The sequence below is a fragment of the Aptenodytes patagonicus genome, chromosome 16, assembly GCF_965638725.1.
Source record: "Aptenodytes patagonicus chromosome 16, bAptPat1.pri.cur, whole genome shotgun sequence".
NCBI lineage: Eukaryota > Metazoa > Chordata > Aves > Sphenisciformes > Spheniscidae > Aptenodytes > Aptenodytes patagonicus.
Window position 1 is genome coordinate 609712 of NC_134964.1, and position 134892 is coordinate 744603.

General features: G+C 56.5%; 10 protein-coding genes across 16 annotated transcripts in view; 7 read left to right on the top strand and 3 right to left on the bottom strand.

The window, feature by feature from the left end:
• The first annotated feature begins 221 nt into the window (after nt 1-221).
• GRIN2C (glutamate ionotropic receptor NMDA type subunit 2C) lies at nt 222-15057 on the top strand. The gene is made up of 13 exons (XM_076353527.1): nt 222-277; nt 4477-4900; nt 6609-7204; nt 7721-7835; nt 8428-8639; nt 8755-8923; nt 9306-9459; nt 10795-10920; nt 11007-11236; nt 11449-11609; nt 12216-12403; nt 13015-13247; nt 13642-15057. The coding sequence occupies exons 2-13, from the start codon at nt 4493-4495 to the stop codon at nt 15055-15057; spliced, it is 4008 nt and encodes a 1335-aa protein (XP_076209642.1). The 5' UTR covers nt 222-277; nt 4477-4492.
• A 3933-nt stretch (nt 15058-18990) lies between these two features.
• On the bottom strand, nt 18991-64973 carry SLC38A12 (solute carrier family 38 member 12). 2 transcript variants are annotated; one of them, XM_076353823.1, is made up of 10 exons: nt 64927-64973; nt 63390-63514; nt 61250-61371; nt 58593-58674; nt 57543-57645; nt 57056-57136; nt 52466-52565; nt 51559-51664; nt 35381-35474; nt 18991-22708 (listed from the first exon to the last, which is right to left on the bottom strand). In XM_076353823.1, exons 2-10 carry the CDS (start codon nt 63432-63434, stop codon nt 21948-21950), a joined length of 1494 nt encoding a protein of 497 aa, XP_076209938.1. In that variant the 5' UTR covers nt 63435-63514; nt 64927-64973; the 3' UTR covers nt 18991-21947. The 2 variants fall into 2 exon arrangements, with proteins under 2 accessions (XP_076209938.1, XP_076209937.1); XM_076353822.1 differs by having other exon boundaries at nt 51559-51667.
• A 203-nt stretch (nt 64974-65176) lies between these two features.
• On the top strand, nt 65177-70303 carry NAT9 (N-acetyltransferase 9). Of its 2 annotated transcripts, XM_076353826.1 has the most exons (8): nt 65177-65193; nt 65767-65951; nt 66750-66859; nt 67789-67929; nt 68153-68212; nt 68398-68492; nt 68583-68806; nt 69586-70303. In XM_076353826.1, the coding sequence occupies exons 2-8, from the start codon at nt 65875-65877 to the stop codon at nt 69596-69598; spliced, it is 720 nt and encodes a 239-aa protein (XP_076209941.1). In that variant the 5' UTR covers nt 65177-65193; nt 65767-65874; the 3' UTR covers nt 69599-70303. The 2 variants fall into 2 exon arrangements, with proteins under 2 accessions (XP_076209941.1, XP_076209940.1); XM_076353825.1 differs by lacking the exon at nt 65177-65193 and having other exon boundaries at nt 65738-65951.
• Nucleotides 70304-72111: 1808 nt separating this feature from the next.
• NHERF1 (NHERF family PDZ scaffold protein 1) lies at nt 72112-82548 on the bottom strand. Its single transcript, XM_076353786.1, has 6 exons — nt 82105-82548; nt 75683-75844; nt 74716-74869; nt 74043-74083; nt 73360-73458; nt 72112-73242 (listed from the first exon to the last, which is right to left on the bottom strand). The coding sequence occupies exons 1-6, from the start codon at nt 82513-82515 to the stop codon at nt 73078-73080; spliced, it is 1032 nt and encodes a 343-aa protein (XP_076209901.1). The 5' UTR covers nt 82516-82548; the 3' UTR covers nt 72112-73077.
• Nucleotides 82549-84716: 2168 nt separating this feature from the next.
• Nucleotides 84717-101361, bottom strand: RAB37 (RAB37, member RAS oncogene family). Of its 3 annotated transcripts, XM_076353523.1 has the most exons (10): nt 101297-101361; nt 95217-95327; nt 90660-90770; nt 88487-88528; nt 88274-88340; nt 88135-88187; nt 87631-87696; nt 86763-86819; nt 86423-86499; nt 84717-86316 (listed from the first exon to the last, which is right to left on the bottom strand). In XM_076353523.1, the coding sequence occupies exons 1-10, from the start codon at nt 101354-101356 to the stop codon at nt 86211-86213; spliced, it is 750 nt and encodes a 249-aa protein (XP_076209638.1). In that variant the 5' UTR covers nt 101357-101361; the 3' UTR covers nt 84717-86210. The 3 variants fall into 3 exon arrangements, with proteins under 3 accessions (XP_076209638.1, XP_076209636.1, XP_076209637.1); XM_076353521.1 differs by lacking the exon at nt 90660-90770; XM_076353522.1 differs by lacking the exons at nt 95217-95327; nt 101297-101361 and adding an exon at nt 92873-92966.
• Nucleotides 101362-107211: 5850 nt separating this feature from the next.
• LOC143167824 (uncharacterized) lies at nt 107212-111135 on the top strand. 2 transcript variants are annotated; one of them, XM_076353707.1, is made up of 7 exons: nt 107212-107545; nt 108425-108754; nt 109087-109219; nt 109739-109842; nt 110177-110217; nt 110325-110435; nt 110769-111135. In XM_076353707.1, the coding sequence occupies exons 1-7, from the start codon at nt 107503-107505 to the stop codon at nt 110841-110843; spliced, it is 837 nt and encodes a 278-aa protein (XP_076209822.1). In that variant the 5' UTR covers nt 107212-107502; the 3' UTR covers nt 110844-111135. The 2 variants fall into 2 exon arrangements, with proteins under 2 accessions (XP_076209822.1, XP_076209823.1); XM_076353708.1 differs by having other exon boundaries at nt 110180-110217.
• A 1784-nt stretch (nt 111136-112919) lies between these two features.
• LOC143168026 (CMRF35-like molecule 9) lies at nt 112920-115249 on the top strand. The gene is made up of 5 exons (XM_076354107.1): nt 112920-112959; nt 113197-113565; nt 114469-114756; nt 114928-115010; nt 115151-115249. The coding sequence occupies exons 1-5, from the start codon at nt 112920-112922 to the stop codon at nt 115247-115249; spliced, it is 879 nt and encodes a 292-aa protein (XP_076210222.1).
• A 1660-nt stretch (nt 115250-116909) lies between these two features.
• Nucleotides 116910-118612, top strand: LOC143167988 (CMRF35-like molecule 5). Its single transcript, XM_076353987.1, has 4 exons — nt 116910-116943; nt 117341-117676; nt 118133-118223; nt 118451-118612. Exons 1-4 carry the CDS (start codon nt 116910-116912, stop codon nt 118575-118577), a joined length of 588 nt encoding a protein of 195 aa, XP_076210102.1. The 3' UTR covers nt 118578-118612.
• Nucleotides 118613-121174: 2562 nt separating this feature from the next.
• On the top strand, nt 121175-126802 carry LOC143168008 (uncharacterized). Its single transcript, XM_076354043.1, has 7 exons — nt 121175-121285; nt 121395-121733; nt 122529-122685; nt 123524-123630; nt 124191-124243; nt 124839-124976; nt 125258-126802. The coding sequence occupies exons 1-7, from the start codon at nt 121249-121251 to the stop codon at nt 125390-125392; spliced, it is 966 nt and encodes a 321-aa protein (XP_076210158.1). The 5' UTR covers nt 121175-121248; the 3' UTR covers nt 125393-126802.
• Nucleotides 126803-133323: 6521 nt separating this feature from the next.
• The window catches only part of XYLT2 (xylosyltransferase 2), a 12388-nt gene continuing 10819 nt past the window's right edge, over nt 133324-134892 (top strand). For both annotated transcript variants that reach the window (XM_076353854.1, XM_076353855.1), the window contains exon 1: nt 133324-133458. In XM_076353854.1, coding sequence (XP_076209969.1) covers nt 133324-133458 — 135 coding nt within the window. The remainder of the gene's footprint in view (nt 133459-134892) is intronic.

The window sequence follows — 134892 nt, forward strand, 5'->3', positions numbered from 1 at the left end:
AGACACCTGCTGCCACCGGCCCCCCCCCCGTGCACACCCGCTCCGCTCCCGCTCCCTCCTGCCTCCAGCCGCCGCTGCAGAGCCGCCGCCGCCGCCTCCAAGGACGAGCCGGGACCGACGGCGGCCGCTGGACGCCCCCGCCAGCCGCGGCGGGGGCCGATCCTGCCCCCGGGGGCTGCCCCGGAGGAGGAGAGGGCTGGGAAGAGCCGAGCCCCCGGTGGGACGCGCAGCCCCGCCGGAGCCGCGGGGCATGTAGGCACCGAGCAGCGGCGGTCCCGTAAGTACCGGGCGGGCTGGGGGCAGCCGGGCCCCCGACGGGCTCTGCCGCCGCCCCGGCACCGCCGCCAGTAACTTTTAGGGATGAGCTGGGGAGGGTTTCTGGGGGGGTGGGGGGGTTGTCCTGGCCATTTTCCTCTGCCCCAGCATCTCCCCACATCCTCATCCCCGAGAGCTCCCGCTCCCCGTCCCGGCTAGGGGATGGGAATGAGCCTTAATTCTGGGCGCTGTGCTGGGGGGGTGTTGGGGGGGGGGTGGGAGGCAGGAAAAAGAGAGGAGACCTCCCTGGGTGCCACCAGCCTTGTGTCGTCCCCCCCTGCCACCTTGCGTAACCCAGCAGCAGGCAGGACACTTGGCGTTTATTTTTGGTTAATCCATATTCGACCTTTTTAAGCTGCGTTTCAGTGCGTGTGTGTGCGGGGCCCTCACCATTGCCCCGGCCCGCAGCCCCCGGCCCGCAACTGTTGCTGTTGGAGGCGCGGGCGAGGAAAAGGAGGGTGATGAGGAAGAGGAGGGTGATGCTCGGTGGTGGCGGATGAAGGTTGAAAGGCGGCTGTGCTTTCCGGGGATGCCAGCGCTTCTCCCTCCCGAGTCATCCCCCCTGCATGGGGACGGGGATGGCGACGAGCTGGCTTTGGGGAGGTTTTGCTGCTTTCCCTCCTTTTGGGGGGCTCCGTCGAGGTCTCCTTGCTCCACAGGGGTGTCCCCTATCCAGGCAATGACAAGCTCTGGCACAACCTGGTGCCCTCCCCAGTGTCCCCCATCCTCCCCACGCAGCTCACGCTAGGTTCGGGTTTGCTCTGTCTGTCCTTTCTGTCCATCGGCAGCGGTTCCCCCTCCTCTGGCGCAGGCTGCGCCTTCCCTGTGGTTTCAGGCTCGGAGGCTTTTTTGAGGGATAAGGTTTCTCTTTCTCCAGAGATATTTTGCATTTTGGGATTTTATTTCTCCCTTTCCTGAGGTCAAAATATCTGCATGAGCTCTCCCCCTCTCAGAGCAAGGGAGGGAGGGATGGAGGGAGGGCAAAAAGGAGGTTTAAAATTAGGAGCAAACTTTCCCTGTTGCATTAAAATGACATTTCAGAGGGTGGTAGGAGGTAAGGGCTTGATCGGTGCCTTTAGCGGGAGGTTTCTGCGAGTGTTTGGTGTATCAGGTGAAGCTGTGCCTAGGAAAGGGGTTAACCTGCTGAAAACCACCCCAAAGCAACAAAAAGCAAGTGCTAAAGCCACTGAGCAGCTCCGTGGGTGTCCTCTGGTCCCCGGCGAGGCTGCTGGGAGGTGGCATTGCCATAACCGGGCTCCCGGCCGGGGCCACCTTCCTCTTGCTCCAGCTCGGCCACTGGCCCTTCGCCGGGCTGGAAAACCTCCCTTTTGGGAAGGCGTTTTCCCAAAGGAGCAATTCTGCAGTGCTTGCTACAAGAGGTTGAAACATGCGGATTGTTTTTAAAGTCCGTGGGGGCTTTGCTGTGTTGTGCTGAGCCCGAGCAGCCCCGGCTCTGGCAGTAGTGCAGGGATGGGCTCAGTTCCTCTGCTTCCACCAGTTTCCTGCAATTTGCCTTCCCCACCCTCATCCCCAAAAAAATACATTTTCCCGCACCCCTCTAGCTTGCCCCTTGAAAAAACAGGCACGGAGTTGGCTGGGTTGGGCAAGCTGGCTGCTCTTTGCATCCCGAATCCGGCCATTTTAGAGCAGCCCTGTCTCCGACCCACGCATGGAGCCCTGCCAGCCGCAGGCTTGCTGGCCCTAAATGCCTCCATCCTCCTCTGCAGCCACCAAGGGCTGTGGCGAGCGGCTCGGCTCCAGCCGGCGGCACCGGGTTCCTGGGAGGGATGGAAATTCATTCCCCTGGTTGTCTCAGCAATGGCTGAATGATGTGATGTGCCCATGCCCACCTCCCCTCTGCCACTGCCATCGCGCTCCGGCTGTGAGGGACGGGGATGCTTTCCACCTGCGACTCGGTCCAGTGGGAAACCAGTTTGCTCAAACCTGCCCCCAGTTGCAGCTGGGAGCGGAGCAGCCCCTTCAGCAGCAGTGCTTGGCATCACAGGAGGGGTTTGCTGGACTGTGCTTGGATTACTCGGTGCTAGAAGAGGCTCCCAAGCATGGGGAAGAGCTGGGTTGAGGAAGAGGAGGATAAGAGGGATGGGTGAGGTGCCAGGGCTGGCACAAGCAAACCTGATCAGTTACCACAAGGGCCCAGAGTATATTTAAACGTCCTTGAGGAGGGCTCAGAGGGGCAGAGCTACTGGGAGAGTGTCTCTGTTTGTTTTGGGTGGCGTGTTGCTCCTCTTCCTCTCTGCTCGGGTAGCTGATGCTGGATTCCCGATGAATTATTTATCATGGGACTAAAAATACTCGGGAATTCACAGCGAGGAGCGGGCGGCGCAGGCCGCCCCGCCACCGGGCTGGCCGTGCCGGAGCGCGGGGCGCTGCCAGCATGGCATGACTCAACCGCCGCCCTCTCTGGCCAAGGGGCCCCGGCTGCAGCCATCGGTGTGGCGTCGGTGGCTCCTGCGGCTCAGCCGGCTGCGATGTGGGGCGGTGGGGGGGATGCAGCTGGGCAGGGCGAAACCCCCTGGGTGCTGGTGGGTGCTGGGGGTGGATGATCCCCTGCCGAAACCCAGCTGGCTGAGACACATGCTGCCCAGTGAGCATCAGTGCCTGGCCGGGTGCCCAAGCCCTCCCGGTACCCATGGGGTGCAGGGCGGGGACGTGGGGCTCGTGTCCCCTGTCTCCCTGGAGGGGACAGCCCTGGTGCTTAAATACACACTGAGCAGCTCTTGCAGGGTGCCCAGCCGGGCAGTCGTTGGGTTTATTTCCTGCGTTTTCAGTCCAACACGCCGGCAGTGCTTTCACAGTGTGCCGAGGGGCTGTCCATCACTGCAGCACGGAGGGGTGTTGGGGTGCGGGTCCCCTGGGCAGGCCAGACCCCAGAACTATCCGGGACTCAGTGAGGGGCTCGTCTGGCCATGCCGAGGACTCATTAAGCAACAGCAGCTTTTAATTGCAAGTGACGTTTCTGAGCACCAGCTGGCATCTTGCTGCATGGAGCGACACCAGCACATGGCTGGTGCCACTGCGGAGGGCTGCTTGTCCCCCTCCCCGTTGCCCAGCGTGGCACCGGGGCGATGGCCCTGGGGGCAACGGCACTCAGAGGAGCCGAGGAGGGCAATGGGATGCCCCCGACTGCAGGTCTCGCCACGGGTTGGTTTTGCCGGCAGGCTCCAAGGAAGGGGTGAGCTCCAGCACGGGGGTGCATCGCTGTGGGCAGTGACATGTGCACCCCACAGGGACTGTCACCCCGCCTGCTGCGGGCTGGGCACCCACAGGCAGTGGGGAATTGGGGAGCTGGCAAGGGGGACGTGCCCAAACACCCCCCCCCCCAGAGCCTGGCTTTGGGGTGCAGCCAGCAGAGACGCAGTGCCGTTGGTGTCCCAGCCGGGTGGGTGATGCCAGCAGGGGACACGCACCGGGGGGTAAAGGCAAGAAGGGGGGAAAGCTGAAGGTTGGTGTCTAGGGGGGAAACGGAGATAAGGGGCCAGGCGGGCGCTTTGGTGGGGATTTGGGAAGCAGCAGTGAGGGGGCTGGGGCAGGGGGATGGGCAGGGGACCGGCTGCTCCGGTGGCTGTGCGATTTGCAAAATCTCAACATGGGGGTTGCAGAGCTGAACCCTCCCTCAAGGGCAAAGCCTTCAAATATTGAAGGTGGCTGTCAGCTGTGGAGAGAGGCACCAGGGACCTGCCAGCTCCTCCTGTCACCTCTCACTGCTGTCCCCGTCCCTGGCAGAAGGGGCGATAAGGAGCATCATAACAGCAATGGCTTTTGGCGAGGGGATAGGGGTGGGAGGGCAATGGGGCTGGGAGGGGGATGGTGGTGGTGGGATGGGGATGGGGTGGTGGTGGGAAGGGGGGACCGGCTGGGAAGGGTTAGTGGTTGGTGGGACTGGGGGTAAGGGACATGGCACTGGGGTGTACGGTGTGGGGAGCAGCACCTCTGTGAGCCCCCAGAGGGGCTGGGCTGGTAGGTACAACCCTGTGGCCATCCCTCCACCATGTCCAGCCTCCAAAGGATGAGGGTCCCCCCTCTCTCCCTGGGGTCAACCTGCCCTGGTGCTGCCCCGGGGTGGTGGGGAGGGCTGGAGCGAGCGGGGCTGGGGGTCGTGGTGGGCGGCCAGATGCAAGGGGCTGTGTCCCATCCTGGCAGGGACGCGGCGGTGGACATGGGCAGAGCGCCGGCACACACTCTGCTACTGTCGATGGTGCTGGGCTGCTCCGCTGCCTTCACGGACCTCCTGCTGCCAGGCCCTGAGGAGCCGGTGGTCAACGTGGCCGTGGTGTTTGGGGGCACGTCCTACCCCCTGCACATCCGCTCCCGCCTGAGTCCCCAGAGCTTCCTGGACATGCCTCTGGAGATCCACCCCATCACCGTCATCGTCAACAACACCAACCCCAGCACCCTCCTCACCCAGATCTGCAACATCCTCGCCAGCCACAAGATCCACGGCATCGTCTTCGAGGACAACGTTGGCACGGAGGCCGTGGCCCAGATCCTTGACTTCATCTCCTCCCAGACCCAGGTCCCCGTCATCAGCATCAGCGGGGGGTCTGCCGTGGTCCTGACCCCGAAGGTGAGGCGTTCACTGGGGGTTATTTCCTGGGGGCGGGGGTGGGAGAAATGAGGGATTATTAGAGGGGGTGGATGTGAAATGCTGGAGGGCAGAGGAGCTGCTGGGCTGCAGCACGGGGGCTTGCGGGCAGGAATAGGCAGTGGCTGCGGCAGTGTGGCCGACTGGGGCGGTGGGATATGGAGGGGACTTCAAGGAGGGGCCCTGTTGATGGGATATGGGAGAGGATTTCAGTGCCCTGTGGAGGGACCTTCCCTGGTGTCCTGCTTCCCGTCCCCTCCAGGCTGTGCCCACCATAGGGTGCCGGGGTCGTGGCACTGGGGCTGCCAGGGCAGCGTCAGGGTTGGCACATCCTCATCCTCCTCCCTCCCCACCCCGCTCGGGCCGGATCCAGCCCTGAAATGGCCGGGCAGGCAGCATGGAGAAGCCTTGCTCGGCTGCGGCAGCGATCTCAGGTGCACCATGGGCTGAAACAGGATTTTTGGCTTCTCTGCTCCTTGCTGGCGTCAGACGCTGTCGCTGTCACTGTCACTGTCACCTGCCTGCCGGGAAGCGCTGGTGGCAGGGAGAGCTGGAGCCGGGCTGGAGGGTGCTGGGCAGGCAGCGATGGGCTGCGGCGAGGCTCCTGTCCCTCCCGGGGAGGAGATTTGGGTTATCTCCTCCTGGCTGCTCGTCTCACCCTGCCCAGCCTGATGCTGGCTCCTTCCCATGGCAGCAGCACCCGGGGTGGAGACCCTGCTGCTCCTCAGGGCACCGGTTTCATGCTCTGCTTGCCCAGAGGCTTTGGGGTCTAAATCCCCTGGATGGCACCTCGGCAGCCCTGCCTGCACCGACTGGTGCTCCCGGACCACCCCGAGCTGCTGCTCGCTGTGGGTGGGTGGCAGTGGGTGCAGTGGGCTCAGGCGGGTGCAGTGGGCTCAGGTGGGTGCAATGGACTTGGGTGGGTGCAGAGGGCTCAGGTGGAGCCCCAGGCAACTAAAAAATAGCCATGGCTTTGCTGTGGTCTGGGTGTTTTTCTGCGTCTTTCTCCAGGGGTTGGGTATTTCGGGGGTGGTGGAGGGACCTGTCTGAAGGCTCGACCTCCTCCTCCTCCCATGGGTCTGAGGTCCCCGGCAGCTCCTGCGCCCCGGCTGGGACTCCCCGGGACTCACCCCTCCGGCCGGACCACCAGCCTCATTGGAAAAACTACTTTTGGAGGTGGAGGGGGTCTGGGTGGTAAAACCCAGCTGCCTGCACGCAACCTTCTGCAAATGCCATTCGCTGAATCATTTAAGACAGAATAAGATCAACTAAGGTTTGCTAATGAGAGGCCAGATGGGAGGTGGGGCGGGAGGGAAGGAGCCACATGGGCTCCGGCAGCAGGTAGCGAGTCGGAGCCGGGATGGGATTTACACTCCTGGCGGAGCCCTTGCCCTCTTCCCTCTCCTGGTTTAAGGAGAAATTGTTGGTCTCCTTCAGAGGATGGATGAATTTTTGGTCAACAAGCTGAGAAATGGAGGAGAGGCCGCAGAGCTTGACCTTTTGCATGGGATGAGGTTCCTTGGAGACCACCGGTGAATCAGTCCCATTTTGGGTGTCTCCAGCCCATGGACCACGCCAGTTCATGGCTCCCTTGAATGCTTCATGATGGCAAATTCTAGGTGGCTTGCACAGGCGCAAAAGACCTGGACCATGGTGCCAGAGCAGCCCCTGACCCCTTCTCCTCCCACAGGAGCCCAGCTCGGCTTTCCTGCAATTGGGTGTCTCCATCGAGCAGCAAATCCAGGTGATCTTCAAGGTGTTGGAGGAATACGACTGGGGCTCCTTCGCCGTCATCACCAGCCTCTACCCGGGCTACAACATCTTCCTGGACGTCATCCGCTCCTTCACGGATGCCAGCTACTTTGGCTGGGAGCTGCAGGAGGTACTCACCTTTGAGATGAGCCAGGAGCGGAGCAGCTCCAGGACGCAGCGGCTCCTGCGGCAGATCGATGCCCAGGTCCTCATTGTCTACTGCTCACGAGAGGAGGCCGAGTACCTCTTCACCATGGCGGAGCAAGCCGGCCTCGTGGGGCCGGGCTATGTCTGGATTGTGCCCAGCCTGATGGTGGGCAACATGGAGGTGCCACCCGCCTCCTTCCCCGTCGGTCTCATCAGCGTGGTGACGGAGAGCTGGAAGCTGAGCCTGCGGCAGAAGGTGCGGGATGGGGTGGCCATCATTGCCATGGGGGCAGCCAGCTTCTTCCGGGCTCACGGCTACCTCCCGGAGGTGGGACGGGACTGCCGGGACCCCACCGGGGCCACCGCCACCAACACCAGCTTCTACCGGTGAGGCTCGGGGACCCACTGGGATGGGTGTGAAATGGGGGGGAATGGGGAAACGGAGAGGGAAGGGGCAGGGGAGGAGGAGGATGGAGCTGGCGGGCAGGGGGGATGGTGCTCGCTGTGGACTGCAGCTGGTGGTCCATGCCTCTTGGCTGGGTTTCTCCGGGAGCATCCCCGCAGATCAGCCCTTGCCTTTTCCCGTGCTTCTCTGCGACCCGGGTCCCACGGGGGTCTCAGGGCAGGGTTCACAGCTCTGCTTTGCGGTGCAGACGTGGCACCTCGGGGCTGCTGTGGCAGTCTGCATCCTCAACCCTGCAGTGGTCCATCCTCGGTGCCTCCTTGCTGGCAGGGCTTTCTTCAGCTCCCCGCTGCCCCTTGCGTAGGGGCTCAACCTGGTCCCCAGCTCTCAGCCCCACGTCTCTCTGTGGGACCCATGGCAGCCTGGCTGGAGCCGGAGGAGGAGCGCTGTACGGGGCTGGGCTGCACAGCCAGGGGCTTACGGGCGCTATGTCCCACCAGGCACCTCCTCAACGTGACGTGGGAGCACAGGGACTTCTCCTTCAATGAAGGCGGCTACCTAGTCAGGCCCACCATGGTGGTGATCTCGCTCAACCAGCACCGGCTCTGGGAGATGGTAGGACACCCGAACCCCCCTGGGACGGGCACACTGGGGGGATGGCCAGGCAGGATGAGCCTGGGGCCATGCACAGGCTGGGGTCCCATCGTGGGGCAGGTTGTCCCATGCAAAACCCATGGCTGGTACCAAAAGCACCCATGGTGGCATGGTGGGGCTTCGCAGCAATGCCGGGCACCAAAGCTGTGCAAAGAACTGGGTTTTTTTTCCCCTGCAATTTAGCTGAAAAGTTCCAAAAGAGGCAAAAATACAGCTGCCCACCTCTGGAGAACAGCAGCCAAGCACCTAGACCTGAAACAAGCTGTGCAGAGGGGTTTTTTTTCTAGTTTAAAAGTATTTTGAGTGGAGTTTGGCCGGGTTTGTGCTCACCCAAGCCCCGATGCTGGGGAGGCCCAGGAGGAAACGCCTTGCCCCGTGGTCAGTGGGTGCGTGGGGAAAGGGATGCTGAGGTGGGTCTCACCATGGCTGAGCTCCAGCCTAACGATGCTCTGGGAGAAATGAGCCCCAAAGGCGTGGGGAGGATGGACATGGGACCCTGTGTGACCCCCAGAGCCCCTCGCGAGGGTGACGGTGCGCTCTCCCTTGGGGGCAGGTGGGCAAGTGGGAGAAAGGCATCATCCACATGAAGTACCCGGTATGGCCCCGCTACGGCTCCTTCCTGCAGCCTGTGGCTGACAACCGCCACCTGACGGTGGCCACACTGGAGGAGAGACCTTTTGTCATCGTGGAGAACACGGACCCCAGCACCGGGGTCTGCGTGCGCAACACCGTGCCCTGCCGCAAGCAGACCAACTCCTCCCAGAGGTGAGCAGCGAGGATGACGCTCGGCAATTTTGGACAGCACGTGGTGTCCAGGGGGCACCAGGGTGCTCAGAGCATCTTTGGTTGGTCCAGCCCATTTTTCCTGGTGTGGTTTCAGTGGCGATGGCCTCGTGGATCCGTACACCAAGCTGTGCTGCAAGGGCTTCTGCATCGACATCCTGAAGAAGCTGGCCAAGGCGGTGAAATTCTCCTACGACCTCTACCTAGTGACCAATGGCAAACACGGCAAGATCGTCCGTGGGGTCTGGAACGGCATGATTGGTGAGGTAGGGGTGGGCATGGCTCGGACCCCACCTTTGGTCCTCCCTGGGGGGCACCGCTTGCTCAGGGCATGCCTTGACCTGGGGCTTTCCTGCAGGAGACGGTGTCAGGGTGTCTGCGGTGGGACTCCGGGCAGGGGACAGCTTGGCATGAACTTATGGGCAAGGCTTGGTGGAGGAGACCGGGGAGGGAGTCAGCTGAACATTTATGGCCCCACAGCTGGTTGTGTTTGTGTCACTGGTCATTTAAGAAGCTAATATTTAAAAAAAAAAAAAAGACAAAAGTTAATGTTGGAAATGCTGGAGATGAGGAAATGCCTGGGGAAGGTGGTCTGGGTCCTTCTGCCTGTCCATCTGCCCATCCCGAGACCATCTGCCCCTTCCCCAGGTGTACTACAAGCGTGCGGACATGGCCATCGGCTCCCTCACCATCAACGAGGAGCGCTCCGAGATCGTGGACTTCTCCGTGCCCTTCGTGGAGACAGGCATCAGCGTCATGGTGGCCAGGAGCAACGGCACTGTCTCCCCCTCTGCCTTCCTGGGTGAGCCGTGTGTCCCTCCGTCTGTCTGGCTGTCTGGCTGGCTGCAGGTTCATCCCACGCTTCCGACAAATGTAAATTAGAAATTTTGTTCAGTTTTAATAACTTTTAAGAAAAAAAACCCTAAGTCATAAAGGAAGGAGGTTGTGCTGCCGGCTTTGGGGCTTCCTCCTCCCCTCGCCTGAATAATCCTTTTATTATGGAGACGGAGGCTGGGATCGGTGGTTTCCTCCTCTTCATTACTTGTGTGGAGGGGGGAGGACGGGGACGTGGGGGGAGTCAAGGCTGGGATTTGCCAGCTCTGAGCTCTGCTCTGGGGACCCCTTCTCTGCCACTGTCACCGGAGCCCATGGTTAAGCCCGGTGTAGGAAACCACTGGTGCTAAAAGTTTTATTTAATGAGTTTTAAAAAAGCAAAGCTGCAGCCTAGGAAGGGGAGGAGACTGGTCAAGGTCGTCATGAAATTCAGCCTGAGCGCTCGAGCAGGGCTTGAGGCTCTCGGCAAGGGCACAGTGGCGGCGTCTCAGCTCGGCTGGAGCCAGGCTCCCGCCCGGGGAGGCTGCGGGTGCCAGGGATGCCGTGGGGTGCAGGACAGTGCCAGCCTGGGCACATCTCCCCCCTCCCATCCCCCCCCATGCCGTGAAGCCCGAACCCCTGAAGCCGGGGTCACCTTGACCGGCCCCGGGGACAGGCGGAGCATTCCTCCCCGGTTCGGCAGGGCCGTGGCCCGTGGACCCTGCGCCGCCGCCTCCCGCGCTAATGAGCCGCATCCCCATCAGGGGAGGCCTCTCCTCCCTGACAGCGAAGGACGCGCTGACAAATGGACCTTGGTGGCCGCATGTCAAGGGCTCGGATGCATCCCCACTGCTCCCGCCGCCCCGTCCCGGCTCACCCTGGGCAGGTGGGGGCTCACTACCCACCCCCAGCGCCCGGGGGGCTCTCCCAGGGGCTGAGCGGGGCTGGGGGGCTGGTCCCGTGCCTGGTGCAGGCACGATCCCATGGCTGGAGCCATTGCAGGGGACAACCTGTGATCCCGTGGGAAACGCTCCCGCTGATGACCCTGGGGATGGGCAGTGTCTCATTAGCATCTCCCCATTGATGAAAGCCTGATTTTATTTAGTCAGGGAAGTGTGGCTGCATCCCCCTGTCTCGCAGCATCCCCCTTCCCTCCTGATGTCCTGTGGATCTGGTCGGCCGTGGTGTTGCCAGCCCCCGTCTCCTCTCTGAGGAGGGGCAATATTCAGGAGGATGAGCCCCATCCATCGGGGGGGGCTCCTGGGGGTCCCCGGGGGGCCGTGGGGTGTGCCAGGGGGCTGACGGGGTCCCGCTCGCCTTGCAGAGCCCTACAGCCCAGCCGTGTGGGTCATGATGTTCGTGATGTGCCTCACTGTGGTGGCCGTCACCGTCTTCGTGTTCGAGTATTTCAGTCCCGTCGGCTACAACCAGAACCTCACCAGCGGCAAGAGTGAGTGGGGGAGGCAGGAGCTGGGGGTGGGGACACACGTCCCCAGCCGGGCTGACGGCCGTCCCCTCCGTCCCCTGTCCCCGCAGGGCCGGGAGGTCCCTCCTTCACCATCGGCAAGTCGGTGTGGCTGCTGTGGGCTCTGGTCTTCAACAACTCGGTGCCCATTGAGAACCCCAAGGGCACCACCAGCAAGATCATGGTGCTCATCTGGGCCTTCTTCGCCGTCATCTTCCTCGCCAGCTACACCGCCAACCTGGCCGCCTTCATGATCCAGGAGCAGTACATTGACACCGTGTCGGGGCTGAGCGACAGGAAGGTGGGGCTGATGATTGGGCTGGGATCCCTAAAAAAATAATAAGGTTGTTTTGGGTGGGGAGAAGTCCCCAGGTGTCACTGCCAGCTGGCTAGGCATGGGTGGGTGGATGGAGGGCTGGCTTTGGGGGGGGAGGGACATGCTGGGGACATGCTGGGGACATGGCAGGGACATGGACCCCGCGTGATGCCACTTCCCGGGGCTCCCTGTTGTAGTTTCAGAAGCCACAGGAGCAGTACCCCCCCTTCCGCTTCGGCACCGTCCCCAATGGCAGCACCGAGAGGAACATCCGCAGCAACTACCCTGACATGCACACCCACATGGTGAAATACAACCAGCGCTCCGTGGAGGACGCCCTCACCAGCCTCAAAATGGGGTATGGCTCCCCCACATGGTGTACGGCTCGCCCGGGTCAGGGCTATGGCTCCCCCAAATGGGGTATGGCTCCCAGAGCTGGGGTGCAGCACCTCCAAATGGGATACCAAATGCAGGACCCCCAGATGAACTATGGCTCCCTGGAATGGGGTACAGTGCCTCCCAAATGGGGTAGCGCTTCCTCAACTGGGGTACAGCCCCCCCCCTCAAGTGAGATATGGGCTTCCCAGGCTGGGTATGGCTCTCCCAGATGGGGTATGGCTCTGTGTGGCTTCCCTGCATGGGGTACGGCCCCCCCCAAACAGGGTACAACCCCCTGCAGATGGGGTAGAACTTCATACGGCTCCCCCCAAAAGGGATGCAGCCCCTCCCAGGTGGGGTATGGCTCCCCCAGATGGGATACAGCCCCCCCCCAGATTGGGTACTTCCCCCCCAAGTGGTGTTGCGGCTCTCCCAGGTGGGACAGAGATCCCCCAGAGAGGACACAACCCCCTCCAGACGGGCTACAGTTATCTGAAAGGGGTACAGCTCCCCCAAAAGGGGTACAGCCCCCCCAAAAAGGGCTGCTGGGCCCCCCTCCTCACCCTCCCTCCTGGTTTCGGGGCAGGAAGCTGGACGCCTTCATCTACGATGCGGCAGTGCTCAACTACATGGCAGGCAAGGATGAGGGCTGCAAGCTGGTGACCATCGGCAGCGGGAAGGTGTTCGCCACCACGGGCTACGGCATCGCCCTGCAGAAGGACTCGCGCTGGAAGCGGGCCATCGACCTGGCCCTGCTCCAGTTCCTGGGAGACGGTGGGTGCCCGGGCGAGCTTCTCATTAGCCCTGTCCCCGTCCTCACCTCGCCCCTGCCCTGCAAATTAACCCAGGGACCAGGCGTCACTGCGCCTTCCCCAGTGCGGGTGGCTTTGGTCCCCGGACCCTGCACAGCCTCCATGGCTCGTTGCAAGATGTCACCAAGGGGTTGGGTCAGATGGTCTTCTCCACCAGCTCCTTTCAGGTGACATTAAAGCCAGCAGCATCTCTCCAGCTGGGTGCTGGGGGGGGTCATTCCCACTGGGGTCCCTCCTCTTCTTGCAGGCTGTAAAATCCTGGAGATGGCCATGCACAAATTCTGAGGGTTGGGAGGAGAAGCCTGGAAAGGGGACAATGAGCACAGCTGTCTGGCACATGGGTGGGGGACAGAGACAGGAGAGGGCCCTGGATAAGGACAAGTGAGAGGCGGGATGCTCAGGCCAAGGGCAGCAGCAAGGATTAGGCGATAATCGCTCCAGGGGCTTGGGGGTGGCTTTCTTCTCCTCCAGCCACGGTGGGGTGGGGACGGGCAGGGGCTGTGCTTGCGGAGATGATGCCCGGGGGGGGGGCATTTTCACCCACCCCCCACTGCTGTGCATGTCCGGCCCCAGGCGAGACCCAGAAGCTGGAGACGGTTTGGCTCTCGGGGATCTGCCAGAATGAGAAGAACGAGGTGATGAGCAGCAAGCTGGACATTGACAACATGGCCGGGGTTTTCTACATGCTGCTGGTGGCCATGGGGCTGAGCCTGCTGGTCTTCGCCTGGGAGCACCTCGTCTACTGGAAGCTGCGTCACTCCGTCCCCAAGTCCCACAAGCTTGACTTCCTCCTGGCCATCAGCAGGGTGAGTGATGCTGCCGGGGGCTCTCGAGGGGCCCAAATGTCCTCCCATGGTGTCATGGGGATGGGCATGGCTTGGTGGGCATCGTCCCTTCGACCGGCACGGGAGGGACTGGAGTGCTGATGTGAGCTCTTGGTTGGGGAGAAAAGCCAGGTTTTGGGGAAAGGGCTCAGCCCTGGGAATGACCCTGCATCCGTATTAGCATCCCTGGGGGAAGGGGTGACGGAAGATGGCGTCACCCACCTTGGCAGTGCTGGGGATGCTGGGGAGGGGACATCGGTGCCGTTAAGACATCTCAGCCTCAGCAGCGTCATCTTGGCTTGGCAGGGCGGGTTCATGGGTGCAGACCCCAGTGACTCTGCTGATGGTGGGGGGGCCCCCCCCCTTCTCTCCGCAGGGCATCTACAGCTGCTTCAGTGGGGTGCAGACCCTGGCGAGCCCCGGGCGGGCGCCCACGCCCGACGTCACCGCCAGCTCGGCCCAGGCCAACGTACTGAAGATGCTGCAGGCGGCCAAGGAGATGGTGTCGACGGCCAGCGTGGGCGGCTCGCTGGAGCAGGCGACCCGCACCATCGAGGACTGGAGCAACCACAGCGAGCGCCTCCAGACCACCTTCTCCCTGAGGACACCCCAGCTCGTGGTGCAGAACAGCACCGGCGCTCACCGGGCCCCCTCCTCCGGCCCAGCCCCCTCTGAGAGGCTGGGGAGAGCCTACACTCCCAAGGGTGCTCCCCTGGGGCTGCCACTGCCCCAGCCCATCCCCGTGGACTCCCGGCTGCCCAGGGAGGAGAAGTGGAGAGGGGCGAACGAGCACGTCCCCCGCCTCCCCCACCCCCTGAAGGTTCGGGGTGGCTGTGATGGGGATGAAGCCCTCCCCGGTTTCCCCCACCTCTTGGTGAAGACCTCCCCGGGGGGGGATTTTGGGGAGCAGGCACTGGTGGGGAACCACATCGGGGCTCCCCTCCCACCCCCCACATCCCCCAGGGACCTCCCACCACCGGACATCTACAGGGAGCACAAGCAGCCAGCGGGGTGGGGGGACCGGCTGCAAAACACCCCCCTGCTCCAGGGGGACAGGGGACACGGGGGCTCAGGGGTGCTGCCCCGGCTGCCCTCGGTGGCGGAGAAGAGGCGGGAGGTGGGCAGCCCCTTCCTCCCTTCATCCTGCCCTCGCGGAGCCTTCCCGAAAGCCTCCAGGACTTGCAGAGCTGGGGGCGAGACGGCCCGGCCGGAGGCTGCGGTGATGGAGCGGGAGAAGCCGAGCCGGCGGGCGAGCTTGGCCAGGGCGCCCAGGGAGCGGGGTGAGAAGTGGCGTCCCGGGGGCCTGCGGCGCTGCGGTGCTGCCCGCCCGCCCGCCCGCGCCGACGTGCCCGACCTCTTCCCCGAAGGCGAGGCCAGCTATGGCTGCGGCCCCCACTGCCCCCAGGCCGCCGGCCGGCTGGCACCGTGCTCGCCCATGGCCAGGCTGCCATCCTACCGGGAGGCTTGCCGGCAAAACCCCCGCACCACCGCCACCGTGCCAGCATGCACGCTGTACGCCTGCATGAACTCCTACGCCAACCTGCCCCTCTACCTAGGGCACCTCTCGCAGGGGTCCCCGCCGCCCCGTGAGCACCCCGGGGTGCTGGTGGGCTGCGGCCGGGGGGCTGGGCACTGGGACAGCGGCTGCAGAGACTGCGGGAGGCGTGGGGAGCTGGCCTTGCTGCGACCGGCGGGGACAGAGAGGAGGAACCCGCTGGTGGTCCGCGGGGTGACGAGTCCCTGTGTTGGCGGGTCCTGGCGGCGGGTCTCCAGCCTGGAGTCGGAGGTGTGATGGCGGGGGGGGGGGGGAGTCTGCGCACCCCTCTGCCTGCCCTTTGCCTGGGTGTCCCCCCACGGACCAGCCAGCTGCTCCCGGATGGGCTCCAGCCTCCCAGGGTCCTGCACCGCCGGCAGCGGGATGCTCCAAGCGGCTCGGCAGGTCCCGTGTGCTTTGCGGGGGGGTCAGAGGAGCCTGATGGGGGCCGGGCGTTCTGGCTTGGGCTCTCCCCACAGGCAGGGCTGGCCGGGGACTCGAGGACGCCAAACTCATTGCTGCCGTGTTGCCGTCAAGTTTTGGTTTCATTCAAGGGACTCGAAATGCCATGTCCAGGTCATTAAAGAGACATTTTCAACTGGCTGGGGACCCTTCTTCCATCCGCCGGCGATGAGCCCAGCCTGCCCTTGGCTTTACCCCTATGTCACGGGGATGCTCGTGGTCCTGTGCACCCTCTCCCCGCTTGTGTCCCTTTGCTGCTGAGCCCCAGCACAGGCTTGTCCCACTGGCGGCAGCCAGGCAAAGGAAAATGGCAACTCATTAAACCATGCTGAGGGATAATTACTTAGGAGCCATCAGCCTGTGCCGAGGCTGGAGCAGAGCACCGAAGCTGGAGTTACTGCACCCTGCTCGGGTTTTGGGGTGCTGGGCACGGATGGCCACGAGCTCGGGTCAGCGAGTGACAGTCCCTCGGCTGCAAGCCAGCAGCCTGGCAGGGAGCTGCGGCACAGCATGGCAGTCCTGGGAAGGTGTGCCGTGGGGGAATGAGAAAGGGAAAAAAAAAATCCTCCCACTTTCCCAGGGCTGATGGAGCCATAAATCAGGTGCGATAGATGAGCTGGGTTTAATTCTTCTCTTGGTGTACATGTCTAACGCAGCCCTCTCCCTGCTGGGCTGGCGGGGGCGCGGGCAGGGGCAGCTGTGAGTCACAGGCAGCACCGGGGAGGGGAGAGGGTTTTTGGGAAGCGGGAGCCGAGGCTGCCAGGGCCTGGGGCAGCGGCCACGGCTTTGCCGGGTGGTACCAGCCCCATCGCGGGGCAGCGCTGGGGGCTATGCAAAGCTGCCCGTGGGGGCTGGCAGGCCGTCCCAGGGAGATGCCAACCCTCGGCCACTCTTCCTGGCATCACCTGCCTGGATGAACGTTCCCCAGGAAGCTGCTCTAAAGCACCATTATTTTTTTTTTTTTTTTCCTGTTAAAAAGCAGTTGTTGGGGTTGCTGGCAGCCACCGAGCACCCGGGGCAGGTAACACTGAGGGGACGGTGGCAGGGGCTGCTCCGGCACACCCAGCCCTGCCCCGGGGAGGTCAGGAAGGGCCCGACCACAAGTGGCCCGGGGTTGAGACCATTGGCAATGTCTGTCTGTCAGTCCATCTGTCCGTCAATCCATCCGTCCATCTGTCTGGGGTTAAATCCAGCCAATCCCTGCCCCATCCCCCAGCCTGGCTGCCATCACACTCCAGTGCCGGCGCTTTAATTCCCGTTACTTATTTATCATCGCAATTGTCTCTTAATTGCTTTGGCAGCCCCTCTGAAGCCTCATGGTGAGGGAGGGAGGTGCTGGTATATAAATAAAGGCCATAAAAAAATAACCCGGTTGAAGGCTCGGGAAGCCTTGCTGGGCTGCCCCAGGTGATGGCACCCATTTGCCCGGGACAGCTCTCAGCAGCTGGGTGCCCCGGACACCCCCGGGGGTGACAGGCTGGTCCCCAGGAGGCTCCAGTGTGCCCTGAGGAGCTTCCCCCCACCAAAGTGTGGCTTTCTGGCCCAAGGAAGCCAGCACACACTGCTGCACCTTCAGGGTCAGGGGCCAAGTCTGAGCTGGGATTGGGGCTGTGAGAACAAAAGGGAGCAGAAAAGGGGGGGGGAAAGATAAATATAAAAAATCTCCAACCCACTTTTAAAATTAATTAGTGATGTCCCCGGTGACTCAGCAGCGGCCAAATGGATTTGCTTCATGTTTTATTGAAGGGCTTTGCTGCGGGAGGCTGAGGGCAGTGAGGGACAGGGGGAACGGGGGTGCTCCCAGGGGAGGTGGCCCCACGGATGGGTGTCAGCACCCAGTGTAAGGCCAGGGCTGTCCTGGGTGCCCCATGTGGGTGCCCAGCGCCCAGGTCCCCGCCATGATGGTGGCATTTGCATATCATCTTTATATGCTAATTGGGATGGAAGAGCACCAGTTTTCTCCCATTCCTGGTGCCGGGTGCTAACCTGGGCGCTGTTGTGGGAGAGGAGCCGAATGGGGCAGGGGGGGACGAGCAGCCCAGAGCGGGTGGGAGCTGCATGATGCCCCCCCCGGACCAAGGGCTGAGCTGCTCCTGCAGCATCCCCTCACCCTGGGGTGCACCAGGGACAACTCTCGCTGGGAAGCAGCAGCCTGGAAGCACCCTCTGACTGGGCTTTCCAAAGCAGGGGTTGGGTAGTCTAGTGCTTAACAGCTGCTGAGGGATGTTATTTCTTTTTGGTGAAATTGTCTAATCAATCACTTTTTAATTCAGCCAGCCCTGGCACCCGTGCCGCCCTGGGACGCCGCGGGCTGCCGTTTATGTGCTAAGAGAAATACGGCCGGCTCACTGCTAGCCACCCGCCCCCCGGACGACGGCCTCCCCCGGTGCCCACCCCCTGCCTCTGTCGGCTCCGGCATCGCCATGGCACGCATTATTTTCACTGCCCCAATCGCTCGGCATTGCGAGACCCAAACTGCTGAGGAAAGGGAAAACAAGGCAGGCCAGCACAGGTCAGCCACGGGGAAGAGGTTTCCAATGGCAAGGACGTGCTGGTGCTGCTATGGGGAGATGGTGGCTCGGGTCAGGGCAGGGGGAGCTGGTTAAATCACAAACCAGAAAAGATACGGGGCCAGGAAAAATGTTGGTGCCAGTACAGGGGCAGGAGGGTGTTGCCATGCCTATGCCTGAGGATGCTTGAGGAAGCAGCACGTGCAGCCGCCTCCCGGTTCCTGCCTCCTGCCAGGGCAAAGCCGCAGCACAAAACCTTCCCCGGGGTCCCCTCCGCGCCCCTGCCCCAGCCGGGGCACACCACCTCCCTGCCCCGCTGTGCGGCCATGCATCACCTCCCCGGGCCAGGGAGAGCCCCTGGGGGCCGCAGCACCTTGGGGAGGTCGGCAGGTGCCAGCTGGGTGCCAGCTGCTGACCCAGCGGAAAGCAGCCCTTCGCCCCGGCACAAAGCCGCCTGGGCATCTCTTTGGGCTGCCGGCAGCCCCCATGGCCGAGCCCCCGTGGCCAGGTGCCCTTCCCCAAGCTGCCGACAGCTCCTGGGGTCAGGGCCCGGCTGACCAAACCCGTGCAGGGGAAAGGCCGGTGAGCGCCTTCCCACAAACCTTTAAACAGCTAACCCCCCCCGCCCCGAGTGACACGCTGCCCCTTGGCGATGTTCGAGCCTCGTCTAAACCTGCCTCTCGGGCTCAAGGTTTGTATTTTTCCTTCCCTGGCCGTTGTTCTTCGAAGTGCTGCAAAAGACCGAATCCATCCCCGATGCCAGTTTGATCTCAGATTTACGGCCCAAGCCCCGAAATCCTCCGCTGCTTGTGAGGTCCTCTGAGAGAATCACAGCAGAAAGTGTTTATTTCCATCATAAAGCTCTGTTTTAATATTTTAACATAAATCAAGCTGCGCTTTATGGTGATAATAAATTTGTTGGCAGGAACTGCCTTTGCAGCCCGAGGCAGTGGAGCGATTCAATTTGTTTGGTTTTAAGTGTAAGGAGCCGTAATTGAGAAGGGGAAAAAGTACAGGCGTTTTAATTGAGTTTGCAGCTCCCACCCAGAGTTGCAGGAGGCTAATAGAGAAGAAGAGGTGAGGGTCTCCATTAGCCTCTCTGCTTGCCATTTCTCCTTGGCCTGCAGCCCCATCAGTCACGGCCGTCCCCCCCAGGAATAGCTGCTCAGTGCATGCACGAGAGGAGGAAGGGGGTGGAAAAAGAAGCCAGACTAAACCAGATGTATAATGTGCATTTTATTGTTTTTAATCCCATTTTTTGAAAACTAATTACAGTCAGGACAAGCATCACATGAGAATCTGTAATAATGAATTGTTAGTGTTGATAATGGCTGAATATAAATAGACTCATCCGTGATGGGCGAGAGGAGGGAGCGCCTGCCCCGTGCCGAGCCGGGGTCACCCAGCATCCCCCAGCCCGCGCTGGCTCTGCTGAGCTGTCCCCCTCCCACTTTCTCCAGTAATTTTTAAGGCATTGCTATGTCGTGTTTTATATGAAAAATGTTCTCTCTGCTGTAGAGCTTCTTTCTGTTAATCACCCCGATTCCTTGGATAGATTTGTTTTGCTGCTGTGCAAGGACAGCGGGTGTCTGGAATTCATGGTTATTTATTTAAGAAAGCACTCGTGCTCCTTGGGGACCAGAGTCCTTCTCGGTAAGGTACCACGGCAAAGGCTGGGGCCAGGACACGAGCCCTCACCGTGCCACTGCATCCAAAACCTGGATCCAAGCAGCTCTTAGAGGTAAGGCCCCTTAAAAGTCACTGCCACACACCATGCCGAGGGAAGAGAAGGCACATCTTTAAACGTAAGAGATGGCAGGAGAGAGCGTGCCAGGCTGGGCTCCCTCCCTCCTCCCACCCCAGGCAAGGCAGGTGGGAGGCTACCCTGTACAAAATAGGGGCAGGAAGGGAGGGAGACCAAGGGCAGCCCTAAGAGGGGAAGGGAGGATGAGAGGAGATAAAATAACTGAGAACAGCCCCGTTCTTTGGCTGGCAGTGAAATGTGAAGGCAAGAGATTGAAATGGGCACTTGAAGGGATGGAGGCTGAGCCAAGTGCCTTGCAAAGCACGGGCAGCCTAGGGCAGACAGTGCAGTAGGAAAGGCCTCAGCCCCCTCCATAAACCCACACCTGTGCACTTGGGCAGAGGAACAGCCCCTGCAGCCTCTCCAGCTTTCCAAAGGCTCATTTCATCAGCATTAAATGCCTCCCTCCAGCTCTGCCCAGCTCCCAGCTGCCTCGCAGGTGGCTCCCAGCTCAGCTGCCCCATGAATTTGCCCTCCAACCTACCTCTTCCTAAATGAGACACCAGCACCAGCTACCTGTAAAATAACTTGTTAATTTGGCACCGAAGATGCCACATCAGCTTCCCCAGAGCACTTGGGGACGTTTAAACTCACTAGCGAGGGCTGCCAATGCCTGTTTAGGATCAAGCTGGAGAAGAGGCAAACCGTCCCCCTGCACCCTCTCCAAGCAGCTCAGCAACGACACAGTGGCAGTGCTCAGGCTCAAGAGGTGCAGGGTTTTGCTTTAAAAGCCATGAAGTGTTTTTATACAGCTCCAGGTACTTGCATATTCCCCCAGGAGGAGCACTTCAGGTCATATGGAAACCAGAAAGTCCTACTTGAAAACAGAGCTTGATTAAAAAGAGCTGCAGTTCAAAGCTTGCTTTAGTGAGCTGTGACACTTAATACTGCAGCAAGTGCAGAGGGCAAGAGGATCTAACATAAGTGACATGCACCTGGCTTTGAACCTGCTTTAATAAGGGGGGGTTAAAATATTTCAGGTGAAAACTTTTGAAGTTCTTCCTTTTGTTAGGAAAACCCATATGACCTTTGCCCAAGGGCCTCAGAGCACAGGACCCAGCGCTGTTTGTCACCGTGCGGTATTACAGCAACCACCAGTAGCCTCAAAAAGCAGAGGCTCACCTAGAGCACTAAGGTAACAGGCAGCCCAATTCTCAGATAAGCTGAGCAGGACCAGCCCAAAGCCCACCTTAACCCTGTGCAGAAAGAGAAGAGGGGGGGATTCAAGCCCAGTTCCAGCAGGGTTTCAGTTTTTGCTCCCCCACAGCACTTGGGAGCTCTGCTCCTGCAGGCAGCCAGGGCACTCCCGCTTCTTCCTGGCACGAGCCCCTTCCCTTGAGTTAACACCCACCTTGTTTCGAGGCTAATTACCCAGCGCAGGAGGCTGGAAACGCGTCAGTGTGCACAGCCAGAGCTCTTGCAGGCCTCACGCGTGTCAGCACTGGGTAATTAGCACCTGCCCAGCCCACACGAATCCTGACCAGTGCGAGTCCGGGTCTGGCTGGTTGTACCCCGTGCAAAGGTGAGAAGGGAGAAGGGCTCTGCCAGCTGAAGCCACTGAGCTGCATGCGGGAGCCGAGGGAAGCAAGGCTGCAGTTTCCTTTCCAGGGGCGAAGAGCTGCATCCCTGCATGCCTAGGGGCATTGCTCCGTCCGTCTGGGGCTGCCACAGCACAGGAGAACAGGATGAGAAGTGTGAATGTAAACTCCTGGGCTGGAGAAATCCAGCTCCAAGAAAAAGATCCCAGATCCCAGGCAATCCATGGTGCACAAACAAGTTAATGCCTCTAGAAAAACAAAATGTAACAGAGCACAAAATTATTTTCTTCTGAACTAGGTCTATTCCCACCCTAATTTCTTCCCCCAACTGGCACAGGAGTTTGGTTTGAAGGGGTCTCAGCAGAAAGAGACAGTTCTCCCAAACTCCTGCCGGATTCTGCACAGCACATCCCTGCCTTTGGGAGAAGGGACATTTAGCCGATCAGCGTAGTGAGCAACCAAGGCTGTCTGCTCTCCTGTCTGCTGAGACCTGCAGCACACAGAGAGCCGCTGTAGGGACAGAGGAAGCGACGCTCCAACAGACCTGAAGGCAGAAATGGCTGGACACCAATTAATCGTGCAGGCTGCCAAGGGCTCAGCCCCATGGCTTTGTATAGCGGGTCTGAGAACCAGGATTGTAACAAGGCTGAGTCCACTCCATCCACACCCAAAATGGAGTGAAGAACGTCTGTGTCCAGGTCTAACTTGTGTCACCAAGCCGACGGCCTGGAAACTTCCCTTCACGCTGCCTCTCCCCCACTCCACAGTCCCAGAGGGGGAGCTGAAATGCTGAAGTCTCTGGAGCCCAGGAGGGAGCGTGCCGCTACCCCCACATCAGAGTTTTGACTCGCTCAGGACAATGTTTGCAGTCACAAACACAAAGCAAGAAAAGCCCCATATGAGCACGAACACAATCCAGAAGGTGTGCCGGAAAGGGGAGAGGTGCTTGTTGACCGTCCCGCTGCCGAAGACCAGCTGAGTGTCCTTCCGACTGCAGTACGCCAGGAAAGCCGGAATGAGATACTGGATCCCGTTCCCAGCATAGGCTCCCGTGATCCCCACCAAGGATTCCAGATCGTGGGTGCAGAAAGCCACCAGCACTGGGGGAATCAGCGTGATGGCAGGAAAGACAATCCTATCCACCACCCACGGGTAGGTCCCCCCTTCTCTGTGGAAAAGGGTCTTCCAGTTGTTGCGCAGGGTCACTGCGATGATGGGGAAGTTGGTGCTGATGGTGAAGACGGGGAAGAGGCCCAGGAAGTAACGAATGAAGGCAACGTTGATGATCTTGCAGTTGGTGAAGTTGAGCGTGTACATGTCCATGAGGGTGTCATTGCGGAAGCAGTAAATGGCAGTGAAGGACAGGAGGCTATAGAAAGCCAGGATCAGGATGTAATCGAGCAGCACGAGCTTGTTGACATGCTTCTTCTTGGAGATGGGTGTGATGAGGGATGGCAGGGAGTGCTGGCACATAAAGGAGTAGACACACACCCCAAAGAGATTGCGGATGCCCGACAGCTGGGCCATGGACGGGTGACCTTCAGCTTGGCCTTTGCTGATGCGGATGAGGGCCAGAATAATCATGAGGATGAAAGCTGGAGAGAGAGAAGGTTTCAGGTCAAGCCCAGATCTGCACTCCCCACAACCCTCCTCCCATCAGCACTGGCAATCTTGGCACCAGCTCTCTCTCCTGCTCCTTATCTCTGGAGAAGGTGGTACCTCAAAGGCAAGGTGCACAGGAATTAATCACAACTTGCTTTCAGCGCTAGCCAGCGGATAAGGGAATAGGCTCGGGACTGTCTTTGGCAGGCATCTCCTTCCAGCCTCCTTCCCGCAGGGACTCACCCTCCCACCCCCGACAGCAAACGGTTGCTCCGGGCCCTTCAGAAGTGTAACACTAACACGGCTGGCTGAGCCCATTGCCCTCAAGGGTCTCAGTCCATGGATGCTTCTGCCACACACCTTGGGCTAAATATCACCATTTAGAAATGGCTTAGAGATCTTTGAGCTTTGACCTCTAAAGGAAGAAAAGATTAAACCTGGCTGCAGTCAACCCCAGTAATATTCCCACACATTTGCAACTGGACTAATGTTTCCAAGACCTCACCTACGTGCACAGGCAGATGCATGGGAGCAGCAGCTACTACCGAGCTTTCCTGTCCCTGTGATCTGTCAAGCACGATAGAGCAAGAACTAGCCAGCCATTTCGCGGGCAGGAGGAACAGCCTGTCTGTGGTTAATCCCAGGGTGGAGAAGCCAGTCTGGAAGGGACTAAAGCAGCACTGGAAGGCTGCTATTAAAATTCATCACTTCTAGGCACAAAGTCTGCTCGTCTACCCTTCACTTATGTCAGGGAAAAGCCTAACAACATTTTACAAAGCTTATCACAAAAAGCAATGTGCTATGGACAAAAATGAATTGAGGAGATTGGGCTAATGCCCTAATTTACTCCGCTGGTGGAAATCTGAGCCAGAAGCAGTTACTGCTAGACTGTTATTCCTAACATGGCACATAAAACCAGCAGAAAACTAATTCCGGTGTCACAGAAATCACATCAACCTGGGAAAGATGATCATCAGCTGCTGGAGTTAACAAGGAACAGAGGAAAAAAAACCTGCCTGGCAGGGCAGCAAGCAGTAAGATTTACAGTCTGGTGCTGGCAATGGATGGGCCACTGTGGCTTGCACAGAGCAGTCTCCTGCACTGGTCTGAGGCATCGGAGCAGAGCCGTGAATTATCAGGTAATGAAAAAAATAACAAAGTGCTGACACTACTACTATGGACAATTTTGAGTGTCATAAATATAAATACAGGAGGAATTAAACAGAGCAGCGCACAGTCCTGCAGCCAAGCCCATAGGAGGCTGGCCAGCGGCAGCGTGAGCCGGGCAGGCTCGGGGGGGGGGTGGGGGGTGACAAGGACACTGGCTCGCTCTGTGCCCAGTACTGCTCTGCCTGACACAGGCGGCTGGAGATGGGAAACCCTGGCAGGGACAGGACTAGAAGGCATAGTTACAGACCAGTTAGTGAACACTGCCTCTTTTGTCCCCAGCCAGACTGGATTAACCTCAACTGAACATTGCCTCCCGCGCACCCCCAGCACTCTCTGAAACCCCGTTTCTCCTCTCACAGCAATCCTCCTTTTCTTCCCGTGGCAGACACCAGCTTCGTGCTGAGCCCTTTCCAAGCCACGCACGGCATTTCATCTCGTGCTGCCTCAGGAAACCTCTTGCTTCCAGCTGTTTCCCAGTGACAGGGCAAGTTAACAGCTCTCCACGAACACTGTACTGATGACAGCAGTTCCATTCCTTCATGGCACCACAAGGGCCAGGCCACTTTGGGAGTGCTGGGCTCCATTTACTTCCCCAAGAGCAGTCAGAGGGCTATGGAAAGCAACAGCTCATTGCTCTGGGCACATGCAGTTCCCCTCGCCTTCACTCCAGCCAGCAAGTGAGGGGCACTGTGAACACAGGTACGGTTGTTGTGTCCCCCCCATGGCTCCCAAGAGGGGAGATGCTTGCCAGCCATATCTGCTAGAGCAAGACAGCCTGGGAGAGGTGTTCCAGGTGACGTGACGTGACATTGGCTGCACTCCCCAGGCTTGCACAGGCTACAAGGAAGATGAGAAGGTGTCCAGAGCGACAAGACAAACCAGGTTAGGCAGCTCTAGAAATATGCTGAGACCACCCCTTTCACTTGGGAGAGGTGGTTGGCCTCTGTGGCCCAATTCTGAGCAGTTCCTGTATCTGGTCTAGGTGTAACTGCAGAAGTCTCGCACCTCTTCCCCTGCACGAGACAGTAAATCTCTACCTGCTCTGCTCAGCAGAGCGAAGAGTGAACTATTTCCACCCCCCAACTCACCCTTGCCATTGGCTCAAAACTCCGCTTTCTGCACCAGTGCTAACAGGACCAGTTCAGGGGAACCCCCAGGCTTGCACCCCATCCTCAGAGCATCTCTTCAGTTACAGACCCACAGGCTCTCCTCTGCCCCAGGACATGTTTTTCTGGTAGGGAGCACTGAAGGATCAGGTTTCCAGTGGATTCCCTAAATGATGGATAGAAGTCTATTGTTTGAGAAGCTAGAATTCATAACACCTTTGTTTTTCCTTAAATACTTCTTTCAGAAATTAAACCTATTAAAAGTTAAAGTTACAAGGAGTAATAATCCAATACTAAGATCTAAACTAGTACTGTTTCCAACAAGGCAAGCTGTGCTCCCCCTGCCCTAGCATTGGTGCTCTGCAGATGCATGATCCTTGAGAGAGGTGGTGCTGGGTAACTGGAAGCCTCCCCTGCACAATTCCAGCCCCAGAGAAGACAACAGCAGCCCTGCCCCAACGGTTGTGTTTTCTCTCACTCGCTGCAGCAGAAGAGGCTCTCACTCCTGGAACCAGAGAGCTAAAACATTTGCATGCTTGATTTATCTGCCTGTCCGTGGGAGGAGGCAAGCCCAAAAATGAAACTCTGAAACCTAGTTATGCTGGATGATAAATCAAGATGAAAAGAAGATGACAGACTGACTGACAGGCAGCTTTGAGCAGACAAGAGGCAGCTCGGGATCCTGCAGGTACACACGAAGCTCCTGTTCGCATCCTCCTCTACCTGGGACAGCAGGCTGAAAGCAGAGTCCCACCACACTATTTCAAGTCACCTACAGTTGCCACATCAACTGTCCAACAGTGTTCCTTCACCACGAGGACCCTGGCAAAGTCAGACCTGGGTTCATAAAAAAAAGCCTTGGTCTGTTCCTCTACAAGCAGGACAGAGGATATAAAGCAACATGGCTCCAGGGATGAAACGCCTTCAGACACCATGACCAACAGCACCCAGAGCCACAAAGCGAGGTGGACAGCGATGCTACCATGGAGTGTTAGTAGGTTACATGAAAACTTTGTTTTAAACCTTGTTTTATAAGTGCTTAAAAAGCAATCGAGGGTTTTGCTTGTCCTGATTTTTCAACAGTGTCAGACCCACTCCAAACGCACACACCACAGAGAGGCTTTGCAGGCAACAAGGCATGGAGGACACTTCTACTTGGCTCATCTTCATCTCCTAGATATTAGAGCATCCTTTTTACTGAATGATGTAAGTGAAGCTGGGGGTGGGGGGTGTATGCCAAAAAGAAAGAGCTGTGATGAATCTCATCACCGCTGCCCAGTTGCCTTCCCTGCAGACCCCTCATCCCACTCTTTGAGGAGCAAACACTGGCCCTTCTCAGACAAAGCAGACCTTGCAGACAGCTACTGCTGCCTGTCCTGCTCGACTCAGGAGATGTTGATTCAGAGACAGGGCAGCTCTGCTATGGTTCTTGCAGGTGGAAGAAAGATGAATATGAATTAGCACAGATCCAGCTAAGATCACTTCAGGAAAATATGGGAGTCTGGGGATATTGAAAAATACATTTTTGTGAGCTTTGATAGAAGCATAACAGAGCTGCAGAGAAGCAGTGAAGGTAATTTAGCCATTCTAAGTTTAAGGATTGTTTTGCAGAGTCAGAGCAAACACCTTTGTAAATGAAAAATGCTGTCTTGTACATGAGCTTCATTTCTCTGCAGAAAGGCTGTTGCAGGAAAAACAAAAAAAGTCCAAGGCTGAAACACTTTTTCCCCCATCATGATAGGTTCCTGGAAGAAGAACTGATGCTCAGAATGAGTTTCTGGCTTAACCCTGCCTTGCATCCCTGGCAAGACACTATGCTTTTGAGATGTTTCACCTGGTGCCCCACATCTGTCTCTCTATTGGCATGTGGAAAATAATGGAGAAGATCCTGAACTGAGCCACACTGGGCAACAGGGAGGAGAGAGATGCTCTGTCATGTAATTCAGAAAGAGGTGGCTTGGCGAGGGGGAAGCGAGCTCAGAAGTGAGGGTTTGCAGAACCGTGACGTTGGATGACCTCTGTGATCCCAGGAAGGAGGGCCAGAGACAGATATTGCCTTCCAGGTTCAATGGTGAACTTTGACCTTCAAAGCATTGGTCCCAGTTAAAACAAGGATGGTTTTACTAGCTCTAGAAAGCACAGGGGCAGACAGCGACAAACCAGGGATAAGTAAAAGATTTACTAGCTCTAGAAAGCACAGGGGCAGACAGCGACAAACCAGGGTTAAGTAAAAGATTCACTGGGGAAAAAGCCCCATAAAACAGAACAAAGGTTACATGACAACCACCTGTATGTTAAGAGTCAGAAAGGTAAAGACAGAGGAAGAACGATCTTGCACACCCCTTCACCACAGCGCGAGCCACACCTTCTCCAACTCTGTCCCTACTCTCATTCCTCCTTCCATGAGGAAAACCTGGCAAGAACATCACCGTACCTGCCTGCCATCCCTTCCAGGGATCCGGAGAAGCAGTGGCGTGCAGCCACACCACCGTCAGCGGAGCAGCCCGTGCCTGGCTGCTCCCCTACCCCCACCCATTTGTTGAAGCAGGCGCTGCGTTGCGCTGCTGACACGTTTGTGGCAGGGCCATCCGTCACCGCCGGCTGACGATGTGACAGAGCTTTCTTGTCGAAGCGGAGAATCAATATGCCAGGAAATAATGATAATGAATCACCCTTTCACAATGCATGCCACTTGCTTCCCTTTTCATACATTAGGTGGCATGATGGATTCCAAGGGGAGGACGTTTTCATGAGCTTCCTGAGCTTATTCTCTTTGGAAGGAGGAAGATCTCTCCCCACCTTAACCTTGGTTGTGATCCTCCATCAAGCCAAAACACAGCAGCCCACTCAAACAGAGGAACAGATCTCATTCAGTTTAACGTTAGGCAGCTTTCAGGAGAGAGGGCATAAAAGCAAGAGCATCTCCTCTGTACATACTGAACAGTACAGCATCATGTTAAGACAGTCCTACCTTCTGCATCCCTAGCCAACACTTGTGTTGTTTACTTCACTACTGATGTCTTTCTAGGATGCTGGTGCCCCCCCTCAGAGCCAGCTGCCTTCCATCAGTGTTTTGGGCAAGTTTAAGAGCCCACTGCAACTCTGGAACTGCCAGGCATTACAGATGCTGCAGCACTTGAAGTATTAAAGCACGGCTGGAGTTCACCATGCTGGCAGAACAAAGTATCTGAAATTAAGACATTGATTCTTAAATTTAAAACTCATTTATCCAGTTTCTCCTGCAGAAGCTATATCCTGTCACTTGTGCATGACCTCCAGCTCCCTGTAAACTCCAGAGCAGCAACTGATAAATTTCTCCAACCTTCAGAGGAGGTTTCTATATGAAATGACAGTAAAGAGGTAACATGAAAACCAGGTTTGCTCCATCAGATGTGGGAGCTGGAGTAGTTAAGGATCAGATTTGGCAATGACAGAGCCTAAAACACTGTCTCTAGGAAGATGAAGAATTTATGAGTGCAGAAGCTGTGGGGAAGCAAGATGGATATGTTCATATGGATATGAATTCTCTCTCCAGCAATTCTCTGGAGAGAGATGTCAGAAGGAGGAGAGGAGGGAAATTACTTCCCAGGAGAAAGGTATGAGAAAAAAATTGTGGAACATCAGTGTGGCTCCTTCCTCTAATGGAGAGCAGGGACTTACAGGGACAGTGTTACCCTCCCTGCCTCAAAGCCTAAGGCAGGGTCTACATGGCAGGGGACTGTTGCTCTTACAGCAGGGGAAGCGTAGCCACACGTTGGGCACGTTAGGATCACAGAAGTGTAATGCAGCTTACCAGGAAGGCAAGAAAAAGCCTCTTGGGCACCTCCACTCCCCTGCCATCTCACCCACTCTGCCAGGTTTGGCTAGCTCCTGCTGCAACTGTCTCAGACACTACTGCTGCCCTGGCCTCGGGCCAGGCAGAGCCCGTTTCATTCACAAAGGGAAGCTTTATTAAAAAGTACCACCAGAACTTTTTGGTTGTCAAAAGCAGTTCAGCAGGGCTTCTCTGCTGTAAAGGCATAATTTCCCTGCTTTTTTTCCTCATCTTGGGCAGGGTTTGCTACACGATAACCAAGATTTACAAGCAGCCTCCCCTACCGTGGTAACAACAATTGCTGTGAAACCGGTGGAGCTGCCCCCTCTCAGCCCACATCAGCTGGTGTCCACAGACATCTGCACACCAGTAATGGTTCACAGGGAGAAAAATGGCTCTGCACTCTGGTGTTTATCAGGGATGCTTTATCTCAACATATGGGAAGGAAAGAGCAGCCAGCGAGGCTTGTTTGCTTCTGGTGGAAAATTACCCACATAGTTTATTGTCCTCTCTTCTCTGGTCACCTTTGGCAGAAGCACCATAAAGCCTCTGCAACCGGGACTCGGCTCTGAGCTCTGCTGCTGACTTGGTCTATTAGCTTTGACAGTCACTCCTCTCTCCATGTGAGAATTCACTCTTCTGTGAGAAGGGGAATAACACACACTTTGGTGTCACCATGAGCCTGAGCTAGGGCTGTGCATGCTTTGGAAAGCACTGGGTGCAGAGCACCCATGTCCCACGAAATCCAGGTGCTCTGCAGCCTTAGCCACACCTTCCCCATCCTGCTTTGGGCCCCACCCAGCAAAGTTTTTATCATCTTGTTCCAACAACACACACTCTGAACAGAGAGCAGCTTTGCATGCCACATACTCACTCTGAAAGCCTGTGTGGGCACCATCATCTGGACCCTTTTGCAGGTCTGAATGTGTCCTTACATTTTCAGCTCCCCTTCTCCAACTCTCAGATCCATCAGTTTGTCTCCTGCTGCCTGGATAGAGTGCTCTTTTCAGGAACGTCAACTCCTCAGGCAGGATCTCAGAGGTCCCATCCAGCACCTCACGTCACTCTCCATCTGCATCTGAAGCTAACAAGGCTCTTTCACTCACACAGGCGCTGCTTCACCCCACTGCCTCCCACAAACAGCACTGAAATGAGCTTCTCCGCTGAGAAGTCTGAAAGTAGGCATGACGGAAGCACAGCCTTTTAACTACCTCTTCATAAATATATTCACTTCTCTTAGTGAATTATTTACCCTGGGCTCCGGCAGCAGCTTTCTCTGCTCCAAAAGGGATGCAAGAACGTGAAGTAACTTTATTGAAGAAGCCCATCAAGAATGAACATGCAACAGTGTCCTGATTTACAGTCCAATTCCCTCTTCCTTGCCGTTCCCGTATGCCCTGCTCTGTGAAAGGAAAGGGGCAGAGATTGAACTGGTCCCTCCTTAAGCTGTTTGCAGAAAGCTCCATTTTTGATGCAGAAAAGAGGCCACCTTGAGGACTGTGGACACTGGCAGAATAACCTCTCTGCAGGAGACTGGAAACACAGGACTTCAGATAACTGTCACCCCCTCCTATATCAGCCTCCGCTATAATTCTCAGTTTCTGCAGCTGAAAGGACGTAGCAGAGTGACTCCGGGTTTCTGCACTGAATCAACTCCAGCATGGCTGGTTAAGCCTGCTAAGGATGGCAGCGACAGTTACTACAGCAGCTGAAACCTGATCACAAAGTGAGATGGTCCGAGACCAGTTCTCTGCAGAGAAGTGCTGAGGAGTCCTGTAAAGAGCAGGATTCTGGTGGAAGAAGCAGAAGTATCAGAGAAGTGAACAGATAAGGAAAGTCAGCCTCACCAGCGTGCTTTGGAGAGCCCTTTCATAGTTTCTTGCCTAGAAGCCTTCCACCAAGTACCCTGGAAGGGGTCAGGATCCGGGGACAGGACAGGAGGGAATGGGGGAGAGAAGAGGGGAAAAAAAAAAAAAAAAAAAGAAAAAAGAGCTTAACACATTTCCTGGCTATTCTTGTCCTTCCCCCCCTCATCTTACTGGCCAGGGGAAAGAGCTAGGGGAGAGACACTGTTTCGGGGCATATAATTGCAAGGTCATAGTTTGGGCAGGGTTGGGAGTGATCTGTCTCAAGGGCTGCAGTTACTTGGATGGATGTGGTATGATCTGACTGTGCTACAGGGAGAGAGAACTGAGCCTGCAGCAACCAAACCTAGAAGTTTATTCCTCTGTAAAATGTCTCTTTATTAAAATACAATACTTTCATAATAACTACAATACAGCATCAAGAGCAGCACATAGAGCAAGTGTTCCACGTGGGAGCTGTCTGGGAACATTTGCCAGAGACTCTTCAATAGCAGTAGCGATAATCATGCTATCAACGTCTTTAAAGCCAACAGTCCTCACCTATAGAGCTGGGCATCTCAGGCTGTAACAGGCTGCAATTAACTGGGTTAGCTGCTTAATACACAATAGCCCGATGTTTGCTGCTGAGCTCCAACAAGCCCTTTCCTTTTGTTATCTTTCCTAATCCGTACCCTTTCCCATGATGCTGCTAGACAGTTATTATCCAATATTATCCAATAATAAAGAAGTAGGGCTGTGCCCCAGTGAGCTGTGTCCCCTCTGCTTTGAGAGGTGCATCAGACTTGCCTGGCTCAGTCCCTTTTGCTGTGCCGTGCCCTCCAGCAGCTCACCCCTAACACCACCCACTTGATGAGGACTGAAGAAAGGAGGGGGGGAAAAAAAACGAGCTAGATGATTCAAGTCTCTTTAGGGAGCAATCCATCACCACCACAGATTTAAACCCTCCAGGAAAAAAGAGCCTGAAGTCCAAACAGCAGAATTGAAAATACCAACAGCTCTAATTTATTGATGTGTTAGTTGGTTTAGTCTTCTGCAGGAGACTCCCTGTTCCAAGAACCTTGTAAGAGACCTGGAAGCAGGCTCCAAAACTGGTAAAGGACTTGGGCTAGTAACAGCTCCACACTTGCAAGGCTGAGGTGGAAGGGAGCTGAAAGGAAGGAAGGAGTTACAGTTTGGGGAAGGAACCCTTCCTACCCCAAGGGGACGATTCGTACTTACCTGGTCAACCAGGCTGGGCCCTGTCTCTGCTCTTAGTATCCTTGCTCAAGAGCTGGGTGAGCCAGCAAGGTTTTATCCCTAACTCAAATCAAGGCTTCACCTTAAACACCATTACCAGGATTTAGAACAAGTGATTTTTCCCAACTAGCCCTTTCTCCAGGGAAGCACAGATGACAGTCTCCCTGTCGCACCCCTTAGGGTGCCTGTGTTCAGTCTCCCAGGGCAGTTTGGGCACGAGTAGCAGAGGGCTGACAAAGCGGCCTGAGGAGCTTTTACAGTTGGGAAAGGGATGAGAGCTTGTGTAGGCAAACCCTTACACACCCGCCAGCTCCCTGAGAACAGAGATCTCTAAGCACAGATAAGGCCAGCAGTTCAAGCACTGACTGCTGCACTGAATTTAACCGCTGGCACTCACCCACACGAGGTGGCAGTCAGTTTTGCAGCCAAGTATGTAAGCTGTTACTCTTCAGAAGACTGCCAACAGCTCGACGGCTCTGGAAGCCCTCTCTCTGCCATCAGCCACACTCCACCTGGAGACACAGATCCACCCTCTGTGCTCCTATCAGTCCTGACAGGGAAACGCCTCGCCACGCCAGCCTTGTTTCCAGATGAGCTCTCCATGTTCGGCAGGCCCAAACAATGAGAGCCCATCTGTCTGGGCTCTCTAGCAGTACAGCACTTGGGCTTGCAAGCTCCTCCTTCAACTTTCTCCTTTTAGAGACTTCAGAGGTGCCTGTCCTGGCTAGTCCCTTACCCTGGGAGGAAAAACACAGCCAGATGAATGGCTCACCCCTGCCACATCTCCATGTTCTTTGAACTGGCCCATTTTCAATTTCCAGTTCAGGTCCCAGTGTTTAAAACTGCATTTTTCAGAGACAGAATGAAATTTTTCTTGTCCATGAGACTGCTGTAGGCTTTGTTAGCTGATGTGCTGCTTGCAATGAGCACAAGGCTCTGGAAAGAGGCTGGTGACATTTGATTATCACTTAGAACAGGAGAAAGAGGGAAAGCAACTTTCAAAGGCAAGGCTGACACTGTTACAAACACCAGCCGAAATGACCTTCACACATAGCTAGCTCTCCCTGCTGCTGAGAACCATCCTCTCAGCCACTGTCATCCGAATTGCCAGTACACCTGGGGCAGTGCAGCCTTACATCAGCCACTGCTGCTCCAAAATCCAGGGGCTTTTCACCAGGCTGGGGAAAAGGCTGTACGGTGGGTCCTGCAGTACACGCATTGCAAATCAAATAGGCTTGATTTTTTTCAAATCACAATGCAGAGCATGGGTCAGTTTCCCATCCACACCAGGCCAGCAGGCACAGGTAAGCTGAATAAGCCACTATCCGTGTGGGAAGTTTTTACCCAGCAAAACAAAGAGGTAGGCTGGCAGCTCCAGTGTTCAGCTCTGCTGCTTAGAGTGCTTGGCAGAAGGGGAACCACCTTCAGCACCACGCGGCTAAAACCAACTAAAGGAAGACGAAGAAAAGTCACAGATTATAGCAGGACAGGAGTCCACATCTGTCCATTGGCTTTCAGGCAGGACAAGTTCAGGAGACCACAAGACACCAACCAAGACCATTCTTTAGGATCTAAGCTCCCTAAGCACCAACAAAAGACCAACCCATGTTTAACTCACAGCCCTGCTTTTGGAGGAGGGGACAGCGATGATGTGAGGACATGGGAGAAGCCAGCTTGATAAATCTAAACAGTACGGGATCCATCCTTATCCTGGAATCTGCAGCAAGAGCTTCTCTCTGTTCCCTACATCCCATGGCTGTTTGATATATCGTCTTTCCTAATAGATCTATCCCTCATTGTACACATACGGAATCCGTTGCTCTAAGTAGCCACTGAGGTGCTGTCAGGGTCATTAAATATCATTATCTAGGGCAGCTGTTCCCCAGCGTGCTGACACAGGAATCAATCAGGCTAAAGCATGAGTTTCCCCTACACTTCTCCAAGCACTGCCTTTGTCCCTCTCCATCAAGTGATGAAAAAGAGAAGCAGTTCTGCCTTTATGCCAAGGTTTAGCAATCCTCATACTGGAAGGAGCCGGCTAAAGGGAAACCAATGGCAGATCAGGCAGGTGTCAGGTTGTCACAAAGACAGGATGAGGTCTGACTGATGTCTTTACCAGGAAAGAGGAGGCAGGGTGATTGGAAACAGGCCAGTGAGCTGAGCAGAAATTACTCTTTAAAAAAAAAAGAACAAACCAACCCAAAAAAACCAACTTCCTTTAATACCCCTTAATGAGATAACCTCTTTCTCTGAAGAACATGGGAGCTTTCAAACCTTTCATGTGCTCAGACAGCAAAAGGGAAAAACAGACATTCAGGATTTTCACATCATCCGAGGTCAAGATTTGTTAACTCAAGCTGTTCAGCATCTGAGACTTGAGGGCTTAAAATCCAACTTCATTTTCCTGGGTGACAACTGCTTAACCTCATCTCAGATGTTCTCTAGAACAGAGGATCTCTATTCCTCCGCAGTGGCTGCCAGCCACTTCCGAACAGGATCACAGGCCTTTGAACTCACAGAAAAGGGACGATAGCCAACCGAAGTAAGGTCAAGCATGTGTGTGCAGTGGGAAATAGTCTGAGAATCAGCTTTTCTTCCTATTCCAGGTCAGTGATAGGTATAAACAGAGCTAATTCTGTGCTTGAATGATCTGGACCCATGAGCCAGGAGACTGTTAGCCTGCAGAAATGCTGCTGGTGCTCTAAGACCCTCTCTGTTAGCCCTGAATATCAGTTACTCTGTCTAGGTTACATAAAACAAGACAAACCTCAACATAGGTCTCCATAACACCCCCCCCAGCCTTTAAGGGCATGTACACATACAAGCCAGATGTGAGGCAGCTGCATCTTTGGATGACAAAGACACTAAAAAAAAATAGTGATGTCTTATTTCCCGTAAGGGAATTATCTGTCTTCCCAGAAGTTCTTGGCAGTAAGATTTTGGAGAGAACTCACGACAGCGGGGCTTCCCAAGGACAACACACATTGGTTTAGGGGTTTTCAATGCAGCACATCCTATGCTAAAGCAAGACCCAGGAGAAAAAAAATGCAAACAGATGATAAAACTAAGGGCGTAAAGTCTGACAGAAGTGCCTTTTGTTCTCAGATCAAAACAAAGATTGTTCAAAGTCTGTTGTACACATGCTGAGAGAATGAGAAACTTACTGCTGAACAGCAACTGGTGGGTATCATAGTTAGCCCCCACACAGCAGACTCTTCCAAATCCCTTCTGCCTCTCACACAAACCAGGTTAAAACTTCATCTACCAGCTCATGTCTGATTGAGAACAATCTGTTTTGTTTTAATTAGAAATTTCATCCTAGAACAAAAATCCTTTTCCTCAGAGATTTCAGGCCTGGACAATCCTCCTCAAAGAGGTTGTTTTGACAAGCACTTGCTTCTGAACAAGAATATCTTGCAAAAAAAAAAAAAAGCATCAGTAGCATGACTCAGGTTCCATCTGGCCAAGACTCACCTATCCATCTCATGAGGGATGTCATGATTTGAAGATACTTGGTCTTCTGCACATTGAAGAAGGTGAAAGGACCCAGGAGGAGAGTGAATGCTGCCTGGAAGGACAACAAAAACACCCATTAGGTTAGAAACCAGAAATTCTGCTAGTATGACAAATTTATCAGTAAACCAAAGCTCGCCTTTAAAGTTCACCTCCAGACACGTCTGTTTGTCATGGAGCTTTCTTTGTTGCTTAATTTTACAGCTAGGTTGGCTGAGACACAGAGGGTCAAGCAAGCTGCTTTGTATCAGAGAACATGCCTCGGGCAGAAGTAGAGCACAGGATCCTCTTGGCTCTTAGCCACTTGCTATCACGGCTACAGCATGCCTTTACTGACACATTTCAGTAAAAGCTCTCAGTGCAGCCTTATGGAACATTAAATATTAAACTGTGGCCTCTTTGTCCGGGTACATGCTCAGTTTAGGTCTGGATAGCAATAGTCATGACCAGTCTGCTCTCATTAACATTGATGGGTTAGCTTTGGGGTGTCCCCTCCTGCTCCAGCAATGGAGCCAGGACTGCCCGGAACATTTTTTTCCCATGCTTTAAGCTGCTTGTTTTACAGTGGGAAGCTTATAGGGTAACAGTTAAGCTGTTGACTTGGAAGCTGAAAACCTGTACAAAGTGAGGGGAAAAAAAAATAAAGCAAAGAGATACTCGTAAGAATGAGCTTCATTCAGTGTGGAAATTAAAGACACTGTCAATGAGGAGAGACTTTTCTTCACTGCCCTCTTAGTTGTATATTGAGAGACACTGAGCGGCACTCAGAGCCCTGCCTAGTCCAGAGAAAAGGAAAGGCTTTACTGCAGGAAGACGACAGACCTTGACCGAGGTCTGAACATGAACTGAGAGAAGCTACTTGTGACGGGGAGACAAAATGGGTGTTACAGAAGACAGCCCTGCCCATGACCCATGGGATGGCACGGGCTAGCGACATACCCACAGGTCCAAAAGCTGTAAGCAAGCAGTATCTAGAAAGCCACAGCATACACGGTGCAGATTTGTTGAGCATCCCAAAGGGATTTTTAAAGACAAATACTCAACATTAATATTTACACATTGCTCTTTTCCATGACTTCTTAAAGCAGTTCTCAAAAAAGGTGTCACCAGAAGGGAAGAACTGGGACTCAAAAGGGCAGGCTGCAGAGCCTTGAGGTCTCTGTCGACCCCAACAGAGTCAGTGACAGAAATTAATCTGAGCTATTTTAAGATCAGTACAACCTCAAGAAACCTCTGAGATGGTTTCAGAATATCTGCAAGGCAAATTGGAAATGCCTCGCATCACAAGTATTCTCAGACAACCAAAGTAAACCCAGAAGGGGACCAGAGGAGAGAACCCTTGGTTTCACACATCGCTCGATCAAGAGGTATTCTGACCTGAGGCCATCATTTACACCAAGTCTTGTTTTTTCCTGCTTAAAAAAAAAAAGAAAAAAGAAAAGGGGGACAAAGCATGCACGGAATTCAGATTTGTGAAGCAATTGAGGATCCTTGGAGGAAATGCTGAAATCACACAGAATACAACACCACAGGCATAACTGGCAAGACTAAGAGCAAAACCAGCCTTAGTTAAGACACTTTCAGTTTTAACACTGAAGCAAACCAGCCAGTTACAAGTCTTTTTAAATCTTCTCCCTCTTGTTCCTTTCTTGTTCCTTTTCAAGCTTAACTCCACTCTTCTTCCACTCGCTACAGACTGCCACTCCATCCTAGGATAGTGCACAAACCCCAAAGGGCTAAATAAACTTTAGACTAAAAAGATGTAGGTCAAGGACCCAGACCGAACCAAGTAGACACTGACTCTCTTACTGGAAATTATACTCAAGTTTGTGACTAACATCTTTCAACCTCCCCTCCCAACACACACACTGCTCAACACAGCCTCCCTTCAAATCTTGTTAATAGCTCATGTGCCAGAAAGAGCTGAAACAAAGAGAGAGGGACAAAGGATGGTGGTAAATAAGGAACAGGTGTCTTCTGCAAATTAGAATGCACCAGAACCAATTGGCAAAACAGCATCTCAAACCACAGCAAGGATTGACACAAGATCACTGAGCACCAAAGCAGCTGGGTCTGAAACCTAGATTTGTCTTAAGCACCGAGGAAAGAGCTGTGTTAAGGTGGATTTGGAGCTCAGTTGCTGAAAAGCATCAAAAGCATCATTAGGTGCTGGAAGAACCTGGGTCTCCTATGTGCTCCCCCACAACTGCTAATGAAGCATAAGGAATTCCTCTGGATGTTGCACTCCACTTTCTGCAGTTATTCTCCGGTGCTTGAGGCATTTTAAACAACTAAATCCATTGAGCAACTCTTTCAACTCTCCCCCTCCTCTATGGCCTTTAGTGCTCAACTCACGGGGAAGAGATACAAGTCATTGTGCCTGAATGGTCGGATTCCCCTCCCATCCTTTAAGATGATCAGTGTCTTCTGTTCTTAACAAGATCCTGGAGCTGATCCAAAGGAACCAAGTGAGAGATTAATTCAAATGCAATAGAAATCTATTACCTTTTCCACTTGACGCCCATTAGCGAACCAAGATGGATATCCACAGATCAATACAAACGATGCTAAGGCCTGGAATGAGATGAGGTTGCCCTGCTTTGCAGAGATTTGTGCCAACCACTTTTAGGAAGGGAAGCCACAGCACACGCTGGACTGCTTGAGAAGAGAAAGGCAGGGCAGAAGAAGACATTAAACTGCCAGATTAACATCACTTCAAAGTGAAATTGTGTACAGCTCCACAGGATTCGGCACAGGTCAGGAAAGAGGGATCAGTTCCTCACCAATAACCAGGACACGAGGAACAAGGACTCAGTCCCTGGATTAGAGCTAATCTCATCATCAACCCTCAGAAGAGGCCCAAGGCCAGGAAGCCTATTTAAGAACACATCCCCAAAAGGTTGAGAAGAGACTATGTTGCTTAGAAGGAGGATGTCTACTTTCTCTACCTCACTGTGCCAGACACCTAAATGCTCTTCCGACCCATTAAGTTAATTAGTTTCATAACCTCTCCCTGAGGAAAAAGTAAGCCCGAATAAGCACCTCAGACATATACCCAAACTTTCCACCTGATGTTCTCCAAGCTCAGGTCTCCCCCAGAGGGATATAATTTACAAAGTGCTTCATTGCACGTGCTATTCAAACAATCCAAAACCTACATAGAAAACTGCACCAGTCAGCCCTGCCAGAAATCAAATATGCAGAGCTCTGACACATCAAAAAGCTCTCCCAAGTTTTCCAGTTCACCTCTTGAGCTAGCTGAGATGATTTCTAGGAGTTTATAATTCTCTTCCTAAGCTTCAGCAAATTAACCCAAGGCAGAACGAGCATAGTCTACTTTGATTAAAGATTTTTCTACTAGTGAAATTATTTCCTATTAGAAACAAGCAGGCGTACGTGGCTGATTCATTGTTAAACTTAAGCAAGTTAAGGAAATCCTCCCTTTGGCCAAGAAGGAGCATCAGATCTATCAAATGCTGTTTATATTCACAGGATGGCAAAGAGAAACCTTTACTGTGTTTTTGCACAGACTGGCTGTTAAGCATAGTTCCCTAATTTCTCTCCAAGCTCCTCCATTAAACAGGAAAGGCTAGACAGGTCACCAGGCTTGCTGTGGAGGGTACGTGGAACCCACACACAGCAAGTAAGTGCAACAGATGCAAAATTCTTTATTTTTCCTTCTTTTCTCATGCTCAAAAACAACATGAAGATCCAGCACATTAGTGACCAAGAAAACAGTGTTTTTCTTGCTTTTACCGACATTTCCAGTCAGAAAGTTAGAAGCCAGTGAGCGTAGAGGGAAGAACAGCAGCTTGTCACTCTGAATCACACTCTGCCCTGCAGGCTAGTAGGAGCCATGAGCAGCACATCAGCTCGCTCAACCCCCGGGAGGGTCTTCGAATCCATTCCTCCCACCAAGCCAAGACACAATAGTACTGGCACCAAGGTTTGGGAGCTTCTCTTAGCCGGCTACTCAGCTGACACCACTTTCCCAGCCTCTGCACCTGTCAGCTCTTAGCATTTCAAAGTGAAAAGCAAGCAGGTCAACTCAAGTCTTCTTGCCACAGGGGAAACTAGCTGGGGCTTACCGTTGCCTGGAATATATTTTTATATGTATTTAATAAAATATACTTTTAGAAATATATAAAGCTCTTATGTTAAAAGTTGGTTACATAACCTTGTTTATTGGCTTATCTTTAAAAAGCAAAAGTAAGATCAAGCGTTAATAGGACATCTGGCTGGTTTTATCAGCTTAGTTTCAGCCAAGAGGACCATCAAGAGAGCTCTCAACCACTAAGTGATGGCCAGCTAAGAGTGTTTCAGACCATACAAACATGCTTTAAGCCAGTCAGAGGGCTGTATTGACTAAACAGGTTCTTTATTGACCTGAAGGGTCCCATATATCACCCTGAATCAGTACAGTTCAATAGCTTTCATCTGCTTCCCAGCATACGGCTTTTACAGAAAGCGCCAATACGGCTCAGGAAGCACAATTAGCACCCCAAACATAGCTGATTCATGTTTTAGATGCAGTAGTTACAGCATTACGGCTAGTACCTGCATACATTCGCAAGAGGGCCATCTGAAAACCAGCTTCATTCATAACTGTCATCAGAACTTACTTGTTTCCATGCTCCACAAACTCATCTGTAAGAATTGCATCTCTTTGGTGCTTGCTGAGTAGTGAATTAAAAACAGTAGCTACTGTTTCTTGTTGATTCAGAACCTGGAAACTTGCAGACAGTTGAGTACAAGCAAGGTATTTACCTGAGCAAAGTGAGACTATGACGATTAACCTTGTTAAATGCAGCAAATACTCCAGAAGCAGAGCAAAAAAAAAAAAAAAAAAAAAAGAGTTTGAGAGGTTTTGGATAAATGCATTTGTGTGGCACAGGGCTATCATACCAATGCAAAGTTAGTAAGTCTCAGATACCAGGCCAAGGATCCCTCAGTTTTAATATGAAGATGGTAAAGAGATGTTGCAGTGCTCTCTCCTTAAATATCTCCCTTTGGGCTGAGGCCCCAACCACCCTTTTCTTTCCTTTTCTTCTCTTCCTCCTCCCAGCCTTCCTCACCCTCATTCAGAACCAGAACTCACCCCAAACCAAATCCTTCCTTGAAGGCTCTTGCCTCCCCTTGATAGAAGAAGTGCCAACATCTCACACAAACTTCATTTCAGGATAGTACCAACTCTACCTCTGCAGATATTGATGCTTAGGTTTCACAACTGTTGAGCAACAGTACGTCTTCCCCCAAAGATAGAGTACAGCAAATAACCCTAACTCTAATGGGGAGCAAGCTGACAAACAAAATGGATCACTCTCCTTGGTAGCCTTTGCCACCTTGGCTGGAAAGCTGAGTTGAGTGCTTTATACAGGACTATGGGTACACAGCATTCCCACTGCAAAGCAAGATAACCATAGGAAGATGCAAGCTCTCTTGAACGAGCACTTCCCAGAGGAAGCTTTGTTTGATTCAGTGCTCAGACACAAGGAAAGTCTCCTTGAGCACGGTAGGAAAAAGCAGACATTTCATACGTGCTGTCAGGAGTGGCAATTCTGACACCCATTCTGCTTCTGCAAGACGTCCCTGAGCTCAGAGTTATTTCACAACCTAGATGAGCACTAGAAGGGACAGACAAAACAATATAACAAAACCAGACTGTGCAAGTATGGAGATCAAACAAGATGTTAGGAGAGCCAGGGACTGGCTGATCTGTTCCCACCTCAGGTACTCTCCTCTAGAGTGTGTCTAAAGAGACACCTAGGAAAAAAAACCCAAAACTAAAGCTTGATTTACCAGCACTGACACAGGTCAGAGATTTTATCCCTGGTTGGAAGCTTGAACCAGACCTATCGTCTTCAGTAGAGTAGTTTCTTATGAATTGGTGTTCCTATTCACATCCTCAGGGAATTTTTAGGGCTGACTTTGGAGAGAAATATTAAATGCAAGGTGCTTGCCCCACTCCCGTTTGGGACTCCTAGTTAAAGAAAGCAGAGCTTTGTAATATTTCAGAGCTACTTGCAGCTACACCAACACCCACCCGCAGCCTCTGGCAGCTCCTCTGCATCCACTTCAAGTTGTGACAACCGCTATGCTACCCAACGGCAGGCTCCAGTTGCTCATGCCAGGGCTTCAGTGCTTTTCAGCTAAAACATATCAAAGGAAAAGGGTCTCGAGGGCAACATGGTGCCCCCTCTGCCATCTCTCCTCCTCTTCACTAGGGTGACAAGGCCATGTTTCTCTCCTGCATGAGCTCATATCTCAAGCTAGAGAGACAGATGGCACATCAGTGAGGGCGGCGATCCAAGCTTTCGTTGGTAAAGCTTTACCCTTGCAGTGGACAGTACAAATATAAATACACGAAAGGAGTCTGATGGTTCAGGAAGGAGCTTTTTAGAGAGCTGGGAAAAAAAAAAAGGCGCTCAAGATCCACAGCCTCTCAAGGCTGGAGGCAGGGCTGCAGCAGGGGCCATGCTGATAGGCAGCAAGTTATCAGCAGACAAGCAATTATGAACTTCTTAAGTTGGTTGAAAAAGAGATAAACCAGCAACAGAACAAGGGTTGCTCAAAGAAGTTGAGAGACAAGAGGGATTTTAACCTCCGGATCCCCGTAGAGTCAGGAAGATCACAACGGAGGGAGGACGCAACTGCCAGACATCCTACAAGGAATATTTATAGATAAAGAAACAAGGGCAGTTACGCTTTGAGTACAGCAGGCATCTGCTGCCACAGCAGCTCCGGTAATTAACATGCTGCTCTTGGGACACCTGGCAGAGGTTTATAGTCATAACTCACATGAAGCATATCACTGGCACTAAGGAGCCCTCACCCACCTTTCTCCCCAGTATCTTGAGGCAGGAAGGAGGTACCCCCCAAGAACTAAGACCTCAGCTGCTGCCAGGCCGGTTTTTGCCAGCAAAGCAAGTGGCATTTCACCCACAGTACCCATTAAGCTGGATGCTGCCACTCACGGTTCCTGTGCCACAGCGCTGCCAGCACTTCTTCCAAATGGAAGACCTTCTGCAAGAGATGGAAAGAAGCGCCTGTATCCCCAAAGCTACTTAGTTTAGTGAATCTGAGTATGATCTAGGGATTTTCAAAGGTTCTAGTCCAGCACCAGCTGATGGCAGCTTGCTTTTGACCGCCCATCCAGCAAACAAGCGTACTTGTCCCAGCTGATGTCCTTGCAAGCTATGACGTTGCTGGGCATCCAACACACCAAGGACTAGCTGGCAACTGAGCAGCCTCTACGTGCAGTTCTGGGAGGTCACGGCAGAAGCAGCACATGGACAGCGAGGCAGTACTGGAGGGTGCTGCTCTCCTCTCCCCACCCTGACTCAGGGCCGCAGTCTGTTTCTGGAGCTGGCCCACCTCTGAGCACAAGGAACTTTCCACTTTGGAAGGAACACTCTGGAAAACCAGTTCTTCCTCCTCTTAAAGTGAAGAAATCCAGGTGCAAAGTGTTTTCAGAAAGTCATTTGGTTTGCAGTCCCTGGCACACCTGGGGTGTGCAGGATCACAGCCAGTGGCAAGCTTGCACTCTCCAGGGTAAATACACTTCCATTATCATTTTTCACAAGAAGAGGAAGATGGAGGCCAGCAATAACGCCGAGGTGACTGGCATCTAATTTTTCATCATTGGAGTATTTATGGCACAGCCATTTGCGGCATCTTGTAATCACTTTACCACCACCTTGACCCCTGGCTCCCCCTTATTCTGCATCTCCTAATTGCATCTGAACAAGCAGGAGGGAAGCAGCAAAGTGGATAGATGCAGGAGAGCTGAATGGTTGGTCTGTGATACTTGGAAGGACAGCAGAGGAGTTGCAGAGCCAGGTCTGGCTGTACCCCCCCACCAGCTTGCTTTGACCTCCCACAGGCTATGAAACAGGAGCCTTCCTCCTTCCTGACACTGGGTAACCTTGAGGAGTCATCCTCCGCTTTCCCAATTTATTAGCATGGTACGAGAGATTAATGAGTTCCCTCCAACAAAGTGTGAAAGCATAATCATTATACACAGACACTGCCCAAAATTCCTGCATATTCATATCCTCTCCTGGCAGGGTACTGGCAACTGCAATAATATTTATATTGACTACAAAAGCCCCTGGGTTAGACAGCATAAAGCGAGGGAGACATGGACCAGCGTGACACGTACACACAAGAGGGCCCTGCAAACATGTCAAGCCACAAACTGCCAGGGTTAGGAGGTACTTGGGTTCAGCAAGGATGACTGTTCCTGAAGGCCACTAACCCCTTCTCTGCCACAAGGCAAACAGTGCCTCCACCACTAAGCCATTATTTCCCCTCTTTTTCCCCTACAAACTTCTCAATGGAGTTTCACACTATTCTTCAGCTGCCTGGAGGATGTAGTTTCAGGGACAGCATTATCCCCGTTCACTGTTTCAGGCCAGAGTTGCCTGAAGGGAAAGGAAATGTCCCACACTTTGAAACTACCTTGCAGCAGCACAAAAGCAAGAGATAAAGCCTTGTTGCCTGGGGTTAGCGGGGAGTCTGCTTGCTCCCAGCCTCCTCCTTTGCCTTCCCTGTACAGTGCACACCAAAGTGGTGCAACAGGCTTCAGAGATCAGCTCTGCCCGAGAGCATTATACCGACTTCAACTTACAAGATAAATCCCAGCTGCGTTATTTGTATTTATAGTCCTGCTTACAGAAGCATGAGCCACGTGTGGGATTTGCTGATGTAGTCCAAAAATCCACATTTTTGGACAAGAGCATCAGTGATCTCACTCAGACATAAAGTGCAATTTAGGAGAATGTTAAGAAGTTGCAGACTTATTTAGCAATATAAAGAGATACCAGTCTGTCCAGAGCTCTTTCCTCCGCAGCCTCTGGTAGTGTTCAGAGTGGCATAACTGCACAGTTCTGCAGCCCTGGTGCCTTTTACCTGTGTATGAAGGAACTAATGATAATTTCAGGGGAGGAGAGATCAAGACTGCTGTCTTACTCAATGAAAACACTGACATGAATCAGGCAGGCAAAGTCAGACCTCTGTTTAAAAACAAAACTGGTGTTAAAGCACCGAACAAAATACTTGAAAATATGCTGGTGAGAAAAAGGCTCGTATGGCATTTCCCAGGGGAGTGCTTCGCTGACTTAACAGGTCTTCTCCAGTTCTGGTTTCTATGATGCTGTCACTACTACTGCACAAAATAACACTGCACAGGGGAAATGCATTTATTACTTATTTTCCACAGAATTGTTCCAAAAATGAAAGATCTGGGAGTCTGCTGGAACAGTCTCGTCCAAGAAAGGAATTTTAAAAGGCCCTTTTTAAACCTTTAAAACTTGTGTAGTGCATGGGTGATCACAAACAGGTATCGGTTCTGACACCTGCCCTGTTCGGCAGAGATTGGTCTCCAGTATTGAGAGAACAGTGTCAGCTTTGGTGCCTTGCTGCCCAGGTGAGCTTACTCCAAGGGACAGCTTTATTTAGGAAAAGCAGCAGCATGGCCTCTCAGCCTTACCAGGGTGGCTCTGCAGGGCAGCAAGGGCTGTAGTCTGAGCCCAGTAAACAGCGTTGGTGAGTTTGTAACTGCAGGAGTGCACAAAAGCAGGGATATATCTAGAGCCACTTCTTTGCCCAATTTGTTTAGCTGGCTTACTTCCAAGGTTCATGCCCACCGTCCATCATCACGTAAGTCAAACCAAGCACTAAAGTGTGCAGGACATTCTTCTATGGGGAAGCCAAGTGCATCGGAGCTCACCAATGGCCTCTGCCTGTCACACCAGCCACCTTGCTTCTTCTTAAGGGCCGGTAGCACCTGCAGCATATCTGGCCAGGCACACAGCCAGCAGCACAGCACCCTTCCCTTCCACACAGCCCCTGCCAGCCAGCTGGAGGTGGCGGGGGGAAGGATCGGCCCTTTGGAAAAGCTCAGTGTCCAAGTGACAGCGCAACCCAAGCCCCACTTAAGCAAAAAAAAAAAACCCCACTTCTCATTGTGAAGTGAACAGACAGCTCTGTGCAGAAAACACATTCCAGTCCCCTGCACTATTGATTTTCCTGTGAAAAGAGACAAGCTAATCCTTTAAACTTAGTTGTTTCAATCTGTGGTCTTGCAGTTGCTTCACTATTGTACCACAGGCTCACTCTCCCACCCAGCCCTAGCAGCAGGGAGGCTTGCCTTCTGGCTGATGTTTCTTTTACTCAAAATGCAATCAGTTACAAAGAAAGCAAGGGAAAAAAAAAAAAAAAAAGTCACACACCAGAAGCTGAACTCCAGCTCTTAGGTCACTAGTACAACAAGTTTATATTCCACTTTCACAACACCGCACTCCTTCTGCCTCTCCTCCTGCCAGGTCAGGAGAAACCTCTTATTCAAAAGGCCAGTTATTATCTGAAGTTCCCTTTGCAATAGGAAACACGAGGGGTGTGGGAAACTCCAAAAGAGCTAGTTTATCTGTCACAGGCATACGATGAGTGAGCAATCGAAAGAATTTATTGACAAGCCCACAGAAGAAGCATGGACCAGGATGAAGGAGGCAGGATTTATGCCATATTAACAAGGCTGTGTGCCAATTTCAACTTTATTAGTTTCACAATAAAAAAAAGCTGAGAATCACCTTCCTATCCCACATCCAGACACCATTTATTTTAAATGAACTTGGCTCCTGTCCTTCTTCAACCACTTCAGAGCAAAGCATCAACTTAACTGATCTTACTTTTTGGAAGCTGACTAGATGAGAGGCATGAGAAGACTCCAATCAGCCCCCGAGACCAGGCTTTTAGCCAAGCAAAGCTGTATTTCAGAGGCACCTGTAACAAAGTTAGGGCTATTGATATTTATGCTTAACGCAGTACTAATTCCTCTCCTGCCACAGCAATAGCTCAAAACTCAGGTGCCTGTACATACCGAAATGGCATAATATTCTGGACCCTCGAGAGGCTTTTCCCTATTTTGAAGGCTTTTAGAACTGGATCTATGCACAGAAGTAGCAGCCACCTTTTTTGTACATTTGTTTCTACTTCCATATCAGTATCATAATAAAACGCATCAGCGCATTTGTGGTAGGGAATATAATGCAATATCTTTGGCAAGAAGGTCTTACCATGAATAACTTCTTATAGGATATGCAAGGTGACATGCTAATAGTGCCCCAGTCCTGCTGCATCCTTACTGTAAGCTGGGGTAACCTGGAACATAACAACACTACAGTGTAAGCAATTTATTTAAACAAGGTGATGGCTTCACACCAGCTGGGTAAACTTCCATCAGCTTTCCTTCCTTTCCCCTGGCTCACCCTGGGATCCCAGGGCAAGCACCCCAAACCTTTTTGACTGATGTGCTGTGAAATCAGCCCTCCCTGCTCCAGACACCTGCCACTGAAGCAGCTACCTTCCCCACTGCTGGCTCTCAAGGTCTCTAGACACTGAGACCTGTAAGAATGAATATCCAGGAGACAGCAGCTGTGACCCATTTTTTACCGGATGCTGCTGCAGGGCACAGCTGAAGAAGGCAAGGCAGAGGAAAAGCGCTTACTGCAAAGGGAACAAGCGGAGCAAACCCAGGTGTCCTTGGAAGAAGCACTCTGCTTGCAGCACTGCTCCAGCTCTGTTTCTCCAGCTCCCAGTTGGCAAGAGACAGTGTAGATCAAGTGCGGATGTTCAAGTACTGCCATGAGGGCTCCCCTCATATCACTGCTGGGAGGTAAAAAAATAAAACAAAAAACCCACAAAGAAAACCCACAGAGGCCAGAAGGCAACCCTGAGCTGGAGACGGGGCAGAGAGGCCACAAGAGTCTCATGCACTGAACAAGCCGATAAAACTGCCCTAGTGCAGGCAAACGTATCTGGAAAGATCCTTTTTGACAACAAAAATCACAGGTACCTTCACCCAGAGAACAGGGTGCACACAGACATGCAGCACAGTCAGGGAGGAGAAATGCTGAGGAGGGAAGCAGAGCACGTACGCTAGCGGCACAAAGCATGGCGCTCCAGCCTGTAGCCAAAGAGGGCTGGGAAGGCAGCACCGTGCCGAGGCAGATGGGATCTACATCAACACTTATCAGTTCAGCCTTTGCATTTGCCGATTAAGTTCTGCTGGCACTGAGCAATTTTACATGTCCTCAGACTACCTCCTCACCCCCCTGCACAGCCTCCCGCGGCTGCAGCCCAGCCCCGCTCTGGTCGCTGGGTATTCTGATCAGAGCATCAGGCTGGGGTGACATTGTCCCCTCCTGAAGAGGGACGGTAAGCGCCCGCAAGCCCGCTCATTTTATTCACTGCACAAGCACGTTTCCAACTGGGATAATCTCCATTAAACCATCTGCACTCCCATCTTCGCTCGGCCCGCACCCGCTGGGCTGCCTGCGATACTGCAGCATCTGTGAACTGGCAAAAGCGGATGCTGCATCCCTTTCCCAATCAGCTAAAAAACCAACAGAGACTCAGACAGAACAGATGCACCTGGTAGCTTTGATACACTACTGAGCCAGGCTACCAGGAGTACCTGTGCCAGTGCCTCTTCTGAAAGGCGTACGGCTCCCTCTGAGAATTTAAGCCATTTCCTTCCCGTCATGGGAAGACACCATGTCCCAAATTGCCAGAAGAGGAGGGACGAGAAGAGAGTAGAGGTTTTAGCTACAACAGCTGCCCTGGTGCAGAAGACAAGTGCCGTTTGCCAGGTCATGAATGCATTTTGGATCAGACACTCTGAATGGCTGCTGATCCCCAGGATTTAATCTCTTATTTATCTCAGTATCTGCTTTCTAGAAATGGGGACTATCGTGTCACATTCCTACATCACTGGAACAGAAATACAAGAAAGTGTTATGATGAGATATCTGAAACTTAAATCCGCTGCCCCTTCCCCGCAGCCTACACAGAAGACGTCCAGCTGACCTTACAGAAAGCATGATAGAGCGACTGCATTGAAGTGTGAATTCAGCGCAGAGAGAACTCGACCCTGTCCTTAGCATTGCCATCGAGACAGCCAAGGGACTCAGGAGGCACTTCAGCTGTCGAGGACATGGCAGCATGGTGACGGATCTGAAGCGAAGATAGAAAGCCATCGATCTGCTTTAACTGTAATCAGTGCTTGCCTTCAACAAGGTCGCTGGGCCATCTAACACACGCCTTTCTTCCAGCCGATTTGCCCTGCGTGGTCTTGCCCTCACAGGCGTGGAACAGCATGGCAAGGCTCACCTTTTAAACCTCCCAGGACTCCTACGGTCCCCAAGAGAAGGCAAATATTAGCAGCAAGTGATGGGACAGGAGCAAAAGTCTATTTCAGTATTTCCTTCACTTATTTGTTTTGCAAGCCTTTATTTTCTAAGGCAATTTACAAACAAGAAGCAAGATAACCATTTGTCCAGACAAAGGTTAATAGGGACCTAGTGGTCTCTGAAGACTCTGCAGTCACACTTAGGTGTGAAATTTTGGAGTAGCAATAAAGATGCTGCACAGACAAGCAAGTCTCAAGAGAAGCATTTAATCTGTCTAAATATTCTCATTATGTACATAGTTTTCAGCTTCCATTCACAGTGATCAGAGCAGAGACAGCTTCCAGAAGCCTTTTTGGACAATAAACCGTGAAATAGGATTTTTACATCAGTCATTATTCCCCTCTCCACCCCCAGCTCGAAGAGTCAGTGTTTGAAATGGTTTTTGTTGAAAAGACATAGCGTTGGGAGAGAAAGAGTCGACAGGAGGAAGGCAGCACAGATCTTTGGCAGCCTGGTGGTACTTGGCACAAGAGAGCTCCCATTGGCACCATTTTCCCAGAAAACCTCAAATAGATTATTTCTCCTAGTAATCCAAAAAAGATTTTCTGTGGGGGCATGCACAGAGTAAGAAACATCACACTACATCCAGAGACCTGCTTCACTGGAACAGGCAAGAGGTTCCAGTTATATCCACCCATCTTGCTCCTAAAAGTCACTTAAACCTAAATACAGTACTAAAACGAGGTGCGAAAACTAGAGGCAGGCATCTAGGACAAAAGGGCTGATCCAAAAACTCAGCTGCTTTCTTTTGGGATCTCAGTATCCATCTGTCCCCTTGCCTGCAAAAAGAGACCTTGTTTGTCCACTGAAATGTGGAACCCGGATTATTCCGACAAGCAAAAGTCCAAAAAAGAAAAAGTCAAGAAAACAGAGCAAGTTCTCTGTGGGTATGATCCCCTGGGACCAAGAGAATAGCTACACTCTTGATGCATCTCACCCCTCCTCGCTTTCACGTTGCCTTTTCCCCTTCAGACAGGCAGGTTTCAGCTTTTCTTGCATGTTCAAGACTCCACTTCCATACACAAGAAGCTTGGACAAAATTTGTAGAGGTAGTTACAGTGTTTTGCCATTCAATTTTTGCTTGAAGTCAAGCAACTTCCTGCCCCTGCCCTCCCACCCCCAGGTTTCTCTCAGAAAGTTTAAGAGCTCTAACTACTGGTCACTAGTTGTCCACATTGCAAACAGGACAGCGGAGGGGAAAATATTAACCAGCACAGTCACTTCAGAGGCAGCCCAAACTTGAAGACGGTGTCAGTACTGCGGTCTGAACGTTTTATAAATGACTACATCTCTTATCCCTCTCTAGGGGAAGTCATCATCGTCTTTGTTTTCTGGAGAATAAAACCACACAGGTCAACCAGGGAGTGGGACCAGCAGAGCTGGAGGTAGAACAAGTCCCAGTTTACTCCCATACTCATCCACTAAGAAGCATTAGAGACCTTAACAGAAAACCACAACTCTGAGGTGATGCTGACACCCAGCAGTCTCCTGAAAAAAGTGATTGTGGGAACCGTCCCCCTCCAGCAACCCACTACAGACTGGTATGTTCTCCCACAAACAATCCCTCCCTACTTCTAAGGGGGAGCAGAGAAAAGCACTGAAACCCTCATCCCAACTACTGAGCAGGGAAGGATTAACCACTATCAAAGACTCTGCAGATATTTATTCTCCAAATCCACAAGAGGAGACAAGCAGAGGAAAAAGCTCCTCTGAGAGTTATGTACACCAACAGCAAGTCTAATGCTTATACAGTCTTAATTTTTTTTTTAATTTTTCAAGTCCTAACAACAATTATCTTCATGAATTATAGACATAATATCTGAGAGATGCAGGCAGTAATTAATGCATGTCTGCCTTTTCTGACTAGCTCCTTCTGCTGGGTCAGGGAGAGTTATTGAAATTCAGGAAGGAAATCTTCAATCTTCTGGAAGTTTTAAAGAAACAGACCAAGACACAATTTAATAAAGCAGTAATATTTCTCTTAAATAATTAACTAGGCTTTGACATTCACTAATATTTCTGAGGCCCAGCTCTTACTTTTGCAATAATGCTGGAACAAGTACACTCAGGGATGTGATCCACTGCATGTCCAAAATCTACTAACTGCAAAACTGCTTCAAGTAGTCTTTACCCCTGGATTTCTCTGCACACACGGCCACCTTCACTCTTTTTTCTTAAAATTCTCACCGAGACCCTTAACAGAAGCCACACTGTACAGCACTTGCATACCTCCCTCTTCTCATTTTGCCCTACTGACATCTGTCTCCAGGTACAAGCGCTCAACTCTCCCCAGGCTCAAGAGAAGCAGTGTTTATCATCCTTTGGGAAAAACCTCGGTTTCACAGCAGAACCACAGCACAGTAATAGATGCAATAGACAGTCCTAAACTAGACAGAAAGCTATTACTAAAGCAGCATACAGCACTGGATGTTGTTTAAGTGGGCTGTTTCCATCATCTCAAAAAGCAGATTCTCCTGCAGCATAAACAATTTTATTCACATAAAGAACGCACTCAAGAGAGCTTAAGATACTCCAGTATATTGACAACAATTACCTCAAAGCAACAATTACTTAGCCAGCCACTGAAAAAAACCCCCACCCTTTGGCATGGACACATCACCTGCTTAAGCAATATAAAACTGCACAACAAGAACAGAACTCTACTTAAACTCAAAGTTGTAAGGATCATTCTGATGGCCACCAAATTAAAATACAGCCATATCACCACGAATAGAGAGGGGGTATTTGGCCAAAAAGGTCAGACTGAACCGAAAGCTTCACACCTCTGTTGTTCACTTGAACTACATTATCTCTACAGGAAAAAAATCCCTGTCCACTAGAAGCAAAGTTTAAATGGAAATAATGGTCATTCCAGTTTCAGAAACTCACCAGATACAGCCTGTAAGCATCAATCCGTCGAATTGGCCCCCAGCACTTGTCTGTATCGTTATACTTTGTGCCATCTCCAACACTGCAAGAATGGTTGCCAGTGGCACTGCTGGGAAAGGAGGGAGAAACAAGAGACACTAATTAACTCCTAGCAGTTGTCTTCCCCTCTCCTGCGTTCAAGAAAGAAGAATGATCAGAGACCTGAAGTGTCCATTCCTCCTCTCCCTCCCTGAACACCCTCCCCTCCTTATATTTTCTGGACTGTGTAACAGAGCAAGTCACTGAGTACCATACATTTAAAGGCAAATTCTTGATTTGCCTGCAGTTATTTACAAGTTTGGTCATTTGGTGATCAAGCTAGCAAGTTTAGGTCATATATGGATCACTGAAGTTTTCCATTTCCAAGTCATGAGTCCAAATCCAGCCCAGCCCAGATTTGATCAAACCAATCTCTTTCATTATCTGTTTCTTTGAGAAAGGAACTGGTCTCAGTCCAGAGCTAAGTCCATGTAACATCACCACTCGCTGGTCACAGGCTTGGTAAGCATCACACCTCTCAGCTCTTACCCAAAGAGACAGAGAAGCTGAAATATTGCACAGAGTATTGCAACCAAACTATTGAGCAACAAGTCCCATGTCTGCAAGTGCTGAAGCTGGATGTACTTCACACCTGAGGACTCATCTGAAATCAGGTCAGCTACTCTCCAGGCAGGTAGCAGGCACTTGGGTGGGGAATATAAAACATCTTCACCTTCCCACCCACAAGTGATGAGCTGTCCTTGAGTCGTTTCTCCACTCGGTTCTTCAGGAAGTAGAGCTGATCCCACTCAGGACTTATCAGCCCATCAAATCCAAAAGCCTGCTCTCTTCTGTTAGCACACAGCCCCACAGCAGTAAGCACACTTACCAGGTCACTTGCATGAGAGAGACCGGTACAGCTGCTGCGTAGATTGCCAGGTCTCCATAGAGGTAGATAATTATGCAGAAATAGAAGAGGTTGACACCCACTGCAGGAAAAGGAAATATTGTACAGTACACAGGGACTCCTGAACTCCGCACTGCAAATACACAAAACTTTTGCGAGGCCTTAAAAATAAATCACCATTTGCCTCCATAGTTTACTTCTTTCTGCAGCAAACTCCACCCAAGGGTCACATCAGCAGCTTCGGGAACTTAGCCACAGCACAGGAACTGACGGGACACAAAGTGCCTCAGAGCTCAACCCTGCCTCCTTCAATACCTGGCCCTGACACAGGCCCTCTAGTTCAAGCCCATCCTCCAGTTGCTGGTCAAGACCAACAGGTCTCACATAAGTCATCTGCCAGATGAAGCTGTCAACTTGGAACAGCCACAGGCAAACATCTAGCTGATGCTCATGGACTTGGTGTGAGCACAGCTTGACAAACAGTGAAATGAAGAGAGAAGATGCTTTTAGCCTCTGCTGATTCCAAACCCTCTGCTTGCAAACCTGCAGGACCTTCACATTAGGTATTTGGCCCCGCAGAGCTCAGGTTCCACAGGGTTGAAATGGAGCTGCTTTGGGAAATTCCTTACCATCAGCAACTTGAGCCAAGGTTCCTGCAAAGCTTTAAACCTCTGTTTCTGCAGCCCTCTTACTCTACTGCCACAGCGTATGCTGTTCCTGCACCATACTGTTTTCTTGGGTCCCCCCCCCCCCAAGCTTGTCCTGCCTTCACATATGAGATTTAAAAAGTCTTACACAAGTTAATTGGGTGCACAGGACAGTCTTACTGGGGCACAACAAGACACTGCTGTGGAGGGCTAAAATCTGCAGGGATAAAGAAATGCTTGATGACACACCAGGTTTCTTTTCTTCCAAGCAAGTCAGTATAAATCTCACCAAGGAAAAACAAACTGGAACATATTTTAGTTCAGAGACAGGTGAGCTACAAAAGAAAAAGCCTCAGATTTGTTTCATTTAGGAAGTTGACATTGAAGGAAAACAGCTCAAGGAACCTGCCCATACTTTCAAGTTGTGACGCCTCCTGATGCTTAATCCTAATGCAGCTTGGGCAAATCAATTCACCTCTCCAACCCTCGCATGTGACAACTATCAAACAAGGACACCATTACTGCAGGAACGTGGCCTAATATTTCTACAGTGCTTGGATGCCCCAGAGTTTTACCATGTTTTGCCATCATACTGCCCCTGGATCTCTGGATGTCAGGAAACATGAATAGGCATTTGCCTTCGTTTAAATAAATTATTCAATATGCTGTGCCTACTTATCATAAAACATTCCTAAAAAAGGGCTGTACTGGGAAAGCAGCAAGAAAACTTTCCTGCTTCTGTAAAGCAGCACACTAAGGCCAGTATTCTAGAGTTGTTCCTGGTTTGTCTAAACAGACAAATGGAGATCTTACAGAAATTGTCAGATCATTTCATATAGTTCCCCCCTTGTTTTCTTCCTCTGTGAAAGATTTAAGATAGCTTCACAGTTAAGGAGCCTCTACATTTTTCTGAAGATGGCAACAACCTACCTACCAGTTTTCTCCAATTTCATATTAAAAAGTGTTGAAGATTATAACAAATAACTGACATAAGACAGAAGCTGCAAGACACACTAAGCACAGGACTAGACAGATTCAGATATAGATTCTGTTTTGGGGATCTGCTACTGATCTCAGGCCTCAGCCGCCCCCCCCCGACACACACACACACACAAAATAAGGCTAACACGACCAGCTAAGCCACAGCAGCACCACCAGGTACCCACCAGCACATATTATACCCCCGTTCCAGTGCCAAGTTCTCTGTCTGTGGGAAGTCCAGGTGACAGTCCTCTCCCAAACTCATCCTCTCGAAGGCAGGAAGACTTTAGCATCAGTTCTTTTATAAACTGCTATTGACCCTCCCTGATCAATACTTTCATTACTGGACACAAAACGGGGAAAAAAAAAAATCAATGACTTCCTGTGAGGAAACAGCATGATAGATGTGCCCAGAATTCATTATTGCAATAAATGACTGCTCAGTCCCAGAAGAAAGCACCCAACGTTGGGGGGCGGAGGCAGAAAGCAGTTCTTCAGAGCCAGCTCTTTTGAAAGAGCACACAGGCCCTTCACAGCCTAAACCTAAGTCAGCTCCCTTCAAGAAAGCAGACAGTCTGAAATTGAGATTTATCCCCAGCTTACCTCCCAGGACTGCAGATTCAACTCCTGTCAGATTGTTGAAAATAAAAATCAGTCAAGAGAAAGGAGCAGAGAACTCACGAGAAATCAGAGGCTTTGAGGTCTATTGCAAAGCTTTCACCAGCCTTCCCTCTGAAGGCTGTAAAGCCCTCAGATACAAAACACGGATCCAAACCCAAGGTATGTTGTGAGCAAAAACCCACTCAGACACTTGCAAGCTGCTTGCAACTGCAGACGTTGGCGCTTGGAGCCAGGACTTCCCAAGTGTGGCTCAGTTTCTCAGCCCTAGGCAGTAGCAACTGGTCACTGAGCAACTGCCCTTATTCAAGGCCTTTCTGTGCAACTGTCAGAAGGAAGCACCTCAGTAAGGATCTGCAGAGGGAGGTACTTAACTTGTCTCTTCTCTGTAACCGCTCAGCAGACCAGAGCGTGTCTCTGAAGGAGGACTCAGCAACAGCAGAGGGATGGAGCCTCACTGCTGAGCACAAAGGAAGGGAAAGCAGCAAACGAGTTACAGCTGCCCCAGACCCCTTGCTGTGTGCACCTCATCTCATCTGGAAGTCACAAGTTGTCTCAAGCTATGGTCTGCAGCTGTTCCAGCCCCCTTCCTGCAGAGAGATTCATCCCTTTGCATTGGGCTGAGTAGGTCCTGGCGAGGATACCTAACACAGAAATCAGGTAACTCTGGCTAAAGCAACATTAAGAAAAGGGATTAAGACTTAGGGTACTAAGCAGTTTATACCCCTTTGCTAGGAAGCGTACATCAGTGCCTGACGGGAGAGAGGACGTGTATTTCCAGCACCCTCTACTGGCTGAGCAGCAGCCAGCATCAAGGCAGAGAGGTCTAGAAGGCAACTGCCCAACGCCTGGCTGGCTTTGGGGGGTCATTACCATCTCCCCCTGTGAAGCACATGCAAAGCAGGGGCCTTCTGGAACTTGCTTATGGTAGCACTCTGCCTCCTGTGATCCCCCAGCCCTCCTGCAGCTGAGCAGGCCTCTACAGCTGAATCCTCAGCAACACTGCTAAGCCCTGTTATAAGGCACTTGCTCTCAAAGCACTTCCCAAATATTACTCCCCAGAGAATGATTGAGACAGGGAAGTGTTCATGGTGTTTTACAGAAGGCAAAGCATGCAAGCAAGGGAACTTGCCTAAAGTCAGAGCAGCCCAGTGCTACAGGGAAGACTAGGAACAAGACGTTTCCGAGTCTCCAGCCCACGCTCAAGTCACCTCTCCTCTTCTCTGACTAGAAAAGTGGCAGCCTTATCCAAGGTGGATTATTTTGATAGTCTTAAGCGATTTAAATCTACAAAGGCCCAGAAGAGGCACGCAGGGAAATTAAAAAGTTTTTTCAATTGGACTTTAAAAATCAGAAATATAGTTCAAGGAATCTTCACTGCTTAAGCCCAGCTGTCCTTCAGAGGCAACAGTCTCACACTGGCATAAAGCTGATGTAATGTAGCGGAAAAAAACAGCCCATCGCATCTTTGTAAGGTGGCCAGTGAACAAGAGAAAAATGTTACTTTCCACAAGAAATGGGGCCTGACAGGCTCAAAATTGCACAGCCATGGTGTCTGATGATTTTCTGGCTCTGCACAGCATTTCAAATATACTGTTTTACAAGTTTCAGAATACCTAAGATGGTAGTTTGCATTTCTATCGCATGCAGCAATGGATATGGCTTTATTAAGAGTAGGGGTACAAGTTTGTTCCCTGGCATACAAGACACATTTAAACACAAAAAGACAAGACAGCTGCCTATCAGATGCACATCAGGGACCCTTTCAGCAGTTCATGTCCCAGCAGCTCTCTTGGTGACTCCCCAGACACACGCAATTCTCAAAAGCTCTCCCCAGAAGTCTCTCTCCTTCAGACTGATACTTACAGGGTTCAGGGAAGCCCAAACATCTTATTCTCAAATGCTACAACCAAGATGGAACTAGCGAACACTACAGCTGGGCTCTACTGCTTTAGACAGTGGAGATCACAGAGGATAGATGCAGTTCAGAGTTGGGTTAAGGGCAGTCAGAAAAGGCACTGACTTACACTTCCCTGCCTCAAGAAACTGGGCCCATAACCTGCAGTATTTTGACTAGTTCCACTACCACCACAGCACCCTCCCTTCATGCAGGTTCTGGCCCACCTGGCCCATAAATACTCTACTTTGTAGAAACACTGTACAGGGGGATGAATACAGTCCACAGAGAAAGAACAATACTTTTGGGTGGAATCATCACAAAATCAGGATGCAAACCCACACTGAGAGGCACACCAACTTAAGGAAAAGCCATACACACAATGTGCAGGAGGACCTGAAGGGACTTTTGAAAATGTGAATCACTTACCTTTATTGAAGAACATGGAAGCCATCTGGCCCATTTCCACCCTCTCAGTGATTTCAAAGATATTGGGTGAGCCACGTCTCTCTGCAAGTTGAAAACAAGAAGTGTTTCAACCAGTCCCTCCAATAAACCCAGACTATCTGAAGACACTCAGGAAGGTCTAGCAACAGTTTGAAGGACAGTATGTATGACTCCACAGCTGCAGAGTCACTGGTCCAATTACTCTGCTGAAGTTAGTTTAAAAGTGTTTTCAAAGTAAGATGTTCTCATCTTAGTGACCTAGAAGGAAAAGATCTTTATCAGACTGCAGAAGGTGAACTGAATTCTCAATGAGTCTTATCTTGCAAGTGCTAAGGACTTTGGGATGTGAACATGTGGAATTAAGGGTGAAATGGACAGAAGAGTACTTCTCCACTTGCTGGAGCCCACTGGGACACTGTCTGCAGAGAAGAGGTCTTGGATCCAGTGAAAGCACCAACTGGGTACTTACGAACTGACAGGATAGGTCGTGTCTCTGCTCGCTCATAGCCATCTTGGAGGAGAACATCACTGTCAGATACTCCAGAAGAAGAATCCTCATCCTCATCGTCCTCCTGGAAGAAAAGACCAGACCACTGCTGAGATGTCTGCTACCCACAATACAGGCTGTGGCACCACCAGTGTCATGGTCTCACTGCCAAAAACATAGAGGAAGGTCCGAAAGAGGGATGAGCAGGACACGCAAGCAAAGGCAATACCAGGGAGCCCTTGGCCCAGGCTTAGGATGCTGTGGAGAGCAGAAGAGGGCACTAGCAGAGCAGGCTGAAGCGAGTGACAGGCTCTGCTGTCCTAGCCTAGGTCATGCACACAGCAGTGTCCAATTCATGTAGTGATATATGGCACAAGGAAGTCAGAAACTTCCGGCAGACCCGCAGGGTTGCAGAACTGGTAGAAAAAAAAATTCCAAACATATATAGCCTTAGCTAGTCAGAGCAGACAGGTCTAGCTCCTAACTCCAACCCACTAACATACAGGCAGGGATCTAAATCAGTGCAAACAATTATGACTTGCACTGATCCAGAAAAGCCACTAAAGCCAGGATCCAAAAAGCCACAAGTAAGTTTTACAGCAAGGATGTACTTCAGGACTGTCCACTCCCTGCGATACAGCCCAAGTGACAGCAAGGACATTCCAGCCTGTCCCAGTTAAATGACCCGAGATCAGCAAGAATTTATAGACCTCAGCACACTCCAAATGGCACCAATATATTGGCTGCCACCTCTCCACATTCACTGAGCAGCACTTCTGGGCAAGGAGAGCACAATCAGTAAGAAATGTGAACAGCATAAGAGATTTTTCAAAGCAGGAGCAGAAAATCCTGTCTTTAACAAGCAACCCCACAGGGAACTAACAGCCATATTTTATATGGCAAAGTTAAGTACAGCAGAAATTTATTCCTTTAGAGTTACTAATGAGGCAAGGCAAAGATACAGAGGAATCTCAGGCAAGTCCTACAGGATAAAAGAACAGGAGAAAATGGAAAATTAAACCCCACACAAACCTTGCGTTTTTCCATTCTCTTCCATCGCAGCTGGGCGTTTGCAGCAGCCATGGCTTCTACCACAAAGGTTGTAGTCATATAGCTAGAGAGAAATTCAATTGATATCAATAATAGTCAAGAACTGACACTGAAGGGAGATGGAGAATTATTCCCGTCTGTTTGTAGGAGCAAACCAACAAACCAAAACAACCCTTTCACCATCTCCCCCCCACACACTGCATTTTTGGTACAGTGTTTCATCTCAGTTTGCTGCTCCCTTCTGTTCTTGAGATTAAGGTGTTCAAGCAGACCACAAAATGCAGTAAAATATAACATGCCTTCAGATGTAAGAAGACCCTTTAGATATCTGGAAGGCACCTTCCTAGTGTTTCTGTGGGTTGAAGAAGGCAAGAGGACTTCCCCCTTTGTTAGAAAGCAAGCTTCCTTCTTCTTTTTAGGGCCTAGGATGAACACAGTACTATTCTGAAGCTTATCTATTAGGGCCTGTGGCAAAGGTACTATGGTCCCTTAAAGAATCTTACAAATGGCATCGGAAGCAAAGCAGCAATACAAGGCCAAGGAGCAGATCACACGTGCGTGCAAATACACTTTGCTGAAGGCCAGGGGAAAAGCTGTCCAGGGAGACAGCGAGAGCCACTAATGTAAGGAATATCATCTCAGCTAAAAACAGTCCTGTAGTTAAAAAAAAACACCCCAAACCTCAAATCAATCTTATTTAAGGCTTTAAAGTGGTTTCTCACTGCTTCAGGAACTGGACTCACTTATCAACCTCAAATGAGAGATTAGTTTTGCGAGAATAAAAGAAAGCAGCCCTGTCCTGAGGCCTGTGTAGCAATTTCTGCCCAGACTCTTCTTGCACTGAAGGGTCCGCAGCGGGCATGAGGAAGTCACGAGCACCAGAACAAAAACAGGGCAACACAGCTCCCAAGGCACGCAGTACTTTGAGCTGCGTCTTCTCAGTTTAAGCCAGTGCAGTTTTGGTACACAGGTTTGGAGGTTTGTGCTCTTCTGCTGACCTTGAAGGATTGTCTGCTGGTGTTGAGTTTCATACACTGAATTTACGCTTTTAAACTAATGTACCTAAAAGGAATTGCTTCCCAAGTTCCCAGTTACTGGTACTCCCACAGTTTACATTTTATCAAGCCTTTGCAGCATACAGCTTTGAGGTGGGGAACTTACAAGCATTACTACAGTCAGTACTGACCATACAGTACCTCTATATAGCAGCACTTAACAGATCCTAAAAGCACTGCCTCTAAATCAAAGGCACACTCAGGCTGACAGAGCTGGTTACTGACAAGAAAGGAACTTCTAAATTCCATTCTTCAAATGGCAGGAGGGGATTTTGTTTTATTTTAAAACAAAGCAAGAGCAAACAGGGATTCACAGCCCATCAGAAGATGGCAATTCTATTAATAACTACTTAGACATCAGTGCTGTATCAACAGCCTTCAGCTCCACCTGCTGCTCCAGCAGGGAGACATCTGGGCAGGAGCTCATGGCAAGCCAGTGTGAAAATCATGAGACCAGCTCCAAGGTCTCGAGCAGCAAAGGCGTGTAGGGGAATAAGACGGGCCCGGCTATACAGTGATTTGTTTTTCTGACACTCTTGCAGTTGCCCAGAGCATTGCCAGAAGCCAAGAGGAAGCTAACACAACAGGTCTGCATCACATCTGCAAGTCACAAAGCAGAGAAACAACCCCACGTCACCCGTGACCTGGCTGGTGTTTGAGGAACTGATCTGCGACAGAGGCAACTGTGGGATTGTGCTGGTTCTGGCTGGGATAGAGTTAATTTTCTTCACAGTAGCTAGTATGGGGCTATGCTTTGGATTTGTGCTGGAAACAGTGTTGATAACACAGGGATGTTTCAGTTATTGCTGAGCAGTGCTGACACAGAGTCAAGGCCTCTTCTGCTCCTCACCCCACCAGCGAGCAGGCTGGGGGGGCACAAGAAGTTGGGAGGGGGACACAGCCAGGACAGCTGACCCCAACTGACCCAAGGGATATCCCACACCGTATGGCATCATGCTCAGCATATAAAGCTGGGGGAAGAAGGAAGGGGAGGATGTTTGGAGTGATGGCATTTGTCTTCCCAAGTCACCGTTACGCGTGATGGAGCCCTGCTTTCCTGGAGATGGCTGAACACCTGCCTGCCGATGGGAAGCAGTGAATGAATTCCTGGTTTTGCTTTGCTTGCGTGTGCGGCTTTTGCTTTACCTGTTAAACTGTCTTTATCTCAACCCACGAGTTTTCTCACTTTTACTCTTCCAATTTTCTCCCCCATCCCACCAGGGAGAGCGAGCGAGCGAGCGGCTGCGTGGGGCTTAGTTGCCAGCTGGGGTTAAACCACGACAGGGATGTATCCACAGCAAGGACAGCGTCAAAAAAGGAAGCTGGGAGAAAGGTCCCAGAAGACTCTGGACTGGAAAAAAAAGTCTTTCCCATCAGTCAGGAAATGGGATGTAGCACTATTGCAGGCAGTCAGAAAATGCATCCCTCCAAATAAGGTCCACAGGCAACACAACTGCAGAGACCAATGCTCGAGCAGGAGAGGGACAGAATCACTCAGAAAAGCAGCAAAGGTCTTAGCACTGTCCTTACAGCCCCACCCAGCTGAACCCCCCAATCCCCTAAAGACACATACTCATGTCCTACCTCATAAATCCCAGGAACATTAGGAGAACGAGGCTGACGAGCCACCCTGCCGTCGCAAAGGCCTTCGGCATGGTTAGGGCTCCTGTTCCAACGATGAGGTTGAACATGTAAACCAGGCCAACCTGCAATCATCCACATAATCCAACATGAGAGGTTGCAGCTGTGCCAGAGATCACCCAAGACACCTCACATACATACCGATTTAAATGGATAGAGCAATCTTTGAGCAAGCAGGGTGGGAGCAAGCCTATGCCAGAAATAAATATAGGAGGGGACAGATAACCAAAGAACAAAAGTTGTCAGCACAAAATGTCAGGACATTTCTGGAGAAACTGATATTCCTCCCCATTTTTCTAATTATTTTTAAATATTTTTTTTTCTTTCTAACTTTTAAAGTTAAAAAGCACGTGAGCTTTTTGTTTGTTTGTTTTCAAATCCACTGCCTTCTACCAGAAGGGTTGGGGTCTCTCCTTGTTTTCTGAACTGAACCTAAGTAGTTATGATTACGTACGTAAGTTACCTTTCAGAATCTCTTGTTGTTCTTTATTCTTAGTCAAGCAGAAAATATCCAGACAGAATTCTAATTCAAAGCCTGCTTGCCATTTCACCAGTAAGCAGCTGAGCACATTCTGAAGAAGGGATTTTACTTCCGGAAGGGAAAGAATTTTATCCTCTCTGGCAATGAGCTTTTTTCTGCCCAGGGGCAAAAGATAACTGTGCACCTGCACAGGACACACACCCCCCCCAACTATAGATTTACCTGAAGATCAAAAATTACCCCAGAGTTGTGGTTTTTTTGTTTCTATACAGGTCAGAGTCTCTCCAGAGAAGAGCCAGTAAAGAACTGTGTCTGCGTACACTTTTCTGTGTGTGGAGCAATTAATATCAGGAGAACTATTCCCCAGAGATCCTGTGAGCAGTCCTGCCCTTCATTCACTGACATAAGCACAGCAAATTCATCTTTTGACAAGTTTCCCAGAACAACGGGAAAAAAAAAACAAACACAAAAAATCAGACATTGCAGCTTGCAGGCAAGTTCTTTTCATTCAGCTGGCAGAGCTGTCATTCCCTGAGCACAACTCAAGTGCCCAGGGCCATGGCTTACTCTTCAGCAAAGGACTCTTGAAAAAAAACACACCTCAGGTGATTTTCCTTGACTTTGGTCAAGTAGAGAGAGATGAGGATGGTGCCCGTGTGTTCAGTCTGGCTAGACATCCTCAGGGAAAGAGGAGAGAGTCATAGCCTTTGAGATTAGACTCTAGGCAATTCATGCAACACTAACATAACAACATAAGAGCAGGTGACACTAATCCTTTAGGGTCCAGACATCCCAGTTACTGTCTTGTTCTCTATTTCCTCAGTTGTGACCTATTTCTGCAGCCTAATATCCCATTCTTCTAAATTCAGTCATTAACATGGGGATGAAAGTTTTAAAGCATTTGAAAGCCAACACACAGATTTCAGGAGTGGCTCTATCTTTAGTCATCTCTGAGCTCACTTCAGAAAAAAGTGTATGCAAAGTGCTGTTTTTGAGAGCTGACACGGTATGAACACTTGTGGCTATGAAAACCAGTATTTCCAGTAACATGGTAAAACAGTAATTGGCTCTGCAGTTTCACGGGACACCACATCACAAGGAAGAAACATCTTGATTACTGGTTATAAGTGAAGTGGTTTAAAACAGATTACTACAACAGCTACAAATAAGGAAACTTTAAGAAATTCAGAAGAAAACATTACATAAAGTAAAGAAAGAGAAGCAAAGTGGGATAGTTTCCACGTCACGATCCCCCCTGTTTATGCTATGTTTATGTTCATGTGACAATTTGGGTTGATGAAAACATTAGCGAAATATAAGGAAAGTGGGTAGAAGGGTGCAAGAGCTGGTATGGGGCATGAAGCTCTTTTTAACACTTTTAGAACTATACCTTAAGCAGACATCATCCCTTCACAGTACATAAAGGGATTTGCGACATAAAAAACCCCTCCAAGTACAAGCGTTTTTAAGTACCCTTTGACCTTCATCATATCTTGAAACACTGAAATTATGTCTATGGGGAAGCAGGAAATGAAAACATAACGTTGAGAAAAGAGGATTTTGCAAAGGCTTCTGAGCAAAACCACAAACAGCAGTACTTACATAGGGAGAGTAAAGCTCTCCTGTATCAGTAATGCCACCAGCCATGTTGAAGACGGTGGGGAGGCTCAGAGCAAAGTGAGGAAGGTGTTTTCAGGAGGGTGTTTTCGACTTCTATTGCCTTTAACCTAGGGAAACATCATAAAGTTGTGTTAGCTTTGTCGGAAAGAGGAGGAATTCACGAGTCAGCTTTTACACATCAGCCTTCTGACATCCGAACAAAAGAGGATTTCAGCAGGGCCTTGCACTTGGGACAGATATACCCCACTCACCGGCAGCACTTGCTTCAATACTCTACCAAAAAGTTCTCATACCTGTTAAACTAGTTTAGAAGTAACCAAAAGGCCCTGCCCTTTCACAGCACGTAACAACCAAACTTCACCTTCCCCAAACAGCCAGAGGGGCTGTTTCAGACACTAAAACCTCAAGAGGTAGAATGCCTGCCTTGAGGATGATCTCATACCGCTGCTTCTCAAGCAGCTACTACTCTTAGAGAGCACGTGCCTCCTGCAAATCAAAGCAGTAAAAAACCAGCCTACAGTCTCTCCCCATGATCGCAAGTAAAGAAATAAGCAGACAAATGAAAATACTGGACCTATGAAAAAACAAAACAAACCAAACCAACCAAGAAGTTTTCTTACATGTACCAAGGTTTCCAAAGCAGAATTATTTGGGGAACTTCGCATTGTCTTAGAAAAACTAAAGGGGAGAGGGAGAACCCAAGCCTTCTGAAAGGTTTCAGAGTCAGTAAATAATTAGGCGTAGTTGAATTGTTTAAGAACTTTATCAAATTCCTCATACTTCTACACATGCTCCTACTTAGCCACACGAACTGGGACAAATCACCAGCACAAACTTCACAAGCTAAGAGCACCACTAAAAACCCGACCAGTTGGTCAGCTTACACACACGCGCTAGACGACAGAAATCAATCAGGCAGCACAGCTCACTGTGGGCATAACCAGACCGGCCCTCGGAAGAAGAGGCCAAACATCTTCCTTTATAACAGACCTCGACTCAAGTCGCCAGAGTCGAGCTCAACACACCGACAGAAAGCAGCAAGACCACAGCCACCTCCGGGACACGGCCGGGGAAAGCGTCTTGTGCAGGGCACCCACCCCAGCCCGGGAGAGGCCCTACCCCAGGGCCCAGAGCCTGCCAAGGCCTCCAGAGCCCCCCAGACCTGCCACCTCCCGTCTCCCCCCGGGCCTGCCTGCCCCCCTCCCAGCCACCCGGCGGGCTGCGCTGCTCACCCAACCCGCCCTCCCCGCCCCGCAGAAGCCCCCTACGACCCCGAGGGCCCCCACGCCCCCCCGGGGCCCAGCGGCCTTCTCCCCCCGCCAGGGCCTTGTCGCTCCAGCTCACCACCGGCCCGCGCCGGGACCCCCCCCAGGCCTCAGCCCACCCTCTCCCACACCGGGACCCCCCCCCAGGCCTCAGCCCACCCTCTCCCACACCGGGACCCCCCCGGCCTGGCCCCACGCCACCCTCTCCCTCACGGGGACGCCACCCGAACCCCCCCGGGACCCCGGTTCCTCACCAGCGGCGGCTCGTGCCGGCGGCCCCACCTCCCTCATCGCGGGGCACTTACGGCGCACGCGCCGCCCACGGGGACCTTCCGCGCACGTGACCGGCTCCCGGGGCGGGGCGGGGGCGGGGTGAATGCGCCGACCGCCATTGGGCGTCGGAGTCACGCGCGCGTCGGCGGGAGGGGGGCGGAGGTGTAGGGGCGGGGCGGCGACGTAAGACTGCTCGGGGCGGGGAGGTGGGTGGGCCTCCGCGCATGCGCGGAAGGGCGGCGCGGCAGGTAGGCGTTTCTTCCCGGCCGCGGGGCCCCCGCTCAGCCCCGATCTCCCCTCAGCCCCGATCTCCCCTCAGCCCCGGGGCTCCCCTCAGCCCCGATCTCCCCTCAGCCCCGGGGCTCCCCTCAGCCCCGATCTCCCCTCAGCCCCGGCGCTCCCCTCAGCCCCGATCTCCCCTCAGCCCCGGGGCTCCCCTCAGGCCCAGGGTTCCCCTCAGCCCCAATCTCCCCTCAGCCCCGGCGCTCCCCTCAGCCCCGATCTCCCCTCAGGTCCCGGGGCTCCCCTCAGCCCCGATCTCCCCTCAGCCCCGATCTCCCCTCAGCCCTGGGGCTCCCCTCAGGTCCCGGGGCTCCCCGAGGCCCGCGGTGTGTTGGGGCAGGGCGCCTCCACCGCCACCTGGGTCATGAAGTGTTAAGTGGCCCCTGTCAGGGCAGTCCCCCCCGGCCGATGTTGGGCCCCTGGGGGCACTCGGCACCGATAGAGCCCTGCCCTGGGTCGGGGGGGGGGGGGGGGAGCACGAGGGACGTGGGAAGGTTGCTGTGCGTGGGATTGGTATGAGCTGGGGCCTGTCCGCACAGTGAGAGCGGCTGCCACTGGCTCCCGAAGGGCTCCAGGGGTGCTGTCCCAGCCCTTGGCCTCGCTGGAGATGCGGAGTGGGGTGTTGGGTCTCTCTCGGTGCAGAGGCCATGAAGATCAACCAGAACACGGTGCTGCAAGGACAGAGGGTGACCCTGGTGCCATACACTTCTGCACACGTGCCCCGGTACGTGGCTTGTGTCCTCCCCTGATACTCTTTGCACTGTCTGATTTCACTTCTATTTTTCAAGGGAGTGTGATATTTGGAAAGGGTGCTGGCTTGACAGCTGCAGGGCCCTCTTCCCCCTGGGAACTGTTCAGCAGAAAGAGCACTCATAGAAAGGCAACCGGTTTTGCCCTCTGTGCCCTGCAGCAGACATCCCTGGCAGGTCTGTCCTCTTCGCCAGGTCTGCTGACAAAGAGAACTTCATCTGTGCCACTGTGTACCCACGGAAGGGGAAATACCTGGCTGTGAGTGAACTGCCAACAGTTCTCTTGTTCATTGATGTCTTTCTCTAATGACAGTGGAAGAGCAAAACTTCAATGTGTAAAGCCAGATGGATGTTTGATAAATTGGAAACAGGCGTGCAGGCAGTTTGTAAAGTGCTGGCCTGGGCAGCTGCAGCCTCAGCACAAAGGTGCCAGTATTAGTCTTTTTGTCAGCATCCAGGAGATGCTGTATCAATCTCAGCTGGGATGAAATGCACCGGAACTCAATGCTCGGTACTTTTAAAAACATCAAGTTTGCATTGGGCACTCTTCAGACAAAGCCACAGGATGGACAAACTTGCTAAATTTCCATGGAGAACCCCGATTCCTGTGTTAGATAAGGGAGAGAGGCTTGTGGATACTTTTAAGTTGCCATGAATGCCAGGCTAGTGTTTCCAGAACCGGTTTATGACAGCCGGATCCTTAGAGCACTTGTGGAAATCGGACTGTGATGCTATAGCTCAGGCAGCGATCTGGTTCTGGGTCCCGTTGTCAGGTACCACGAGTGGATGCAGTCCGAGGAGCTGCAGCGCCTGACCGCCTCTGAACCACTCAGCCTGGAGCAGGAGTATGAGATGCAGCGCAGCTGGCGGGACGACGCAGACAGTGAGGATCTTAAATGTTTTCTAAGGGTGGGTGGGAGTGGTGAGCAGGTCCCTTCTGTCCTGTAAAGGACCCACAGTGGGCTGAGAGCGCCCGGTGAGTGGGCTCTACGTGCTGAAGCAGATGGGATGTGAGACCTTCTACAACAGTAGCTTCGAACTGGCTTTCTGTTTATAGCTGGTATATGCTCAGGGAAGTAGAGAATGTCCAGGGCTTTTGGTGTCCTTTTTATGCAGTTTTTCAAAGATTACAGTGATTTACTTCCCACAGCATTATGTGCTGAGCTGCTGCTACACAGTCAACACTCCCTGGGTCTCATTGTCGTAAAAAGGTGGAAGGGGGTTGTATTTTTCCTTGAGAAATCGATTGACTTTATAATTACCTGGTTGAGGTGGGCTGACTGAATTGGCTCCCTGGCTCTCCTACAGGTAATGAATCACTGCCCATAAAAGCCTGGTAGAAATATAGTGAGCTGCAAAATACTGAGGCTGGCAAAGACCTCCATCTGGAATATTTGTCTTAGCTGGCATTAAAAGCCTTACTAAAAGCAAATGTAATACGGACTAGGTGAATCACTAGGTCTCGGTCTCTTGTGCAACGAACAATTCTTTGCCCAAACTTGCTGCAGAGTGAGACAAGACAGGGAGACCTCAGTCATGGGGTGAAAGTTTTCATGCTCCTTAAATAGGCTGTTTCTAGTCCTGGTGTCTACGTCACCCTCACAATGTGTTTTTCAGAATATTTCTTATATTTCTCAGGATGGGAGCAGGCACACTTGGCATGGGAGGTCTAATTATTAGCTCTTCCTTGCTGTTAACATGTAGAAACTGTTGTTCCTCTGTCTATTGCATGCCTTTAATTTCATCCTTCAGTAATTTGTGAATAATTCTCAGCGTGCCCTGAAAATGCTGCTACATTTTTGTTTTCCCCAGAGTGCACCTTCATTGTGTTGGACACGGAGCGGTGGTCCGGGCAGGCGTGTGCGGATGAGGACTGCATGGTGGGGGACGTGAATCTCTTCCTCACTGACACTGAGGATCCGACGTTGGGCGAGATTGAAATTATGATTGCAGGTCAAGTTCTGCTTCCTAGCTTGGGCCTCTGTCACCGTGGCTAAAGCCAGCTGCAGACAGATGTTATGTACAGCAGCTTTTTCTTCTCATTGCCTCACCATGGCTGTTCAGCCCTGATCAGCATCCTTTGCTGGTCTGGGTCACGGTCTCTTCCGAAAAGTACCCGGCATGGCTGATTTGTCTCTCATAACTGGATGCTGACTTCTGTGGCTCTCTCTTTCAGAGCCCAGCTACCGAGGCAGAGGGTTTGGCAAGGAGGCAACTCTGATGATGATGTCCTATGGTAAGGGTGGCTCGGTGGAACGGAACGGGAGTGCAGTCGGGATGTGATCTAGAAGCACATAGTCCCAGTGATACAGACAGGGCAGTAAGGGATCCGTCTGCCCCGGAAACTGGAGTCCGGTGCCTTCGTAGATGTGGCAGCCGAGGCGGTAATAGAAATGCTTCTCTTTCTGGTTTCTTTTGCAGGAGTGAGAAACCTGGGGATCACCACGTTTGAGGCTAAGATTGGTCAGGAAAATGAAGCCAGTATCTGCATGTTCAAAAAGCTTCATTTTAAGGAGGTGCGGTAACAGCCCGTCTTCTACCCAGAGAACGTGAGCAGCGTTTGCCCTGTGACCGGGATTGAGCTGTTTTTCCTCTGTGTGGTACAGGTTGCTGTGAACAGCGTTTTCCAGGAGGTGACGCTGAGGCTGGATGTCAGCGACCAGGAGAGACGGTGGCTCCTGGAACAGACAGACCACGTGGAGGAGAAGAGCTACGTTGAACTGAAGCTGCCAGCTGGGGTGCTGGAGACCCGACAGACACATCCAGACACGGGCCTGGTTTCCAGGGCGGAGTTGGACGCTGTTGGGAGGTCTGGGTGTGGAGGACACTGGTGAGCCAACACTGCACTTGACTTTTCATCTGTCTCCTTCAGCTACTTTGTCATCTTGTCAACTTTGCACCTTGTTGCACCGGCCAGGAATACTGCCTGAAATTTGGACCTGGAGAACAGCCACTAATTCACAGGCTTGACTAGGAATGACTATAACCTTAACATGCTGTTCCAGCAGAGCCTGAAATCACCGGCAGTTAATTTGATTCCTGGTGCGACCAGTTTCTGGACAAGCAGCACCCCCCGTTCCTTCTTCCACTGCCCTTAGAGCAAGATTCATCAGCTCGACAGAGGCAGTCTCAGTGCGCTGGTAGCTCAGTCTGTTTTCTCTTGAATAAAAAAATCTGACAAAGATCTGAGGTTTCCCCAGAGCCATCTGGGAGCAGTGGGGCTCGGCTGCTTGCTTTGGCTGGTGACAGGGTGGTTAGAACTTGTAAAGGACAGCAGAGATTCTTTGAACCCTATTTTTGGGGGGGTGGTGGGTTGCAGGGGGACACTGCTGGGTCCTGGAAGTGAGAGGCCCGGGTGTGGGTGAGCACAACCAGAGGGCAAGTGCTGTTAGCGTGATGAAAACTATTGGTACCAGCCGACCAAGAGTAGGGCAGAGCCTTGCCACGACGGCTGCGTAACGGGGGGAACTGGCAGCTGCGGGAGGCTGCTGAGACAAAACCTCTTGCTGAGTTTCGGGACCGTGCTTTGGCACGCTGCTGCCTGTTAAAGAGCATCGACCTGGAAACCTCAGGCCATCAGTGAAGGGATATTGCACTTTGTTTTACCAGGCTGCTTTTATGAAAGCGAGGAGGAGGAGAACAGAACTGACAGGAGACACGGTAGCGATCCCTTTCTTCAAGGAGCTCAGGACTTTGCTGAGCCTGGAGGCTCCGTTCGCTGCTCTCCAGTAAGACGAATGGGGGGGGGGGGAAATATCTCTTACTGGGGGCAGATACCTTTAGGGCAGGAGTTAGCCAGCCGGCCTCCGCTGCGATATATGAGATCTGTTGCTGAAGGAGAGGCACTTGCCTGGCTCCGCTGGACAGACTTTTTAATGCAGTTATTTAGCCTGACCTTTCCCGCCCCTCACAGCACGCTCTCCACAGCAGGGAAGCTTGCCGAGAGGAGGGGACAGAAGGTAAGGAGGATAACGGATGCTCCTGTGTGTTTTCCCACTGTAATAGCAGCTGTAATGGCTAATTCTAGACCAGAAATTATTTGTTGCAATTACGAAGTACCAGGTAATAGCTTTCAGATTTGCCCAGGGATGTTTTTATCAGAGATTGGTAGACTGTGGAATTTTTAGTGTTGCTGTGCCTGTATTTTTAGGGCCTGGGGGTTTTAGTTTTCCAATTTTAGTTCATTTAAATACATCATTCCTGTGACTAATATTAAAACCAAGCGTGGGAACACTGTATCATGGTATTTTAAACAACAAGTATTTAGCGTGGATTTAGTTGTAGCGAAAGCTTTGTGCAGTAATAAAGTGAAGAACGGCTCTACTTCCAGCTGGGATTACCATGACGAGGGCTGCTAATCCTCGTGCTCTTCATCACCTGCTGCAGGCAGGAATGAATTCTGTCCCTCAGAACGAGATTTGCAGAACCTGCCAGGTAAACTGCTGGCTCTACGCTCCTTCCTCGGAGCCTTTCATCCCTCCGCCAGAGGAGCGAGGTCGGGCTGGCAGGAGAGATGTAGCTGGGGTGGGATTTGCTCCCCTAAAAAGTGACCAAGGTGGGAGGAGTCCTTTTCTTCAACCTCTGCTGCCAGGGCCGAGCGGGGCACAGTGGAACCGTGCTGCCCTCCCCGGCCCCGCCGCGGCTCCCCGTGCCTGGCCGGTTGCTCTGGAGCTGGCGAGCGCCCCGCTTGGCATCCCCGGTCCCCCAGCAACGCCGGCACGCTCCCCTGCCTCCATGGGCAGCTGGGAAAAGCCTTCGCCCTGGCAACCCGAAACAAAGTTGGGTCTGTCCCGGAGCCACGGCCCTCCCCCAGGCTGGGGGGGGGGGTTCCCGGTGGGGCTCCACCAGGGTTCCCACAGGGAACCAGTCCCCAGGCTGCTCTGACCAGGCAAAGATGCAAAAGATGCTCCTGGGACCCTCCGGGTGCCCCCACTCCTGCCCCGCATGGGCAGCCCCGGCCCGCGGCGTCGCACCCCGTCCCAGGCAGGGACGCCCTGCTGGCCCCGAGGGGATGAGGGTGGGAAATGAGGGAAGAGGGGCTCACCTCCGCTCAGCAGCACCGCCGCAGAGGGTAGGACTTTGGAGGACAAGGCAGGTTGAGATGGGCTCCCCCAGCTTCCGGGGGGGAGTGACAGCCTGCATGTCCCCCGCAGATCTGGTGGCACTTTGTCACTTGGGCGTCATTTGAGCTGCAGACCTCTGCGACCACTCGTCTGCTCAGGTAGAGGAGCTTCTCGGGGGGTTTGGAGTGCGAAACAAGAGTGTGCAGAAGGGGAGGAAGCGGAGATGCCAGGCAGAGGCCAGGGCTGCGTGTCCACGGCACACCGCGGCCACTGCTGAGAGCACAGCCCTGCCTTGTCCCCAGGAAGCCGCCATCCCACCCTCCCCGGTGCAGCCATGGTGCCACCAGCCCGGCCCTGCCGAGCCACCCAGACACAGCGTGCCGCCGCGCTTGCCTGCTGCGGCAGCAGGGCTTAGTTTGGCCATGTATAAGCTGCCCCGCACAGGCTTAAAAATAGCCCCGGGAAGCAGGCAGGGTGGCGGAGCCCTGGGGACGTCCTGGCCCCACCACGCTGTGCCCCCAGCCCGTTCCAGCCGCGGCACCGTCACCAACCCCATGCTGAAACACCTCTCTGGCCTGCTTCCCCCTGCTTCGCTCCACACACAGGACTAAGATCCATCGATTTAGAGGGACAAGCAACCCTCTCCCAGCCGAACCCCCCTGCCTTCCCCCAGCCCAGGATGCAACCCTGGGCCTTGGGCTCACCCCAAACCACCCCAGAGGGGCTGGGGGCAGATTTGGACTGCCCCCAGCAGAGCTGCCACCCTCCAACCAGGCCAGCAGACACAGATTAGAGTCTCACATCACCCTCCCCTCGCCCCCTGCACTCCCCAGGGGATTAGAGCCCTTTAATCACCCCAAGGCATTAACCTGCACTGGGACCAGCTGGTCCCCCCCAGCCCCCCCAGCCCGGCCCCACTGGGTGCTGAGGGGGCACCCAAACCAGCCCCAGTGTCCCCCGCCACTGGGAGCGTTACCTGCCTCTTCCCCCAGCCCCGGCAGCACGGTGAGCCCCTAGTGAGCCCCCTGCGTATCCTCAGGCTTCGGAAGGATTTAGCCTTAAACCAGACACGTGAAGTCAGGAAGGTTTATTCCAGTAAACAGAATTTCTCTTGAGCTGGACACTACAACAACACCCGATCGCAAAACACAGAAACCAAACATCCACAGGAAGAATTTCCACAAAATACATTTTAAAAAAAATAAACAGTGTGATTGGAAAACTCTTATTTTGGAAAAAAACTACTGAGAAGCCTTTAAATTAAACAGTGTTGGATTCAAACCCTGATCGGCTCTGTCTCCAGGAGTGAGCGGGAGCAAAGGAGACAATTATTGCTTGCTGTGCTGGCTCTGGACACCCTCTCCTCTCCCAAAATAGCCCCAAGGGCAGGGTGCTGGGGGCTCCCCGCTATGCCGGGCACCCGTGACCCTCCTTGCACCCGTTGGGACCTGGGAGGTGAAGGGACAGGGTCATCGTGGACGGAGCTTGCCAGGCGGGGGTCAAACACCCCGGGGAAGAATTGCTGTGGTCGGTGGGCGGGCAGGTGGGGTTTGCTAAAAGTCACTAAAAGCCTCAGGTTTTGCAGTTAAAGGGCAATTGGGGGGGGGACACACGACTCAAATGGAGCTCAAATGGTTTGGGGTGGGGGAAGAACCAGGGAACAGCAGGGATCAGAAGTGTTGGGAATCGGGCCACCCCAAATCCCTGATCCCCCCCGAACCCCTGCTTGTGCCTACGGGGGTGTGCAGGGCTTCAAGACAGGGCTGGAGGAGCACCCCAGGGATGGGGTCACGGGAGGGGGCAGCCCCCCCAGCACCCCCTGCCTCTCTCTAGCCTAAAACCACCACCCAGGACCCCGCTGCGGAGATGCTCGCTGGCCACTGAGCCCCATCCCTTAGGTCAGGGTGGTGGGGAGCAGCCCCGCATCCCTGCTGGAGCCCTTGGCAGGGAGGAGGGGGATGCAGGAGAGGTGGGTGCAAAGCCGGGGGGGGGGGGGTGGGGGTGGTGTTGGTGGACCCTCGCCCCGACCCCAGGGCCTTCACAGGTTGCTGAACAGTTCGTTTTTCTTGCTCCAGTCCATCTGGGGTGCTCGCTTGCTGGTGCGCTTCTGGTGCGCCCGCTCCTTGGCCACTGCTAGTGGGATGTTGAGGTCCAGGAGGGAGCCGGATGCCGAATGGTGCCTGTCATCCTCCTGTGCATCGGGCTGGGGGGCGAGAGGCTGCGTCAGCCCTGCCATGCCCCCCCAGGACAGCCTCACAGTGGGGGCTCAGCCCAGACTCCGCTTTCCAGTCACCGCCTCCCCCGGCATCCCCAGCCCTACCTTGCTGTGGGTCTCGCTGGAGTCGGGGGACACGGCCAGCGGCCGGGGGCTGGACGGGCTCTCAGACACTGAGTTGGACCGCGGCTCTCCGCCGTTTTCCTGGGGGGGAGCAGGGAGCGAGTGTGAGCGGGGCAGCTCCAGCCCTGGGGTTTGGGAATGGCCCCCGGAGCTGTGAGTCCCGCCCGGGGGGGCCACAAAATCCGTCCTTCCCACACATAATCCCCTGCGAGCTCCAGGCTCATAAATACCTTCAGCACAGCCCATCCAGGGCAAGGAAAGATTAAACCCCAGCCTGACTGCCCTGGCCTTAGTGGGAGGAGGAGGAGGAGGAGGAGGAGGAGGAGGGCGGCGGTGGCTGCAGGGCTGGATGCTACTTCCTGGCAGCACGAGGGCTCCCAGCCCTGCAGTGTCATGAGGATGGAGGAGGAGGAGGAGGAGGAAGGGAGGCACTGCAGCCACCTCCACGACTCTCAGCCCCGCAGGCGACGCCCCCTTCCTGGGGAGCACCGGCTCCCAGTCCCCTTCCCAGTGGCACCTGCTCTTGCGTGGCAGCCTGGGAGCACTGCAGTCCCTGGTGGCATCACCCACCCATGGACAGAGGGCCCGGGGGACACCTAAACAGGCATGGTCCCTGCCCAGAGACTGGCATAGATGGGATTAACAGCAAGATGAGGCTCTCTTACCTTCCCTATATCGCCATTGGCAACTGGTTCTGGCAAGGGACCTGCAGGGTGAGGACACGGGCGCTGGGTGAAGATGCATTTGCTCTGTCCCCTCCTACCTGCCCCCGCTCACCGGCCAGCACAGCAGTGACCAGCAAAGGCTGCACCTGGCCAGCGCTCACCCAACGCTGCCCAGGGTATGGCCAGGTCCTGAATTTTTTAACCCACCCCTCGCAGCCAGCCCCGCAGCACAGGGCGATGCTGCCGGGCACCAGGTACATCCCCGTGATGACAGCCACGACATGGAGCCCAGTGAGACCCCCCCCCCCGTTCTCCCGGGGACCACCGTCACACAGCAGGGAGGTGGCCACAGCAGAGCTGAGGCTGCAGAGGAGTGTGAAGGGCGGCTGCTGCCTGTTTGCTCCCTGACCCATAAACCCTGCCAAAGCGCAACCCCGGGCCATAAACCTGCCTTCCCACAGAGCCCACGTCAGCCCCACTGCCCCGGCATGGGGCCCTCGGCCAGGCAGGGAGATGCCAAAGCCGGGTAACCCTGCCTGGCCCCAGGTTGATGAGACCTCCACCTCCCAGGGCTCAGGAACTCCCCCAGCACACCCAGGTTTGGTGACAAGGTGACACAGAGCCGGCAGAGGTGGCACAAACCCCCCTCCCTGCAGCACAGCCCCCAGCCCACCTGCCAGGTGCTTCTCAGAGGGCACCACTTTGCACTTCTTGAAGAACTCATCCGTGAGGATGTCCGCCACCAGTAGCCTGGTCTCGTCGCCGCCCGCCTTGATGGCTGCCACCACGTCGGTGTGCTGCTTGCCTTCCATGCACACCCCGTTCACCTGCGGGCATGGCACCACGTCACCGCCGGGGCCAGGGGACATCCGTCCCTTGGGAGCTCCACGGAGGGGCCAGGTACCAGCCTTGGTACTAGTCACAACCCCAGCACGGCCACCCCACAGCCCCCACGGGTATCCACAGCCTCACAGGGATTAGCAGTGAAGCCAGCAAAACCTCATTAAAAGCAGATTTTCCTCTGAGTGATTAGCACAGGATCATATGGGCAAAGCTGGCAGAGCGCGCCCAGCAGGGCACGGACCCAGGGCTGGCGCAGGAGATGGGCAGCACAGGCAAGGCACAAATCCCTCGTGCCATGGCATGGTCCCCAGAGACCCCAGCGCTTCGCCCCAAAAGAGGCAGCAGCCCCACGGCCTGGTAAGCAGCAGGGCTGGGGCTCGGCCAGTCTTTGCCCTCACGGGTCACCATCCCACCTGGCACAAACCCCGTCCACACCCCGGTCACGGCCGGCAGCAGGGCTTGGGGCCATCGTGCACCTTGTCCTCAGCCTGCCCCACCCCAGGGACAGCCCAGGGACACTCCTGCTCCGGGCAGGGGACAGTGCTACTGCCACTTAACCCACAGACAGCTAATTAGTGCTCAGCCCCAGCCCTCTGCGGTGCTTCTTCCCACCGCCCGCCCGGCTGCGCCCGTGGGTGGGGACCGGCAGGCTGGCACAGGTCAGGCAGCTGCACCGTGAGGCACTGCCAGCACCGGGGACACCGCGCACCTTCCTGGCAAAGGGCACCTCCCTCCTGGGCACCGGCATATGAGGGAGAGCCGAGCTTTTCGGGGACACCCCCCCTGCCCCGGCATACCTCGATGATGCGGTCGTGGGGGGCCAGCCCCGCCGCCTCGGCCGGCGAGTCGGGGTCAACAGCGCGCACATACTGCCCCGGGCGGCTCTTGTCGCTGTGCAGGTTGAAGCCATAGCCATTGGGGCCCTTCTTCATGCAGCACAGCCGAGGCCGCAGCTCCTCCTGCAACGGGGATAGCCTGTGGGAAAGCCGCTCCTGGACACCCCAACCCAGGGACAGCACCGGGACCACCAGTTGTCTGCTTGGGTGGCCATCCACACCCACAGACACCTCGAGTTGGGACACAGGGTGCCAAAACACTCTATGTACCCAGGCTCCAGTTAATTAATTAGGTGCAGGGCATGCTAATTGCAGCAAAACATTAAGGCAACATGTTATTATGTCTGTCCCTAAACCACGCTCTTCCTTTTGGGATCAGGAATGCAACTGCCACGTGAAGGTGGAGGAAGAAGGACAGCCCAGGCTGCTGGGAAGCACCCCCACCACACCCAGGAAGCCTTTGCTACCGGAGAAGTCTCAGCCACCGGTGCAGATCCCCTCCATCACCCCCTCACAAGCTCCAGCCCCCCTCCACAGCAAATCCAGCAGTGGGACCCCCCACCACCACCACCCCAAAGCACCCCACAGCTGTTGCTGGCAGGGAAGGGGCACAAGGAGCTCAAGCAGGGAGCCAGAGAGCAGCCCCGATACCAAAGCACACCCCAACACCCCGGCACGACCCTCCGTGACTGCAAAACAGAGAAACCAGCTCAACTGGGGCGGCACAACGTGGGACGTTCACCTCTCCAGGAGGCAACACCCAGCTCGTCTGCGCCCAGTTTCACCCTGACCCACGGATCCGCCAGCACCCAGAGCCAAGGAACCCGACTGGAGCAGCCACGGCCCCATGCCCGGCCCCCCACGAGCCCATTAACAGCACAGTTCCCCGCACTGCATCAGCGGGGGAAGCAGGAGCATCCCCAGGAGTTTGGCAAATGCCTGGGAAGCATCAGAGGAACCAGGCGACACAAACCAGCCTCCTGCACGCAGCGCTATGAGAACCGCTCCAACCCCGGCACCCAGACACCACTTCTACATATTTATATATATAAAATGGTTTGATCCTGCCTTGACCACCAGCTCCTGGGCTTTGGTAGGGCTCTCCCAGCAGCCAAGCTGTGCTCGAGCTCCTGAAATATTCCTCAGCAGGGGGGTTAATATTTATTCTTTCTTCTGAGATTGTTTGTTCTCCTTTGGCACCCATAGCATCACTGGGGACATGCACTGCAGGAATTTCCCCTACCGTGTCCGCACCATGCTGCTCTTCACCCCCTGTACAGCACGCTCCCTTCTCACCATGAAATCCCCTTTGCCCCCTGCCAGGAAAGCCTGGTCCCCGGGGTGCTGGCACCCCAAGTCTGGCAGCACCGCAGTGGCACCCCGCGTGGGCCGGGGTGATGCATTTGCAATTGCTACGCCCAACGCTGTGATAAAACCCCGTCCTCTTGCACAACGCCTTCCTGCAGAGTCAAGGCCGGCTGCCGCCCCGGCACCACTTGCCAACGCCCCAGGGAGGAAGGCACACGCAAGCACCCAGCTGGGTCTGCCGGTGAGCAAAGGTGAGCCCGGGATGCCACAGCGCTGGCAGTCATGCAGGACCCGCTCCACCCGTGGCTTGGCTGGGCAATGCCCGGTGCAACAGCCCGGCTGCACCCCGAGGAGCTGGTGGTGTCTCCTCCGCAGACCAGCAGCGGGTTCCCTGGCTGGGTGGGTGGAGGGCTGCAACACCTCGACTTCGCCCTGGCCGCCCCTCGGTTCCCCCGTGCCAGGGGGCTGGGCTGCAGGCTCTGCCCTGGTCCCCGTGTCCGGGTGGCAGCAGGTTCACAGGGTGCCCAGGCCGCTGTGACTGCACCCTCCACCCAGGCAGCAATCCCTAGCAAGGGTGGGGACAGAGAAGACCCAAAACAAGGCCAAAAAGCAGGAGCTGGTGGAGCCTGGAGGAAGGCAGCACTTCCCCGGGTCCCTGCCCTGGCCCAGCCCCGGGAAGGGGGTTTGGGCTCTGCGAGCACCCACGCTCCCGGTGCCCTTGGCAGCACCACGGGGTTGCTCCACGCCGATAGCTCGGGACAAAGCCAGAGGGAGCACCCGGCAAGCAGCGCTGGCAGCGCTCCCGGGCGAGGAGGAGGAGAGAGGACTTTGCTCCCACCCATGCCAACAAAGCCCCAGCAGCCTGGGCTCCCCGAGACACTGGGGCCATGAATTGGGGGGGGACAAGGGGGGAATAGCCTTGCAGGATGGACAGATGCCTCAGGGCAGGGGGACAGGTCATGGCAGCAAGGGAGGCACCAAGCCCTCAAAGGCAGCTGGTGAAGGCAGGAGCACCCTGTGAGAGGGCAGCCCGGCCGAGCCGTGACCTGGCCCCCCCAGCATCCTCCTGCCAGCGGCTGGCGGCTCCTCCAGCCCAGCATGCCAGGCCACCTTCACCCTCCCCAAATCCCTCATCCCAGCAGAAACCCTGCGGGCAGCTCCCATTCTGCCCCCCCCCCCCCCCGAAAGAAAAATGTAAATGCATCCGATCCTGCAGCGGCTGTATCCTGCCCGTCCACAGGGCGAGCACCCTGCGGTAGGGCATCCCTCCAGCCCCAAAGCCCCCCTGGCCAGACGGGACCTGAGGTGAGAGGGTTTGGGGTCAACACCCGGAATGCGGAGAAGCCATACGGCTGCAGGGCCGAGAGCTGGAAGTGCCCCTAATTTCTATAAGCTTTTGCGTCCTCTCCTCCAACGCCAGCAGCCCCCCTGCCACACAGGGGCACGGATTAGCCGGCAGAGCCTCGTTACAAGCAATTACAACCTCCGGCAGGGAAGGCGGCGGGGGAAGCTGGACTCAGCCCCCAGCACGGGCATCCCCTGCCACCCGTCTCCTCTGCACCCAAGGGTGGCAGAGGGACATCTCCTGCCCGCAGAGGTGCCCACTTGAGATGGGGAGCTCAGTGGCATCACATCCCTACTCCTGCCCTGGAACAGGTCTTGGGCCACCTCCAGACCCTTCTCCCTCCACGAGCGTGCCAGACCGTCCCAGACCATCCCTCCCCAGCACTTTCGGCCACCTGGCAGGACCAGCAGCCCCAAGGACACAGGGACCCCAATTGCACGGTGTGCCAGGACCCACTCTCCAGCTCTCAGCCCCACAACAGCAATTTCAGGACAGTTTTTGGAGCCCCAAGTCCCAGGAAACTCCCTGCAGCCCTACAAGCAGCAACAAGCCCGTCGGCAGCAGCATTCCCAGTTACTCAAAGAGAAACACAACAGCTCCGAGGATGTCTGGGCCAGCAAATTCACACGGGTCCCCAAATCTGGCGCACGCATTTGGGCTTCATACAAAGGGGATGCAAAGCAGCCTCCTCGCAGCATCCCTGTCACGTCCCGTTTGACTGGAGCTGCTTTTCATGCAGCTGCCTTGAGAGGAAATTTAATTTCCTAATTAGACACCAGCTACCCCCCGTGCAATGCTCCCAAATGGGGGGATCTGCTCCCTGTTATACCCCAAAACCCAGCTCTGGGAGGCTCACCCGGGTTTTACAAGGAGGGATGAGCATTGCTGGCAGGGAGGGCTCTAATTTAGCACTAAGTTTGCAAGAGGGAAGCCCAGGGCTGGTAGCAAAATCCTTGTTCCGGTAAAAGCATCCCCAGCCCATGCCAGGGCGCTGGGCTGGCAGCTGCCGGTGCTGCTCCACTAACGCCATGTGGTTTGCATGAAACTTTCTCAAGACACTCCAGAGCAGCTGAAGCGTCCGGAAACGCAGGCGGGGGGAGGACGAGCTGTCACGGCTCCCAGCCGAGCGCTGGGGACAGTCCCCGCAGCACAAGGCCCCCAGAAGCGGGGCTGGCCTCAGGGCTGTAAAACTGGCACCTTGCTGGCTCAGCGCCGCAGAAGAGGGGTGCACAGATCAGCTCACCAGGTGCCTCCAGGGAGGCTCAAAACCTCCACCCCAGCATCAGGGGGATTTGCTCGCCCAGGGTTTTATAGGAATGAGAAGGGAGCCCATGACGACCCCCCCAAAACCTCCTCAAGCCCATGCCCAGCACTGGGAGCTGTGGGGGTGTCCGAGCCCCCTGGCACAGGGGTGTCCCGACCGTGCAGGACCCAGCAGGGTTGGGAGAGAGGTTGGATCCTGCCCGAAGGTGGGAGATGTTAAACCCTTGCTCAGCCTCAGGCAGGGTGCAGGCACCGCCGGCCAGCTCTCCCAGCAGCAAGTGTCTCCAAGCTCGTTAAGCAAATAAAGGCAAGTCCAGCCCGGTAAAACAAACAGGGCTCTGACACTTGCAAACCTCCCGCTCCCCACCACAGTGATCCCGGGGGAATCCCACCAACCCGTGGGTTGTTGGGGGCTGTGGGGGGGATGGGGCGGCAGGCACAGGCTGCCCGCCAGCCGCTGGAGAACAGGCACGCCAGCGTGCTCCTGGCTCGCCGGAGAGAAATCCCTTTCTGCCCGCTCCAGCTTGGCTCGGCATCCCGCCTGGCATCTTCCCACCCCAGTCGGTGGGCGCCCAGCTGGGGCGATGTCTCCAAACCTGCTTGCCTTTACTCTCCCGCCCCTGCCCCAGCCACAAGATTTCCTGCTACCTGTTGAGAAACCATCCGGGGCCGCGCGGCAATGTCACCCCATGTCACCCACTTCCTGCTCCTGCGCAGAGAGAAACCGCCCGTGGTAACTCTGCACGGGCTGTGCCCCGAGCCTGCCCCCAAGGCTGTGGGGCATCTCCAGACGGGGCTGCCCCCGCAAGACCATGAGGCATCTCCAGCTTCCCAGGCTCTTTGCATCGCTCCAGCCAGCGCAGCCCCTGCAAGCAGGCGGCCGCCCTGCAGCATGTCGGGGCCCCATCCCCCTTGGGGACTGCATGTCCCCAGCCCCCCAAGCCTGGCAGAGGACTCGCCCAAGCTACATTAACTACGTCCCTTTTATTTTTCCCAGCCCACGGAGAGATCTGGGAGTGGAAAGCACAGCACAGACGGTCTCGCTGGCCCCGTGACACACGGGAGGGCAGGCACGCTCCCCCCGCGCAGGGCAGCACTGCGGCCCAACATGGGGCCAGACCCGAGGGACCAGGGATGCCACGGGGGAGCAAGTGGGGCAGTGACGGGGCAGACCCTGGTCGTTCCCACCTGAACAACCCCATCAGGGAGGTGCTGGAGCGGTGCTTTAGCCGGGCAGGGATGAGACCAGCGCCCTGCAGTGAATGAGCCCGACCGGGGGCAACGGGCAGCCGGCACCGGGCTAAAGTCCAACAGGAGACACAACTAATAAACACACCTGATCCTCACCAAAACCCTGCATGACAACAGCCCAGTGAGGCACCAAAGTCCGCCTGGGGCTCAGCATTGGCACTGGGAAGGCCCCGTGGCACCAACCCTTCACCTGCACCAGGAGCTGGGGCTCAGCCCATCCCACCGGTCATCACCAAGGCTGGTCTTTGGGAGCAGGTCACACAAGCTCCCCAGAAGGTCCCCCACCCCAGGGACACCAGGAGCCTGCTTCCCAGGAAGACCATCCTCATCTCTGTCGTAACAACAAACATATGTTTTTGCTGGGTAAATAAAAAGCAGTATTATCTCCGGCAGAGTGTCTCTTAGAAACTGCTCCAGGCAGAAAAGGTCAGCTATTTCTCAATTCCTCACCTTTCTACACTGCTTTGTTTGTGCAACCGCTAACTCCCACGCACCGCTTAAGGCCGACATTCCTGAATTAGTAAGTGCCTGTACGTGGGGACCGACCGACAGGATCGGTCCCCCCGGCCCAGGAAAGGCTCCGCCATCTCCGCTCTGCAGCGGAGACCGGACACACTCAGGGCACGACTGACGGCCACCAACGCCTGCAGTCACAGCCCCCCCCAAAATACCCTCTGACACAGCTTTTTTTGTTGTATTTTGGAGCTGGTTAATGCCAGCCACCCCCAGCCCAGCCCTGAGCAGGGGCTCACCTGCACGTCGAAGCTTGCCACCGCCCTCGCTCCCTGTTGCTTTTCTCACCCCGTTTTACCGGCCCTGCAGCGCAAGGACGGGCTAAAGGGCTCCGGGACACGACGGGCTGCTTGGTTACGGGGCCAAACAGCCCCATGCACCCGCCTGCCCCCCCATCACCCGGCACGGCTAGTAGAGAAAAACGTTAAGCAAGAAAACCCCGACGTTAAAATAAAAAAAGCAAAGCAGCAGGGCCCGGCGGGGCCCGGCGCTCCTGGGGAGCCGCATTTAAAGCAAAGCAAAAGAAGAAAGAACCGAGAGCGAAACCACACAGAGCGCCCGGGGGAGGCCGGGGCAGACGCGGCGGCGGCTGCTCCCGCTCGCTCGGCTGGAAGGCGACGACCGGGGCCGGTCCCGAGAGGTCCCGCCCCTCACCCCCCACCCCGAAAACTTTTCATCGCCCGAGTCCCCCCCGCCCATTTACCCGCTGGCCGCCGCTGGACTCCCGCTGGCCGCCGCCGGGCTCCCGCGCCGCGGGCTCCGCCGGCTCCGGGGCCGCCTGCCCGCCGCCCACGGGCGGCTCGGTACCCGGCCCGCTCCGCTTCTGCAGCTGCTCGTCGGCCACCGGGTCCACGACGAGGAGGCTGACGGCGCCGGCGGCGGCCCGGATGCGCTCCACCACCTGCTGGTGGCTCTCCCGCTCCACGTTCTCGCCGTCCACCTCCAGCAGCCGGTCCCCGGCCCGCAGCCCCGAGCGCTCGGCCGGTGAGCCCGCCTCCACCAGCCGGATGAACTGGCCCGGCTTGCCCTTCTCGCCGTGCAGGTGGAAGCCATACCCGTCCGGCCCCCGCTCCAGGCGGCACAGCCGCGCCGCGGGGCCCGCGCCGCTGCTCATGGCGGGAGGGGCGGGAGCGGCTCCGCCGCCCGACCCCGCGCCCAGCGCCTCTGCGCCGCCGCCCCCCCGCCCGCCGCTCTTATACCCAGGGGCGGGGCGCGGGGCGGGAGGCCGCCAATCGGAGAGCGGGGCGGGGCGAGAGAGGCCAAACAAGGAGATCGACGGGGCGGTGCCATGCAAAGATAGGGTGCGGAGCTATGCAAATCTATAGGAGGGTGGGGTTATGCAAATGTTGTCTCTCCCTCCGCGGCGTCCCGGCCACCCTCCGGGGTCCTGCCGCCGGCAGCGGGGCCGCATCGCCCCCGCGTGGGGCCGGATCGCTCCCCAGGGGCCGCCTCCGCCTCTCCCCGCCAGCCCGCCGGGCCCGCCCCCGCTCCCCGCTGAGCCCCCCCCCCCCCCCCCCCCCCGAGGATCGGCTCTGCCACCCCGCCGGGGTCACCGCAGGCTGCCCCGACGGTGGCTGGAGACCGGCGGGACGCTCTCCGCTTCTCCCCGGGGCACATCCCGGGTGGCACACCTCGGCCTCCCGGGGCCCGTCCTCCCCGTCCCCTCGCCCGGTCCTCGAACGCCGCTCCCGCTGCCGGCCCCGGCGCTGGAGGGATGATCGGAGCTTCAAAAGCGAGATTAAAAACCCCAAGCTGAAACTGCGTGGGGAAGCGGCACGGGAGGCCACGCTCGCCGGAACCCGCTGCGCGGCGGAAATGAGAGAGCAGCCCCACTCCTCCAAGCAGCCCGCGGCGCCTGCTCGGCACCCTGGGGCCCGAGGAGCCAAGAGTGGGGAGATGGGGGAAACCCTGGGGGGATTTGCTCTGCCCCGGCCCCCGCGTGCTCCGCTCGACGCCCGGGAAGCAGAAGTGGCTGCAGGGGGTTACGAGAGTGTGAGATCCTGGGGTTTCGGGTCAGCCGGGGCAGAGCAAGGCAGCAGCAAGCCTGGTCTGCTCCGGTACCACAGCAGGGCTGCTGGTGCTGGGCAGAGCTGGCCCCCGGCCCCGAGGATCGTCCTGGGGAGCGCGGCATGGAAATACCGTCAGTGTCTCTCACTGCCAGGCTTCAGGAAGTTCAGGCTGGCCAAAGGTCCCCGGGGCGGCTGGGATCACGTTTAACCGTGCCGCAGCCAGGCCAGTGAGGAGGTGACGGCAGCAGCACACCACAGGACATGTCCCTCCCAGGCGGCTCTGCACTGAACCCCTGCCACGGGGAGCCAGCAGCCGAGAAACCCCCCGTGTGCTGGGGGGTGGCCACACTCCGGCGCCTCGGGGCCGGGCTGGGAGCGGAGGGTGGGCTCATATGTTTCCTCCACTCGGCTGAGCATTTGCCTGCAGCCGCTTGGCCCTGAGAAAGGCAGTGGAGAGGAATCCCACGGCAGCCGGCGGCAGATGCCTGCAGAGAGAAAAACCAGGGCGAGCGTGTCGCGGTACGGCCCCAGGATGGGGGGGGGTCCATTGCCTGCAGCATCAACGCGGCACAGCCCTCCCCTTGGCAAGGGGGTTCTGAGCGACACAGCCCTGCAAGCGTGCGTGTTTGGGGGGAAGGGGGGGAACGACACTTTTTGGGAGCGCTGCCCTAAGTCAGGAAACAAAACCCAGCTCCAAGAGGGCTGGTTTGAGCACGGGACCGCGATAAGGAAGAAAGGCAGCAGCAAAGGAAACAGCCGGAGCTGCTTTTGGGTACGGCGGATCCTGGCAGCGCCTGCAGGATGGCAGGGTGCAGGCAGCACCGTCACAGGCAGCACCATCGCACCCCAGCTGCCTCCTCCTGGCAGGGCCCTTTGCGGCTCGGTGTGACGTTAGGGGAGCTCAGGCTGGAGGGGGGAAAGCAGAAAAGAGCCAACGTCTGTTTGTGTTGAAGCCATCCAGCATTTTTTGCAGACATCAGCCAAGCAGCAGCAGCAATGCCATTGGTGGGAAGACGGAGTTATTTGGGGAATGCTGGACTCCGCACCATGAGAACAGCAGGGGAGGAGGTTGGTTTTAATTTAACGGGCCATGTTTACTCTTCCCCTCTCACCTTTGGACTGTCTGAAATGTGCAACGAAAGCCCCAGTGGGGAGAAAGGGGCCACGGGTGCTTCCCCCTCCCCACGGCTGCTCCCAGGGCCCCCCCCCCCCCAGCCCCGCTGCTCTGCAGCGCCTGAGTGCAGCAGCCTCCCACACTGCAGACCCCAAGCAGGTTTTTCTCACGCAATAAAAGAACAGGCAGATGCAAAGCCTCAAAAATACCCAGCTTTAATCTGTAAACTTGCAAAGAGAGACCCGGGAGCGGAGCGGAGCAGAGGCGAAGGAGGCACCAGGGCTGCTGAGAGACGAGCGGTTCAGGCGCAGAGCCAGGGAAGATGCTGGCGGGGACGGATGTGCTAGCCAGTCCCCGACTCCCACGTGCAGCGGTGCCATGCCCTCCACAGCTGCCCTTCGCATCAACTCTTCAGCTGCATAACCAAATATTCACCGACTCACCACCCTGGGTAGTGCTCGGGGGAGCTGGCAGTGTGCTGGAGGGGTCGGCAAGGCCAGGCTGAGCACCGGGGATGTGCCACAACGCGGGGCCCAAGCCTTGCACCCTGCACCCCGCCGGTGCCCAACGTAGCAGTGTTTGCTGGCTGAAGCATCTCAGGCATCTGCTCTCCAGAGAGTGGGTTTCAGCTGCTATTTGCCAGCGGCAGGAAGAAACAGTTGTATTACATGTGCAGCGATGGGAGAGAAACCCAGCCTGCCCTGGGAGCCGGCAGGCACAGCAGCCCCAGGCCACCGCGGGCACCTCCACCCCACCAGCTCCAGCCTGCATGAGGCCGGAGATGGTTTTGTCTGGAAGGATTGAAAAGAAAAAGGCTTTTCTTGTTTAAAAAAAAAAAAAGTCTCTAATTCCTGTGGCTACAAGAGGGGGGAACTAAAGGTTTTTCCAAATTGCCGTGTGTACTAGAAGTGCCCCAAGTGTCGCTTGGGTGCTCCCAGGGGAGCTTTATTTCTCATGCCAGCTGCGCGGGCAGGGAGCAGGCTTGGCTGGACGCTTCCCCATCCCGGCCCTTCCCTCCGGCAGAACCGGGGCACAATGGGGACATCGCTGCCCTCATGGCGGCAGGAGGATAAAAGCCGACAGCAGGAACCACAGCAGCGAGGAGCCACAGCCGAGTGTGGGCACCGGCTGCACCCGGGCGTGGGGCAGCCTTGGGGGCAGAGCCAAGGCTCCCTGGAGGGAAGCCAGAGCCCGGCAGCACTGGGGACGCGGGGGGCTGGATCAGGCCCTTCCAGCCGGACGAGAGTAGTACCGAGAGCGGGGATGGCTGCAGGGGAGGAGAGGGCTGGGGGCTCCACAGGGGCTCAACCATGGCACACACATGGCTCCTCCAGCCGCTCCAAGGGGCCCTCATCCAGGTGCGGGGCCGTATCCTGCATCCTGCTTGGGTGATGTAGACATCTCCGTGGCTTGCTGGCCAGGCTGGCACTCATGACACCGCGGTTATTCCCCCAGTGACACACAGTAAGCTCCAGGTATTGCCCTGCAGGGCAGCAGGATCCAGCCCCTGGATCCTGGCGCCGGGGCGATGGCTCTCCTTGTCCACGCTCCACTCCGCCGTATTGTCCCATCCACGCTTGGCTTGTCAGAGCCTGGTTCCCTTGGGCGCTCGAGGGCAGGTTTGGGCCCCCGCTCTGCCTCCCGCCTGCCTGCGCCCCCGGGGCTGCCGGCTCTTCCCAGCTGCTCTCAGGCGAAGGCACAGCAGCTGGATTTCTTCTTCTGCGACTCGATGTAGTCGTGGATCTGGAAGCGGGGCTCATCCGGCAGCTGCACCGCGCGCTGCTTCAGCTCCCTGGGGTGGTGGGGCCATGTTACCTCCCCTGCCCGCTCCAGTGCTGGTGCAGGAGGCGGTGGGGCCGGGGGGACACCTCCCTTGCCCAGGTCCCCCAGGTACTTACTTGGCAATGGCCAGGAAGGCCAGCTCCACGTTCATGCCCGTCTTGGCGCTCGTCTCCATGAAAGGCACCCCATACTCCTGCAAGGGCAGCACGGCCCCATCAGCGGCCAGCCCCAAAATGCCCTCCTGCCCCTCTGAATCGTCCCTGTCACCTGGCTGATGCTTGGGGACAAGGTGCCTTGCCCCAGGTTTTATGTGCAAGCGGCTGCCGCGCTGCCCATGCTAGAGCCAGGTGCATCTGGGCACCCATCAGAGGGGATGGCACGGCTGCACAGGGACCCTGAGCGATGTGCAATTGTCTGGGGGGGGCTGCAGCCGGGTTAGACTCCAGCATGGCTCACCCTGGCCAGAGATGCTCCATCCTCCGTCCTCACAGCTCTCTCGCTGCTCACGTCGGCCTACCAAGGGAAGAAAAGTGTCACCGCGTACCAGGGCCAGCTGGCACCCTGAGGGCATCTGGCAACCAGGCAGTGTGGGGTGTGCAGGGGGCTGCCAGGAACTGGGGGCGTCAGGGACCCGGGAACACCCAGTGCCCAGAGGAGAATCCGGGATCTGTTGAGCATCTGGGACCTGGTGGCATCGAGGATGGGGGGGGGGGGCATCCAGGACCTGGGACACTGAGGACCTGGGGCAGCATCCAGTACCTGGGGGCATCCAGGACCCAGGGGGGCTTCTGGTACCCTGATGGGCATCAAGTACCCAGCATCATCCAGGATTCAGGGGGTATCCAGTCCCAGGGGAAAATCCGGTACCCAGTCAGGCATTGGGCACCTGGCAGCATCTAGGACCCCCAGAGAGAATCTGGGACCTGGTTGGGCATCTGGGACTTGGGGATACCTGGGATCTGGGGGTGCCTCCAGGACCTGGGTGGACATCCCATACCCGGCGGCATCCCATTCCCAGCAGCATCCCGTACTGGGAGCCTCAGCCTCGTGCTGCCCCCCACTGGCTGCTGGGGACACCACCCCACCCCCCCCCCCCCCCCCCCGCCCCGGCTCCCCAAACCTCTGGGGTCACGTCTGGGCCCGGCTGAGCCCAGAAATCAGCAGAGCCCGTCGGAGAGTGCAGGCAGGGTGCACCCAGCCGGCAGGCAGAGCGCCCACCGAGCCCCATCCCTCCACAGCCACGGGGACGGCAAGGGCAGGGCCAGACCGGCACGGCACGGCACGGCACAGCAAACCGCAGGGTGAAGGGGGACCCTGCACGCACCTTATTGCCCAGCAGCATGATGACCACGTCCTTCTGGGCGTACTCGTGGATCTCTGTCAGCCAGGCCTGCGGGGCAGTGGGGCTACGTCAGGGCGAGCAGTACCCCCGTCCCTCCCCTCTCAGCCCGCACGCCCCCCGCGAAGACTGGGAAAACGGCTATTTTTTTTTGGCATGGGAACCATTCCAGCATCACAGCCGAACAGTCCTGAAAACGCCCCGTCTCCTGGCTACAGCCCAAGCCTACACATAGTTCACGTCCATCCCAAGCTGCGTTTTCTCCCTCCAGCCATTTACCATGTCCCTAAACAAAACTCACCCAGCCGTGCAGTGCCCAGCCAGGTGCCATGGGGACAAGCTCCCAGCCGGCTGACTCTGGCTGAAACAGCTGGTTCTTGCATGCAAAACAAGCTTCAAACTTCCCCAAACACCCAGCAAGCCACACAGGGCACCCACGACCCCAATCCCCAGGGAGAAACACACTCCCAACCGGCGGAGGGGACTCACGCGGATGTTGTCGAAGGACATCTTGCTGGTGATATCGTAGAGCAGGAGCAGGGCTGGAAGGGAAGAGGTAGAGGCATTGCCCCGCTGCAGGGATGTGCTCCGGCCGGTCTCCCCCATCCCCACCGGACCCCAAACCCACCTTGGGCATCCCTGTAGTAGGCGTGGGTGACACTGCGGAAACGCTCCTGTCCTGCCGTGTCCCAGATCTGCCGAGAAGCCGCTCTGGTGAGAGCGTGGAGGGGAACGCCCCTGGCTGGGGATGCCCCTGAGGCTCCCAGCCCACCCACGCTCAGTCCAGGGGTTTTTTTCCAGCAGCACGGCTGGGAATTGCTGACCCCCTCCCAAAGCTCACCTGCAACTTCACCTTCACGCCATCCACAGCCACCACCTTGTTCTGCAGAAGAGAAGGAGAGCACGTTTATCACCCCAAGGCACATCTTGGCATGGGTGCCAGCAGCCCTGGTATGGAGCCGGCTGTGCCCCGGCCCCTCAGCTGCTCTCCCCCGGCCGGCGGGATGAAGCCAGGCTGCCTGTGGGGCTGGACGTTGAAGCCTCACTGCTACAAACCCTGGTCCTGCTGGGGGGCTGCGATGCCGCGTGGCACCTACAGGGACATCCCAGAGCAGCATCCCCTTGTGCCAGGGTGGAAAAGGGCAGAATCAGGTCCTGACGGAGACAGGACAGCAAGATCCCAGCCTGCTTTGGACCTGGTGCCTCGCTCATCTCCTACAGCCAGCGCCCCTGTCCTGTGGCTCCCGAGTCCCCTAACAAGCCGGCTAATGATGCAGGCTGCCCTGCAAAGCCCGGGGACACTGACCTGCTCCGGCTCCCACCGGGCAGCCCCAAGCTTGCAGCAGCCCCTGCCCGCACGGCCAGGGGAAGTTCGGCAGAGCTGGAGAAGTGGGGAGGGTCTTGCATAAACTACATGCAAATGTGCATCTATTAATAACATCTTGGCCTGCTTTTATGTTTGCCCACCATAAAGCCCTGACCCTTCTGCCAGGATTCCCCTGCTCCATGTGCTGAAAGAACCACTGCTGCACTAAAAATTTGGGCTATTTGCAGCAATTTAAGGCCTTCGGATGCTACGAGCTGCCTGGGGATGCTCAGTGGGCAATGCTGGGTGTCCAGCTCAGGTTTCCTTGCTGGTGGGAGCCTCGCTTGGCCCTTAAAAGCGGTTGCACACACTGAGCTGGGGGGTTGCAGGCAGCACATAGCTTTATCCAGCACGGCAGGAGGAAATCTCCCAGGCCAGGGCAGTTTGCAGCCAGGCATTGGGGCCGCTCGACCCTGCAGCCGGGCTGGGACTGGGGAAGGGAAGCAGCATTTGCAAGTGAGGGGGGAAGGCAGTTATCAGAGAGGGCTTAAGCAATCACTGTACTCAACTCGGAAGCGCAGGGACTTCTCTCCAGAGGCCCGAGAAAAGAAAAGCAGGAGTTACCAAAGGGCTATTTTAAGACTCTCAAAGAACTGTACTTGGAGGGACGATTCTGGAAAGAGAAGACCCCTATAAATAATTTAGTTGCCTGGAATTGTTTGAAATGGAAATTCAGGCCATGTGGAGATGATAAAAGTTGAGAAAATGGGTTGAATAAAACAAAAAATGTGCCCTAGGAGACGCTGGAAATTATCTACCAGCAGCAAGACGTGAGCTGCTGGAGGGGATGCTTGCACGAGGCGGAGCAGGTACCTACAAACTGGCAACACCCCTGGGGCCGCCGGTGCTGAGCCCAGCAGTGGGACCCAGCAGATTTTCCTTCTTTCACGACTTTATTGGAAGGACAAGCTACGAGACCCCTCCAAAGCAAATCCACAGCCCTCTCCCCCCGGCCCCCGCTCACCAACCCCCCCAATTCCCCCCTGAAAGCCAAGAGCAGCCCGGGCAGGAAAGGCAGAAGAAAACCAGAGCAGCTGCAGCTGCAGCGGCAGAGGAAGCGCCGACCACGCTCGACACGTGTCGGCAGCCGCAGGCAGAGCCCTGCCCGGGGACACCCCCTGTGACTTCCAGCCTGCTGAAATGCCGCTCTACCCTATGCTGCGAACAGCTCTGCCTGCCCGTGCATCCCCAGAGAGACCCTGCAGCTGAAATTTGGTGAACAGAGAGCAGCGGGAGGGTTTAAACAGGATCTGGTGACCTTAACAACTCCTCAGCAGCCAATTTCAGCCCTTTCAAGGCACAAAATTACAGCAACCAGCGTTTGTCCCTGCCAGCCGTTGACCTCAGCCTGGCCAGTGGAGCGTGCCGGCCACCCACCAGACACCCCCAGCCCATGCACACAGCCAGGATGGGTAAACTGAGGCTTTTTGCTGATTTAAAGGCAAGAGGTGACATTCCCAGCGGGCTCTTCTGTCTGTTACCACGCTCCCAGGGAGAGGTGGAAGGGTTTCAGCAAGCGTCTACAGCTGGTTAGGAGACTATTTGGGGTGCAGAGGCTGGGAACCCCCCATCCCCCCTTCCCAGCGCCCCGTCCTGGCCGAGGTGTGGGTCAGGGGAGGCGAGGGGCCAGCAGCCGTGGTGGTCTCACCCGGAAATCTATGCCCACGGTGGCTATGAACGTCCCGGAGAGAAAGGCCCCGTCTTTGAACTGGAGCAGGAAGCAGGTTTTCCCCACGCCCGAGTCTCCAAGTAACATCACCTGCAAGATGGGCGCAGGGAGAGGTGTCAGCGGGATGGGGAGGGGGCAGCATCCCTGGGTGGTGCTGAGCCCCCCACGGTCCCTTGTGTCCCTCCGTTTCTTTCCCCAGGGCTGGTCCTGCTGAGCCTGGGGAGCCCCGTGAGAGCTGGGGGTGGGATGGGACCCCCGAGGGTGCACCAAGCAGTGCCCCAGGGCAGCGGAGCAGCCCCCAGCCACCGAAGAGGGGGAGAGCAGAAGAGGAGAGCTGGTGGGAAGGCAGGTACTGCAGCAAGAAGAGATGTCTCCTGGCCGGCCCCTGGCTGTCTCCCAACCCAGGAGGTTTCTTGGAGAACCGGCCACAGCTCCCGGACACGTGGAGCCACCTCCACCCCCGGCCCGGGTGTGCCCAGCCCGAGAGCTAATGCATGGCTTGGGCAAACCCCGCTGTGTTCAGGACTCTTGCCCTGTTGGTGCCCAGGGCCCTGCCTGCTGCAGACACCAAAGCAAACACGGTGCCTTTTCCCCTCCTGCTAAGCAAACAGGCTCAGCCTGGGCTCCCTGGCTGCTCTGGCACCGCTGAACCCAGGCAGGCAGCAGCCAGCGCCGATGCCGGTCTCTGTAAGCACAGCCTTACCCGATGCCTCGAGGCTGTGCTCTCCTCCCTGCTCCCCGGCAGCAGTCCTTTCCTGCCCGGCAATAATTAACCTGATGCTGACTGCATCTATCCCCTGCCTAAAAATGGCAGTGAGCAGGACTCCAGCAACAAGGTCCATCCCCGCAAGCCCACCCTCCCGGGACGCTGGAGCCTGCAAAGCAAACCCACGCAGCCCCGCTGCCCCTGGGCTGGGCGAACACAGCGAGCCGTGGCCACCCTCTGCAGGGATGGCACAGCAAACACCCCTTGGGCCAGGACGGCCAGGGCTGGGGGCTGGAAATGCTCTGCCTCCTGCCAATCCACTTTGGGGGTCAAATCCTTCCCTGGGACACCCCTGCCCAGCCCAGGCTGGAGGGCAGCTGGGAACACCACCCAGTTCTGCCTCCACCTCACTCCAGATCAAGCTGGCAACTGATTTCCTCCCTCATACACAAAAATTTCCCTCCAGTATCAGCCCGTGAAAGGAGTCAGAGTGAAGAGGATAAAGGTGAAGGAATAAAAGCGGTTTAGGGAAGGTGGCAGCGCACAGGACCGCTTTGGGACCCGGCTCAGCGAGGCAGCGGGAGGTCTCGGGCCTGGCACCATCGGCGCTGGGCTCAGCCTGGGGCTGCGTATTAAATTTTTCAGGTAAAAGGTTCATCGGCCCTGTGCCTCCCCTGTGCTGCTGGGAAGAGGAGGGTGCTTCCCTGGTGCGACCCTCAGCTGAGCTGGGCTGGGGAAGAGGGGGGCACTCAGGGAGGAGGGTTCCTACCCCAATATCTGGCAGGGGCGCGGGGGCGTCTGCAGTGCAGGGGGCTGTGGGGTGGATGTGGGACCCTGGGCTGGCTCAGCTCCAGGGCACACAAGCTGCCCCCCTCCCCGGTGCCCTTGGGATGCTGCGATGGGCTGGATGGAGTCTTGCTTCCCCCGCCCTGTATCATGGTGGGCACCGCTGCTGCGGCTGGCAGGAGCCCCCCTTGCCCGGAGAAGGGCAGGACAGGCTTTCAGAGGGCAGAGCTCGGCCGTGCCCCCCCCAGGGAGTCCCACTGCCCACCAAGCCGAGAGCCCCAAAAGCCCTATTCCTGCAGCTGGGTCACCGGGGCCGGGACGCCCATCGCCACCTCGGGGCAGGGACACACCCGGGGCAAAGACCTCGCCGCCCCCAGGGCAGGGGACCCCCTATCTCCACCTCCCGGGGGAGGGGTAGGACCCCTATTCCCACATCTGCTAGATCTGGGAACCCCCCCCCGGGGCAGGGCAGGGCCGGGCAGGGCTGGGGGGGCTCAGCTGGGGCCGCCGCCGCCTTCCCCTTCCCCGGCCCGCAGCGGCTTCCTGGGCGCGATCGCGGCAGCGGAGGAAGCGGGCGGCCCCCGGGACCCCTCCCGGTCTCCCCCGGGCCGGGGGGCGAGCCCCAACCTCCACCCTCGGCAGGGCTTGGGGCGTCCATCCCTGCTCCCCCCCCCGCCCCGCACCCTGCTCCGCCTCCCACCTTGCCGGCCAGCTCGTAGTTCCGGGGCAGCGCCGGGAGGGTCCCGCTCCCCGCCGGGGTGTCCCCGCTCCCCGCCGGGGGCGTCCAGCTCCCCGCCGCTTCGCCGGGACCGCTCATGGTGCGTCCGAGCGGAGCCGCCGAGCCCCGGCGCCGCGGGGCCAGCGGGAGCCGCGGCCCCACCCGGTCTGGCCCGGCCCGCCTTCCTTATCCTCTTCCTCCTCCTCCCTGGCCAATGCCACCCCCAAGGCTGTGCCCCGGCCGCCTCCCTGCCCAGCTCGGCCACGGGATGAGGAAGAGGAGGCTCAAGGCTGGAAACCTGCCCCCCTGCACCCCCACACCGGGGACCCCGGGGTGCTTGGGTTTGCCAGGGGCTCGGTGGCACCAGACGGCGAGCAGAGCCCTGGCACGTCCCTCCAGGCACATGGATGGGGAAAGGAGGAACCGCTCACCCCACAAATGAACAGCCCGCCGTCCCCCACGAGGTGTGGGGATGGAGACCCCAGTGCTGCCAAATCACCCCCACCACGCCAGGTTGGTGGGGACGGTGAGGACGGCAGCTCCTGCTCCCACCCCACCAGCCCACCCGAGGGTGGGGGGCTTGCCCCATCTGCTGCAGCCCTGACAGCTGCTGAGCTGGGCCCCAGGTTAGCACTAAGGCGCAGCAAAGCCAGGAGGAAACCAGAAGCAGCGGCCGTTAGCCGGAAGCCACGCGCTGCGGTGAGCCGGTTCAGCGGCGCCTGCATCTCGGCCAGGACGGCTGCCGGGGCTCCTGCTCCCCCCCGGCGGCTCACAGCCCCCAGCATCCTATGCCGGCCGTTGGGGCCTGGCTCACAGTGCAATTCATTTGGGAAAAGCCCAAGCATGGGAATGCAGAAGTCCCAGGAGAGAGCCGGGGATGTTGTGCTACCCAAAAACTCACTCCACAAAACCCCATCCAGGTCCATGCACTACGGCTGCCCAGGGTCTTCAGGCTTACAGGCACCACTCCACAAACAGGAGCCTTCAGCCCCCTCAGATTTATTTTCCCTGGGATACCCAGCCCATCTCCCCCGCGCCAGGGCTAATCTCAGTGCAAACCCCCCAGCCCCGCTCATGCCGCTGGGATTCAGGCGTGCAGGGCTCCAGTGCAGAGCCGTGCCCCTGCCACTCTCCAGGCGAAGGCCACGCACGGCAGCGGGAGGTTCGATGGCAGAGATGCCCTCTGCGATAGCACCCACCTCTGCGCCTTCCCCAGCTGCCGGCTCCTGCTCCAGCCAAGCTTTCCTCTGCGCCTCGGGAAAGGGAACCTGTATTTCCAGTCCCGTAGCTGCGCTCAGAGCCAGCCAGGGGATTTATAGTTTATATAGGCTCTTTGGCCAGGAAAGTGCCCAGAGCTGAAGGCTGGAGGCACTCGGAGCTCCTGGAAGCGGCTGAGCTCCCCTGCAGCTTGCTGGGGAAGGGGGCTGGAAGGATACGGCAAACCGTGCTGGTGCTCAGGGAGTTGCCTAGGTAGGAAAAACGCCTGGCTGAGCAGCACCTCCACATGCTGTCATCTGCTGCAGGAGAAACAAGGCAGCCGGGAGCCAGCAAAGCTCAGGAGCATGGCTGAGCCTCCTCTGCCTGCACAGGGCTCAGCACTGCCCACAGGGGCACCCTGGGCTGCTTGGCCCCAGACCCCCTGCGCTGGTACCACATGTTTCCCTGCTTCCTTGGCCTGGACTAGAGCGAAAATCCCCATGGGTAATAGCCTCCTCATGGGCAATAGCCATCCCACGGGTAATAGCCTCTTGCTGAGCCCCAACTTTGCCACGGGTGCTGCAGGGATGCCGGTCTCGCTGTGTGGTGAGGTCCCAGCACTGTCTCTGGCCTGGGCTCCCCCGGGAGAGGGGAGACACGTGCCAGAGCCACTTGCCGGCCCCGTGGCAGCTCTGCAAATAGCACTGGACGGCGGCCGAGTGCTTTTCCCAGGCAGTGCCACCATCTGCCTGAATTTTCGCAAGGGCCCCGGGGCGCACAGGCAGGACACAGGCTGGCTTCTCCCCGGGAGAGCAGGGCCACTCCAAAGGCGGCTTTCTGGGTGCCATGCAAAAGGCTGCGCTCGGGCACGGCCCCACCAAGGGTTTTGGGACATGAAGCCTCGTCCATCCTCCATCCCCCCACCGGCAGCCCAAAGCACGCCTGGCCCCAGCTTGCCGGCAAGCACACAGCCAAACTGTGCCCCTCATCCAGCAGCACCAAAGCAAATTCTCCCAATTCTTTGTGCTTAGCACCGTTTAGAATCATAGATTATGGTTACCCAAATAAAACTGCTCCCCTAAGGGTGAGCGAGGTTGCACAACCCAGGGACCAGGGTTTGGGCTCTTACCGTAAACCCAATGCCCACGGTGGCGGAGAAGGAGCCAGGAATGAACTTGCCCTGGTCAAACTGGACCAGCAGAGATGTCTTCCCCACACCGCTGTCTCCGACCAGGATCGTCTGCAAGGACCAGGTAAAGAGGCGTCAGCACATGGGAGCAGGTGATGCCCGGGCCTGCAGGCACGGCATGCAGCTGGGGCTGAGCGTTTGGGGAGGGGGTGCTGGAGGGATGCGGCAGCGAACGCAGCAGGATCGTGAGGGACCAGCCCAGCCCCAGTGAGAGCCCCATGGCAGCCCCCCTGCACAGCCCTGTTTGGCAGCAGATTGTCCCCACAGGCTGCTGGATGCCAGCGCCACGGTCAGATGGCTCGTCCCGCTGCACCCTGTTCTTCACTGTCACCTTTGGTCCTGCCACCTGCCCGGGCAGCAGTTTCCACCCCTCTGACCATCTCTGCAATAAATGAAATGTGCCTCAGGCTGAGCTTCAGGCGTGAGCCCCACTGTGCCCTCTCCAAGTGCAGAGAGGTGGAAGAGAAAGCAAAGCGCAGCCTGTCACAGAGAGCGAGCAGGAGAGATGCTCCTGCCCCGGCTCGGGAAGCTGCTGGGCAGAGGCAGCCTTGGCTCACACAGCCCTGGCAGAAAACCTCTTTGGGAGGACTCTGGCGGTGCTGGATTAGGCCCAAAACTGTTTAGTAAAGAGAGCATCTCCCGCAGCTGCTGCACACAGCCACTGCCACAGCCACGCAGCCTCCCCGGGGCACCCGGCTGTCTTCATGCTGCATTAACGCCATGGACCCACAGCGCTCCCCCCTGGCAGGGCACTGGGTTTGAAGGCACGGAGCCCCTCTGCCTCTCCAGCCCTTCATAGGAAGCCCCAGGGCTCTCCCGCAGGGAGCAAAGCTTGCTTGTGTCTGAGCAGAAGGGACAAGGGAGCTGTGCAGGTGTCAGAGCTGGGGCATTGCCATCACCTCCCGAGCAGCTCCCAAGCTGCCAGCCCGTGGCCCTGGTACCCACACCGCATCCCTGGGGAGCCCTGTCCTGCCTTCTGCTCCTGCCCATGTTCCTCCAAATCCCCAGCCTAAGGGAGACCAACAGTGCAAACGCAAACCCCTCCCTCCCCTCTCTGCCGGTATCTGGGTGTTGTTCGCAGAGCCACTGGCGCAAACATTCCCATCCTTTCAGGAAACTGAGGCACTTTCAACCCTTTCACAGGGACACAAGTTAAAATAAACACTCTGCTGATCGGCTTCTTGCGCAGAAGTGCTTTTGGCTCTGTCTTTCAGGACATGGGTTCCTGTAGCTGCAGCCCTGGCAAGCACTGAGCCAGCCCCAGGGCAGTGTCCCTCCTGTCACTGGTCCCCCTGCCACCCCTGAGCCAGCGAGGTGCTGGGACTGAACCTCCCCACTCTCTGCCTCCACCTGTGCCGCATTCACTGCATCTGTTGTTTTCCCCCTTGGTTTGTGTTTAGTCTGATGCAGCTCCAGCGGCCCTGCTCCATCCTAGGGCATCTCAGCCCTTTGTCCCACCCCGGGTGACGTTGCAAAGGTCACTCTTCACCTGCCAAGCAGGAGCTGTTGCTTCAGCATCTTCCTGACGGCCAGGGGAGCCTCTGCACGTGGCCGGTCCTGTCCCTCCATCACCTCCCTTGCACTGAGGGGCCCTGGGGTGAAAACCAGCCTGGCACCACTTCAGGCACCGTGCGTACCCCCTTGTGAAGTGCAGGGCAGACGAGCATGGAGGAACATCTTTAATCAAGTGCCTGAACAGCCCTGGCAGATTAAGGCCTGGTTTCATACCCTGGGAGACCATGGGGGAACCAGCCACCAGACACGTGCCACAGCACCCGCCACTGCGGTTCCTGCCACCCCACGGACCCCAAAGGAGTGGGCTGAAACCAAAGGCAAACAAGCTTGAGGACCACAAATAAAGCAGGAACGTGGACTGGCAGGAGACCAGCATCCTGCCTGTTAATGCCGATATGCTTCAGTGAAACGCTCGCTTCGGTGAATTAGTGTTTTCCCTCAGAAAAAACATTGCAAATCCCAAATATCTCCTGGGAAAAGCCTGACCTGCCGAGCGGAGCTGTTGGCAGGAGGGAGCCCTGCTCCTCTGCCAGACACATGCCGCTGCACAGGCCTGTGTGCTGAGGGGCAGCAACCTACGGCCAGATCCGCAGGCGGAGGTTTCTGCCTCCTCCCTAACTAGTTGGGCTGTTTGCGGGTCACTTGTAGATTCAGAGCAGCCTCATGGGCTGGGAGCCTGCGTAGGAGCTGGGGGGATGTTGGGAGGCAGAAATCTCTGGGTGAAGCCCTTGCACATGGGTCAGAGGAGCTGGGTCACCCCTTTCACTGGGGGGAATTTCCCTGCCCAAACCCTACTTGGCTTTGCCCTAGGGCCTAGACTTGTTCCCCATGCAGAGAGCAGGATCTGCCCTGGAGCAACCACATAGGAAAACACCCCAAGAGTTCATTACCGTGGGGCTCCTGCACCCCAGCGCTGCATTTTTTGGTGCCACGCACTATTCCCAGGTAAAATACTGGTGCTTGGAGGTGCAGCAAGGCCAGCTGCACCCTGCAGCGGTCTTTGGGAGCTGTTAATGCAGAGAATGGCATTAATTATGCAGGGAGGAGAGCTGGCTGGAATGAGCACCAGAAAGCCTCCAGAGCCCAGGATTTACAGAGAACATGTATAAAAGGCAGACTCCCCTATCAATAATTTAATTGGGATTTATAATAGAGACAACTCATGAATTGCTTCATGACTTAATAATAGCAATAGTAAAAGTTGGCCTGAATCAGCCAAGAGACTTTCCTAATGACTTTAGGAGAAGCTCATGGGCTTTGTGGAGGTACAGCACAGTGGAAATCACTGTGGCCTTCCTGGCTACGAAACAAAGATAAAAGAAGAATAAAAACCCCACTGTGGAGTGAACGTAGCTAGCCAGCTGTCGAAACCTCAGGTTGGACGTGCCTGAGTCACGATAGCAAGAAGCCTCCCAGCGACAAAGCTCCGTACCCACCCCGCCTCTTGCCAGCATCCTCAGCCACAGCCCGGCCTCCCCAGCACCCCCTCAGCCCCCTGGGTTTTCAGGGGACGTTTCCTTTGCCTGGAAAACTTTGGCAGAAAAGTTGAGAGATTCCTTTTGGTGCTGCAGTTCCTCTCTGCACAGTGGTGTGAGGACGGAGCGGTGCTTTGCCGGGCTGCACGCACAGACAGGCTGGCCAAGGCACAGAGGGAAACCTGGCCAAGATCGGGAGAGCCGCTCGGTGACGGTCCCAAAGCACTGCTCCTGAGCCCCAGCACAATCAAAGCAATTCTTGTTTCCAGCTAAAGGAAGTGATTTCTGCTGGGTGGGCAGAGGTAACTTTGCTTCCCACCACCCCACAGCTCGCCTGCTCCACAGCCCCAGCAGAAAAGCAGGCACAGCTTGTAACTCACCCCTGAGCAGACCTGTCTGCCAGCTCTGCCTTAGGAAAAGAGCAAATATTCCTCCCCACACCTCAAATTAGGGGTTTTGGACTAATTCAGACCTAGACGAATCACCTCCCTTCAAAATCGCTGCTGGCTTGGTGTAGGTTGCAGAGACAAGGCAGAATGATGGGGCAGTGAGGGCAAACTCACTCAGATCTCCCCTACCCGTGCTGGCAGCCAGCGAGAAAAGGAGATATTTTGGTCTAACGTACCTAGGGAAGAGAAATTTTGCACGGCTGTCAAAGCAACGTAGGGAGGTGACTGCTGCATTTCCAGTGCCAGCCAAGCGGGAGGAGATCTGGGATAGCGCGTGTGGGTTGAGGTTATCTTCCCAGCTCATTTTCGATCTTTAGCATGCGGTAGCTGGACCTGAGCTAAATGTAGCTAGTAGGAGCCTGACAGGGTAAAACCCCAGTCCTGGGGGATGCAGGGAGGGGAGAGGTGCCCTCCATGGGCTCTTCTGCTGCTCTCAGAGAGTTGCTGAAGCCCCAAACCCAAAGGTTTGCTCCTAGGTCAGCAGGATTTGTCGCAACAAATTGTGGCAATTGTGTACGTGCACCCCAGCACAGCTGCCTGCAGAGCTCAGCCAAGACGTGGCACTGGGAGAGGTCTGAGAGCGAAGCTGTGGCTGCTTTCAGCCCCTCGCCACCCCGCTCTCACAGTCTCTCAGGGATGCATTACCGAGACTTATTTTTACCTGCTCTATATACAAAATTGCGCTGCCTCTCCCCTGCTCCAGGCAGTGCTCCAGGGCAACCTGGATGTTGCTGGGTGCTGCCTCGAGCTGTCCTGTGCCACAGGGACACCTTAGGGCTGTCCCCACCCTGCCCAGGCGCTGTTTCACTATGGCCAAGCCCCTTACACTGGCTCGAGCCAGAGCCCAGGGCCCTCTGCCAGCCCCGCTGGGCCCTTGCCCTGGCAGAGCCTGTATCTAGGGCTGCACATCAAACAAAATCTGGCTCAGATCATGCAGGGGATCCCTGTTTGCAAACCCCCTGCTAGCACCTTGGATCAACCGCAGCCCAGCGGCATGCACATCCCTCTCCCCCTGGGACTTGTTCCAGCTAAATGGATCCAAGCATCCAACAGGAGGAAGAATGATTTGGCAATGGGTCAAATCACCTGAAAGCAGAATCCATCATTTTGTGCCAAGTGAAACTTTTCTGGAACAGCCCAGAACAAACGTCTGTTCCTGCTTTGATTTGCTCCTAACCCGTTTCCTCCCCAGGTCTGGGTTTAGCCACCAACCAGAAATCACTTAACCTTTGCCTCCAGAGTGCAAAGCTCTCTCTGAGTTTCTCAGCACATCTGAAATGTGATTCCTTGCTCAGAAACAAGATCTAGCGAGGTATTTGCTGCCTCACGTCCCTGGAGCGAGAGCAGGCTTGTTTCTGCAAGACAAGCAATCCAGCCAGGAGCGGCAGCAAAATACCAAGTGAAACGGCAGAGAACATGGGACTGGGATGGTTATTTGCCTGGGCAGCTCTTCTGCCCGGGGATTCATTTCCATCAATGTCGTCCCTTTACTGCAGCAGCTCATTGCTGGAGAAGCAAGAGTTAAGGCTTTGCAAAGAATCAAAGTTTCTTGAGTCATCCCTGGAGGCATGTCCTACGTACTCGGTGTACAACAGAAATGAGAGTTGCGAGTAATTGATATTTTCCTGCTAATCAAGGGCTGGGCACGTTACCCTGAGTAGAGCAGGGTATAGAATAGACTGGGATTTGTGAAGAGGGAACCACACAGCCCCAGCCCTTTCCCCTGCCCTGCCCCACCCCTGCTTTTCACCTGCTCCCCGGGGGTGTCGGTCCCTGCACAGTCACTGGGGACTGCAGCAAAGCAGCGTGAGGACAGCAAGGACTGATGGGTGGATCTGGCAGAGATCAGCGTCTCGTCCATGTCTCTTGGAATTGCTGGGCAGCGTCCGACTGCAGGGAGCAAAAGCCCTGCTCCAGCAGAGCCTGCAGCAGAGCCTGAGCCACCCAGGTCTTGTGGGGACAGCAGCAGCCCCGGCCACCCTCCGTGCAATGTGGAGTTACAAAACGCAGTCCCAGGGACCCCGCAGAAAAGAAGGATTTTAAAGCAAGGAGGGCGGGGATGGACGTCTCTTGGGACACCCCTATTTCATGGCAGGGAAGTCCCGGCTCCTTAGGCTGTCTCTGGCAAACAGAGCCCCGGGGTGCCGCTCCCCCCGACCCCCGGAGCGTCCACCGAACGGCGGGAGCGGCTGAACGCAGGCTGCGGGCTGGCCCCTTTCCAGCGCTCCTGCCCGCTTTGCTTTCCAAACACGCCCGATCCTGCCGCCCCCCTCCCCACCATCACCCGGGAGGTGGCGGGGACCGGGGCCGAGCCGTGCGGGTCGCCCAGCCCGGGCCGCCGCGGGGCGAGGGCGGGGGGGGGGGAAGAGCTGCAGCCGCGCCCCTCCACACCAGGATGGGGGGTGGCGGACGGGCCCCGCCGGGGGAAGAGGAGCGAGGAGGGGAGGAGGACAGAGTTTGCCGGGGAAGTTCGAGCAGGCGCCCTGCCCCGGCAGTTGTTCTCACGCCGCCCCGTGCACTTCGCAGCCCCCCCGGCCCCGGTTGCCCCCCTCTCCGAGCACCGCCGCTGCCCCAGCCCTACCTTGTGCAGCAGGGCCTCGTTGTAGCCAGCCCCGCCCGAGCCGGCGGCGCGGGCCTCCATGGCCGGGGTGCATGGGCCGGCTCCGGCCGCCGGGGGGGCCGGGCCGGGGGGGCCGGGCCGGGGGGGCCGGGCCGGGCCGCTCCTGCAGCACCGCGGACAGCGCCCGCGCCGCCGTCAGCACCGCGGACAGCGCCCGGCCCCGCCCGGCCCGGCCCGGCCCCCTCAGCCCCGCTCCGGCACGGCACGGCCCGGCTCCGCAGGGGCCGCGGTTCGGCCCGGCCCGGTTCGGCACGGCCCGGCCCGGTTGGGTTCTGTTCGGCCCGGCCCGGCCCGGCCCGGCCCGGTTGGGTTCTGTTCGGCCCGCCCCGGCCCGGTTCTGCACGGCTCGGGCCCCCGCAGGACAGCGGAGCGGTGCCCGGCTCCTCGCCGACGCCGCGGCCGTTCCCCCGCCCGGAGGAGGCGGGGGGCGGGGGGGGGGGGGGGGAAGGCCGGTCCCGCCCGGGGGCGGGGAGGCCGTGGGAGCTCCCCTCCACGCAGGCAGGGCCCGCGGCAGTTTCCCCACCACCGCGGGTCCCTTTCCAGCTCCCTCGCCCCCCACCATCTCCGTCCGCCGTGATAGAGGCCCCACCGCCCCGGCTCTGCAAAGACCCCGGGGCTCCCTGCCCTCCCCACCGGGGAAACGCTGCCCTTTCTCCCTCCACTGCGGGAGGCGTCCACGGGGCACGGTCAGGCGGGGCTGGAAGGCAGCCCTGGGCAGAGGGGTTTCTTGCTGCCGGCTCCGATCAGTCACCGAGCGGAGATCACGAAGCCAGGTCCGCTGCGCTGCTCGAGCCGTGCTTCGCACCCGGCTCATAGGCACTCACGCTAGGGAGCCGCAGGCCCGCACCGGGGCTGCTCCGGCTGACAGCCCATGCAGCCGTTGGGTGTCCACGGGCAGTGGCAAAGCACAGACCTGCCTGGTCACCGGGGTTAGTGGTGTGTCACCCCAGGGAGGGGGAACAGCTCGGGCTACCCAGGCCATTTCAGCTTCTTCACGAAACCGGTGCTAACCTGAGCCTGGCTCTACCCCAGCAGCTCCCCTTTGGAAACGCACCACATTTATAGAGCCCTGTTAGGAGCCTGCTTGGAGTGAAAAACAAATTGTATTTAGAAACAGGAGGAATCTGTGCCTAAACCTGGAGGTGACATTCGATATCTCATTGAGATCCTTTTATTTACGACTCCCTTTAGAGCAAGCTGGTGCTGTTGATTAGACTGGAAAGAAATTAATCTTTACTGAGAAGTTTATTTAAGAGAGACCCGATTCAGTCTCAGATTCCCTCCTTCCAGATCAGCAGATGGTCCCAAGCCAGAGGAACAGACCACATTTCCAAGAGCCATCTGCACCCATGCGATTGCTGTTTGACTGCCTGGGCCTGACGTTGCTAATTATACCTGCCCGTTATTTCCTCTGACAGCAGAGACGGTTCTGCCGGGTCAGATGATCAGTCTTGGCAACAACAGCCAGAAAAGATGAAAAACAATCCAGAGGGGCAGGGGGTTTTTAGGCTTGCCCAAGGCCAAGAAGCTAAACCCAGGCCCAACACAGACCACCCTGCAGCCAGACCACCCATTGGTCTCAAGCACTGGAAGACAATCAACCACACAAAAAATAAGCGCTATCATGAGCCACGGTGTCTGGGTCAGATAATTTATCAGTGGCAAGGCCAGCATCACGGTTCAACATAGTGCACACACCCCGCACCAGGTAGGGCCAGGAAGGCAAGAGCAGCAAACCTCAGGGTGACTTCAATGAAGCCAGGGCAACTCTCTGCCCTCTTAAATACACTGAGAACTTGGCAAAAAGCCTTTCCATGGGTGTCCCAGTGCCATATCAGCCCCTTGAGGATGGACACCTCACGCTAACTTGTCTCAAGTGCACGCTCAGCCTTCTCCTGCCCCAGCACCCACACAGAGTGGGGGTACTGCCCTGACCCGAGCTGCCTGCTGGGTCACACAGACCCCCGAGACCCGGATCTGCCACAGGCACCACACAGCTCTACCCTGGGCACCCAAGCCGTGCTGGTGCTCAGACAAACCTCTCCTGGGGGGTGGGATGAACTTAACCCCCAGTGAAGAGGAGAAGAAGCCTCCAGTGCACCACTGGGTCCAAGACTCCAGCCCTGCTTGCCTCTGGAGGGGATTCCTGGCACATCCCTGCTGCAGGAGGGGCTCTGAGAGCCTCCTCTGACCCATCTCAGCTCCAGCAACATTTGTCTCCCTTTTCGCAGTCGCAAAGGAAAGCGTCGAGGAGCTGCTGCTGCGCGAGGGCCTGGCTGGGAGGAAGGAAAACCTTGTAAAGCCAAATTCTCCTTTCCTACTGCAGGCACTGGCATTACACCGGAGACGCATTTGGCCCTGCAGGTTTAACAGCACTCAGGAGGAAGACAGTTTTCCTATCTATCATGATATTGCCAGGTGTAATGCAGCCTAATGAGACAACACAGATCGCTGGCAAAAGACAGGCACCAGCACAGCCTGGCACGGCTCCAAGGGCTTTATATCGCTTCATGGCTCTGGGGGACCTGACCCATTGCAGATAAGTGGTATCAGCAGCTTTATTGGAGCCCAGCAGCCTGACACCTGCATCACCCTCCTCCCCCCACACACCAATAAATGCCTTTCCCCACCATCCAAAGCAAACCACTTGCTCTCTCAGCTTCCCCCAGACCCCAGCAGAGGTTTCTGGGAGCCAGCGAGCAGTTTATAGCCCTGAGCAAGCACTGACCAGTTGAAATCAGTGCAGAGCAATGAAATCAGAGGAAATGACCTGCAAATGGTGGGAGTGATTTCAAATGAACCTGCAATTCAGCTCCATTGTTTGGTCTCCTTTGCTAGTAGACTGTATCTCTGGTAGCTTAATTACTTGTCTATTTGCCTTGAGAAGTACAGCTATAACAGTGGAAGATTTAAATCCAGCTCAGGAGTTTCTGCTTCACTGTCCTCTCCCGCTCCTGCTCATTCTAGGCTGCCCAACGCCATTAACCTGTTGTAGTATCTCCCTGGACTGCCTGTCCAACACTTTTTGGGGGAGATCTGAGCCCTGCCAAAGTCATTCCTTCCCTGTGAGCTAGGGAGGAGTCAGAATTTCATCCTCTGAATCTGTTGAATTTTGCTTTCTTAATTTCACTGCAATAACTAACCCCTGCCTTAGCCCTTTCTGGCTGAGGAGTCCAGCCTAAGGCACAGCCCAGAGTAAACCCTCCACCACCACAAAGTCTGCAAGTATTTCTCTCTTTTACTAGCTTTGCTATGTCAGGAGATCTGGGAATGATCTGGGCTTATCTTGGTTATCTGAGATGGCAGCGGAAGGGAGAGATCAGACAGTGCGTGCTCAATCAGCCAGCACTAAAGGAGCTGCATTAGCCATTATTATATTCAGCCTTATCTCCCAAGGACAATTTCACCAAAGCTGCCAAAGCTGCCCACGAAAGCACAGTCTGAAACACCCAGATTATTTTGCAAAGACCCTAGATTAAGTACAGAATCAGGGGTTGAAAATGTCACTGAAGCCCAGAGCAGAGGAGGACTCTGGAAAGGCTCAGCTGTGGCGGTGGGTAGTAAGGTGGGATGGGAGCTGGGGAAGATGTGTTGGTGCTGGGCCGTGCACCGAGGGGGTGCACGCACTGATTGATTCAATTACTGCCTGCCCCAGGAGGGCTTTGAGCCTTTTTTTAAGGCCACCACCAGAGACTAAACCTGGACCCAGAATCTCGTCAGAGCCAGGGCAAAAGCGATGTCCGATGTCCTGTCGCTGCTGGGCAGGGGCTGGGAACGCTGCCTGCAGGCAGGCGCTGGGCAGGGGCTGCAGGAGTGCAGGTGTCAGCTCACCTTCCGCTGCCGTGTTCCCGTCGCCAGCGATCGCTCTGCTGCTGCTGGGGCCGCTTTGCTCGCTGACACGGTTATGGAGCTGCACACGGGTGCTTGCTCCAGCCCCAAGTGTGGCTGAGACAAAAAGACAAGCTGATTTGTTCCTGTCGGGATGCATCACTGGGATTCCTGAGAAGTGTTTCAGCAACACTTCTTCTCTTACAGAATAGCCTTGCCTTGTGTTTCCCGAGCCACTTGCTGCCAAAAGAGAGGGGGTCTCAGCTCAAGAGCAGGGCAGGACCCGGCTCCAGCAGGCAGGACCCGGCTCTCCCCATCAGGGTCCCCTTGCCCTGCCAGGGGTGGGGAGGGCAGCGTCTTCCCAGCCACAGCCACCCTGCAGAGACGCTGGTGCAGAGCCCGGTGCTTTCCCTCACCCTTCGCTGTAGCCTCCTCCGCAGGTGGCTGTATTTATTCATTCCCCTCCCCGGGTTGTCTGCAGCACCCCAGCACCCACGCCTGTGCCCAGGTTGGAGGGTGTCGTGGGGGAGCTTTGCACGGGGCTCTCTCCGTTTCTGCAGGGGACCAGGCAGCACAGGTCCGCACCATGCTTTGCTGCATTGGTTTCTATCTGAATTGCTCTGCTCCCTTTCTAGTTTCATCACTTTCAACCTGACACTCGCTTTAATTGGGATAAATATCGCAGTCCCTTGTGTGACAGAACCTCTCGTGTCAGTGCTCCGGGGCTCCTTCCTCCTGCCCGCTCCCGTCTTGCTCTTCCCCTCCAGGATCACCACAGGCTGCTCAGGTGGTGTGGGGCCAAGGTGCTGAGCCAGAGCCATCCCCTTTGCAAACCCCTCATCGACACCCCCAGCCAGCATCCCCGCTGCAGCCAGGGCCCCTTTGCCCAACAGCTGAAAGGAGGAATATCAGGCTAAAACCCCATGTGGGAGTTGCAGCATTGGTGCTGGACGGCTGTAAATCCCTGCAGTGTCCTCAGGGGCAGGAAGGAGACCTGCCTTCAGCCACTGCAACGGAGTCAGGAACTCTCTGGAGGGTAACATGGTCCTGGGGACTGCAATGATGGGGAGGAACTGGCCCCAGCCTGTGCTGGGGGTCCCAGCCCCTGCCCTGGGCTGGGCAGCTGCTCGTCCTGCCCAGAAACCAAACCTGAAACAGAGAAAGGGAAAGGATACCTCTTATCTGATGGCAATAGCACAGATGCGGCTTGGAAAATTCCCCCAGCCTCTCTACCAAAGTGGTTCTTTGAAGAAGTGCTTGTGGCTGCTCTCGGGTAACTGAGCTGCCCTCAAAATCCCCAGCCAGCAAATGCCTTTGTAGGTGCCTTCCCCACGCATGTTCCAGCCAGAGTCTCCACCTCTGAGCTGCTTCTCCCAATCCTCCTCCCGCCCTGAGGGAACCGTGGGAAGGGCTCACTGTGCTTTGGTGGGCAGTGGCAGGGATGCCTGTGCATCTCCTGCATCTCTCCGGTCCACATGCAAAAACCCTTGCAGGGTAACTTGGTGTCTGCCTCTCCTGCCTGATGGGTCGCCAGGTGGGTTGATACCTTCTTGTTTGTGTTTTGAAGAGCTCGGTCCTCTGCCGTATCCTGCAGCTCAGCGCTGCTGTATGTTAGCAGCTCTCATGTACCATCAGCAGTACACCATCACTGGGAGAGCTGGTGCATGACATCTTGCTGGGGAGCGGCTCTCCCACCCCGGCGTCCACGCTCCCGGTCACACCAGGGCTGGCTGCAGGCAGCACAGACTCCAGGGCAGATGGAAACTAAAACCCAGCTCCTCCAGCTGCTGCTCCTCATGCACGCAGCCCAGAGCAGCCCAGCACACAGGTACCAGCAGGAACAGAGCATGGGCCACTGGCCCATAGTGGTTTGGCCATCCTCAGCAGATTTGCCCACTTCAGCATCAGGTTTTCCCCTTTGAAAAGCTGAACTTAATTTTTCATCAGCCCTGAAACTCTTAAACAGAAAGTGAAAGCTCAGTTTAGCCTCTTGAGGTCTTTGCCTAATCTGTCTCCCTGCTTCTGACTCCCTTCTTGGCTCCCCGGCCGCCGGAGCTGCTGGCAAGGGCAAAGTTACAACTTGGGCTGAGTGAGTTCAGAAAGAAGTGGTCGGCGCGGGTCTCCCTGGCCCAGAGGAGCAGCCGTACGCACTGCCCCGAGCTAGAGAAGCGAGGAGGCACCCGTGCCCTGGGGAAAGTGGAGCTGGGGCAGGAAGCGGAGGAGCGGCACTGCGGCGGTTAAGGGCTCCTCCGAGGCCGGCTGGCACTCAGCATGGCCGCTGCCAGGGACATGTAGCTCCGGGGAGCGAGGGCTGAGCCTGCAGCCACCCAGCAAGTGGGATGGGGGAACGGCTCCTGGTCTGGACCTGGATTCTCCTCCCAGGTGAGAGCAGGATCTTCCCATCGGACCGGGTAAGGGCTCACCACCACTGTGCCGACCTTCCGAAATCCACATCCTCATCCAGCGGTGATGGAAATGCCTCATGGATATATTTCTTCCCTACTTTCCCCTCTGCCAAGAACTGATTAATTATTTCAATCCCATGCAGAGGTTGGCAACCTTTTCCAACTCACAGATCCCTAAAAACACCCTGTGGGAGGCTGCAGGGAGCCTGCGAACCCTGTGACCCCCCCATGCCATGAGAGCAGTGGGCAGGGCAGGCAGGGTGGGCTTGATACCTTGTGCTTGCTGGCAGAGATGGCTTTAACAGAAACCCGAACGCTTTGGGGTGGGCAGCAGCGTCCCGGGGGGGGTTGGCTTTGGGGGAGGGCAGAGGTGAACCTCCCCAGGGGGCTGCAGAGCAGGGGGGATATTTGGCATTTCTTCCTTTCTTTTAAACCTGACCCTGGGAGAGCCTGGGGTGGGACTGCCCTTCCCCGGGCTGGAGGGGCAGCTCTTCTCGGAAGAGCTCGCTGGCAGAAGCAGAAGTGGGTTTCCAGGCACTGAGGTTTCACGGGGAGGCAAAGAGAGACCAAGCAGTTCCCCCCGTGCCCTCCCTCCCTCCTCGGCCCCTGGCCCCGCACAGCCTCCCCCCACCTCGAACCCAGTGAGTCTCCAGTGCCCACCCCTGCACAGCTCCTGGCAGCCCTCCTCGGGGCAGGACCCCTGGGCTGCAGCTCCGCTCGCTATGGGAGAGGTTTTCTGGGGGCAGCAGGAAGCAGTTCGTGTGGCAGGGGGATGGGCAACGGGCTGGGGACTGGCAGGAGGCTTGTGCATGGGCTTGTGCTTGCCCAAAGGCTGGCACGGTCTTTGTCCCTGCAGGATGCTGGGCTCTGCAGGGCCCCGCGGAGGTGAGCGGCTTCCCGGGGGGCTCCGTGGAGGTACCCTGCGAGTACGAGCCAGAGCTGGTGGATGCCAATAAGTATTGGTGCAGGGGCAGCAGCTGGTTTTCCTGCTCCGTCCTTGTTCAGACCACGGCCCCTGGGGACGAGGCACAGGGGGACAGGGTCTCCCTGCAAGATGACCCCACTCGGCACGTGTTCATGGTGACCATGGAGAACCTGACAGTGGAGGACGGGGATCAGTACTGGTGTGGGATCCAGGTAACCTGGTATGATCCCATGTTCCCTGTCATGGTGTCTGTTCTCCCAGGTAAGCACCTGGCATGGCTGTTCTGCTTTGATGGAGGCTGGAGGGGCAGAGGGAATGGAGAGAGGGGAGCTTGGGAGGGAGGACGGGGAGAGCCAGGGATGAAGGAAATCCCCCTCCCAGCTGCCTTCAGTGATCCCCCAGCATCCCCCACCTTGGTCCCGTGATGCACACAGCCCCCCTGGGGCCATGCGTGGTGTTTCCCAGCCACCCCCCATCACCTCCCCGCCAGCAGCCTCTGGGGTCCCGAAGCCCCCAGTCACCAACCTCAGCCACAGCCCAGGACGAGGTAACACACACCACAGTGCTTTGCTTCCCATCTATTTCCACCACAGTGCCCAAGACAACACACTATGACCTCCACACAACACAGGGGGAAGAGCCCACATCTGCTCCGACCTTCCCATGGACTCCCCTGGAGCTGGAAAACACCGTGTCCACACCGAAAATCAGAAGCCTGCAGGCTGGGTGAGTGCCAGGGCCACTGGGGAGGAGAGGGACTGTCCCCAGCGCAAGGACCAGGCAGCCCGAGGACGCAGCATCCAGCTCCAGCCTGCCCACAGGGCTTTGGGGCTAGTGGGGCATCTCTGGAGAAAGCAAAATGTGATGCTAAGGGGGCTGCTGTACCCCTGCATGCCACAGGGCTGCACTGGTTGGGGCTCCCAGAGCCTTTGCCCAGCTCCCGCAGGGCTGCGGGGGACCCCGACACCCCAGGCAGGCGTGTGCTGTGTCTGGGGACTTATCCATGGAGGTGGGGGATGAATCTGTGCAACTCGCTCATGCCAAGTTGGCCAGACATTGCATGTACCTGTGCATGGATCCCTGGCCAGGAAACCTGGGAGAAATCCTTGGAACATCCTTGCCAGCCCACAGAGTTTCATACCCGCCAGGGTTGTGCTAAATACAGGCACGAAAGCCCTCCCCAGGGCACAGGGCTGCAGAGGGGGCAGCACAGAAAGGCAGTAACACCCTTTTCTCCCCTTCTAGCACCCCAAACCTGCTTGTCCTGGTCCTGACACCCTCTGCTGCGCTGGTTTTGGGCGTCATCATCTGCCACAGGATGAGAAGAGCATCGTTGGAGAAGAGCAGAGGTACAAGTGATCTGGGGCCCCAAGCTGTGGCCCTCCTCTGCGGGGTGGCTCCCTAGCACCCGTCCCCCCACCCCAGCACACCACACGCCGCCCTCCCGCTCCCGCCCCAGAGCGTGAACAGGGCTCGGGGCAAAAGGGGCTGGAGCCCTCCTCAGGACCCCAACCCACTGAGCCCCACAGTCCAGAGGGCTCTTGGCAAAGTCAGGCCAGACCTGAGGCTGCACAGGAGCCGATGTGACACCCATGGGGAAGGGCTTGGGACCCCCCAAAATGCTCCCCTTCAGCGAAGGGAGCTCCATGTTGGTCTGACCCATTTCTCCTGCACTTCCTCCAGCAGCCTGGGCCATGGAGAGGAAGAGGGCCAAGGACCTCCAGGTACCGCGGGTGGGAGGGTGGTGGGACGGGGGTCTTGTGATGGCTCCACCATGGGGGAGCCACTGCCCGGAGCCCAACTTGTCCTCAACTCACCTCGTCCCCTCCAGGTCACTGCAAGCTGGGAGCGAGCAGCCACTTCCAATAACATCTACATGAACAGGGAGTGGGAGATCAGCTCGCCCGAGGATGACTATGAGAACAGCCCGGCCAAGTGGCAGGTAAAGGGGCTGGGGCAGCTCCCGGGGCACACAGCAAGTTAGCCCACGGGTGCTCCTTGCTCCCACCCCTGCAGCAACAAGGAGCTGCACCTTGCTTTGGGGTGCAGCGAGGAGGAGCTGCCCAGCTTCGGGGTGCAGCGAGGAGGAGTTGCCCCACTTTGGGGTCACACACCTTCCCCCACACAAGCCTTTTCCTTCCATTTAACAGCCTGTCCCAAGCAGCAGCTCACAAACCCCATAGGAACAGGCATTATGTAGACACAAGCTTTTAGTGCTCTAGCATAGGCGGACCTGCAAAATGCCCCAAACCTTCACATTTCTCCCCCATTTCAGGACTTTGAAAAGGGAGATGAAGTTTCAGTTTCCAGAGCTCCAGAACTGCAGCCGATCTACATGAACATGCACTGAGCGGCTCCGCGCTCGGCGCCCCGCTGCCAGAAAGCCCCGTGTCTGGGAACGGGCATCCCCTGCATCTCTCCCACCACCCAGGGCGTGTTTCCCCACTGCTTCCCGAGCCCTCTCTGCCTGTCCCATTGAGATTCCCTGTATCCTGCAGAAGCAACCCCTGTCCCCTCCCCCTGTACCACACAAGACTGGAGACCCCAGCATGCCACGGAGTCCCGCAGTGGGATGTGCACGCCACCAGGCCAGCAGCATTGTTTATCCCCACCCTGCCATGAGGTTATTAAATGAGATGAGATCAGAAGATTTGGGATGTGTTTAAAATATCCCCCAATCAGGGGTTAAAAGCCCAGCACCCCCAGTCCAGGCTGCGGGGAACCAGGGGATGCGACGCCTTGGCAGCCCCTTCTCATCCTCCACGGTTCTTGTGCTCAGCAATAAGGAGCACGTGGGGAGGAAGGGGAGGTCGGCATCCAGTTAGAGATGTGACCTCTGTCCCCTCCCCGGCCCCAGTGACTCCGAGGTGCCCCAGGAAGGCGGACGTGCTGCGGACGGTGTGGTCACCCCCGTTCCCACACAGCCCTCAGACTTCTGCTTCTTTATTTTCACCTGGTGCCTCATTCCCTTCCCTCCGGGTCTTTGCACAGAGCGAAGGGGCTGAAGGGCAGGGTGGGGCGGAGGGAGGGTCCTGAGGGAGCCTGGCTGCAGGGGGTCCCATCCTGCTCCTCCCAGCCCAGCCTCCTGTGCAGATGTCAGGATTTCAGCTGCATATCCCAGGCAGGGGAGCTGCGGAAGGAAAAGCCCCTGTTTGGGTAGGTCTCATCATCTACGCAAATATAATCATCCTGTTGCGAAATGGAAACCTACACAGCAGTTTTAGAAAGAGGAAGAAAAACCACGAAGATGGAAAGAAAAAAAAGTGGAGGGATGCTGCACAAAGGGCCTGAGGACAGCCCTGTGGCAGGAGCCTGGGCAGTGGGCGGCCAAGCTGGAGCTCAGGCCGGGGAAAAGCTCGGCTCCATCCCTGCCCCGCCACAGGCCAGGGGAGCTCCTCTGGGTGCTGCTTGCTCCCGAGGGCAACCCGAGCTTCATCGTCTGCAAGAAGCTCCAGTGCCAAATGGGGAGCAGGAGCGGGGGGGACCCGCTGCCTGGACCAGCTCCAGTGATGCAGCCATGCTCCCAGTTTTCCCCTGAGCCCCAGCATGGTCATACCTGGGATAAAAAAGCCAGAGGAGGAGGAAGAAGCCCCACATCATACCAACCACTCTGTCCCAGCAAGCACCATTGGGAAAGCCAACCTCCAGCCACCCAGCCACAGCCCTCGGTGCTGTATGGCAGCTCCGGGAGATGTCTGGGTCACTCCCGCTCCCCCCTCTCCATATGTTTCATGTCTCCCACTTCCCCCCAGACCAGCTCGGTGCTGCAGACCCCAGCAGAGCCCGGGGCTGGGGCCAGGCACCTGCACCCCTAAGAGCTGGCAGGGCCTGGCATGTCCCTCTCAGCCGAAACACAGCCCAGGAGCTGAGCTGACACCCTCTGAACGTCCGGGAGGCTGCGTCCATCCCAGCATCACTCCTTAGCCCAGCCAAGGGGGAGCACCAGGACATGCAGCCTCCAGCATCCCCAGGAACGCAAGGTGGCCTCTGCAAAGATCAAGCAAAGATTAAAGCTCCCGTGCTGGTTTTGCCCCATTTTGGCGTTGGAAGCTCTGTGCAGCTCATGTGCTTCAGCATCTGTCTGCAACAGCAGTTTGGGGTGAAGACGCCTCCCCTCCTACACCCTCCTGCCAAGTGGGGTGCATAGGGTCCCACATCCCATTTCTGCAGCTGCCCACCCTCCCCGGTGCGCTTCAGACGTGCCAGTCTGCAAAAAGCGTCTCAGCAGCTTTTCACCCGCAGCAGAAAACCCCAACCCCGAGGCGAAGCCCGGACATTTAAAAATAACCTGGCGGCAGCAGAGCAGCCACCTCTTGCACGAGCAGAAAAGCAACGAAAGAAGCCGAGAGCGCACATCAGCTCAGTGTCCCCCGGCTGTCCTGTGCAGGAGGCTGATGCTTGCAGATCTCCGGAGCAAAGCGGGATGATGGGGATATCGCCGGGCTGGGGCTGGCTCCTTCTCCCAGGTGAGGACAGGCTCTGACCATGCTGGTGATGCTCTGGCTCCCGCTGGCATCAAGGGGCGGGGGCTGCTGAGCCCTCCCAGGGCCACAGGCTCCACGTCAGGCACCGACGGAGCCAAAGCCTCCCATCACTGCGGCCTCCTGTCTGGGGCTAAAAGCCAGCAGATGGGGTCTCCCCCAAAGTGCTTCTTTCCAAAGGGAGCTGAGAAAGAGGGGCCTGGGAGAAGGCTGACTTTGCAGCCCTGTTTCTCTCCAGTGTCGCTGTGGGTTTCTTTGCAGTTTGCCAGGCTCTGGTTGTCCCCAGGGAGGTCAGCAGCCGAGCAGGGGAGACGCTCTCCCTCCGCTGCTGGTACCCCCGGGGTTATGAGGCCTACAACAAGTACTGGTGCCGGGGGGCCAGCCGGGACTCCTGCCACAAGGTGGTGGAGACAGTGGGCAGGGAAGCACCCCGGCAGCGCGGCCGGGTCTCCATCCAGGACAGCCACATCTTCTGCGTGGTTCTGCTCACTGTGGAGGACCTCTCCGAGGCAGATGCTGGGAGTTACTGGTGCGGGGTCGAGAGGATGGGCAGGGACCTGATGGAGCCGGTGACAGTGAGGGTGGTCCCAGGTAAGCCCTGGTGTCTGTCTGGCTGGAGGTTTTGCTGGCCAGGACTCTTTTTGGAAAGGCCACTGGCTCGTGGGCCAGCAGTGGCCTGGGAGGAGGCAGCAATGCCGGAAAGAACCCCTGTGACCCAGTATAAACCAGCGGCAGAGGTTGGGAGGGGTGACAGGTTGCTTTCTCCTGGGGATGCTCACAGGTGCAGGCAGAGTGTGCTGGAGCCCAATGCAGGGTCCAGCCCCGGGCTGGTTTTGGGGCTCCTGGCACCCATCATGGTGCAGGCAGGATGGCGGAGCCACTGGTTACATGCAGCAGCGAGCGCTAACGCTGAGCCCCAGCGCTGAGGCCAGGGAGTGCCTGCCAAACCCGGCCTCTGACAGCCAAATGATATAATGTTGAGTTTCTAGACCAGGAAAAGGGGTAGATCCAACCCCCCCAGCCCTCAGGGAAACCTCTGGTTCACAGCGGGTGGAGAGATGTCTCGCCATGGGGAGACACAGCCCAGAGCGGTGAGGGGGGAGCTGGGCAGGCAGGTGCCGGCAGGGCGCATCCCACAGGGATGCCAGCAGGGCAGGGGCATGTGCTGGAGGGGACATGGGCAAGTATTCGCCTGCTGCTGGACGAGACATGGGGGACCCACAGTCACCTCCAGCCCCCAGTTCCCACCAGGACCTTCTTTTATGCAGCCTTATCAGCTACCCTGGCAGCTCCCCCGGCCACCCCCACCCCCTGGATCTCCACCACCGCAACAGAGCATCTCCCCACCAACAACGCCACTGCCGTGGGGTGAGCCTGGGGCCCTGGGGCACAGGGTGGGCATGGGGAAGGGCAGTGGCTCTCACCGCCGCGGGCAGCAGTGAGTATCCCTGTGCGAGGGGGCTTGTGGGAACAGGCAGGGTCTTCACCCGTCAGCCTGGGCATTTGGGGGTGATGCACTGGGGTCCCAGGCCATTGTCCCCCCTTTGCGTCCCACCCCGCGGCTGGCTGCGGAGGGGCTGCGGGAGGGCACTGGCACGCAGGGTGCTGCAAAAGCAAAGCCCCAGCCTTGTGAGGGAGAGAACCAGCCCCGTACCTCTCCCCTTGCCTCCAGCCCCGGGGGACCAGCCCTGAGTGCCCTGGTGCCCAGTGCGGTCCTGCTCTCCCTCCTGGCTGCCGCCGGCTCTGCTGGGCTCCTCTGCATCCTGCGCAGGAGGAGGGAAGGTAATGGCGCCCACGCATGCCCCATCCCAGGCACACCTCGGTGCCCATCCCAGGACCTGGGGGACAAACCCACCCTGGGCATGGGGCTGCAGGGAACTCCCTGCTCCCAGCGACACAGAAAACCTCCCCCGGTGTCTCTTCTTTCTGGCACACTGTCCCCTTGCACCAAAGCCCCTGCCACCCCCTGCAAGCTGGGCACTGCTGCGAAGCCAGACCACAGCCCCATCTACGACAATACGCTGGACCTGGCAGAGGTGAGAGCCCCTGGTGCAGGCAGTGCAGGCAGTGCAGGCAGCGTGGGCAGGGGCCATGCAGTGTGGTTGCCCACCCTGGGCAGCCCCTGCACCGCCCAGCTGTGCCCCAGGGCTGCAGGGACATGCTGTCCCCTTGCCAGGGTGGCTGCAGTGACATGGAGCAGGACCCCAAGCTGGAGAACGTCAGTATCTACACAAACACCCTGCATCAGGAGGAGGTGACGGGGATGCCCGGCTGATATTTTCCAGAAGGTTTCTTACTTGTCCTAGCGGAGCATCCCCCGTGGGCAGAGGGTCCCTGCGGGGCCACCCCCGGGGATGTCCTTGTTATCACCCCCAGAGACGTCCTTGCTGTGGCAGAAGAGGCGAAGGAGCGTTGCAGGAGGTGGCTGATGCTGTCCCATCACCGCGGCGTCTCGGCAGTGTGACAGCCTCTGCCCATGATGCTGGAGCCCAAGGCCACGCTGGCACTGTTCCCCAGCCCCCTGCCCCTGCATTGCTTTGGCAGATTGACCCACACATCTCGGCTGGCAAGAAACCACATCCCTGATTCCTGCACAGGCTGAGGAGTGGGATGTTTTCCCATCTCAGCAGCAAACAGATTGCTTTGGGTTCAGATAAATCCAATAAAGAAATTGCTCTGTGGGAGTTCAGTCTGGAGGGGAGAAGGGACAATCTGGTGCGCCCACAGAGCCGCTCTGCTGCTGTCATCCCCTTTGGGGGTCCCTGGGGCACCCTGGTACTGCTGGGGCTGCGTTAGGAGGGGGCAATGGGAACCGACACTCAAAGCAAGGAAGATGAGAGCGGCTGGGCAGGTGGCTGGAGCCCTGGCTGCACAGTCTTTCCAGGAAGGCTTGTCAGCAGAAAGCAGGTTTGTAATCTCCAGCCGCTTCTTGAATTTAGATCTTGCTGCTACTTGCGGTGGCTCGGCTCACAGGTGGTCGGCCGATTCACTGGGAATGAATGGGGTTACTTGATGATCAGAAGGAAAACCCAGAGCTGCTTCTTGCCACGGTGGGGGGACAAGGAGGGGACGGGGTGGGGGGAAGGAGCAGCCTCAGCCTCCAGCAAGGCTGGGGGTTTGTGCTTTCTGCTCTTTCCAAGGGGCACTGAGGAAGAAAGCTGTCGGCAAGGCAGCTGCCAGGGAAGTGGCTTTGCTTTTTGTGTTTGGGTTTCTGAAACTTTCAGTGGAAACATTTAATTTCAGGAGAAAAACAGCGTTGTCACTCAAAACCCACATCTGTGCCAAAAAAGGCGTTTTTTGGGGGAAATGAGACACTTCTGCTTGAGAAAACAAACAAAAGCAGCCCAGCTCGCACTGGCAGCCGGCTCGGGAGACGGGGAGCAGCGGTGCAGCGGGGATGGCTGTCCATCATCCCAGTCCGTCATCCCAGTCCGTCATCCCAGTCCATCACGACCGGGAGAGCATCCCGGTGGTCCCAACCGGTCCATCCGCAGGGACTGACCTGCATTCGCTCTACCCTGGGTCCCGGACCACTGGTCTGGCCTGGCCCCCCTGCAAAGCCCCCTGAAGACCTTTGGGCTCTGTGCACAGGGAAGAGGCTGTGTTCCCTGCTGGGATGGGCATCGCGGTGCAAGAACCCACTGCATTTTGGCATTTTGCTGGGAACCAGTGGCTGTTTCAGAGCAAAAGCAGAAAGTGTCTCTCATGAGACACCCCCAGGGTGAGTCATGGTGCCTGGGCAAAGGGGAGGAAGCAACCGCCTTTAAAAAAGACAACGAGGGTCTGCGGGTAAACACTGCCCAAGGAAGCGAGGGGTGAAGGAGGCTTGGGAAGCTCCTGGAACGCCCGGGTGCGTGTGAACCTGGCTCCGTCCCACAGGGTGCTTTGTGAATAACCACGGGGAAAAATCTGCATCGGGAGCAAGAAGCTGGAAAATGAGGATTTTCCTGGTTTGGACCCTTTTCCCAGGTGAGACCCGGGAGCACAGGTCAGGCGGTTCCCACCCCACGGGCTCTGGCAGAGCTGCAGAGAGGCTGGGACTGAGCTAGCCCAGGAAGCCCACCGCGGTCATGGCAAGAGCCCAGCTGATACCGTCCTTTTCTTGTGGCCAGTGCACAGTTACAGGGGGTGATCTCTGAGATATGCTTGTATTGCTGTCATATGAACCCTGGTAATAAGGCTTTTTGCTCGTTTAATAACATGCACGCTTGACAGGGACTCTTTTTTTAATGACTGGGGACATCTCATCTCAGCACCACTCCCCAGCATGGCGGGTACATGGACAGGGTGCCCCCAAGCATCCCAGGCTCAGATCCCTCCCGGTTCCCCGAGGTGATGCCGGTACACCTCTCCCTGTCCCCTGCAGGTGGCTGGGCGGTGACAGGCCCCACACAAGTGATGGCTGAGCAGGGCAGCTCGCTGGCTGTGTCCTGCAGCTATAAGCCGGGCTACGAGCTCTACCCCAAGTACTGGTGCCGCCTGGACTTCCTCTGGTTTTGCTTCACCTACATTGTCCAAACCAACGGCTCGGAGGTGATGGTGACGCAAGGCAGGGTGTCCATCAGGGACAACCATGCAGCATGCTCATTCACGGTGATGCTGGGCGGTGTCATGCTGGGAGACGCAGACTGGTACTCCTGCGGGCTGAGGAGGAGCCTGTGGTTCAACCTGTGGCACAACACTGAGGTGACGGTCTCCGCAGGTAAAGCCGGGCTAGGAGCAAAGCAAGGATGTGCGATGGAGCCCGTCACTTGGGTCACAGTGCTGGGGACAGGGACTCTTCAGCCAGGGGAACACAGGGGTTGTCAAAGCAGGAACAAGCTCCTTGCAGGCACCAACACTGGCTGGAGGCTGCCCCAGTGCAAATTTGGATGAGGAACAGAAGAGGCTGTACGGAGCTTTGTGCAGAGCCTCTCCCTCGCTCCCATTCAGCGTCTCTGCTTCTACAAGCCCATCCTCTGGGGTTTCCAGTGCCTCCCAGTTAAAGCCCCCTTTTCCTTCCTCCTCCACCCCAGTGTCCAGTGCATTGCTGGGGACCCCCATTTCCACCTCCTGCACCTCCACAGCTGAAGTCTTGGGGCAGAGACCCCGCATGCAGGGGGCAAGACGGGGTGTGGGAGTCTCCACTTTGCTCTGACTCTCTGTGTTTTCTTCGCAGCTGTTTCAACCACAACCGAGGGCAGCAATGTGAGCCTGTTGGCCACCAACCCCCTGTGCTCCACAGACTGTGGAGGGGACCCTCCAGTGCTGTGAGTCAGGGCTTGGGGTCCGGACAAGCCCCCAACAGCATTCCCCAGCCTAAGACACCTTTTCCCCTGCATGCATCCCCCAGCCCTGGATCTCCCTGGCTGCAGCAGCCCCAAGGAGCATCCCGGGGGCGAGCGAGGTGGCTGGCAGACATGCAAGTGCCCCAGTCCCCATCCTCGTTGCCCAGACCCTACTCAAGCTCTAGCATCATCTCTTTTCTCCTACCCAGGCCCCAGCTCGGCATCACCTACCTGCTGCTCTTCCTCAGCATGAAGGTGCCCGTGGCACTGGCCCTGGCATGTGGGGCAGCCTGGGTGAGGAGCCGGCGCAGGAGCCACGACCAGGAAAACCTGTAGCTCTTGGAGGTGGCCGGCAGCACCGCAGCACCAGGCTGCCCCCCTGCCCCGGACCCGCAGGGACGCCCTCCTGCCCCCTTGCCCCCCACCCTGCCGGTGCTGCACCACCCGTCACGGCCGCCCCACGCCGGGAGCTGCTCAGCACCGGCTGCTTCTCCCCCTGTGAAGCCTTGGCTGCTCCTGGCAGCCCCTGCGCTGGAGAGGGGAGGGTTTGGAGTGCAGAGAGCGTGCGTCTGCTGAGCTGGAGCTGCCCACTGAAGACAATTTTGCAATAAAGCCTGGGTATCCTGCAGGTGCCTGTCCGTCTGTTTGTCCGCCCGCTCCCTCCTTTGGCTGCCGGCACCGCCTGGGGCTCTGGTGGCTGCTGATGCTGATGTGTGGGGCTGTGCGGGGACATGCTGTGGCGTGGCTGGGGGGGAACATGGGGTCACAGGGTGCCACGTGGGCGCCTGCTCCACCACAGCCCGGCCAAGCCCCGTCACGGGGAGAGGAGCCCTCAGCCCTGCAAGCCCTGCCCAACACAACCAAACGCCCATCTCCAGCCAAACATTTCCAAGCTCATCTGCAGCTGAGTGAGAGCCGGGGAAGAGTGTCCTTCCACAACTGTCTCCCCCACTACAGCAACTTTCCACCCTCAGCCTGAGAGCGAAGCTCACATCGCACCCAGCTGCACCATGGGCTCCTTTTCTCATTAGTCCTATTATTTCCCAGGTTCTGCAGCTCCAAAAAGCGGGCGCCTGCACTCTGCTGAAGCCCTGCAGAAACCCTGCTCTTTATGTGCGGCACCAGCAGCCGCATCAGGGACAGCAGCATGGCTACCTCCACCCCCCCCCCGGGGCTACGCCACATCCCGCATTTCATGGCACAGCCAGCTTCACCGGTGTCCCCCCAGAAAGCTTTGGAGGAGAGTTGTTTCTCTTCAGCGTTGTTTAAGGTACCAAAATGTCCGAGGTACCAGGAGCAGGTACGAATCAGGAACTTGCAGCCCGCTCCAGCCCCACGTGGAAAAACCTCCGCTGCAGACACAGCAGTTTGGCTGCCCAGGAAGGATTGGGCTGGGGAGCCCGGCCATGGGCACCGTACCTCGCCCTCCCTGCCGCTCTGCTGCCTGCTCCTGCCGGCTAGGTGCTGGGAGCCCACCAGGAGCACAGGGGCCGGGGCTGCGCTTCCACCCGCTGGGGTCCCAACTCCTCTGTTATTGTCTGCTCCTGGTGGGTTTGAAGGGCCTCGTCTTCCTGGACCTGGCCGGTGCCGCCTCCCGGGTGAACACACGGGAGCGGGGAAGCTCCAGGAGGGAGGCACCAGGGGAGTGGGTGAGACCTCCCGTCCCCGGAGTGCCCCATGCGAGGACAGCCCCTGGCACTGTCAGGCAGGGACAGCCCTGCCCCAGAAATACCATGTGTGGAGCGGATGGAGGTGGCAGCTCTGAGGCAGAGCCACAGGGAACCGCAGGGCTCCCAGGTTGTTCTCTGCAGGGGAAGGGACCCGGGAGCAGCCGCACAGGGACGCGCAACAGCCCAGAGCCGGACCCGGGTGATGCTCAGGGCAGGGACCCTTTGCCCGCAGAGAGCCGCCGTCGGCAGCCAGGGTTCAGGGCCAGGCACAAGTCAGGGACAGGGAGAGCTCAGTTATGTCTCCACCAAGGAACACCCTCAGTGCTGCTGAACTGGAACCAACCGTTGGCAATAAAGCTGTCTCCTCGCCTTCTCTAAGGCCAGAGCTGCGATGGTACCGGCAGCGGGTCTGTGTGTGAGGCTTTGGTCCGAGCCGGGACCAGCCCGTGGCTGTAGGAGAAAGACCCTGTGACACCCAGCACGGATCTGGTCCCTGTGCATGGCCTGCATTTGTCCTGCCTGTCCCCACCTGTCCCCAAACCTTTCCTCCCTCACCCCTGAGAGCTTCTTCCAAAGGGTTTGCCCAACCCAGCGCAGGCTCAGCAAGTCACTGATGGCTGGGAGGGAGGGCACTGCGGGGGACTGGTACTTCCAGGAGACAAGGGATGGGGACAGGCGGGAAGCCTGGAGAGACCCGATCAGTAGCACAGGGGCTACTGAGCCGCAGAGGGGCTGTGCTGGGGACAGCCCGGGGGGGACGCGCTGGCCAGGGCAGTGGGGACGGGTGCTCATGTCCGGCTGCGCAGGGACAGGAGGCTGGGGCTCCCCCTCTGCCTTTCCCACGGGGGGGATAGGGTGCCCATGCAGGAGCACTGCGCCACCCTCGCTGCCCAACCTGGGGGCACATTTGGGGCTCAGGGGGTCCCTGTGCAGGGCTGAGCCACCCCTCGAGAGGCAGATCCCCCTCTGGGTGCCCTGCCTGGCCAGAGAGGCTGGGCAGTGTGGCAGCGAGGCAGGGAGAGGCAGGACTGTAGCCCGCTGTGGGGGGGCCGTGCTGGGGGCAGAAAGGGGAGCCCCCGGGGCGGGGGCAGGAGTGGGGGCAGGAGCGGGACAGCAGGGCTGAGGGGACAGTGCGTGGCAGTGCTCTCGGTGGCAGGGGAGGCAGGAAGTTAGCTGAGACCAGAGGGAACAAGAAACATCACACTCGTGCTAAACCCACAGCAGCAACAGATTTGGTGTCCCGGGCAGAAGAGGAAGTGAAGCCCCAGAGACACAACGAAGAAGGAGCGTGAGGGGCAGGAGGGCTGCCCTGACGCGCAGCCCACGCCAGCCTGCCCATGAGGCTCCTGCTGCTCGCCTTGATGATGCTGCCAGGTAGGGCTGAGGGGACCCCTGGGGCTCAAGCCCCGCACTGGAATGGCCCCATGGGGCAGGAGGTGCCGGTGTGGCAGCAGCACTCCTGTGGCTCCCTGTGTCTCCGCAGGCTGCTGGGCGGTGAAGGGACCTGGCACTGTGTGGGGATTCCTGGGAGGGTCCCTCTCGGTGAACTGCACGTACCAACCCGGTCACGAGATGAAGCCAAAATTCTGGTGCAAGCCGGCATTTGTTTATACCTGTGCTGTTGACATCATCATCACCTCGGAGCAGCATCCCATGGTGTGGTGGGACCGATTCTCCATCCGGGACAACCGTATAGAGCGGGTGTTCATGGTCACCATGAAGGGCCTGACCAAGGAGGACGCGGGCACCTACCGCTGTGGGGTGCGAACAGGCATAACCAGTCGTGATGACAGTGACACTGTGAACGTGATCTTGTCCCCAGGTCAGTACTTGTGGGTCCCCCAGGTCCAGCGTTGGTTTGTCCCCCTCCAAGTGCTGGGAGCGGGGACTGCAGGGAGGGGTAGCCTGGAGGAGGTGGGTGCCCGGGCCCCGTGGGGTAGCCCCAGACTGTGTCACCAGGGCTTGGCAGTCAGCTGCCGTAGCAGGTGCCATCTTCACCCATTCCCCGTGCCCAGGTCTCACCACGGCCCCTTCTTGGTGCCCCAGGGTCAGCCACCGCCATCGCTGGGGTGCACCACCCTGCTCTCCGTGCTCCATCTTCCCCTCTCATCAGATCCTGCTAGCCCTGTCTTTGCTCTCCTTGCTTTATTTTATAACACCAGGGAGTTCCTCACCCCCCTATGCCGCCCCATTTCCCGCTGTGGGGCAGCCAGTGCCTGTGGGTACCAGGCCCTGGGCTTAGGGAACATCCCTCTCCGTCCCCTCGCCAGGGATGAGCCCCTGGGGTGGGACACTTACCTGGGCTCTTGTGTTGGTGCCGGGCTGGGCACAGGGTGCCCAGACCCCCTTCCTGCAGGGTGAACTCTGCTGCCTGTGCATGTGCGTGTGCACATTTCGGGGGGGGGGGGGGGGGACCGGGACCACGAAAAGCCTCCGGGGCAGGGGCAGGGGATTACAGCCCTCCCACCTCAAGGAGTGCGCTCTGGACGTGGCAGAGTGGACCCAGCTTCTCCTGGTGTGACGGTAAGTGGGTCACTTCTGTCTCGCTGCAAAACCCACAGCATTTTCCCCCACGGAGGCAGGGAGACCGACAGAGCCTCTCCTCTTTTTGTTACAGCTCCTTCTTCCTCCTCCCCGGCATCACCCTACACCCTGACCACTGAGCACCCCGATCTCACTAGCTCTGTATCAGCCCCCACACAGACAACTCCCCAGGGGGAAGCCATGCAACCAGGATCAAATCCCTCCCACCACGAAGGCTCCAGCCCTCCACAGTGAGTACCAGCTCCTGTTCGCAGCGGCCACCTCCCTCCATGAGGTCTCTGGGGCAGCTGGAGCCCTGCAACCCCCCAGGCTCTTCACATCTCCCTTAAGGATTCAGACCTCCTGCTTTTGCCTTTAGAGACCAGCGTTTCATCCTCTCAGCCAGCCACTCCACATGGAAAATAATCCCAGCGCCCCTGGTCGCTTGGCCCCGGCAAAGCCCTGCTTGTCCCATGTCAATCTTGCAGCTGAAGCAAGGCGCAGGTTATCACCATGTGACAAGTGGTTTCTCGCTGCAGCACTGACCCCGTTTCCTTCCCCAAAATTCAGAGGGACCATTTGCTTGTGAGAAACCAAGTGCTGGGCTGGGTCCTCTTCTGCTTTGTAGTCACGTGCAGCCTGGCAGAGATAGTTGAGAAAGCACGAGACCGAAGTGGCAGAGCTTCCTCCCTCCGCTCCTGCCTCTTGGAGGTGATGCAGGAAGGGGGCAAAGCTGAGGCTTCCCATCAGCACGCTCAAGGGGTAGCTGGCACACTGACCTTGCCTGGTTGCCCATTACAACAAGGTCAGCAAATAGTGGAGCTAAACCAGAGCAAAATTAGGTGCAGGAACTGATCCTTAAAATAGTGAAGACGCAGCAGCTCTCAGACCCGAGTGCCCCTTTGCTTCTGCAGTTTTCAGTTTGCTTTGCTCCGTGCCCAGCTTGCAGCCTAACCACCCCCACGCCCGATTCCTTTCCTCCCAAGGCAAACCCTGTCACCCACAGCAGCTCGCTGTGTGCCTGCTCCATGCTGGTTCCTCCTGAGTCTGCTTCCGAGAAGTGTGAGAACAGAAACTTTTTTCTTGCAGCTTGAACGTGATTGAGCACATCCTCACTCCAGGCATCGTAGTAGTTCTTCTTTTGCTTGCAGTTGCTGCTGGTGTTTTGGTAATGCTGTCCAGGAAGAGCAAGAAGGGTAAGTGAAGCTGTCACTGCCGCACACACGCTGTTTCTGCACCAGAGCCTGTCTTCTGCTATACTTGTTTTTTCCTCTATATTTCTTTTTTCTCTCCCATTCCCTCCCTGATCCATCCAGTTCCTGGGTCCGTCACTGAGACCTCCACCAAGGAGGTCTCCTTCCCCTGAGGGAGCGGTGCGACCATCCCACAGGTCTGATCCCCGTGGGAGTGGGGAATGGCAGCTCTCAGGATGGGTGCTGGCCAGCACGGCACCCACTTGAGTTTGTCTGGGCACCGTCAGCTTCTCCAGACGCACTCAGTTGCGTAGGCCAGGCTTGCACTAGGCTTGATGCAAAGTTTAAGGCCAGTGTGAAGGACGGAGAGGGACGGGAGGGGATGTCACCAGCTGGCGGGTGGGGTCTGGTTTTATTTGAAGAACTGCTCCAGTTTAGATGGTTGATGGGGCAACAGGTTCCCTTCCTGCTTTACAACGAGATTCACAGCAGCAGCGCAGTTTTTAATATGCTTTTTTTCCTCTGGTTTCACTCCTGTCTAACCATGTCTGTGCTTCATCCAGCCCTCTCCAGAGCCGCTATAGAGATGGACAGAACTCGCAGCGCATCGCATACAGTAAGGCAAACCGCATGAGGTCTTGGGATGGTGTGCTCCAAACTTGCCTGGGGACGGGAAACATTACATCCTGAGCTGAGCAAACGAGCTGCCAGATCCGTTTGCTTTCAGCCAGGTTCATGGCCCTTTAGGCTGGGAGGGATCTTTCGGGCTCCGTTCGCCAACAGAAAGACCAGGGATTTTGTGTGACTATCGCAGAGTGTTCCTGGGAAGGGAATTTAGGATTGAGCCAAGAGGTTTCTCCCCACGCCCCTCCAAGCACGGGAGCTGCTTCTCTGGGTGAAACAGTCTTGGGAACCTGCAGCAAAGCACACCTGAGGAGACTGTGGGGCAGCCGATCTTCGGTCGCTGCTTGGGAAGCATTTTCTAATGTTTTCTGCCAGCTTTCGAGGAGGGGCCGGTGTCACTAACCAGATTTCCCCTGGGGAATGTTGAGCCAGCCCTTGCTGCAGGTTAAATTTTCCCCCAGCGCTCCTGCAGCTGTCTCGGCTCTCATCAGGAAAGGCAGCAGGACGGGAGATGTTCCCACCCCTGCGGGCTGCAGGCAGGGGAGCAGCAGCAGGTTCAGAGCTCATCCCTCTCCTTGGTGTGTCAGGGAGCGGATGCCTTGAACTACGCAGACATTAACCACGGTGCGGGCACAGCCGAGAGCCAGTTGTACAGCAATGCCAAGGCTTTCCGCTGCTTGGCAAACACCACGACCGAATACGCAGAGGTCAAGCAGAGCAATAAGGTAGGAGAATGCAAAGCAGTGCCGAGCTCAAAGCGGTGGGTGGAAAGCCGGGGCGGGTGGGTGGCGGCGTGGGCAGCGGGATGGGTTGGGTGGGTAGGGAGGGGGCTGCAAAGGGACATGCCAAGCTGGGGTGCAAATGACCCTGGATAATGTAGGTGCCCTCTGCGGATCCCACGGCTGCTCCTGGGTGCTTAAAGCAGCTGAGAGAGGTTCCAGCAGATGGTGTTCCCCTGGATAAACCCCACAAAGGATGTTTTTTGTTTATCCCACTCCTTTCCCAGCGTTTGGAAGAGGAAAAAGAGGCTATATATGCCAGCGTGCGGAATTCCCTGCTGGAGCGGCAGGAGATCTACGCCAACATGCCGTCAGCCCCACAGCCCAGAGTAGAGCCCTACAGCGCAGCGCAGAGGGTGTGAGCCGGCACCCAGCCCCGCAGGCTGCTCCTGCTGCCGGCAGTGCCAGCAGGACACAGGCTGGCTTTCCGCTCAGGCAGGAGCTGGCTTGGCAGTGGAGCTGCTGCTCTCGTAGGCTTGGACGTTTCCTTGGAGCAACCTTGAAGAGGATGAGGTTGAGCCGGAGGTGCGGAGCGGGATGAGGATGAAATCATCCCTCTGCATTTGGAGACCTCACCCATATAGCAAGGATGCTGGGAATAAAAAACTACCCCTTGCATTGGGGTAGGCCAGTCCAGAGACCGGCCAGGCAGAGTGTGGAAGAGGCCGGTGGCGGGAGGTGAGGGTGGGCTGGGGGTGGCGGGTGAGCTGCCTGGCTCCCCGCACCTGGCACCCACCCTGCTTGCCCCTTTGGCTGCATTATTCACCTGGGCTGAAGCTCCCAAACCCATGGGTCGCCTCAGACTGACTTTTTTTCATGCTGATGCCAGGCAGAGCTAGCAGCTCCTGGGAAGCAGGACAGAGAGAAATGTTATATCCAAATGCATTTGTTATATCCAAATGCCAGGGGGACCTGGGTGGAGGGTGTGGTGCATTCGCGTCTCGGTGCAAAGGAGATGGCAAAGGTGCTCCTGTCCCTCCTGCGCGGCTGCTGGGAAGCAGCTCCCCTGACCCCCCTGGTCCCACAGCCGCCAGGGAGGTTTGCTTCTGCTCTCCGCCCCCCGACACCACCAAGGACCCCCCGCCTGGGAGTACACAGACGGGCTGTAACCGTGACCCTGCTCTTCTCTGCTTTGCTGATAATGTTTTCTGGCTCCCACTAAATACGTTCTACTGTGTAAAGTATCGCTCCTTTATCAGTGACAGCAACTGAGAATCTGATAGAATCTAATGCCATATTTGGCTGTATTTGTAGGGCAGTTTTCCACCTCGCTAAAGGGTTTATTGCAGAGTGTCGCCCCGAAAGCGGGTCCAGCCCCTCGCTGGTGCCCAGGCGGACTCTGGCAGCATGGGAACCCAGATCTTTAAGGGCAAGGACTCCACTGCTCCAGCACGAACCCGCAGCCCCACCGACGACTGCTGCGGCACCACTCTCTGCTGGGACGTCCCACGGGGCCGGGCTTTGGGCACGCTCTTGCCTCCTGTGTGCCTGTGCCCTCCTCTGTGCATATTCCCTCTGCTCCTGCCCAGCGCTGGGCAATTCATCCACTGTGACAACCCACTCCCCCAAAAAACAGGTCACGGGAGTGGGCATCTATTTGTGAGGCCGAGTCGAGTGTATTTCAAGGCTTCATTTTGGAGAGGATTCGTTAACGTTGTTCACTGCTGCAAAGCTTTGTTTCAGTATTTTTATAATCATTTTATTCGAGAAGCCATGTGGAGCATCCCTGCTCTGTCAAAACCAAAGGCAGCTGGAAGTAAATGTCTGTGGTACGACAGCTGTGGTTATTCCTGTAGGTTATTCCTATATAAGCTTATATTCCTATATAAGCAAAATTCCTCCTGTGTTCGGTCAGGAGGTGGGATCCCTCCTTCCCACCCTGCACAAGGCTGGGCTTCAGAGGAGGGAGCAAAGGGGAACAAACAGCGACGGCGCAGACAAGCATCGCTGAGATTTGTAATGAAAACATGCATCCAGCCGGATTCCAGCCATCGCTGGGAAAAAAGGGACAGCGAACCCCTCCGCGCCCACGTGGACAAACTTATTCTGCCACAGATTTTGTGTGGAACAGGGGAAAAAAAAGAAAATCACATGTTGCTCCTCCTGCTCCAACATTTATTACTGGAGATAATAACACGCCTCTCTGAAGGAGTCGGGAGGAGGAATCAGTTGGATTTTTTTTTTTTAGGTAACTGGATCCCATTATGCCATATCTGGAGGTCATTTTCATGCTTTAAAAAAAGAACTAAATGGCTTTCTTAAATTAAAGCCCTCACCGCAGTGCTAAGGCAGAAATAGTCGCCGGCTGCATGATGGGGGTGCGCGGGGGGGCAGAGGGTACAGGACCCTCAAGGTGGGCAAAGGTGGGGAGTTTGGCAGCACCTTCTGCAAGAGCCATTTTGAGCACCAAAGTTTTAACAGCTGAAGACTTTCAAGCTTTCTCGGGTAATTTTAAGAGCGTAGGAAATTTGCCTTTTCTCCAGTGTTAGTGGCGTTTCAGGGCAGCTGCCTGGAAGACAGAAATAACGCCTGGCAGGTGAAACCTCCGCGCTTTTGGCGTTGGAAGGGCTGACTCCCGATGGAAACAGGGCTGGGAGCAGAAAACCTGAGCTCTTCCATGCACACGGTCCCATGCAAGTGGTTTTGCCTGGAGAGACGAGTTTTCCCTTGCCACGGGAGTTCGGGCGCCGTAGCTCCACGTAGCCGGGCTGGTTTCAGGGGCAGGGATGCTGATTTATACTATGCAACCAGCTCTGCCCCAAAATCATGATTTCCAAGCTCTGGCTGCGGAGTCAGCTGAAAGTGGAGATGTTCTGTCCTGGTGCACAAGCCTTCTTGTAACTCACCCCTTCCCGAAAGGGAACAGTGATTTTTCTGGAAGCACCAAGAGCTGCTTCCCTACCACCTCCTCCAGGCAGATCCCAGCCCTGGGCTGCTTATTTTGGGGACCTGCAAGGCAGAGCCCAAGCGAGGAGGGACAGCGGGAAGGGGATGGATGCAGGAGTATTTTGGAAATTAATTTTCAGAGCCAGGCTCAGTTTCTAGTGCTGCTGTGTGCACCCAGCAGTGAACCTCATGTGTGAGGGAGTCAGGCACAGCCAGGCAGGGATGCTCCCTGGTGTCCACCTTGTCCCACACAGCCCAGCTCCCTTCTCCACCTTCCCTCCATCGCACCTGTATTTCATGTGCTGAACCCCCTGTAACTCATTCAGGTGTAAAGGGGATGACTTCTGGAATACATATATACTCTATAACAAAATTTGCTAATGCTCAGGGGTGCTCAGCAGTAGAGAAAACTCTTCCCTTGGCCGGGGTGGGAAGGCAGAGAGTCAGAAGCAGCAACTGAGCCTTGCTGGGGAGAAAAGTGGTTCCCGGGCAAAGCCCGTGTGAAGCTGGGGAGAGAGGCAAACCCCAGAAGGACAGAGCTAGGAGATCCCCCGCTGCCTGGCTCATTAATGAACTACTGTAGCCTGCAGCACCCAATTAGCACATAAGGAGAGATGGGCAGATAGGATGATCCAAGCAGAGAAGGAGCTTTTCTTCTACTCCGGCCACAGCAAGATTTTAAGGAAGGGGAGACCATGAAAGCAGCCAAGCACAGAGCTCTCACTAAGGAGATGGGGTGCTGCTGCCAGCCCTGCTTTTATGCCCCCCCAGCAGCAGGAGAGCAAAGGAGGCAGAGCCACAGGGCTACAAATCCCCGGGGCAGCCAGGCTAGGGCTGGGGCCAGCTGGGTGTGCTCTGCTGCTGGGGCAGGGGGGCTGCTGGAGTGGGGGGCAGCGGGGAAGCCTTGGCTCCCTGGGCAGGAGGTAGGTGTCTTTCTTCTGCTCTTTGGGCTTTGTTTGGCTCCGGGCTGGTTGAAACCAGGGTGAAAAGAGCAGAGTCCTGTGCAGGTAGAAGGAGCCTGTGCTGGAGCTGAGGTGTGCTTGTTGCTGCCTGTTTGGTTTTTTTAAGGAAGCTGTGCAATAATTGAGTTTAAATAACTCCTGTAATAAATGGTTTTGGTCATGATCTGGTAGGAACTTGAGTGTTACATGAATGGCAGGTCTAATGCAGGGGAGGGGAATTTTCTGGGGGCCTGCTGGCTGGAGTCACGTGCTTTACCCCCCTCCACCATGAACTAGGGGTGCACCCAGCTTTCTGCTCCTGCCTGTCTGAGGAGGAGTGTAGGATTTGGGGAGCACCTCCATCTTTCCTTGGAGCTCTTCCCTCCTCTCCATCAGAAAGCCCATGTGTCTGAGGCTCCCTGCTCCCCCTTCCCCAGGGACGTGTGCTGGGGCAGGTACCCTGGCTGAGAAGCTGGTGGTGGGGAGCACAGCGCTTGCACCCCTGGAGTTGTGCAGCTGCCTCCTAAACTGCTCTTGCTACCTGGCAAGCTGCAAAGCGACAGGCTGTGGGAGTGACTCTGACTTGTTTTCCATCAACAGCCTCTAAACACTGCTAAACTCTGATTTGTCTCTTGTGCCTTGCAAGGCGTCGAGCTTGAACAGGGGAGTAACGCAGGGAAGATCAAACTTCTTCCAGCAGAGGAGGAAAGATGAATTTTTCACCCTTCTTACTGACAAGCCGTGTGTTTTCTGGCTTGAGCCTCGCTTACGCATTGGTCAAAGCACCCGTGAGGGAGCAGTGCTGGGGCAGAGCCGCGGCCCTTCTGTTCTCACTCCCGGCCCTGCAGCCTGCCCAGGGATGGGGCACGCGAGGCTGCCTCCGGAGCAGGCTGGCCATTTGCTGCCTGCAGGGAGGTCCCACCCTTGCATGTGGTGAGCCTTTTCCTGCCAGTGTGGGGATGCTGAGGCAGTCCTGCAGCTCTCGGCCTTTACGGGCAGGGACCAAATTTCTCCTGTAAAAGGGGAAGCCCCCCTGGAGCTCTGCAGGCTGCACAGAGCTCTCCTGCGGCCCCGGGGAGCCCCTCTTATCTAAACCTCTTCCCCTTAAAACCCTCCGGGCAGTTGAGACTGCAGCATTCCCTCCGCTTATCTGCAGAATCTGCCCAGGAAGCTCACAGGAGGTCACGGAGCTCCCCGGGGCTGCTATCGCCACCCAGACACTGCTTCCTATTTCCCCTGCTGAAATACTTCCCCCACAGTAGCTTTTACGGGGGGGGGGGGAAAGGCCGGCGAAGCTGTGGCCCCTGTGGCAAGGGTCTGCCACTGGCACGGCTCTGCCCTGGAGCCCGGGTTCCATCCCGGGGCACTTCTGCTGCCTGCAGCCAGCCCGGGAGCTCGACCCGAGCTCTTCTCGCTGGGTGGGTGTCCTGAAAGAGGTTTTGAATCTTTTCGGGTTTTGTTGCAGCAGAAACAAATGGGGTGGTTTTTTTTTTTTCCTTAAAGCACACTCGGCAGCAGGACGGTTCTGTGCAGAAGCCCCAGCCATGCCCACACTTTTGTGCAGGTGTTTCCTGCCACCCGGGCTGCTCTCGCTCCGACAACCCGGTGGCTCTGGGGCAGCAGCAAACTTGGCACTCACCCCTGGGCACCCAGAAAGTCTCCTCTGCCGGTGTGGGAGGCCCAGTGATACCTCTCACAGCCCAGAGCCCCCTGAGCAGTGTTGGGGGACCGGGGGACTCCCCAAGGCACAGCAAGGCCTTTGCACGCTGCCTGTGGGGAGGAGCAGAGCCGCGAGCAGCCAGCGAGGGCCCCGGGTCCTGCGCCCAGCCCCATAACCGGCTGCGAGGGAACTGGGGAACCCGGCACCCAGGGCTGGCACAGAGCAGGCTCCTCCACGGGAGGCACCCGGCGCCTTCACACATGTAGGCGTGCCCCCACGCACACCCCCCTGTGCTCACAGGCACGTGCCCGTACACCGACACGCACTCACCACTTGGTGCACCGCCCTGTGCCCCAGTGCACACACATGAACGTGCTCACGTATATCATAGAATCATAGAATATTAAGGTTGGAAGAGACCTCTAAGATCATCGAGTCCAACCGTCGACCCAACACCACCATGCCCACTAAACCATGTCCCTAAGCGCCTCATCTACACGTCTTTTAAATACCTCCAGGGATGGGGACTCCACCACTTCCCTGGGCAGCCTCTTCCAATGTTTAACCACTCTTTCAGTAGAGAAATTTTTCCTCACGTCCAATTTAAACCTCCCCTGGCACAACTTGAGGCCGTTTCCTCTCGTCCTATCGCTTGTTACTTGGGAGAAGAGACCAACACCCACCTCGCTACAACCTCCTTTCAGGTGGTTCTAGAGAGCGATGAGGTCTCCCCTCAGCCTCCTCTTCTCCAGGCTAAACAGTCCCAGTTCCGTCAGCCGCTCCTCATCAGACTTGTTCTCCAGACCCCTCACCAGCCTCGTTGCCCTTCTCTGGACACGCTCCAGCACCTCGACGTCCTTCTTGGAGTGAGGGGCCCAAAACTGAACACAGTATTCGAGGTGCGGCCTCACCAGTGCCGAGTACAGGGGCACGATCACTTCCCTACTCCTGCTGGCCACACTATTTCTGATACAGGCCAGGATGCCATTGGCCTTCTTGGCCGCCTGGGCACACTGCCGGCTCATGTTCAGCCGGCTGTCGACCAACACCCCCAGGTCCCCCTATATGCCCCTGTGTACACACGTGCATGGACGTCAGTGCCCACAGCACACGCTTGCAGGTGTACACACACATCCTGAGGCACACCTGCACACCCCAGTACATGTGAACGTGTACGTGCACATCCCAGCACGCACATGTATCCACACATGTGCACACCGGTCTGCATACGTGTGGGCACCCAGTGGACACAGGCACACACTGCAGTGCCCACGTGCCCACGCATACCCCAGCATGCACAAGCACACGTGCACCCCGGTGCACACACGCAGAAGCACATGCACACCCTGCCGCTTACACGCACATGGACACCCTAGGGCACACATGCACAACCACATGCGCACCCTGCTTGCACACAAGTACATGAACACAGATGCTGCAATGCACACATGCACACGTATGAACACTTACACACTCCAGCGCACACATGCACACACAACCAGATGCATGCACACGCTCACTGGTGCATGCATGCACATGCAGGCACATGGTGCATGGGCACATGCACACCCCCAGCCACACATGCACACAAGCGCACACACCCCCCCCAGTGCACAGATGCACATGCATGCACACATGGCGCATACATGCACACACATGCACACACACGCGCACACAAACATGCACACCCTGGTGTGCGCGCACACACACAAATGCACACACACACGCACATCCCGGTGCACACACACACACACATGCACACCCCAGTGCATATGCACATGCACACCCTGGTGCACACGCACATGCACACACACATGCACGCGCAGGCACATGCATACCCCAGTGCACACGCACAAGCACATGCACATGCACATGCACATCCTGGTGCATACGCACACGCACACACACACGCATATGCACACCCCGGTGCACATGCACACCACCACCACCCCCCGTGCACATGCACACACATGCACACCCCGGTGCACACACAGCCCCGTGCACACGCACACACACGCACACCCCCGTGCACGTGCACACGCGCACACACACGCACAGCCCGGTGCACACGCACAGCCCCGTGCACACGCACACACATGCACACCCCCGTGCACGTGCACACACGCACACACACGCACAGCCCGGTGCACACGCACAGCCCCGTGCACACGCACACACACGCACACCCCCGTGCACGTGCACACGCACAGCCCGGTGCACACACACACACGCACAGCCCGGTGCACGTGCACACGCACAGCCCCGTGCACACGCACAGCCCCGTGCACACGCACACCCCTGTGCACGTGCACACGCACAGCCCGGTGCGCACACACACACGCACAGCCCGGTGCACGTGCACACGCACAGCCCCGTGCACACGCACAGCCCCGTGCACACGCACACACGCGCACACCCCCGTGCACGTGCACACGCACAGCCCGGTGCACACACACACACGCACAGCCCGGTGCACGTGCACACGCACAGCCCCGTGCACACGCACACACACGCACACCCCCGTGCACGTGCACACGCACAGCCCGGTGCACACACACACACGCACAGCCCGGTGCACGTGCACACGCACAGCCCCGTGCACACGCACAGCCCCGTGCACACGCACACACGCGCACACCCCCGTGCACGTGCACACGCACAGCCCGGTGCACACGCACAGCCCCCGCAGGGCCGCCCCCCGCCCCGCCGCGCGCCCCCGGCCCCGCCCCCCCGGCCCCGCCGGCGCGTGCGCGCGGCAGGCGCGCGCCGGCGCAGCCCGCCCTGCCGCGGCGGAGCGGCCGTGACGATGGTGGCCAGCGGGCGGGCGCGGAAGCTGGCGCGGCGCTACCGGCTGGCGGTGGCCACGGCCCTCGCCATCCTCCTGCTGCAGGGGCTCGTCCTCTGGACCTCCGCCGGCCTCGACGAGGAGGGACCGGCCGAGGTGCGCCGCGGGGAGGCCGGACCGCCGGCCCCGGGCCTGGCCGGCGGGGGCCGAGGGGGCTGAGGGGGCGGTGAGGGGACGGGGGGTCTGAGGGGGGTAGGGGGGCGGTGAGGGGGCTGAGGGGGGTAGGGGGCCGATAAAGGGGCTGGGGGGGAGCGGTGAGGCGGCTGAGGGGGGTAGGGGGGCGATAAGGGGGCTGGGGAGGGCGGTGAGGGGGCTGAGGGGGACGGGGGAGGCAGTGAGGGGCTTGAGGTGGGCGGGAGGTCTGCGGGGGTCATAGGAGGGCGGTGCGTGCTGGGAGGGTGCCCTTGGGGGGGGGCCCTTGAGGGGGAGGCCCTTGGAGGGGGGGCAGGTCCGGGGGGGGGCAGTGTCCGGGGTAGGTGGTGTGTCCCTTGCTCTAGAGCTGGAAGGGGACACGAAGGGGGTGTCGTCGTCCCCCAGGGTGTCTCTGTGGGGCTGGTGAGGCCCCGTCCCAGGACTGGGCCCCTGGGGTGGGTGGGGGTCCCACGGGCCCCAGGCCGCCGGGGGGCGGCGGCTGTGGGGTGGGCAGCAGGCCGTGGCCTGTGAGGGGGCTCCTGCGGCACTGTGGGGTTGTGGCACCTGAGAAGGGGACCTTGTGGCCCAGGGGGGGTCTGTTGGGGTCTGGCGTGGGGTGGGGAGCGTGGGAAGCTCGCCAGGGGTCTCGCGCTTCTCTGTGGTTTGGGAGACATTGTGGGAAGCTGGGGCTGGTGATACTCGAGCCAGAGAAACACGAAAACACATGGTAATTCAGAGAGCTGGGGAGAGCACGCACAGCAGCTCAGGAAGTTTGTGGCGGCTTCTGTTTGGCTCGTCCGGTCAGGGATATCCCTGTGAAGTGCAAGGGTACAAGAACCTTTTGCAGTCATCTGTTGTCTTTATACCGGAACACTCTGCTAAGGCAAAAGGTGTCACCTCTTTTTTACGTGTGGGGAAACTGAGGCACGGGCTGGCGAAGATGTTTGCCCAAGGTCAGACAGGGAGCAGGTGTCGAGGAGGACCCAGGCCTCTGGAGAACGCTGCTGCCACCTTCAAACAAAGCTCTTGACCTCTGGGTTGCTTATTTGAATTTATTTATTTGTTGTGAGTTGCCCGGACCGTGTCCACGCCCGCTGCATTTGGGTGGACCAGTGGCTGAAGCTGGTTTGTCCAAGAGCATTGGGGAAGGGATGAGAGTCCCTGTATGGGCTTCCTTGGTGGATGTCTGTGTGGCACTGCAGACCCTCATCTTGGGCAGGACCCTCGTGTTCCAGGGGCTGTAGAGGCTCTCCACAGGCTGCCGACAAGCCCCAGGGCGATGGTGAAGCCACGTTTGGCAGGGGCAGGGACAGCGTACAGCGAGAGCTGGGAGCTGTGCTGCGGCAGGCATGGGGTGAGCGCGGTAGCTGTGGCAGAGCAAAGCCAGTGGCTGTGAGG

Excerpts from the sequence above, each read along its gene's own strand:
- RAB37 (XM_076353523.1), bottom strand. The coding sequence starts at position 101,356 with ATGGAGGCCCGCGCCGCCGGCTCGGGCGGGGCTGGCTACAACGAGGCC. Across the intron at positions 88,529-90,659 it reads CCGTGGGCATAGATTTCCGG|AACAAGGTGGTGGCTGTGGA; the intron begins GTGAGACCACCA and ends TCTCTTCTGCAG. Across the intron at positions 86,317-86,422 it reads GCCTTCCTGGCCATTGCCAA|GGAGCTGAAGCAGCGCGCGG; the intron begins GTAAGTACCTGG and ends CCACCACCCCAG.
- SLC38A12 (XM_076353822.1), bottom strand. The coding sequence starts at position 63,434 with ATGGCTGGTGGCATTACTGATACAGGAGAGCTTTACTCTCCCTAT. Across the intron at positions 52,566-57,055 it reads TTCCATGTTCTTCAATAAAG|TGGGTGTCAACCTCTTCTAT; the intron begins GTAAGTGATTCA and ends CTTTTCCTGCAG. Across the intron at positions 35,475-51,558 it reads ATGCTTACAGGCTGTATCTG|GCAGCATTCACTCTCCTCCT; the intron begins GTGAGTTTCTGA and ends TTGTCCTTCCAG.
- GRIN2C (XM_076353527.1), top strand. The coding sequence starts at position 4,493 with ATGGGCAGAGCGCCGGCACACACTCTGCTACTGTCGATGGTGCTGGGC. Across the intron at positions 7,205-7,720 it reads ACCAACACCAGCTTCTACCG|GCACCTCCTCAACGTGACGT; the intron begins GTGAGGCTCGGG and ends ATGTCCCACCAG. Across the intron at positions 12,404-13,014 it reads GCTCCAGTTCCTGGGAGACG|GCGAGACCCAGAAGCTGGAG; the intron begins GTGGGTGCCCGG and ends GTCCGGCCCCAG.
- NAT9 (XM_076353826.1), top strand. The coding sequence starts at position 65,875 with ATGAAGATCAACCAGAACACGGTGCTGCAAGGACAGAGGGTGACCCTG. Across the intron at positions 65,952-66,749 it reads ACTTCTGCACACGTGCCCCG|GTACCACGAGTGGATGCAGT; the intron begins GTACGTGGCTTG and ends TCCCGTTGTCAG. Across the intron at positions 67,930-68,152 it reads GATTGAAATTATGATTGCAG|AGCCCAGCTACCGAGGCAGA; the intron begins GTCAAGTTCTGC and ends TCTCTCTTTCAG.
- LOC143167988 (XM_076353987.1), top strand. The coding sequence starts at position 116,910 with ATGAGGATTTTCCTGGTTTGGACCCTTTTCCCAG. Across the intron at positions 116,944-117,340 it reads GGTTTGGACCCTTTTCCCAG|GTGGCTGGGCGGTGACAGGC; the intron begins GTGAGACCCGGG and ends TGTCCCCTGCAG. Across the intron at positions 118,224-118,450 it reads GGAGGGGACCCTCCAGTGCT|GCCCCAGCTCGGCATCACCT; the intron begins GTGAGTCAGGGC and ends TCTCCTACCCAG.
- LOC143167824 (XM_076353707.1), top strand. The coding sequence starts at position 107,503 with ATGGGGGAACGGCTCCTGGTCTGGACCTGGATTCTCCTCCCAG. Across the intron at positions 110,218-110,324 it reads AGAGGGCCAAGGACCTCCAG|GTCACTGCAAGCTGGGAGCG; the intron begins GTACCGCGGGTG and ends CGTCCCCTCCAG. Across the intron at positions 110,436-110,768 it reads ACAGCCCGGCCAAGTGGCAG|GACTTTGAAAAGGGAGATGA; the intron begins GTAAAGGGGCTG and ends CCCCCATTTCAG.
- LOC143168008 (XM_076354043.1), top strand. The coding sequence starts at position 121,249 with ATGAGGCTCCTGCTGCTCGCCTTGATGATGCTGCCAG. Across the intron at positions 124,244-124,838 it reads CTCGCAGCGCATCGCATACA|GGAGCGGATGCCTTGAACTA; the intron begins GTAAGGCAAACC and ends TTGGTGTGTCAG. Across the intron at positions 124,977-125,257 it reads AGGTCAAGCAGAGCAATAAG|CGTTTGGAAGAGGAAAAAGA; the intron begins GTAGGAGAATGC and ends CTCCTTTCCCAG.
- NHERF1 (XM_076353786.1), bottom strand. The coding sequence starts at position 82,515 with ATGAGCAGCGGCGCGGGCCCCGCGGCGCGGCTGTGCCGCCTGGAGCGG. Across the intron at positions 75,845-82,104 it reads AGTCCAGCGGCGGCCAGCGG|GAGGAGCTGCGGCCTCGGCT; the intron begins GTAAATGGGCGG and ends TCCCCGTTGCAG. Across the intron at positions 73,243-73,359 it reads CCAGCGAGACCCACAGCAAG|CCCGATGCACAGGAGGATGA; the intron begins GTAGGGCTGGGG and ends CTCGCCCCCCAG.
- LOC143168026 (XM_076354107.1), top strand. The coding sequence starts at position 112,920 with ATGGGGATATCGCCGGGCTGGGGCTGGCTCCTTCTCCCAG. Across the intron at positions 112,960-113,196 it reads GGGCTGGCTCCTTCTCCCAG|CCCTGTTTCTCTCCAGTGTC; the intron begins GTGAGGACAGGC and ends CTGACTTTGCAG. Across the intron at positions 113,566-114,468 it reads GACAGTGAGGGTGGTCCCAG|CCTGGGCATTTGGGGGTGAT; the intron begins GTAAGCCCTGGT and ends TTCACCCGTCAG.